The sequence below is a fragment of the Castor canadensis genome, chromosome 6 (genome assembly GCF_047511655.1).
Source record: "Castor canadensis chromosome 6, mCasCan1.hap1v2, whole genome shotgun sequence".
Lineage (NCBI taxonomy): Eukaryota > Metazoa > Chordata > Mammalia > Rodentia > Castoridae > Castor > Castor canadensis.
This window is the reverse complement of record NC_133391.1, coordinates 69,931,762-70,075,940: the sequence shown is the minus strand read 5'-3', so window position 1 is coordinate 70,075,940 and position 144,179 is coordinate 69,931,762. Positions and strand designations below refer to the sequence as shown.

The 144,179-nt window shown below is 41.9% G+C and overlaps 2 protein-coding genes, 1 long non-coding RNA gene, 1 other non-coding gene and 1 pseudogene across 10 annotated transcripts; 1 reads left to right on the top strand and 4 right to left on the bottom strand.

The window, feature by feature from the left end:
* Nucleotides 1-197: 197 nt before the first annotated feature.
* Nucleotides 198-43,985, bottom strand: Csnk1a1 (casein kinase 1 alpha 1). Of its 4 annotated transcripts, none has more exons than XM_020169998.2 (11): nt 43,340-43,985; nt 42,603-42,709; nt 24,133-24,259; nt 20,602-20,700; nt 18,126-18,209; nt 14,223-14,362; nt 12,780-12,858; nt 11,931-12,005; nt 9,612-9,718; nt 8,390-8,502; nt 198-1,153 (listed from the first exon to the last, which is right to left on the bottom strand). In XM_020169998.2, the coding sequence occupies exons 1-11, from the start codon at nt 43,460-43,462 to the stop codon at nt 1,146-1,148; spliced, it is 1,062 nt and encodes a 353-aa protein (XP_020025587.1). In that variant the 5' UTR covers nt 43,463-43,985; the 3' UTR covers nt 198-1,145. The 4 variants fall into 4 exon arrangements, with proteins under 4 accessions (XP_020025587.1, XP_020025586.1, XP_020025588.1 ...); XM_020169997.2 differs by having other exon boundaries at nt 8,354-8,502; nt 43,340-43,984; XM_020169999.2 differs by lacking the exon at nt 18,126-18,209 and having other exon boundaries at nt 8,354-8,502; nt 43,340-43,982.
* LOC141424124 (uncharacterized) lies at nt 3,198-8,347 on the bottom strand. Its single transcript, XR_012448999.1, has 2 exons — nt 4,243-8,347; nt 3,198-3,264 (listed from the first exon to the last, which is right to left on the bottom strand). It is a non-coding gene; the product is annotated as an uncharacterized lncRNA (long non-coding RNA).
* A 16,173-nt stretch (nt 43,986-60,158) lies between the features above and the next one.
* Arhgef37 (Rho guanine nucleotide exchange factor 37) lies at nt 60,159-110,579 on the top strand. 4 transcript variants are annotated; one of them, XM_074076670.1, is made up of 15 exons: nt 60,159-60,305; nt 75,529-75,715; nt 78,114-78,261; nt 78,857-79,053; nt 80,288-80,411; nt 83,251-83,398; nt 89,919-90,118; nt 95,364-95,494; nt 96,170-96,274; nt 97,506-97,616; nt 98,270-98,599; nt 101,857-101,985; nt 104,571-104,766; nt 106,177-106,331; nt 107,670-110,579. In XM_074076670.1, the coding sequence occupies exons 3-15, from the start codon at nt 78,252-78,254 to the stop codon at nt 107,871-107,873; spliced, it is 2,040 nt and encodes a 679-aa protein (XP_073932771.1). In that variant the 5' UTR covers nt 60,159-60,305; nt 75,529-75,715; nt 78,114-78,251; the 3' UTR covers nt 107,874-110,579. The 4 variants fall into 4 exon arrangements, with proteins under 4 accessions (XP_073932771.1, XP_020025585.2, XP_073932772.1 ...); XM_020169996.2 differs by lacking the exon at nt 60,159-60,305 and adding an exon at nt 63,508-63,647; XM_074076671.1 differs by lacking the exons at nt 60,159-60,305; nt 78,114-78,261 and adding an exon at nt 63,508-63,647.
* On the bottom strand, nt 76,401-76,893 carry LOC109690566 (large ribosomal subunit protein P1 pseudogene; annotated as a pseudogene).
* LOC141424455 (U6 spliceosomal RNA) lies at nt 81,841-81,948 on the bottom strand. Its single transcript, XR_012449379.1, has one exon. It is a non-coding gene; the product is annotated as a U6 spliceosomal RNA (small nuclear RNA).
* Nucleotides 110,580-144,179: the final 33,600 nt, after the last annotated feature.

Sequence of the window (144,179 nt, the reverse complement as noted above, 5' to 3'; positions counted from 1 at the left end):
TGCAGTACTAGGTATTGTGCCTGCAAGTCATTAAAAAACAAAACAAAACAAAACAAAAAACAAACAAACCAAAAAAACAAAGTGAAAGAATGCCTTTTCCCTTCAGAACAAAAGAAAAAAATTTTAAAATGAGAATTTATACACTAAAGTTTCATCAACTTGCAAACGAATATCATGTAACAAATGGCTTAAAGTAGTCTATCAAAAAACTGGGGAGATTTTTATTTCATAGTGAGTCAGCAAGGCATTTTGTTGTGTTGTTTAAAAAAAATCATTTCCTTACAGAAACAGTTTTTAGTTTTTAATGAACTTGTAAACAAAAAAGCTCCCATTTCAAAATAAAAACAAAATCCCGGATCATATAGATGTTTACAGTGATTACATTTATCTAAGCAACATACATACATGTTCAGTTGTAGATGTTAACTAAATTTCTGTGACAAATATTTTTTTTTAATACCAAGAACATTATAGAGTTAATGCAGAGTCCTAAGAATAATCTAGTAGTCACTAAGTTTTTCTTAAGTCTTCACTTTAGATGCTGTTATTTCTAGCACAGGTAAGCAGGCAGAGTCTTTCATATGCTCAAACACTGGAATCTTTGGTTGCTACCATATCAGCTGGCTTGCAAACAAGAAGCCAACCATTTTAAAGAATGTTTTAAGTGAACAACTTGCAAATCCTAGGGATGGAAAAACCCTAAGAATGCAAAATTGTGAGCATTTACAACCATCACAACTGAGGCTGAAGACTGTTCATGCCGTTCTTCTGAAATGAGATCTCAAAAGCAGTATAGTTCAAAATAAAAGGCTTTAACAAAAGATTGGCATATGCACAATTTCTCCACCAATTTGCGTGTGTCAACCATTTAGTTAACTTTTCCACTTGAAAAAATGCAATAGAAAACCGGACACCATGTTTCACTATCTCAGTTAATATTCACAATTACAGCGGCTACAACTCAGGATACAGCATCACCAATGCTGTCCAGAGCCAGTTTATACTGAAATCAAGTTCTTTACACCAAGTAAATGGTTGTCCACAACCACTGGCTAGTGTACATATGAACTAAAATTTCTAGACTTGGGGAGAAACAAATGCTGCTCCGATCATCTGCTCTGCTTCTTCTGTTCCTCAATTCATGCTTAGAAACCTATTAAAAAAAAATCAAAACAGAAAAAAAGAAAGTTAAAATTCCACGCTAAAATTTTTAAACTATACCCAAAATTGAGAAATTGGGTAGAAATGGAACAATCATCACTTTTAGTGGCTCATGTCATTTTTATATATTTGAAAATCACTAAGGCTCAACTTTTTAAAATGGGAAAACAAAGCACTTCTGATTCAGATGACTTCTAGGAAGCTGTAACAGTATAGAGTTAAAGCCTCAGCATACAATTCTTAAGCTGGAAAATAGGCATGTTCAGTTCTTTATCTTTGGTACCTAGAACCTTTCAAAACTCTGCTGAAAGAAAAAGATTGCTTCAACAGCTAGGGTATAGTTTCAATCAGATAAACATGAACTTCTGTGTGTATTTTTTCTGATACAAATTACAAATGAATGGTAAGGTTTATTAAGAAATGTATTCAAGGTAACAATTCTGGGTTATTCCACTGAACAGGATCTGAGAATTATGTAATTTCTATACAGAAACCTTACACAGACCTTTAAAACATCTTTATTTCTACTGCTGCATTAAAAAGATTAAGTTCCACCACTGATATGAAAACAAGTGATACTTTTTTGGCTTTATTTAGTTCCCTCTTGCCCTGTAAATAGACAGGTTTAAACACAAAAAGCCTACCTGTCATAATACCTGTAGATGCTATCTACGGATAAAGGCAAAGAAAGGAAATCTCTTAAAAACCCCATCAGCACTTTTTTGAATCTGTAGGAGACATACATTAATGTCCTCCTTGCCCACCCCCTTTCCACGACCTTACAGATGATCTAATTGCAGCTCTCTTAACTTTCTTTAACTTCTTTAGCATAAACCATGTTTTCATCATGCATAAACTGCTCCTTTTTTCTTATTTCTCAAATATGTGATGGAATATCTCCTTTGGGATTCATCAGATAAATGAAGTATTTCTATTATTTACTCTTAATTACAAGTATGCCTTTGTTGTTTCATTTTTAGAAATAATTCCAAACATTTATACATCATTTCTTGGCAAATGTTCTTGTGCTAGTTAACTAGGAGCATTTTCATTTGGAGGCAGAACATCACCTTCATTTGTTTTGATAAATGCCTTGTACTAAAGCCTCAAAGACAAAGACGTAAGTGCATTACCTCTTTGTGGTAAGAGTACACACATAGGAAACATTGTTCCTGAGTATAATGTTCGTAGGAACATAGTTCATAGGAAGTAAGTGCCAAAAGTGACGAAGGATAATGAAACTCTGAGAATGTGCTTCACCACAGAGAATATAATCTACTTCATGCACATCATTATTTATCTGTATTACACATAATCAAGATTATCAAGGTAAACTAAAATGCTTATGAAATCAAACCTTGGTTAAATTTAAAAATCTGACTATAGTCTGTGACCTATTTCCAACTTTATAGGATAAGAAAACTATGCAAGTTAAGAAATTGTGAATTAAATCAGAACAACACTTACTCTATTAGGATTTGGTTTCAAGTCTTGATGCTATTCTTAAACATGGCATGTTTTCACAACTACTAAAACTGGTAGATTTTCTTTTATCACAGTTTGCTTATGTAACTACAGTTAGTGAATAATTTGATCATTATGTTGAACAATATCAAACTGTTCTGAGTGGAAAAACCATGGTTACTAACCCACTAGAAAGGAAACATAAGTTACACTGTTAACCAAAATATCAGAAAACCCCTGTATTTAATAACAAGGAAGCTCTAGATAAGAATTCTATCTGTTCAAAATTGTTGGGTTAGTGATTACAATTGTTTAGGAATTGGTTAAAGGCTAGCCTAACAATATTCCTTGTAGAATACAGCAGTCAAATCCAGATTCAGCTCTTCGGATGGGCCAGAGGTAGGATACTCCATGGGATCAATGTTTCTCCAGTGGATTGTCCTAAGATGTTATTGAAGCAGAAAAAAACCTTAATATCCAAGATTCAATCTTCAAGTATTTCATAAGCATTCTTTTCCCTAGTGTGCTTCAGTCTCTGGTTTTTATCTTGCAGACTGAGTGGCATCTCTGGGTTTCCAAAAGTTTAAGAACATATCTTCATTCTAACACCAGTTAAATTGAGGAATGAATCCCTTGTTCCTAAAAAAAAGAGGGGGGGTGGGAGTTAAAAGATACAACTAATTTTCTTTTCAAATCTTCAAATGGGAAAAATGTTTTTCTATCATTTAATATGAACTCTAAAGAAAATGTATCTTTTTTTTAAATTGGTGGTACTGGGGTTTCAACTTAGGGCTTTCCACTTGCTAGGCAGGCGCTCTATCACTCGAGCCATGCCTTCAGCCCTTTTTGCTCTGATTATTCTGGAGATGAGACATCACCTTTGGCCCAGACCTGCTTGAACCCGGATCATCCTATTTTATGCTTCCTGTCCATCACTGGGATGACCAGTTTTATTGTTTGTTTTGTTTTCCATCAAGATGGGGGTCTCACAAACTCTTTTGCTTTGGCTGGCCTGCAACTGCGATCCTTGTGATCTCAGCCTCCAGTGTAGCTTGGGATGATAGGCATGTGCCACTGATGCTGGGCTTCCTGTAACATTCTTTGGGTGGACTTGTTTTGCACTTGCACAGCAGGTGCTCTACTGCTCAAGAAGCACATCCCCAGTCCATTTTGCCCTGGCTATTTTGGAGGTGGGGTTGCAAACTATATGCCTGGGCTGGCCTCAAATCATGATTCTCTCAATCTCAGCCTCCCAAGTAGCTAGGATTTCAGGCGTTAAGCCAATGGCACCTGGATCATGTGGACGTCTGACTACATGAAATGAAGCTTGGAGAATTTTTAATCAGTTTGGCAGTAAATTCCACCCCAGCCCCAAATCATCAACTAACCAACAACTCTACAATAACTCTTCCTTCCCCATAGGAAAAAAAAAAAAGGTATTAAACTGTGAAAGATAAAACAAATATTTTATATCACTACAAATGAGGTAATAATTTAAATATAACAGGTACATATCATTCCTAAGCTGCCCCAACACTCATGGTCTGAATTATTTTGTCTATCCTGTTCAAAATTCATTCTCCAATAGATTTCTGAGGTTGTAGAGCTTTAAAATACCTGTCACAACTGAATCCATTCCTGACTGATAGATGGTCTGCATTATTCACCACTGAGGCACAGCAACATCATTACTCTTCTGGGTCTTCGGGCAGCTGTGGTATCATTCACACAGTCTAACAAGCTGAGAAGTTTGACAGATCTAGCAAGCCTTGGAAACATGGGCACCAGATCACCACAAATCAACTCTTGAACTCTCATCTTCATTTCCGTTTTGATTATTTAATTCCTTTGTCTTGAGCTTACAGTCCAGTGAAAAAAGCTGACAAAAATTCAGCAAGAAAATGCAGCCCTTGGCATCTCTTTAGATCAAATGTATTCAGAGCAGATCAGTCTCTCCAGGTATTTCAAGGTCTTCCCTTGTGTTTTGGTTATGTTGCTGAGTGACCAGCCATGTTTCTGGCAGCAATTGGTGAAGTCAGAAAAAGTTAAGCTACACATAGACCATAGGTGAAATCTAGTAAATACTGGAAGGTAATTTGAGAAAAACCATGGACATGGTAGGTTAACATGATTGAAAAATATTTCTAATTTTTGGAAGCCAGCAATTTTGAATATCCATTTGTATCGTTAGGATAAAACTATGCTTTAATACCTATGGTTGGGATGGTGAGCAAGTTCATATGATGACAGTAGAGAACACAGAAATTATGTGAAGATACACCTTTGGCTTTCACTACTCCTGAAATTCTCCCCCAACCTTGCCCACAACTAAAGAATGGTGAACTTGGACTTTTTCTCTTTTTTTGCTTTTGTTGATATAGGGTCGCACTATATAGCTAGGTTGCCTTGAACTTGCCGCCCCCTTGCCTCAGCAGTGCTACCCCATACATGCCACTAACTGGATTTTAAATGTCCTGAAAATGTTCCTTACCTTTACAGCTTTTTGCACTCTTTTTGTTTGTTTGTGCTTCACACTTGCTAGGGAGGTGCTCTACCACTTCAATGACACCCCTAGTCCTCTTTTACTACTTTTTAAATATCCTGAAAGTACTTTTCTGATAACCACATATAGTTAAAGGGAGTAAAATGGATTTGGAAGGATGACAAATGTAAATTTCATATTTTTTTCTTGATCATGAACAAAAACAGTATTAAAACTCTTGTGGCACTTCAAGTTTCAGAAAACTAGAACAGATCATACTGGGCATTTAGGAAAAATGCTTTCTTTCTTAGTCTCTTGATGGGCTTTGGAATGGGGTTTTGAAAAGGTCTAAAGAAAAGTAATTAGGGCAGAAATCTACCTATTACATAACAAGTTCATGTTAGCTAAGTTAATCAGACTTTAAATAGTCTTTTATGCTTAGTGCATTGCTAGAACTTATTGCAATTTTCCATGGAAGAAACTCACTCTCTCTGCATATATTGCTTTTTCAATTTCTTTTGGGTGGTACTGGGGTCTGACATACAAAGTTTGGAAAAGTATAACTCAATGTGTGTATGTAATGTACATACATGTATGTAATGTAAATGTATAGTGTATAAAAATGCACCTTCTAAAATTCTTACTAGGAAAATGTAGTATAGCATTCTTATCACCCGCTGACAGGATTTCTTAGATAAATGAATCTTTAAGAAGCATTGCGCTCTTCCTTAAATAAAAAAAAAAAAATCTATTGCAGTGGACCCTAAGAGGCTATTCTTTTACACACATCATGAGGAATACCCTAGACATTGTGCTAGGGATACAGGTTAGGGGAACAAGCTCTTGAAGCTTATTTCACACCATCCTCAGGCAAGGTATATTTTCATGGCTTTGAACACAGAGGGATTTGGATAAGGATTTGCATTTTGGGAATTATCTTTTTTGAGAAATGGTCCTGCTATATAACTTAGACTGGCCTAGAACCCAGTATTGTGGTCCAGGCTGGCAGTCCTCCTGCCTCAGCCTCCCAAGTGGTGGGATTATAGCCATGCATCACCATGCCGGGCTGGGAACTAACTTCTACACATATAAAAGAGTTGTTTCCAAGAAGTCAAACTGTAAAAAGAATTCGGCCGTTTGTATTGAGTGGCATATTGTAGTAGAAAGCAGTATTTTGCTTGGGGCCAAAATCTATCCCCCACCCTTCTTTTTCAAAGATGGTCTCTTTCCATGTTTGTTCAAGTTGACCTTGAACTCCTGGGCTCAAATGATCCTCCTGCCTCAGCCTCTCAAGCAACTGGGACTATAAGCATGCATGCCAGTAAGCCTGACTTTTATAATATACCTTTGAAAGTAGTCAGTGATATGTAATTACTTACTGAAAATTGATTTTTTTAAAAAAGAATTTTACAAGTGTATGTTCACATAATAATTTGTATGAAAAAATTTTTAGCTCCTTTGATGAAAAATAGCTACAATACAAAATAAGGATCAAACTTAAGTTTAATTACAATATTTCTTTTTCAAGGAAACATACTAACTCAGTGGATCCAACTTCTCATCTTTAAGACCTGGATTAAGGCAGGACAAAAATTCTCCTTGTTTATTGAGTAAGACACATAAGTACACTAACAAAGCTATCTCAAAATAAGGTAATTCCTTCTGAAGGCTGCTGAATGCCTGAAGTAAGATGTTCTAGTCAGATGAGATTTCAATCTAATTTTAGTTCAAGAAATTGCAACTCATGATGATCCTATTATCCCAGCTAGCTTTAGACAAAAATTGGCTTCATTATGTAAGAGAAAGCAAATACACCAAATACAACAAGTCCTTAGTTTAGATACTTTATTTGGTCTTACCTAAATGGTAGAACCATTTCCCAATGACAGTGGTTACCCACTGCATTATGACCTTTTTGGCACTATTGACAGACAATACAATGATTAAAACAATCGAAAAGTGGCAATTAAACTTTAACTCAGATTTTAATCATCTAAGGACGCCTTCTACATGAAATCTTCAAATTTGAATCCTCCCCAAATACAGAAACATGGAAGGTAAGCATCGCAACATCATTCTTAATAGATGAGCCGCTGGGATGAGGATAACATGAATTAATCAGTACTTCTTAAAAAGGTCCTCAGATTAGAATCCATTTTTAAATTACAACATTATTTAAACACAACAGTAAAAATGTAGAACAAAGTTCAGACTAGAGCAGTCATTCAGAAATTGAACGATCAGAAACCAAAGTCAAACCTTACCTACCTACCACTTGCACAAAGTATGCAGGTACCAGTAGGTAAGTCCCAGAAAGGCGAAAAGAAAAACAAACATGAGGGAGTTGAGCTGTACGGCAACAGTGATAAGCAACGGAGCTGTGCTCTAACAGTTCTACTCCTTAGTAGCACTGAGAATGCCAAAGAAAGACAAAGGAAATAGACTAGCAGTTTAATGGCATTTGCCCCAGTTATCTTCAATTTGCAAGGCCTAACTACAGGCTTTATTTCCACACTGAACCCTAGAGCCTGATGTTTGTAACATTTTAAAAAAATAAAGCCAATTTTGAAATACAGAACTTTTGTAGCTAAGTAGCAAGTAAGAGAGATTTACTTTTGTGATTAGGAAAAATGTGTTGACCTTTGCAGCTATTTGAACATTTAAGAGTAAATGATACGCTCTGCAACTGAGAAGATGACACGTTTGGGGACAATGCCAGACTCACCTCTTGAAATTAGATCATATTCATAATTTTCCATTTTAAATTCTAACGTACTAACATGCAAAATAAGAAATTCTTAACACTGTTAGTCTGAAAGAGAGTCAAAATACCATGGCCAACCAGATTCATTATTGAAAATCAACAAGTGTTAGGTCTAGGATTTTGGATTGATTCGTAATACCATATTCCCAACACCGAATGTTTATTTTGGAAAAGGGTTAATGAATGAGTAAAAAAGATGCAGTTGTTAAAAATGACCCAAAATCCCAAGAGAAATGATATAATAATATACACACATATATGTATATACAAATACATATACATATATATGAACAAGGACATTTGGGTTTAAAGTTAGTAGTCAAATTTTCCAAGGACGTCTTATTTTTATTTTTTAAAAAAGATAGCCAAATTTTTATTTATTTTAAAACCACCTCCTTGATCTAACACTGTTAAAATGAATAAATTATCCAATTTGTATTTAATTTTTTCCCTGCTACGTCACTTGGCTCTTGGCTACTAACCTTTCATGTTACTCTTGGTTTTGTCAGTTTGCTTGCCTGTGGGGGTTTGGGCCTGTTGACCCTGCCCACTGGAAGAGGCTGCCTGTTGTGCTGCTTTCTGCTTTAACATTGTCCAATCAAATGTGTAGTCATATTGGTGGTTCAGGGTCCTAGAAAAAAAAATATATTAATAAGTGTCCAGTTAAATACACTACTGACTTTTCAAAAACCATGAGGGCATTTCTTTAAAAAAGAAATATTTAGTCTCAAGTGTGGTACCTATTGAAAGATCTTTCCTGATAGATAACTTACAACTGTTCAGGGAAATAATTTTTTTTTTTAAGTGGGACTGGGGTTTGAACTCAGGGCTTTGAATTTGTAAAGCAGGTGCTCCACTGCTTGAACCACATATCCAGCCTATTCTGCTTTGGTTATTTATTCTGCTCTGGAGATGGGAGTCTTTCAAACTTGCCTGGGGTGGCCTTGAACTGCAATCTTCCCAATCAGCAAGGATTACAGGCATGAGCCACGTGCGCCCAGCTAATAATTCCCTTTTTTTATATGTCATGATTGAGGGAAAATAATGTCATCACTCTGGCCTGCTGTATTACATGAAAACAAACCTTTTCTCTTTTCAAAAACAAGGTACACTTTACTTCCTTTAAAGGGCAGGTAAGTAGGAATGAAAAGCAGAAAAAAGAACTACCATACAATTATCTAGGAAGGTATTCATAATAAGAGTACTCCCTATAAGAAAGAGTATGAATGGATCTGGAAGTTTGTGAGAGATGTTGGTGCTCAGGCCTTGGAAAGACTGCTCTGGGATTAAAGGATTACCTTAATTCTACTCTCCTCAAACTAGGAATTTAAGCCACATGTATTCTAAAGGAACCCAAGAGCTTGGAACTACTTCCCACTATCATCAATTCCATGACTATCTCACATTTCAATTACTTTTTTATTTGGCACTGAATAGGATTCTACATAAAGCTAGAAAGTTCTAGGGGACACTGACAGCCACTTATATCTAATGTGAATTGCAATTATTTTGGGAAAATTTTATGCTGCGTCCTTCTAAACTAAAACTATTTAAAGTATTTTTGCAATACAAATGTAAAAATGCCAAATTAACATTAATAGCAGTTCTTAAAACTGCTATTCATACTGGTTAGACATCCTTTACTTTTGTTTACTAATTATCAGAATAGATTAAGGTCAACAGATTTAACCTATTTCTTTCAATGGAATTTATAATCTTAAAAATACTTTAAAAACTGACCTGAAAAGGATGCGGAATAGCTGCCTCAGATACATGTAATCCGGGGCTTCCTCAAAGCGTAGCCCACGACAATAGTTTAAGTACATGGCAAATTCTGCAGGAAACCCCTAAAAGTTTAAGCGTAAAAACAGAGTAAAAACCAAAATTTTTAAGGAAATTAAATAAATGTATAAAAATATAAGACAAAGTAATTATGGCCTGATTTTTCTCATAAATTTCAACAAAATTTCATCACCCCACCCATTCAATTATACATAATAAATTGGTAGATGAAATATGTAGCCTTTTTCAATGGTACTGTGTTCCCACATAATTCAGATAGCCCACTTGTTAATTTACTATATCATCATGACAAATGAGAGAATAGTAATATTTCATTGTCATAACTGGACAATGAATGGAGTACTTCCCACTTTTCCCTGAAATTATTTTTTCAACAACTCAGTATATACCAAATAGAAAAAGTAGAATCACCAATTTTGTAGTCTACAAAGCAATCGCTGATAACCTCTGTGATACTCAATCCAATACTTCTTATGAATACAGATCTTTGTATAATCATTATCACCACATTGGATATGAAATATTCTACTTTTTCTCCATTAACATTATATTACAGTATCCTTCATGTTATTTTTCCATTTCTTCATAAGCTTCTGAATGGCTACAATATATTCTACTTCGTGTATACGCCCATAATTAACGTGTTCCCTATAGAGGGGCATCTAGGTAGTCTCATTTTTCTGTTACTAGTAATACGCTGCCAGGAGAGGTGGCACACATTTGTAATTCTAACATTCAGGAGGCAAAGGCAGGAGAATCATGAGTTCAAAGCCAGCCTGGGACACATATCCAGAAAGCATCTCAAAAAAACTCTAAGTACATTTGTGAGTAAAATCGTTTTATGTATTCAGCTTTGGAAGAAAGATTCTCAAAGATACATGTAAACATTTTTAAAGCTCTGGATATTTACCACCAAAAGAATTCTGCCACCAGCAATGTAGAAATACAAAAACTATTAAAACAAAGCACAGACTCCTAAATCTGCCTTTGACTAACTTCAAATATGGAGGGAGTTTAAATTAAAGGAGGCAGTCTCTTCCCAGAACTTAAAGACCTAAGAAATTTCTCACATGCAGAAGTCAACGCAGGATAGAATGGCTGTACCTGCACCATTTTTAACTGATTGTATTGATGTAAACAGATTTAAATGGCTAGAGTATTTCTTGAATCTAAAGCAGTGGACATACTACACATTTTTGCTTTAATTTTGGGTATACAATTATCCTTGCAAAGATCGTATAGCTTTCCTTTTTCCTTTCTCTCTCTTTCTGAGACAAGGTCTAGCTATATAGCCTAGGTTGGCCTCTAATTCTCAACTGTCATCTCAAAGAAGACCTTCTGGTTTTCCTCCCTCCCTGTCTTTCTGGTTTCCAACTTTCAATTCTCCTGCCTCTGCCTCCCAGGTGCTGGGATTGTAGTTGTGCATCACTACACCCAACATATGGCCTTGTGTTTATACGAAAGACATGATCATTCATCATGACACAAATCCATTCTGAACTCACTTGGCCTTCCTATGAAGTTATGAGATTTCTCAGAAAGGAGTCAAATTCAAACTATACCATTGAAAACTTGCTATTTGGAATTGCTCTGATCTGTCTGTCCTTATCTCAGTTCCTTTGATGTACCAATTACTCTTCTTTTGGGCATCAGTATATACTGACTAGAAGAATGTTTCTTTTATTTGCTTGCTTTCTTTCCTTTTTTCCCCCTTGGCACTACAGGGTCTTGTGCTTACTAGGTTGGTGCTCTACCACTTGAGCCATGCTCTCAACTCCCTTTTACTTTAGTTATTTTTTAGGTAGGGTCTCAGGTTTTTGCCCAGGTCCAGTCTCTGACTATAATCTTCCTATATATGCCTCCTACGTAGGTAGGATCACAGGCATAAGCCACCATGCCTGCCTTGTTTGTTGAGAACTTTTTGCCCAGGCTGGCCTCAAATTGCAGTCTTCCTGGATCTGCAAGCAGCTGGGATTACAGGTGTGTGGCATCATGTCCAGTTCAGAAGAGTATTTTTTTCATTTACTTTTTCTATCAATGCAGTTCTATTCAAAAAGCTTGCCTGCTGTTAATTTTTCTTAAAGTGGTTAGAATGCCCTAACAAACCAAACATAAAACAAAAATTTAAAGTAATCAAAAAATAAACAAAATGACAAATAGCTACCTAATAAGATGTTTAAGTCCCAGGGTTGGCAAGTAAAATGCCCCTTTCCATCCTTGCACCATTTTAAAATAATACTCATTATGCACACTTACTTTACATAAAACTTCAACAGGAGTGGACATCTTCTTTTCACTAATCTTTTCATATTTTTGTTTCTTCGTTGCAGCCTGAAGAAAATAAGAATCAAGCATAGTCAGTACTACTGAGAAGAACCTTAATAGTTTAACTCACTAGAATACAAATACATAGAGATTCAAGATTTGAGAGTTAAGTTAAAACAGGCAGAGTCAAATTCATATCTGATAAAACTAACCACACAAGAACTGAGCCTTCTATTTCACAGCCACTCATTAATACTGGTTTTCTTTAAAGGACCAATAAAAGATCAAAATAGCTATTAAATTCTATGCCATGGTTACTTTTTATTAACTTATACTAAACAAAAGTACTGGTGAACTCTTATAATGAAAACAAAATTATTAAGATATTAAGATAATTATATAACTAGTACTATTGGAAAAATACATTTTACTGTAGATAAAAATATACATAATGGGAACATAGCAAAATGAGAAAAATCTTGATCTTCCTTAGCCATGTCAACTTCCATCTACATGAAGCTAAAAGTTGCCAATGGGTATCAGCTTACTGTCTTAAAAGAAACTTCTTTAACTTTAATGGTGGGCTCTATTAACTAAGTTCTAACTGAAATGATCAGGTTTTAATCTTCCAAAACCAAAGGCAAAAGATAAAGTTAATTCAATCCCAGATCTGGAAGGACTTTGAAGGACATCTTCACCAACTCTTATTTTTACTTTTTTTTGATGGAGGTCTTGCTATGTTGCCTAGTCTGCTCTCTGCAATTGATCCTCCCACCCCAGCCTTATTTTTATTCTTACAAATATGAAAAACAAAACCCCAGTAATTTGAGTTTGATTTACCTTTAGTCCTTGCCATGGCAGGCTGGTTCTATTAAAATACATCAAAACATACCCTAATGATTCCATGTCGTCTCGGCGACTAGAAAAGAAAATGTTATTTTATGAACTGAATTGTGAGAAACATGAAAGAAAAGGTAACGATAAAAGCATACAATGGGTTACCTCTAACCAAAATTTTCTCATGGAATCCAAACTTTATTATAAAATCAATACTGTCCAAAAATGTAATTTTTAAAGTAGAACAAAAAGGATTTAGCTAAATCCTCTATAAATGAGGTTAATGAAAACTGAAAGCCAAGTATCAAGAAACTTTAAAATTACTTTAGCATACAGGAAAAGTGAAGTACAGGGTATACAGGTATTTGTGGGTATTTCTTAACATTGAAATTCTTCTCGGGAATTTCCCAACCTGGAGGCTTATCATTTATTATCTCTATGTTTGTTTCAAGGAGGAAACATCAATTAATAATAAAAGAAAAAGGAACTCAAAAAACTCAAACAGTACAGAGTTAGGAAACTAGTACAGAAGTAGGAAAACTAGCTGATGGAGTGGCTCTAACAGGAAGAATACCTGCCTATCAAGCATGAAGGCTTGAGTTTAAAGCCCAGTGTGGCAAAAAAAAAAAAGAGCAGAGCTTATGAAATTACTTCCTATAAGCTAGATCCTATTAAAACTTACGTATTTGAGTGGAAAACTAGAAAAGGAGATGGTTCACCAATCCCCTTTTTGTTTACTAGGAGTGTCATAACATTTCTTTGTAAAAATAACCAATACAATCTTCCCCCAAACTCGAATTCTATTACTGAACTATAAAATACCCAAGATCAGAGATTAGGTACGTGCCTCAAGTGGTAGAACACCTGTCTAGCAAGCACAAGTCCATGAGTTCAATGCCCAGTACTGCCAAAAACATTTTAAAAATAAACAAAATGCCCAAGATCAGCATTTAAAAAAACAGGTTCTAGGTTCAGCTACAAAAAGAAATATCAAAACAGCATTTATTCCTCTAATTTTCCTTCATGCCAAAGAGACAACTTTCAACAAAGAAAATAAAGATCTCATTTAATTGGCTTCTCTGCATTGGCTAAATATACAAGTAAGCCAGGCGCCGGTGGTCCACGCCAGTAATACAAGCTACTCAGGAGGCAGAGATCAGGAGGATCGTGGTTTGAAGCCAGCCTGAGCTGATAGTTTGCGAGACCCTATCTCAAAAAAACCCTTCACAAAAAAGGGCTGGTGGAGTAGCTCAAAGTGCAGACCCTGAGTTCAAACACCAGTACTAAAAAAAAAAAAAAACAAAAAGCAACAGGAGAAACAATTATTAAGCATCCTGTAAATCCTCAGCCAAGACACATCCTTAAACAGTATAACTGAAGTATTTCAAAAAACCCATGTATTGCTTCTGAAATAGACTTGATAAACACATTAATTTTCAGACTCACCTCTGCTCAATACCAAGGTGTGCATTGATGCTAGCATACCGCGCAGTGCCAGTGAGGTTTTTATCTTCTCTGTATGGTATGTGTTGCCTTGTCCTGTTGTCTCTGTACTTTTTGGCCAAACCAAAATCAATAAGGAATAACTTTAAAAGAGAAATAAAGAGACATTAAGTTTCCACCTGTTCAACTGCTTCTTTACATTAAATGACATGTAGTCTAGGTGTTCAAATATACCAAAATAAAGTACCATTAAGTAGAAGATAATGAACAGACAATATCCCAATAAGCTTTTACTACTTCTCATCAATAAATCAAGTGAAAAAATAGTTAAGTCTAGCAGTTTAACCTTACTATTGCACATCTTCAGAGGCCCAACTCACTGTATACTCAGAAGCCTGTCTTTTCAAGTGGAGAAATGTATACGTGCCTGACAACAGAGTTGTCAGATATGCTTTTTGCTGTAATGAAACCTGACATCCTGTTACTACTGGTAAGTAAGAAAGATGTTTCAAAATCTACACATAAGTTATCTGGAACTCTTCTCTCCTACACAGACCACTCTTCAGTATGCTCATTACTTAAACAACATAAATCCTGAAAATCTGATACTGCCAACAAAACCAAGGTATTTTTTTAAATTAATAAAAAATAAGACTTTCCTAATGAAGCATGCAGCATTACATTCTACTATTTTGCACTGACATCTGATCAGGTTAAACTTCTGGAAAATATAATGAGTCCATCTTTAAAAAAAAAAAAAAAGTATTTAATGCCTAGTTTTATCTCATCTCTATTGTACCCAAGGAATAGGATACTCATATAGCCAATTTCTTCTCTATAGAATTAGAACATTTTGATGAAAGCAGAATCTAAAATATATTCATGTTTACCTACCATCTAAAGCAAAATAAACTTTAAAATTTTGGTCTTTATCATTAGTTACTTAACTGCACTATGCTATTATAAAGTTTAATCTACAATAATTATCAAGATGGACAGGTCTATTTGTCCTTATAATACATGGCCCTAGACTGCTGTTTCTTTTCTAGTTACACCTAAATTTTATGATTCTCCTTTTCATTAGGCTATTGGGTCTCTTCTGTTCATTTGCAATCTGTAATACCTGTTTACTTAACCTATTAGGATTTGTGTCAAAAATGAAATAATCTAAGTTACTGATTTAGGAGGATGAGTAACACCTATTTCAGCCAGGTATTATAAGCCATTCTTAGTTATACACTTTTGGATGGAAAATTCACTAACATTTGAACTTTTATAACCAGATCAACAGTGAAGTTTAATTATTAGAATACACTGGATAATGAAAATTCTCTAAAGAATATTAAATTCCATTCCTAAGGCATTAAGTTATTTTAGGAATATGGGAAAGTTAATGTTATAAATACTGAGAGGAAAAGCTCACACTAAATTTTTCTTAATGAAAAAGTACATGAATACAAAAGTGAGTAAAATATACTTGTTAAGCAAAACAAAAACTGTTACTGCAAATTCATATTGAAAAGAAAATAGAAAAATTAATGCAAAAGATATTGAGCTTCATGGTTTTAAAATATCCCTAGTAAATATGAGAATTTTAAATAAAAAGTGAGTAATTAGTACTGGAATTTCCTCTAGAGGTTATTTTCTGGAATTGCTTCCTTTAGTACTTCAAAACAGAAGAGAAAAAGGGAATTGCTCTGACAAGATTATGTCTAACAGTTTCTTTCAAGTCTAAATCTACATTCAATAGCTCCATTTGCAACTCAATAGCCAGGCACATACAACCAAAGAATGCTTTATAGAAACTCAGTATTCACTAGAGCTTTTCCTTCCACTTAGCTAAAGGAAAAAATAGTATTTAAAAACAAACAAATTAAAAACCCCTAAAAAATATTAATGCTATCTTTTTTTTTTTTTTGCCGTGCTGGGAATTGATCCCAGGATCTTGTGCATGCTAGACCAGTACTCGATCTCTGAGCTTTACCCTAAGGCCAAATACTATCTGAAACATTTCAATCTCTAATATAAAAACAAAACTAAAAAGCAAATAAGTCAGTTATAAATTTTCTCTTACAAAAAAGAAAAATAAGTCTGGAAAAGAAATGTCACCAGCTTAAGCAAGGTGTTAAAGGAAAGCCACTTTAAATAAAAACTTAAGCTCTCTTGGTTGCTCATCAACACCTGGTACCTCTCAAGCTTCTTTAGCAGCTCTTTCTGTAAGTCTTCAACTAAAAACTAAATAATGGAAATATTTACACAAAACCAAGGGATATCAAGGATACAAACAGTTCTGAATGTATAAACGGCAGGACCAAATGAGGAAAATGAGTATCAAACAGGCGTTCTTAAGACACAGGCAAATTTCTTTGGTGGGTCAAGATGCTTTCCTGTACATTTATACTAAATAAACACTGTAAGATTTGTGCCTGTTTCAAAGAATGCAGCCTACCTATTTTCAAAAGCATGCAGAAATGGGGTCATTTTTTTTCTAGAAACACTTGCTAATTTAAGTTTTTCATGCTTTGAGCAAATTTTCCCTAACCAGGAGTGACATTCCTCTGTCCATCCAAAAAAAATATGCAAGGTCACTTTACCTCACAATCTAACTTGTACCAAACGTTACAACTTAAATACAACTTTATGTATTAATTATTAAATGGTTATACTACAAAATATACAATGTGTGAATGATGGATAAGTAAAAATAAGACTTCACAAATTTTAAAAATTTATATTATCTTACAATACACAACTGCTCTCACTCCCCAATTAAGATGTAGTCACAATAGTTGATTATTTCTTTGCTAGATTAAAAATAACTGAATTTCTGAAACCTTTTTAATAGGATGAGGTGGTCCGTATATAATACCGTAGGTATTTTGTTTGCTTTTTTTTTTTTAAGACAAGGTCTTGCTATGCAGCTCAGGCTATCCCTGAACTCAGAATCCTCCTGCCTCAGCCTCCTGAATGCTGCAATTAAGCACGTACTACCATGCCTGCTGTTTCTTCATTTTAAATTACTTATGTCAGTAGCTTCTTCTCAGCATACATTATTGAAAAATAAAGGTATTTCTGTTTAGAAACATCAAAATCTATATTCCTATATTACCTTCATTTGTCTTAACATTCATAGAGGGAAGAAAAAGCTATGTATTAGCTTCCACAAAAGTAAAAGAAAATATGAAGAGATGCTTATCCTTTAAGTATCTAGAAATAAATTATTGGGGTGTTTTAATCTACAAAAATCTAAATGTATTCATTTATCTTATATATTACTAATGGCAATCTACCATTTAGTTTGTTAAATGCTTAAATTGTTGTTACTGTCATATTGTTAAGAATATAGGGTCTTCTGATTCCAGAGCATATTAAGGCTCTATAACAACCATTTAGTAGAAGTTGACAATATGGACTGTATTAAGTCAATTCTAGAAACACTAGTCTGGCCTATACTTACCTGAAATTCTTAGGGAAGGAGAGAGGTGAGACAATATATTCATTTTACAGCACTGATGCAAGTGCATTTTTGTGTATTTAGTTCTGCAACTCCAAATACATTTTTAAAAACGAAACAGTGTATCACAAGTTTACTAATAGGTAAGAAATTCCAATACTTTATACCAACATAATTTCCTCATATGGGTGTTAGAGATCTAAAGTAAAAGTAATATCCTATTTTTATTTAGATTTTCTCTAGATTTTACAACTTTTAAGCAAAAGCCAGAAAGAATATCTTAGTAATGTTATGTTTGCCAAGTATGTCTGAATAATGCCAACGTAAGAGGTGCTTGAGCAAGATCTATATTCTCCAGAATTAAAACAAAACAAAAATAATTAAAATAAAACAATAAAAAAGAAAAGCACATGAATTTGGGATTGAGGTTGGAATAGGAGACAGTTTCAGACCTGGTTTAATCCTGAGAAAGATGGGTCCTGAGAAGTACTAACAGTCATGCTTCTTTTCCTCTTCCCCACTGGAGATTCTAAACACTAAACAGACAATAGAGGGTGGCAGTGCATCAAACAGTATTGCTTACATTGCAACAATGGCCGGCGCAGACAGGCAACACCGAGGCATTAGAGAAAGAACAGGGTAGCCAAATGCCATCCTTCTTCCACCAAGCACTATAGCTTCTCAGTTTTCCAAATAAAAATCACATGCTCAAGAACATTTGAATTCTAGAGAATACTTAAGTTTTTAATGCCACTATATTGTGTCACTGCCTGAATCAGGGATAGCAATGGTGACATTTGGCTCTTTAATTTTTAAAGCAAAAATGGGGAATTTAGATCTGCAATCTTTGGTACCATGATCTGCCCTTCCCCCAAAAAAGATTGTACAGGGGAAAAAATCTTCAGTAAGGAAGAGGTAGAAGGCATTTAGTCACCTTAAAATTTATTTTTGAAAGCATGCAGGGCTGATTACTGGAAGAGATGAGCAAATTCACTAAGATTGGAGTGGCTACTCCTAAATATCAAATTCAGAACAATTTTTCCAAGTAAGAAATTTAACTTCAAAAATAGACCTCAAAAGACCCCTCCCCCAACCATTTTTCCCCAGGAATAGAAAAGTACTAGAACAAGCTGACCAAAGGATCCAGTCTCATACAACTGGCATTTTTCAAACTACAATACAGAAAACACTAAAAACCAATTACATAAACAAAACACTAATCTAGAATGTTCAAGAGCAACATTTATTATATGAATCTTAGTTAAGCAAACACTTCACTTCTACCCTATGGTCTCTTTGACTCTGTATAATAGCAAGCAGCTCCACAAAATTCTTATTAGTATTTATAAATTGTTAAAAGGGCTTTCACTACCAGTAACTTGAACTTCCCAACACCAATAAGTGATTAACAAGTTATTCTTAGGAGAAAAAAACTCCCTCAAACAAAAAAGTGTTACTTATCATCTAGGCCATCATTTAAATAGAAGGCAAAAACCATGTACTGCACTGTCAACATGCAGAACAGGGACAAGGGGATAATAGGTCTTAGGGGTAAGAAAATGGGAGGGAGAGGGCTGGGAAATGGCCAAAAGAAGAGTCAAACAGACAAAAGTGCCCCCAAAAATTAAGATCAGTTTTCCTATTAAATTACCAGGTTTTATCATAACAATTAAGAACCTGGATGCTTCAAAGAGAACTACATGTTTTTTAATGTAATTTGGGAATAACAAGATAAGTTACATATAGATTGAAAAACTTTTCATTATGTGAAACTCAATGAAAAAATTTAATTTCCTAAAACTTGGTCAGACCAACATTAAAACCTCACACATTAACAAGTAACACCGATTCTAATCGTATGGCTCCAAGTTGGCATTCATACAGGCAAACAAAGGTAAACATTTATAGCTAGACCTTAAAACACCAAACATTACCTAACAGTTTAATAAAACAATGGAAATCTCCCTTCTAAAAACAAACAAACAAACAAACAAAACAAAACAAAAAAAAAAAAACAAAAAAAAGAAAACCCACAAAAACAAAAAAGCCAAGTTGTCCTGAAGTTGAGAATTTCTATCAGATCATCAGATCATCACATGCTTAGTGCATTGCCAATGCTGCCTGTCTGCCCGAGCTCAACATTGAATGGATAAAGAAAGCAATTCACTCAATAAAACTAATCAATGCAGAAAATGTTTCAATACAATTACTTTCTAACTGCAATCATGCGTCACTAGCTAAAACCCAATCACCCCATTAAGTTGAACCATTCTCTGAGACCCAATGTGCACTAGTTTTGTTGTATGAATGTTCATTTCACTTGTATTTCCTTTAAAATGGGAGAGGGTGGAGAATTCACCCAACTTGGCAACTAAGTAAGTAACTGTCGGCTAGTTTTGAAGCAGGCCCCCAAATTATCCTTTTAAATGCACAAATCCAAGGACTGAAGATTCTCCTTATCAACCATGCTCAGTCAGCAAATGTTAAACGCTATGGAGAAAGATGCGTCAGTGGTTCCCACACTGGCACAAGCACATATTACAAAAACTCACAGTTTAGAGCCAAAGGTTAAAATCTGATTTTTAGCACTTAGGAGGAAAAGCATATAGACATATTCACTCTTCAAGTGAATGAAAAATAGATACAACTGTTCAACAGTTAACAGATGATTACAGCTCATTTTAAAAAGCCCTTGGAATTTTGTATTTTCATAAAGATAATAACTAACCTTGGTTGGTTAAGTTGGAGAGAATATATTTCAAGTTACTAAGTTAATAGAGTTAGCTGATTATCCTTCTAGCACAATCTTTTAAAGCAATTACAGCAAATTTAATTTACTATGGCCTTTTAAAGATTGAAAAGTTTACCAAAGCAATTCTTGTCAATATTTTACTCTTTGTTCTTTCATGCAAAGAGCATATGACTAACCTTATTACAGTGACGCCCAATACCCATTAGGAAGTTATCTGGCTTAATGTCTCTGTGTATAAAATTCTTTGTATGCACATATTCAATTCTACTGATCATCTGAAAAAAAAAAGGGCAGAAATAGAGTTAAGTGAAGAAAAAAACAACATTATTTCTCAAGTATTCTAGTATCTCAGAATTAACAATGAAGGATTAGAAAAAAGTTAAATGGAAATAACAAAAAGCTCTCCATTCATTTCTAGCTTGATGGATATCTAACCATAAATCCATAGTGCCCTTCAGCTTGTACTTCCAGTACTAATGTTTAAAAATGAGTCTAATCTGATAGGAAGACTTGGTATCTGCAATGTTCAAATTATGAAAATACATTTAATTGTCTGAGATGTTATACGAAATGAAATTAAAAGATTTCCACAGTGAATCTTATGTCCTAAGGTAACCTGTTTTGAAGCAGCTTGGTGGGGATAAAGGATGAAGCTCAGTGGTAAAGCATGTGTTTAGCAAGTATAGTATCCTGGGTTTGATCCCTAGAACAGCAACACACTCCCACCCCCAGCCTGGTATTTCCAAGACCTATTTCCATGCTATCCATAACATTCTATTCAGTTTATTCTTATTTGTTTTAACTACACATATCCTATACACTCCCGGGAGTGTATAGGATGTTTTCCTCTACGCTTATTAAATCCTATGTAAAAATTGAGTATTAAATGTCATTCTAACAAGCTTTTCTCAATTGTGTGGAAATGATGTCAAGTCAAATGGTGTAACTCTATTAGTACTATTATTATTTTGTGCCAGAGATTGAAGCCAGAGCCTCACACATCCTACGCACATGCTTTATTACTGAATTATGCCTTTAGCATAATTCAAAGTCAATATTCTATTGACTTTGTTTAAGAGACGTTTATAAGTTTTCCCCAATTATGCCCCTACTCCTATTAAAAGTTTCCAAGTTTTTGCCCTATTTACAATTATACTATATTTAATACCTACTAGTGCTTTTATTTTTAGGTCACAAATCCAAAGCAATTATGAGGAGTTCCTGGATGGAGGGGATATATTTTTCATTTGATGACATCAAACTGCCCTTCAAAATGAGCTATAAAATTCATATTTAAGAAAGTACTCTTAAGAGCAAAACAAATTCCACTTCTTTTTAAATTTTACTAATTGCAGTAAAAAGTACTCTGACTTGTTCCTCACACTTAAGTTGGGGTATTTGATCATTTTTCCTGGTAATCTGAAACTTCTATTAGTCTATGAACTAATTTTATTGTCGTCAACTTTTAGAGGAGTTTTCTGCAATAACCCTTTATCTGCTATACAAATAGTTTAAATTGTTAAAAATTTGTCCTTTGACTGTTTATGGCATCTCATACAGAACAAAGTTACCTTTCTTCAAATTATCAAATATTGTATCTTTTCAAGAAGACACTGGAGAATTACATTTTAAAATGTATTCTATATTCAAAGACTGCCAACATTATCTTTGTACCCGTATGTTCTTGCTTTTCTTTGTGGTATGTGTCAAGATTCTATTTTTCATTTGTCCCCATTTTCCTCAGAGCTTTTATTACCTTGGATATACAGATTTAAACATGGACTCCTCTACCTCAATGAACCCCTTCTGAAGCCAAACCAGTAATCTCAGATTTAAGCTATTTATTTCCTCAAAGAAGCAAATGTATACAATGTACAAATATCATCTTTAGGTACAGTAGCAACTTATACTTTACAGGAAGTAAAACAAATTATTTGGGTCACTTGACGTGCATACTTGTCTTAGCTAAGCAACAGCCATCATTAACCTCTGACTATTGAATCACTTGGAAAAGGTCAAGCAAAGGTAAGTAATGGCACAAACTACAAACTACTTTAAGCACTATTTATGTGTACAGATCAAGACTAATACTCTTTTTGTGGTACTGAAGCAACCTTTCTTGCAACCCCTCTCTCCAGGAATTAAATTCTATCTTTTGTTCCTAGTATACCCAACCCAGACTTTCACCACAGAATCTTGAACAACTTATGTCCATGTTTCTCTCCTAGACTCTATTGAGGAAAGGGACTACTTATTATTCTTATCTCTCCTCCTACGCACCTCCCCAGGGTAAGCCCTCTGTATTCACTGCATAAACACTTACGGTGCTGCTGAGTCTACAAAATAAGCTTTAACTTTTTTAGGATTCGCTCTCATGTTAGGTAAAACATGCTGAAAGTTGCTTAACCTGATAAAGCTTGAGTTTATAATAAGCCACCAGCTAAATAGCACATTTGCAAATATTTGCTGAGCATCTCAGTAGTTTTTAATGTTAAAGAAGCCTGGGGAACCAGGTGCTAATTAAGAAAATGAGCATTACTTTCTAATCCTTTGATTTTTATATACTTTTCTAAAATTCTACTCCAAATTCCAGTTGTTCACCACCTCGTTTTTCTTTATGAATCCAATTTAAGAAATTTATTAGCTGTGTATGGTGGCTCCAGCCTGCAATGCACTTAGGAGGCTGAGGCAGGAAGATAAAAGATTTTTGAGAGGCAGGATTGGGCTAGTGACATCCTATTGAGGGGTGAGGGTAGGGGTGGAAATGCACACAAAAAAACAGTGATACAAAACAAAAACCCAGGTATGTCATTCTCTTTCACAGCCTTTTTGGTTTCGAGACTGGCTCCACTATGCTGCACAGGTTGGTCTTGAAATCCCAATCCTCCTGCCTCAGTCTCCTGAGTGTTGGCCATCAGCCCGACTTTCCTTTACAGTATTTTTATAAGCATAGAATCTAACCTGAACTATTTCCACTACTTTTCTGTCATTTAATGGTAACAAATCCTGACCAAAATTACGTTATAAATTCCTTGATATTTATCCATTTCCTTAATGGATAAATGGATCCATTAACTTAATCTTTAATCTCCCCATTCTGTAATTTTTAAAAACTATTTCTTTCTCATTTTAAAATTACTTGTTTGCACCTGGGTTGGAACTCAGAGCCTCACGCTTGCTAGGCAGGTACACTACCACTTGAACCATACACCCCCAGCCAGTTTTTGTTTTAAAAAGCAGAGTATCTAAACATTGGCTGTAAAACCATTTTAATCTAACCTCCAGACAATGTTATTTTTTAATTCATGGCATCTACAAAGCATTCCATGGCAGCTTTCTGTTTGCTTAAGATAGGGTCTCACTATGTAGACCAGGCTGGCTTTGAACTCAATCCTCCTCTATTAGTCTCCTGGGTGCTGGGATTATAGGCAGGCATGTGTCACCATGCCTGGCAAAAAATAGTTTTTATAAGGTTTCTATACACAATACTTTGTCCTAGATCCACAGGAAAACATCTACAAGTCATGTTAAGAGTGGCATATTTAAATGTACACACCATGTAATAGTAGGGTGTAAGGTCTGTTTTGTTTTTTTTGCTTTTCTGATGTTAAACAGTATCATACAGGATTATACTCTTAACTTTTGAATGTTTAAATCATAGTCTGTAGTAGTATTCTCAGTTTTTACTTGACAAAAAATTCACATACCTGGTCAGCTAGCATAAGTACAGTTTTCATTGTGAACCTTCTTGAACAGAAGTTGAAGAGGTCTTCAAGGCTGGGTCCCAGAAGATCCATGACTAGCACGTTATAGTCTTTTTCCTGACCATACCACCTAACAAAAGGAGAAAAGAAGGGAGAGCTATTATGAAAATGTAATTATCATTTAAAAATCGTAAACTTTCTAAATTTTTAAAACCCCATATTTCAGACAGTTTTCCATCTCTGGTTAAGTTTTTAAGGTAACCTTTTATCTATTCAGAAGATGAATCTACTGATTAATTGTATTGCCCAATACAGAGTAATAAGAATTTTTTCCCCCTCAAGTGACCCAGTGCCCTATAAAGACAGGACATGCATAGCAGCCAAAACAATTCTTCTTAAAAGGGCAACTAAATTCTGTGACATTGGCCATCAATTTCTGTGATTTTGGACAAGTTTCTTAACCTCAACTGAATTTATTTCCTAACTAAAGAAATGACAACTACGTCAACCATTCCAAATGTTTCAAAAAATAAAGATTTCTTTTATCATAATTCCTGTCCTACTTTCCACCAAGTATTACTGAATAATTACTTGTTCTTCTTTAAAAAGGAGTCACACTTCTGCCTAGTTTCAGGTTACAAAGAATAGTAAGTATTAACATAGGGAGATGATGGCATTTATTTGCTTTTGATAGGAGCCGTGTTTTAATTACCCATACTAGATATTGTGCATAAATATACAATTTGTTCCCAATAACTCAAGGACTACCACTGCTAATTTCTTTTATCAAGGACTGGGAATTGCTGGTAGAGTGACTCAAGCTGTAAGAGCGCCTGCCTAACAAGAGGTAGAATGCCTGCCTGGCAAACATGAGGCCCGGGGTTCAAACCGGGAGTTCAATACCACCACCAAAAAAACAAAACAAAAAACCCACCAGGAATCATGATTATTCCAAATTTTGATGCTTATGAACATTCATTTGTCTTTTTTTTTTCTTTTGGCCAAACTGGGTTTAAACTCAGGGCCTTGAAGCTTGCTAGACAGGTGCTATACCATTTCAGTTGTGCCCCTGAGCATCCATTTTTATTTCAAACTTATCTAGATAACAAATTCCGCTTAGAAAGATCATAATCAATATTCAGAATGCTAACATGACAAAAATACAAATGATTTCAAAGCTTCAACTGGAAGTTTCTTTTTAACTCCAATAAGAACTGATACTAAGATGGTTACTGGTACTCACAGCTGTAATCCTAGCTACTCAAGAGCAGAGATAAGAAGGATCTCGATTCGAAGCCAGCCAGGGTTAATAGTTCCTAAGACCCCATGTGGAAAAAACCCAACACAAAAGGGCTAATGGAGTGGCTCAAGGTGTAGGCCTAGTTCAAACCCCTGAATCATAAAAAAAGAACGAACGAACTGATACCAAGATTTTCAAAGGGGAGAAAAGACTTAAAAGCACTTGCCTAGCAAAGTCCAAGTCGCTGAGTTCAAACCCAAGTACCACCAAAAAGCCAAACAAACAAAAAATACAACCCAAAATCTGCATCAAAAGTATAACAAGCTGGGCATGGCACATGACTAATCCCAGCACTGGGGAAGCTGAGGCAGGAGGATACAGCATGAGACCAGCCTGAGCTACCTGGGGCCATGAAGGGTGGTACATGCCTATAAACCCAGCCACCTAGAAGCAGAGGTAAGAGGATCACAGTTTGAGGCTGGGTCTGAGCAAAGTTAGCTCAAAATCCTATCTGAAAAAAACAAACTAGAAGGAAAGGGACTGGGGATGTGGCTGAAGTAGGAAAGTGCTTACATAGTAAGCACAAGGATCTGAGTTCAATCCCCAGTATCTCACCCCACTTCCCCCACCAAAAAAAACCCCCCAAAATAGCAGGAAACTGCTTAGCATTTTTAGAGCTATTTCTTTTTTTTTTTTACTTTGCTCAAATATGTTTTGCTGGTAAATAACACTGATTTAAAAAAAATCAAGATAAAATTAAGAGTATGGGAATTAACATTTTAATTATTATGTTTTTCTTTACAGTTAACTAACTACACAGGAGTGCTATTCTGGTGTCTCTCTGAAAAAAAAGCAATCTATTCTAACTAGTGGTCCCAGACACTAGTTATCCTTCAATGGCATCTACCAGAAGTGCAGGAATTGCAGGCATGGTACCCAAGAAAAATATAAATAGCTGGCTTTAATTTCAGATCTACTCTGACAGGTTCCATATTCAGACACAATGAATATGCTCCCTAGAATCTTACATCAAAAGTAAAAGATCATAAAAGGGAGCAAGCATTTGAGTTCATTTCTACGACTTTTAAAGGTTTGACTTTTGTTTCGAATGTCACAGAACTACTTTACAAAAGTGTTTGGACAACTGCCATCAAACACACAAAATAAAATCTACTTCGCATCCTCTGCAGAAAAAGGTAACCTGATAAGGAAAGAGGGGCTTAAGCTTTCAGAGATCTTGCCCACTAGCCCAAGAAACAGATGTGTCAATATGACAGTTGGTCAGTCCAGTTGCACCTAAAACCACAAACCAAAGCTGCTTTTACTTTCCCTTTTTCTTTTGGTTTTAATTTTTTAATTAGGATATATATGTTGTACAGGGGGGAATCATTGTGACAACTCCGAACAGTCTTACATTGTACATTGCTTAGATCGCCCCCATCATCTCTCCTCTTCCTGCCCCACTTACTTTCCCTCTTCCACTCTTCATGCTCAACCCTTAAATTCAACACCTTTCATGCCCATTCAAATATTTACTTGAAAAAAACTCTTTGAGGGGGTGAGGTACGAGTGAGGAAATGGGGTGAGAAACACCTAAGTGACAATTTTAAAAGTTTAGAGCTGGTAGAGTGGCTCTAGCAAGCATGAGGCCCTGAGCTCAAACCCCAGTATGATCAAAAAAAAAAAAAAATCATTAGAGGTGATGAACAAGGTAAGTTGTGTTCTCCTTTCCTCTCCATTTTACTTTGTGCTTTCTTTTTTTCCTCGTCCTTTTATTTCATGCAGCAGCAAATCTGTGTTAGACAGTTGTCAGGAACTTGCCAATGTAAGTAAGTGGTCAACAAATATATAAGAGCTATATCAGACTTTAAATATAAATCTAATTTTTTTCAAGCTGGTGGGGACTGAACCCAGGGCTTTGTGCACACTCAGCAAGCACTCTACTACTGAGTTACTTCCTCAGCCCCTCACCTGGGTTTAAAAAAAAAACAAATTCAAGAAGCTAGGGAGTGAGGGAGAGGCATGCAAAGTCAAACAGGCCAAAGGAAAAACATAAATCAACTCAAAGGACTGTGTCTTGTCTCTACCTGGGCCAATTTCCAATGATGGCTTGCAGACATAAAATTACAATAAATAAGCATTTTTACAACCATTTCTAAACCTAAATACAAACCTGAAATGTAAAAGGCACAAATTCAATTAACATAATTTCCTAATTTCGAATTTCCTCTTCTCTAAAAGAAATCATCTGCAAAGAAAACCTCTAACAGAATACTCCCATGATACTTAGAAAATTCATAAACTTACTTCAAATTGCTTTTGGTGGTACTGGGATATGAAACAGGGCTTTGTACTTGCTAGGCGTCAGACACTCTACTACCACTTGTGGAACATCTCCAGTACTTTGTGCTCTAGTTATTTTTGAGATAGGGTCTTCCTTTTTGCCCTGGAAGTCTGGACCTCAATCCTCCTACTTTTTCATTCCACTGTTACTAGGATGAAAGGTGAGCACCACCACCCCCCCTTAGGTTTTTTTCCTGTTTAGATGGGATCTCATGAACTCTCCCCTCTCCTACCTCCCCCAGGTTAGCCTGGAATTGTGATCCTCCTAATCTCAAGCCTCCCAAAAGTAGTTAGGATTGCAGGCATGAAATCACTGGAGCCTGGCTAATTTTTTTAAAAAGTATTCACTTTTCTCCTCGTGCAAATGTATAAACCTTCAGTCACATTCATATCCACATTCTCAATGTCAAAAGGTTAAATAACCCATAAAACAGAAAAATATCAACATCTCAAAGGTATTTTTCTGTGGAACAACCATGCAGCTCTAAAATAACTAGATCTTTCTGCTCTACAGACACTGGTACACAGAGACAGGAGCTTCTCACTTTCATACTTCCTTTTGATTTCAAAGAGCATATAGTTTATTTCTCTAAAGCTAACATTTTCACACCCTCCACCTGTGCTTCCCATCTGGACTAACTCATCCAAAATACAATCTCACACACACATACCAGGAACAGGGATGATCTTATCAAATTCTACTCATTCTTAATTTCTATCATTACCTTATGTTTTCCATTATCCTGAGAGCTTTCTCTTTAAATCCCAACCTGCTAAAATCCTGAAAACCCAAAGAAACTTTCTTTATGTAGCTTTTCCTACTCTGGTCTCTGATTTCACACAATTCCCACTAGCCATTGGGAACCACTCTAACCCCTGAACAAAATAATCTTCACATATTTCTTTGTTGTATATATCTACATCTGTTGGCAGAAAGTTTACTATTTTGTTTTGAATAGTTTTTCAGAACCTGAGTAATGAACAAGCACTAACTGAATTCTGAGCTCATTAAAATTTGCAGACAATCTGAACCAAACCAACACAAGAACCTCACATTTATTCTCTATTTTTTAGGTGTCTTTAAGTTAGACAGCTTTACCTTTAATTTTTTTTATTTAAGTACATGATGTGCTGATACTAAGTGTACTGTGGTAAAGTATCTATGAGATTAAAAAGAATCCAATTTTATTTGAATCTTATTCTTCTAAGCAATTTATGTTAGTAGATGAAAATTTTTAAAGTGACATAAAATGCTCAGGGTTTTAATTTTCTATTTGCTTTAAATGAATGCCTCTGGACTTTTACTGTTACCTGAAAGTAGGCTGAAGAATGAATTCACAATTTGTACAATCATCATTATTTACTTAAGAGTATAATAAAGATACCTTAAAAGTCTGAAGAATATGTTAAGGCAAGGTCACCTCTCTGCTCTCATCTCCTTTCTCCTTTCCTGTAAATTCATATCCAAACTAAATGCAGTTTAAAAATTAATAAATGAGTATGAAAATAGAATAATGAAGCCCATTAAAAACTGTTAAAAAAGGGGGGGGGGAATAGGAAGAATAATGGAGTGAATATGACCAAAACACATTATATGCTTGTACAGAAAAAAATCAAACCACTTTGTAAAATTAATATATGCTATGGTCTGCTGCTAGTCAGATTCTGAAGTATGGCTATTTTGATAGGGAAGGCTAGTCTACAGCCATACCACCCTGAACAAGCCCGATCTCGCCTGACAGTAAGGCTAGAAAAGCACATGCTACACAGGGCAATAACAAATTACTTCTGACAAGGGGCTCCATACAGGTTAGAGTCAAAGTGGTAAACAGTTTGAAGCTATGTTACAGATTTTTTAAAAAATGGGTTTCATTATGACTTTTTCATACATGCACACAATGTGTTATTGACTTTGTTATACAAAACTAAAGAGCTTTATATTCTGTTAAGTAACTGTGGGAACCATTAGTAGTTTGTAGCAAGGACAATACAATTAAAATTATATTTACCATTATTCTTTGTATCACTGCACAATACAGAAATGGAGGAGGGCAAAGAACAATGACATGGTGACTAATAAGGAGGTGTAGCATTATAGGGGTTGGGGGTATAGCTCTAGTGGTAGAGCTCCTGCCTAGCATATGTAAGGCACTAGGTTCAAATCCCAGCACCTAAAGAAGAAACACAAAAACAGGAAGTTTTGCACTGTAAGGGATTATTCAGGTTAATTTTCATCTCTCCGAGAAATCTCTTTACAAAAATGGAAATACCAGGCTGGCAGAGTGGTATAAGTGGTAGAGTGCCTGCCTATCAAATGTGAGGTCCTGAGTTCAAATCCTAGAACTTGGGGGAAAAAAAAGGAAATACCTTAGAAAAGAAACAAAATGAAAAATTTTCAAGTACAGCTATGAGATCTAGGACTTCCAAGAATAATAATTAAAAAAATCGGTGTAATTTTTATAATAGGTAGCTTGGTCAATCACTGTAACTAGAGCATGAATAACAGCAAGAAAATACAATTATTTGTTTAATGTAAGTCCTACCTTCACATAGCTTGATGGGGCAGCCATTTTGTTTGTTTTGTTCAAACAAATGCTGTATTTACAGCATTCAATGCTTTAAACATAGAAAAAGCTCAATAACATCTGCTGAGTGAAAGAAATGAAAAGCCCTTGGAGGCTGAAGTAGGAGAATCACTAGCTGATTGAGTTACATAGTGAGACCTTGTCTCAAAAAGTCTTTTCCTATGTTGTTTGTCTTTCCCATCTCATAGTTGAGGTTACTGAACTTAAAAGGTGTGAATGCTGCATCAGTGCCATATGCATTCAATTTTCATAGATCTACAACATACGTAAGACACTGTCTCTCAAACTCAGATTGTCAGTCTATCATCATCCTTTTTAAGGCTCAGGTCAAATACCTCCTTCAGAAAGCTATTGCTAACAGTTCAATGCCCTGCTGTCTTTTGGAGGGTCTCTGAATTTCTTTTATTTCCTTTATTGTTTCTACACAATACTATTTGTGTGTAGCATTCTTAACAGTGTAATTTTGTCATTCATAATAAAAATACTCCTTTCTATTAAAAGTGCCTAAACTATCTGTTCTAAAGAAATTATGTACAAGAATTAGGCAATTCTTGTTCATTTTTTTCCTATGCCCTCCCAGTTCCTTCTTACTGTAATCACATCATGCTGGCTTCTTTTGGTTTTTGTGTGTGTTTACTTTGGTGTTAATGACTGACGCACAGTAATTTTCCTAAGTCACCTAATTTATTCTCCCAAATCACCAAATAAACACGAGTCTCAAAAGTCCTAACCTTTCTGGTACCATATTTGTTACTTCTGGAATCTGCAGGCATTATTAACTTAAATATTTGACAATTGTCAATACTCATTGAGCCTCATCTTATTAATGGCATTAATCATGAAAAAGGAACTAATACTGTAGGGCAGATTCAAATACATTTTGATTCATGGTTAACTCTTCAGCCCTTTTAAAAAACTACACACCAAACTAAATGTGAGTTACTTCCTTCTGATTTTCTATTAAGTCTTCAAAAAGGGATGCTGTGTGACTTTCATTCTCCTTATGCTTCCTTACTCATATTTGGTCCTTCAATCTATGGTCTTCATTTTACTTTAAGATGACACCTAGAACTTCAGATCTAAACTTGAATCCTCCAGCCAACAGAAAAATTGAGCACCAAGCTATTTCCTTCTGCCTTACAATCTCATATTTAAGACACAACTCGAAACTATAAAATAAAAGAGGAAAAAAAAAAAAAAGAAAAAGAATACAATTCAGATTCTGAAACATCAGTAACTTTTTTGGGGGAGGTACTGTGGCTTCAACTCGGGGCTTCCAGCTTGCTAGGCTTATCACTTGAGCCACACCTCCAGCTCTTTTTGCACTGGTTATTCTTGATAGGATACAAATCAGCCTGGACCGTGATCCTATTTTATATTTCCCACCAGAATGAGATGACAGGTGCATGCTACCAGGCCTACCTTTCTTTTCCACTGAAGTGGGGGGTCTTGCAAACATTTTTTGCCTGGGCTGTCCTGGAACAAAAATCCTCCACGTATGAACCTTTTACATACTCTGGGATGACAGGTATATGCTACCATGCCCAGCTACTGGTTGAGATGGGGGTCTCACAAACTATTTCCTGAGGCTGGCCTTGAAATACAATCCTCCTGATCTCAGCCTCCAAAATAGGTACGATTATAGACATGAGTCACTAATGCCCACAGTAACACAATTTTTACTCATAATCCTTTGGATGAGATTTTGTTTGCTTTGTATTTGGAGACAGGATCTTACTATATAGCTCAGCCTGGTCTTGAGCTCAAGATCTTCCTGCCTCAGTTTTCATGTGTTAGGATTATGGTAGTATATACCATCAAAAGAAAACAAGACCCCAAAGTTACAACTTGTAAAAATAACTTTAGAACCATAAACTCAAGGAAATCAGGCCTATTTTTCCATACTAACAATTGATTTAGACATGAGACAACTGAAAAAAAAAAAAAACTAATTTTAGATGTGGGTATGGTTATCAGAATTCTGATAACATGTTCGTCACAAAAAATGGTGAATAACTCAATTTTTTTTTTTTAATATCACTGAACCTTTCTCAAAAGCATTCAATGTTTTGAGTGCTGGGGATCAGACCCCCATACATACTAGCAAAGTCTCTTAAAAAAATTTTTTTTGAACAGCATCTCGGTATGTTGTCCAGGCAGTCTCAATAGTGGCTGGGACTACAGGTATCCTACTGCACCCAGCTTCAATTTTTTTTTTTGTGGTACTGGGACTTGAACTCAGGGCCTACACCTTGAGCCACTCCACCAGCCCTATTTTTGTGAAGGGTTTTTTGAGATAGGGGCTTTCAAACTATTTGCCCGGGTTGGCTTGGAACGATACTTCTGAGTAGCTAAGATTACAGGCATGAGCCACCAGGACTCCGTCAATTTTTTTTTTTAATGGTTGAATTCTCTCTTCCCTTGGTAATCTAACATGCTACACAGGACATTGACAAGCATGGTGGAAATCTAAAAATTAACAGAACTAGGAAGATAAGATCCTCCCGATGAGGGAGAATTACAGGCATGAACCACCAGCACCTGACTCTAAATCAACTTTTGAGTTAGTCTGTTGATTAAAATCTAAAATTTGGGAGTCATGCATATGCTTTATACAACAATAATACAATGAACTATGATTTGTCTTCCCTTTTCTCCACTCTAAGCCTATTTCCTAACTGCTACTATTACACCTTGCTTACATGTACCTCTATTTCTTTATTTTCTTGTACCTTGGACTTTGTCTAAGATACACATGTCCTTAGCTCTGAAAATTATAAAAACCCAAAACAACAAACTTTCAAACATACCTAAACTACTATTCATTCACAGTTTTATTTCACGACAATGTTTGTAAGTCATATTGGAGCAGTACACTTGAATGAACATTCATATGCCACTTCCAAAATATAAAATGGGGCCTCTCCTTGATTTCCTAATTTAAATATCAAATTTTCACTGTTCAAATGATGTACCACAACTTCTCAAAATGAGAAAACATGAAATGTTAAATACACGTGGGTGGGAGGCCCTGGGTTCAATCCCCAGCACCACACAGAGAAAATAAAATGTTTTACCATCCCTTCCCCATTAGTTTGCTTGTTAGCAAATCCTTTCTAAAAACAACCTAGCATTCAAGATGGAGAAAAAAAAAAAAAACCCACTATATGAAAAGTATACAAAAAGAAAAAGTTAACTCAAACTCTCCACATTACTGGAGAAATGAATACAAAGAGAATACATCCAGGTACTAATGTGATGGTTCATACCTATAATCTTAGCTACATGGGAGGCAGAAATCATGGTTATCATGTTTGGAGGCCAGCCTGGACACCCATCTCCCGCCCCCCAAAAAACAACAACAAAACAAAACTGAGACCCTCTCTTAAAAGTACCCAACACACAAAAAAGGAGCTGGCAGAGTGGCTCAAGTGATAAAGCAACTGCATAGCAAGCATGAGGCCCTAAATTCAAACCCCAGTACTACAATAAATACATAAATAGATAAATAAATAAATGAACTATTCCAAAGCTTGGTATACTTTTTAAGTAGCAAGTGTATAAGAAAAGGACCCAGGTTTGTGCTGGAGTTATTATATAAGACATAGCAAAGAAGAAAATGGAAGGGGCAACACACCTACTAGGAAAGGACCAACCTAATCTGAAAGAAAAAAAGCCATGAATAGCTACATACAAATTCTGTGCAATCCTGAACTATTAATATAGAACTATAGAACTGTGCAATACTCATAAGTCCCATACTCGTAAGTCCTTTAGTGATGAAGCTTTTAACAAGTGGGCCTGTAAACCAGTAGTTAGATTTAAGAATAAAGAAGCTAGAACTGAAGATTTAGCACTGCAGCAGAGCACTGGTATGTCTGAGGCCCTCTGTTCAATCCCCAGCATGACAGACAGACAGACAGACAGACAGACAGACAGACACACACACACACACACAGAATGAGAAGCAGGTTAAGCAGACAATATATATATTACTACACCAGCGGTCAGAATCATAGATTCTAATCCTGGCTTTGTCATTTTTGCTCTTTCTCAAAGATTTGTTTTTTCTTTTCTTCATCTTTTTTTTGAGACATACATACTCCTTTTGTAACTACTATCCAGCCCAGACTGGCTATGAATTTGCCTCAGTCTCCTCAGTCCTGGGATTACAGATGTAGCAACTCATGCCTGGTCACCATTGCCTTCTTTTAATTTTTTTTCCCCATGTGTTGCTGAGGATTAAACTCACAGCCTTGCACATGGTAAATAAGTATTCTACAACTGAACTATACCTCTAACACCTATAGATTCTTAATTACAACCCCACCTACCTATCAAAAGGCGGTATGGAAATTATGAAATAGTCTATGTAAAAGCACTTGGTAAATCAAAAAGTATTATACAAATAAAGGATTATTACCTTTTTTTTTGGTGATACTGGGGCTTGAACTCAGGGACTATACCTTAAGTCATTCTACCAGCCCCTTTTTGTGAATGTTTTTTTCGCGATAGTCTCGAGGACTATTTGCCTGGGCTGGCTTCGAACCATGATCCTCCTGATTTCGGCCTCCTGAGTAGCTAGGATTACAGGCGTGAGCTACATGGGTGCCCGGCCACCTTTTTTTTTTTTTTTTTAAAGTCAGCCAACAATTATAAAGTACTAACAACCAGAATAGCATCTTCTACTATAGCAACACTCAACAAAATACAGTTGGTACAATGGAGTGCCAGAACTACAGTGCACAGAATTTCTCAAAGTGTGGTCCTTAACAGAAATTACTTGAAGTACTCATTTATTAAAAGCAGACTCCTGGGCCCCACTCCAGAATTGGTCATATAGAAACATGAGTGTAATGTGGTGAAACCTGAATTTGTAACAAGCTCTATAGGTAATTATTTATTGTTGATTGCTGAAGTTTGAGAAATGTTGATGTAGCAGAATTCAATAAGAAGACAATCTTTTTTTTTTTTTTTGATGGAACTGAGTTTTGAACTCAGGGCTTCACGCATGCAAAGCAGGCAGTCTACTGCTTGAGACACATTTCCAGTCCCTGAAGACAATCTTAATTCGGACATACTAACCTAATCACAAAGGCAATCTCTTAAGAGTGCTTTCAGGTACTGTTGGAGGCTTTTACTCAATAGATCTTAAGGAATCATTCATGTCCTCATGTTTAATCTCAGTTTGAGATTTAGACGTATTTCCTCCTTATCTTCAGTAGGAGACAAATTTACCACTAACATGTGCAGACTCCTGGCAGATGCTCAAAAATAAGCCTCACAAAATGTTTGGCTCTTCACTGAAACATGTCCAGTATTTTCAACTGTGCCAACCTGTAATAGGCATTCATATGTGAAAGAAATGCTTGCTATTCTCCATGAAGTACTGCTCAACATGTTGAAAGTATGCTAAGTCAACCAAGGCAGTTTCAACCATCAGAGCTCTCTCACTTGAGGGTAGAAGCTAACAACTTTCTGTAAGCAGGATACAAAGTATTAATATTACAGAGGTTCAAAATGGAAACACTAGGGATTACAATAAAGAGAGTTTAGTGGTAAGAGTAATTTCAATGAAGTACAACAGCCAAATAGGAAACAATTCCATCAATAAATGGTGAAGAGTATAGTACACTAGTAGAAAAGGCAAAGAATGGTATTCATGTAAGGTTATGAACTTTCATCCAATCAGAAAATTTTCATCATATCAATTGTTCCGAAGGACAATGTATTAGACACTTCTAATATAACTAAGATTTGGAACATGTGGAACTTAAAACAGAATCTACAAACATTTCATTATATTACTGTGCAACAAAGTAGCTTTAAATCAGACCTCAGAGTCCTCTTTCCATAAAAGGGGCTTTCCACAAAAGCCATCAGGAGGATTGAATGGTTTGGCACTACAGGAAAATGTATAACAGAGATTAAATACTTATAGAAGCTTCCAGATGAGCTGAAATACAAATTGAGCACCCCAATCCTAAAATAGGGAATTTAAAACTTTTGAGCCAGGCGCCAGTGGTTCACACCTGTAATCAATCCTAGCTACTCAGGAGGCAGAAAACAGGAGGATTAGCCCAGGCAAATAATTCCTGAGACCCTATCTCGAAAAAACCCATCACAAAAGGGGCTGGTAAAGTGGTTCAAAGCATAGGCCCTGAGTGCAAATCCAGTATCACAAAACAAAAAAAAAGAACTTATGAGTTCTTGCTCCCATTTCCTGTGTGGGGAACAGGAAATGCTTCTTTCTCTTTTCTCCCCACTGTTCCTCTCCTACTAAACTTTACTGTTACTTCAACTAAAAAAAAAAAAAAAACCTTTCGAATGCCAACTTGATGCTCTAAAAGCTCCAAATTTCAGAGCATTACAGATTCGGGACATTCAACTGTTGTCTATGCAAATACCCCAAAAGCGGAGGGGAGGACACCCTAAAATCTGAAAACACCATAAATCCTCTAATGCCAAGCATTTCAGACAGGAGATGCTTAACCTGTATGGGAAAAATTTATTTTTAGAAGGTTCCTTTGTAAACCTCTGCACTGTATGTTTAAGCAACTTCTTGATGTTGCAGCTCTGGAACCAAAAGAAATTTCAAAGGGGCTACCTAACACCACTAACAGATGCTAATAGATACTTAAGTCACCAATGAGTGTAACAGTAAGCCTTTACTGTGAAAGTTAAAAGACACTTTTTTTTTTTTTTTTGAGGATCTTGCCATGTAGCTCAGGATTGGCCTGGGTGGAACACTCCATCCTCCTCCCACAATACGCATTCTTGTAGGAATGCATAAGAAACAAACATGTGAAGAGAAAAATATTTTTACATACTGCTTTTTGATAAATTTGAAAACATCAAAGCACTTTATTGTATGGGATTACAGTGTGCATTCCAGTACCATACTGCTCGATATAGCATTTCCTGAATTAACCTTGAAATTCTCCGAGGAGGGCATATATATTAAGAATCTACCCTTATTGAGATGGTTCCAGGAAAAGATGAGATTGAGGAGTTGGTCAGAGGCAACAATTATAAATACCCAAAATATGGTATAGTACAATGGTTCCTGAACTTGGCTGCACATCAGAATCACCTGGGGAGCCTTAAAAAATCACATAATTCCAATGTGCAGCAAAACTTGGGAACCACTCGTTTAACTGAAAAAGAAAATAACATCATTCAAATCATACATTAGCTATGTGACTAGGCAAATTAACCACTGAGATGTACTTTATATGAAACCCTAACTTACAGGATTGTTGCAGTGTTTAAAAGACCATGTACAATGCCTAGAAAACATTTGTTTTTTTTTTTGTTCTTGTATGTAGAATGATAAAATGTTTAGCCATACTGAATTCAACCAACTACTCCCCTATTTCAGTAGTATTTATCAAAGGCAATTATACCTCAAAGTTTCCTTTTTTTTTTTGGTGGTCCTGGGATTTGAACTCAGAACCTCATGCCCAGGCGCTCTATGACTTGAGCCATTCCACCAGTCCACAATTATACCTCAAAATGAAAACAAATTATTGCATCAGAGAATGAAAGAAGCATCTTTTATCCTAATTCTATCAACTGAAACAATGCATTTTAAGTCTTTTTGATCTTACAAAAATCTTTTTTCTAAATGTCTTAAAGCCAACATCAAAAACCATGGAATTCATTCTAGGTTCAATATAGTTGGCATAACAGACAGAACCCTAAACTTTGACTCTCAATATAATTTTTTTTTCCATCTCTAATATCAAGAACCAAAACATACTTTCTTCAGCTAAACCTTACTGTATGGCACTTCCACAGCCCCCCCGCCCACTGATCACTCAGACAAGGGAAAGTATGCTAGCTCTTCAACAGAGGAGAATAAGGTTAAGCTATCAATTACTACTGAGTATTCATGCAGAGGCCACCATACCACATAGTAATGTACCTCATGACAGACATAAAACTACCTAAGTGGGGGAGTCTGGGCAGGGGCATGACTCAAGTGGTACAGTACTTATATAGCAAGCTCAAGCTCAAGGCCCTTAGTTCAAACCCATGTACCACAAGGAAAAAAGAAAACAAAAAGTAACTAAAGGAAATCATTCTGACTACCATTCATCGAAAGCTATGATGGTACTCACTTAAGAACCAATTTTAATGATTCAATTTGCAACACTGCTTCAAATTCTAGTTTTCTGTTTTGAGATTTTTTTTGAGGGGAGGAGGCTATTGGGGCCCGACTCCAGGGCCTCTCACACACTAAGCATGCGTTGCACCACTGGCCTAGTTTTATCAGCCTGTTTTTTCCTGTGTATTTTGTTGGGGGCTGTAGAATTCTTGACTGATAGATCACAGAAATGTTTATTGATAAGTAAAACCCATTTACTTTCCATGAGTTCTCAAGTATTTATTCCAAGACATGAATAACTTTAAAAAACCCTTATTCTACAAACCTCTGATTCAAAGAGGGAGATAAATTACCTTATTTTTTGTCCTTGGTACTGAGGATTGAACCCAAGGCCTCATGTATACATTCACTCCACCAATGATTTATGTCCCCAGTCCACATTACTTACATTGACAGACCTTTCCAATTTCTCTACATGAGGCCAAAGGCCATAAAGAGTCACACTATGGATCTCCCATCATCAAATGAAAGCTGTGGAGTATGTGTGCAGGCTTGATGTGACACTGACATAGAAATGACAATGACTTTCACTCCAGAGGGTTCTCCTAGTATGAGTTAGGACTCTAACTTCTCTGGGACTCAATAGTCTAATTTGTATGATAAGAAGTTAGGCTATACATCTCTCAGGTCTTGCCCAGATCAAAAATGCTATCTAGCATTATAATGTTATTCCATAAAATAGTAATATGAAGCATTTCTAGAATACCTTGAATTTAGCTTTGCTTGAGATAAATATCATGTTTCTCATGCACCTAGCTAGCTATAACATATCTCAATGAAGACCTATCCAATGCAGCTGTTTTCTGTTCTCTGATAACAGCATATGCTTAGTGCCAAAAACATAAGATTAAAATTTAAGCTGTTCATAACAGCGAAGAATAAAGATTAACTAGTGCTTTATAAACAAGGATTAAATAGTACTTTATAAATACATTCTAGAATACCTGATATTCGGATGGAAAGGGCAGCAGAAAGTTGTGGTTAACAAACACAAGGCAGGAACAATTCTCCCATGCCTCCACCCATCTATACATGATTTCCCTACAAAGTATATTCCACTATTTTACTTCCTTCTGAATTGTCAATATATGGTTTACTAGAAGCAGATGACATTTTTTAAAGCCCTGTGTGGTAGGTACTTCATTCTTAAAATATCATTTAAAGGTAAGATCTACACATCAAACTCTGATCAAAAGCTTTCTACCTACTATCATCTGAAAACAGGTCTTAAAATTCAAAACTAAAAGATCTAAGATTAGGTAAGAGACTTTTACTTAATGAGAGAACTCTGGTTTAAATAAAACCTGATCCAAAAGTTCAGTACACAAAACAATGTCGAAATGAGTTAATTTTTCCAGCAAGATAGAAAACCCCAAACCTTTCTGTTCAGTACTTTCTTTTCCAACCCCAATAGAACTAGGAAATTACTAAATTAGTGAATTCCTCCTTGCTGTGTAAATACTTTCTGATAATTGTTTCTTTAGAGAATGTAAATTCAATTCAAATTGGCACAAAGGAGGGTTGTAACAGAAACAGTAATTTTAAGTGAACTTCCAGATGTCAATTCACATGGTGCAAGGATTTAATTTCTTAAAACACCAAGAGACTGGATACCATCCTTTCCTTCTTACTCTTTACACCAGAGGCTATGCTTTACACAGGAAGAACCTGATTAGGCAGGGCAGCTATGTAGGCCACATAATTTTGAGCCCTTGTTTTAGGCTATCTCAAAGTATCTTAAAGCAAATCTTATAAACAGATAAAGGGGGGGGTAGGTAGGTATTGGGTAAAATTGTGTTTAAATTACTGTCAACACTTCTAAACCAACAGATGACACACAGACTGCCTGATTTAATCTAGCTAACACTAAACAGCCAACTTAATACTTGCCAAGTAAATATAAGTATATACTATGTATACAGAAATTGTGGAAAGCAAACTGGAAGGATAAGAAGATATTACCATCTACTCAAAAATCATTTATATAAAGCTTTCTGATCTTTTTTGCTTCTGTGGAAAAACTGTTGTTTCACATTCACGTTAAAACCATTGTTTCTGTGCACGTGTCCCTCCCATTTTAAAAACGAACGTACTTTCTTCACTCATCCAACTACCACATTGTGCTTTAGAAACCACTCTTCTTAGATGCCCTCTCCAACCAGTTCACCAAGCTTTCTTCCCTAGAGCCAGATTCTGAAATCCCATCTCTTTTCCCAGGAAGCCTTTATTTAAAAGCCAGGTTAATCTACTTAGCCCCACCCACAGACAACTTATAACTACCATAACTCTGCACTCACCATCTTATAATAGGCACCCAGTAGTCTGCTCACAAGTTAATTTCATTTATTCATGTACTTATTCAGCATATTACTCATCATCCTTATCGGTCTGTATCTGGTCCTTAAATGTCAAATTATTTCAAATACATTTAATTCAACCCAATGTGAAATTTAAAATAACTTCCAACAAAATGAATCTCAAAAGCATTATGCTAAGTCAAAGGTGCCAGACACAAAGGACTTCATACTGTATGATTCCACCTGTAAGAAATTCTAGGAAAAACTTGTGATGGAAAGCAAATGAGGATCCTATTTTCTCACAAAGTAGATTTTTTTTTAAAGCGATGGTAACCAAAATCTCCCATGTGGGTTATCTCTGATTTCACCTTAATCTCTGATGCATAAAATTGGAATTTTCCAGAGAATTCACAATGTATAACCAATAGTACATTTATTTCTTCATTCAATTTCTCCATTAATAATCTCTATCACATGTAAGGATAGCTATGAAACATGACTTTTCACTTAACTGGTTCTTACAAATGAAAAAAAAATTACATTGGATTTTTTTGGATAGTCTTATTTTGGTTGGATCCATCAGAATTAATGTGTAATCTAGTACTTAATTCAAGACTAAAAAACGGAATAGAAGACACTATATCATTCCACTTAATTCTCGACTAATTCTGTTTTCTTGCAAATGCTATTTTTGAGTACTGCTAGAAAACAGCTGGGTTTTAAACTATATTTTAGTCCCTATTCTAGAAACAGGTTCTTTAATCTCAAAAAATTACTTTTATTTAGAGTAAAATTAACCATTTAAAAGAGCACAATGTCTCTTTATCTGGTCTTTTTTTTAGCATGAGCTATTTGCATTTACCAATATCTCATCTCCAAAAAAGGCCAGATACAGTTTCAAGTTTTACTGACAATTCAACAGGTTAAAATGCTAGTCAAACTGGTTAACTGAAATTTTCTTTAATACAGCTGACTTGAGGTTTCAATATATAGTTGGTATTACTCAAACTGCCTTAGTCATTAACTCTTAATGATTAAGTAGCAACTGAAAAGTACCAAACATTACCATTCACGAAAGGAAAGAGTAATTAACACCTCTGAGAGGAATACAAAGAATCTGACAGTGGTATAATTTAATAATTTAGTGTCGCATCTGCTGCAGAGATCACGAACATACTGTCAGTATGCCATCTCCTTCCCTGAAACCCACCGCCTCCTGAAGCTTTATTCTTGGCTTTTCAAAAGGTTAATCCATTTAGAGTTGATAAAGCAAAATCAAGGAACCGTAACTCGTGAACTCAAGCTGAGAAAAGGGCAGGAATATGAGGTTGAGTCACGTCGTTCCGCCATTTTCTAAGCGGAGGAGGAAGACATGTTGGAACAAAAACACAACAAAAGAGCAGCCATTTCCCAAGCCAGCTCCAATAGCAACCCAAACCGGCCGAGCTCGGTCACTTCGGCACCTTCAAATACACTTTTAGTGGACAAAACTAAGAACATCAGAGGTGCCGCAGAAAAGAAAGCAGCAGCCAACCCTTCCATGTAGGGATCAAAGATGACCTGCATACTTAACTGCAAATGAAAGCCCCGAGAAGACAAAAAAATGACGGAAGCTAAATGGAGTTTGAGTGTACATAGCAAACTGAAATTTTCAACCAAGTTGGCAAACCCAAATTTACTCAATGATTAGGATGACTTACAGTTCACAGGAAACCACAGGCTGTAGGGCACCCGGGCAACTCAACACCAAGCCCGGTATTCAGCTGGCTCCACGACTTGCCTGTCACCATTTCTCCCCATCCCGTACTTCCCTCAGCGGATCGCTTATGTGTTCTTACCGTATGTGGGGGATGCCAACCCCACCTTGAAGAATCTTATAGAGTTTGCTCTCGTACAGCAACTGGGGATGCCTGGCCTTCTGAGATTCTAGCTTCACTGCCACTTCCTGCAGGGGAAAGAGGGGATGATGGCATCAACATCCCTATGGATTCAATGTCACTTGGGAAAGGAGAGGAGACATTAGTAAAGCTCCAAGTCGAGGAGGAAGTGAAAGGCGGGGAAGAGAAAGCTCTCTTTTTAATTATAAAACGAGGCAACCATGCTCAAAGGCCCTCTTCGGGGGGGCAATGACGAAATCCGCACGTCGTCTATAGTGGAAGGAAACGATGCATGCAGCAAAGAGGTAACCTCTGAACGTAAGGCAATCGGATCAAGAACCCCAGTACAATTAAACATAGAAAATGTTAAGAAAAACATGGGGCTCACACGATTTTGCCCTTCTCCCCTTAAATAACGGTTTGGCAAAAAAACAAAAACAAAACCACCCAAAACCAAAAAAAAGTTCGACCGAGGGACACCTAAGGGACACTTAACAGGCGGAAAACTTCAGTTTACCCTGCCTTTCTATCTGGTTCTTTCCCTTTTAGGGAAAGAGCGTAGGGAGGCGGCTGAGCCGGGAGAACTGGCTCCCCAATGCGTGCGTGCGGGGGACGGAGGCCCGAGCGGTTCGCGGGGTGGGGATCGGGTGGTATGAAGAAAGGCGCAGCGTTATCGTGACCCTCCCCTGGGTGATTACCTCGCCGTTGGTGATGTTAATCGCCAGGTAAATGTCCCCGAAAGAGCCAGACCCGATCTTCCGCACCAGTTTGTATTTTCCTCCGACAATGAATTCGGCCTTGGAGCCGCTGCTGCTCGCCATCCTGAGACGCGAAGATGGAGGCTGGGGCCGAGCCCCGACACCTCTAAGCGGGAGGGAGGCCTGCGGGGCTCGTTCACCGGGGGCGGCAGGAGGCGGAATACGGAGATCTTCCCCGGCGCTACAGGGCCCAGAATCGGCCAAGGGAACCGGGTCACCGCGGGGCTGTCAGGCTTCTTTTTTCCCAGGCCGCAGTTCGTGAAGGGTGGTCGCGGTTTACTTAGGCTCGGCCACTTGTTTCTGGGCGGCCGTCGCCGTCTCGCTTTCGCGGCGACGTCGCGGCCTGGAAAAGGGGCGCAGTGAAGTTAGGGTGGCGATACCGCTGCCACCACTGCCGCCGGCTCCGGCCCGGAGGGACCCCTGTCACTCCGCCGACGCCGCCATCTTGTTACTCCGGCTCCAGCCAACACAAAATGCCCCCAGTCCCCGGGAGCCGCTTCTTCACGGCGCAGAGCACTCTGGGAAAGGGATCTCGAGCGCTAGCCCCGTAGGGTCGGCAACGAGAGGGAGGGCGGAACCGAATCCGTGAGAGTCGCGGCCTACGCTCTGAGCGTCACCTCGTCACCGCCCACTGCGCGTGCGCGCTGCAAGGCCTGCCAACTGCGCAGGCGTGGCGTGGCCTGCCCTCACCCCCGCCTCGGGCTCACTTCCACTTCCGGTCGGCGGCTCCTCCACTTTTGCTACCTGTTAGTCACCTCGGACCCGCTGGGGCTGTGGGCGCGTCAGGGAGGGGTCACCTTCGTTTTTTAACTGCAGATAGAAGCTTAGGCCTGCCAGGGCGTGGCGTGTTGACCTTTACTCTGTGTTTGAGGCGGTTTTAAAAAAATCTTTGATGTTTAGGCCCCTCCCCAGGGCCGGTCTTTTCCAGCCCAGTTTCTGCCTAGAAAGCAATGGTCGCCTCTGATGAAGAGGAACAGCTGGGTTTGAGAGACTTGTTAAGTTCTCACGGTCTTTGAGCTGGTCCTAAAATTGTCATTACAGTTCTGCGCTGGACAGTGTTGCAGGCCCCTTCTCTTTTTTTTTTTTACAGGAACAGAAAAAAATAAAAGAAATTGCTCTGCAGTCCTGTTTTTGCGTTGTCGCCCCACCAACACACCTGATCTTCAAATAACAATCATAACAGCTGTCTCATTTTTTATTTACTTTTATTTATTTATTTATTGCGGTACTGGGGCTTGAACTCAGGGCCTCACACTTGCTAGGCAGGCACTCTACCACTTGAGTCACTCCGTCAGCCCTTAACAGTTGCTACATGAAGAATGTAAGTAATGAAATCAACAGGAACGTTGACAATGGCAACTAAAAGTTATTACAGCCTTCCCCCCCCAAAAAAAAAACCCAATGAATCATACCTTGGTCATGGTGAAAACTGCAGTATTCACCCAAACGGTAGAAATAACTATTACAAAACAAAATCGACGGCATTTAAAACTTTACGCTGTAAATTTTTAAAAGATGGGTTAAAGAATCAAGCCAGCCCTGTTTTTATTTGCAAAATTTGACCTGGGAAAATTAGGCCTGAAATTAAATGTTCACAAAAGCTCCATGGTTGGTGCTATGGTGTGTAATGCACATCTAGCTTCATTGTAAAAATTTCAACAAAATCAATTCTAAATAAAATAATTAAAATGGAAAACAAGAGTTTCAACTGAAACTTTGAAAGCTGGTCAAGTACTTAGCAATGGGGTTTATCTCAGAAGATATCTTGACCAAATGGGAAGAAAGTTCCCTAAGGTATAGCATGAAGTTTTACGGCATAACAAAAACTTAGGGTGCCTGCCTGTCAAATCAACACGTAATTTTTTTTTTTTTTTGGTGACTCTAAAGCATGTTTGGGCCAACTTAGAATCCTCTGACATGAGATTGTGGTCTTGAAAACAAAGCCAAGTTTAAGCATATTGAAATTTCCAGAGGTAACAATTATTCTACTGATTTTTCTATCATAGTCACCCAAAATTTAAAAAATTCCTCACCTTGAGGAGTTCCCTATAAGGGAATGAAGTACACATTTAAAGGGAGTAGTGGTACGAGTTGGTGTGGTAGGGTAGAGGGAGCAGGAAGTAGACTATATTAGTGATTTCCAAAGGTCTGTGTGTGGACACATGCAAGTCTAACAAAATTTTCCAAGAAGATAGTGGAGAAAGAAGAGCAGTAGAATGCATTTTTAAAAAAATTTATCTTGTCTCACATTATACTTCATTGCGAATTGTATCTTCCTACATATGTGTCATTTAAATGCTCTTTTAAAAAATAGTGCTGATGGTAGATGATTGTTTTGTTACTTTCTAAGTTTCTTTATTTGGCAAAGTGAAAAGTTGACCTTCTGCATCTGATTTCTTTGTGAAGGAATTATTGTAAGCCTATGAAATTCCACTTCTGGGACTTATTAGTCTAAATGACTTTTATAAATACTTGTAACTCTGGGACTCTATGACATATATATATTTTATATATATATATATATATATGATTATATGTGAAAATACTTCAAAAATTGCATTCCAAATGTAATGATTATTGAACTAGATGATCTCTAAATTTCTCTCAAGGTCTGAAGTTTTTATCCAATACTTTTTATCATATTTGTAGTGAATTTCTCTGATATACTCATCACTCATCTGATAGATAATTTGGTGTGTGTCTTCATTTGTCTCCTGGCAGTTGTAGTCACTATTCCAGCACTGATAAGGTACAAATGTACTCAATGCTCCATGTGTGGCCACAGCCTTTTCAGATGTGATTTCAGTAGGATCCATCTTAAAATTTATTAGATTTCAGAAGGGAAAACGTTTTTGTGGCTTTTTTAAATGTACAAAGTGTTGTTTTTAGATATTGGTTATGACTCAACCTTCTTAAAATCATGTTTCATTTGCAGTAACTTTCATCCTGAGTGATTGAAGAGTTACCTGTTTTTAGTGATGCTATTTTAAAGTCAGAAGTCATTCTGTACTTACTGAATCAGCAGCGGCTTTGTTATAAAGGAAAGAATCTTTTAAATGTTCCAAAATGCAGTTGCTGGTACTTATAACAGATGAATTCACTAAAAATACAGTCAAAAGTATTGGATAGGGTTGGGGGTATAGCTCAAATGATAGAGTACTTGCCTGGCAAGTACAAGGTCCTGAGTTGAAACTCCAGTACTGCCAAATAAATACAGGGTCTGTTGATATTATTTTTTTAAAAAAATTAGACCTTCAGTGTATGTGTGTGTGGGGAGTAGTGGAATATAAAATGGGTAATCTTGTTCAAAGCACAAAGAGCATATCTATGAAATTACCACAATTAAACCCCTTATGCTATTAATGTATGATAATGAAAAATTTTAAATCTTGATGGAAATTTAGAGATCACCTAGCTCAATAATTACTACATTTTAAATGCAATTTACATTGTGCTTTCACATAGATCGTGGGAAAGCTCTACTAAAAAGAATTGGCTTGCCCAAGATCATACGGCTCTTAATGGTAAAGACAGGAGTAAAACCCCAACTATCTGGCAAAGAAAGAAAAAAATTTGGAAAAGATAGAACATAAATTGGGACAGTCATATCCCAGTGATTATGTCTGGTGTTTGTAGAGAGGTGTAGATGAATTGAAAAAAATATTTTTTCAAACCAAAGTTTATTCAAGGAAAGGTCACTTGTAACCAGAGTATGTTTTGAGTAAAATGATAAGGACAAGCACAAGAAGTTTCAGAATGATGCTAAAAACACAAGGGTGGCTTGCTATCTCTACAGTTTGGTACAAATAAATACCAAAATGCAATGCTTTAGAGTATATCAGACATTGTCCTGAGTGTTATTTAACTGTTACACAGCCTTGTGCATAGTCAGTATCAAATACATGAGTTAGTGGAGTGATTGAAAACATGAGGGCTACAGAAATGTGCTGTCCAGTCAAAGTGATAATCCATTCAGTCTGTTCTCCAGTCTTTGACCATGACAGCAATTTGTATGTCCCATTCTTTTCTCAGTCCCTGTTCTCCTGCTCTGCATTGTTCACGGGTTTTGTTAAAGTGGATTGCTGCATCTATGATAGCAACTTCAAACATATTTGAAACATTCTGCAAACATTTACTTTTTGGGGACCATTAACCATAAATTTATTTTAATTAATTTCTTTCTTTGAACTATTCTTTTGACTCATATGTCTTCTAGTTGCCAAAGATCAGTAAGTTCCATATGTTTCCTACTCTATGATCTTTTTTTTTTAAGACTGTGTCTAGCTATGTAGTCCAGGCTGCCCTCAACTCTGGATTCTCCTGCCTTTGCCTCCCATGTACTGGGATTACGGGTGGATAGCCCCTGTGATCTTTGTTCTTTTCCTTGTAAAAGTAACAAATATTCATTTAAAAAATTTAGAAAATTTAAATAAAGCAGAAAAACAACAACAAAAAAAAACCTCTTAGAAACAGTCACCAAATGTTACCATTTTGCTATATAAGTAGCCTGTGTGTGTGTTGGGGAGATCAAACTCTCCCTCTGCAAATTTGGTGTTTGAGTCTTCTACAATAAACTGGCTATAGACAGATTCACAAGAGAGATGCCATAACAAATTATTTAATCATAGTTTTATGTGACACGGGAACACTCAGACTGAAGTCTTGAAGATTCAGTGGAAGTAACTTTATTTTTCACTTAGGTTTGATGAAACAGGCGCAGCCATGTTAGAAGTGTGATTAGAGCTGAGTGTGATATTCAGCCTGTAATCTCAACTCCTTGAGAGGCTGAAGTGATACAATTGTGGGTTCAAGCCAGACTGGGTAACATAGCAAGACCCCAGCACTAAAAAAGAAAGAAGGAAGGAAGGAAGGTAAGGGAGGGAGGGAGGAAGGAAGAGAAGGAAGGAAGGAAAGAGGGAGGGGAGGGGAGGGGATGAGGGTCTGAGCTATTGGGAATAGATTGAGGAGTAGGGAGACCAAGCAAGGCCTGTCCAAATTCTTGGCAGCTCAGTTGAAGCATTTCCTCCTCTAAGGTATGGGGCAGGACCCTTTGTGGAATAGGGTTCTTATGACCTACTACAGGGTAGATCAGAAAATTCCTTTGTAGCTGGCTCCTAGAGAGAAAGGAGAGTGGAAAGTAGGAATAATAATTCTAGTTTTTATGGTGGGCTTTGAAGAGAAGGGTTTCTATGACTCACTATAGGGAAGAGAAATTCTGGATTCCACAACCGGCTTGAGAGGAGAATGAGGGGTAAGAGAAAGGAGGGCAAGTAAGGGTCAGAGAGAAACACTACTCATGAGGCCTTCACTCTGGGATATTATTTCCTGAGCCCAGCATGGCCTATCTATCAGTTTATGTGTATAAACTTATATTTAGTTCTTAAAATTAGCAAAGAGCAGCCATAGTGCACGTTCTATTTTGAAACGCTCTCTCTTTTTTTTAACTTAATGCTTTTTTGGGGACATATTTCCATATAACTAAATAGTCTTGTAAAATATTTTTAATGTCTACCTTAACTATGTATCATTGATGGAACAACAACAAATCTCAAATGAGTATTATTGTTGTTTCCAGACTTTTGCAAGTATAAACAAACAATGCTATCACAAATGTTACTGTAGTTGAATTTTTGCTCACATCGAACACTAATTGGTGGGAATGTATTTCTAGAAATGCTCCTGCCCTCAAAACCCTCAGTATCATAAACAATTACAAACTGATTCATCAGGAACTGATTCTACTTTGGTATAGTTTATGGTGATTAAATCTGTACTGGCCTATCCTTAAATTTATAATCTTAAATCCTAATCTTTTGATTCTATCCCCTGAAGAGATTGTTGAGTTCTCTTTCTTGCTGTCCTTTTTTCTTTTTTGATGGGATTGGTGTTTGAAATCAGGGCTTCATGCTTGCAAAGTAGGCACTCTACCATTTGAGCCACACCTCCAGTCCATTTTGGTTTGGTTGTTTTGGAGATAGGGTCTTGAAAACTATTTGCCCAGGCTGACCTAAGTTTTTTTTCTGACCAGCATATTGCTATAAAACTAAAAAAAACTTAATTTTGCAATTCACTTATTCCTTCCTCCCACAATTTCAAAATCTCAAGGATTTTGCAAGTCTGTGGTTTACATGGAGATGTGCTCGTGCTATTGAAAATATCCCTTTTATGACACTGCTAAGAATCCATTTGTTGTCCATTAGTGAAGCAATTGAGTTCTGCAGATATTTTGATTGAATTGAAGGAGAAGGAAAAACGAGTTTCCTGGGAAAGAATGGAAGTCAAAGGGCCTCAGTCAAGAATATAGTTAGTTGGCTGAGTTCAAACCCTAGTTCCACCAAAACTAACCAAACAAAAGCAAGAATATAGTTAATTGAGTCAGGTGTGGTGGTGCATACCCTGTAATTCTAGCACTTCAGAGGCTGAGGAAGGAGGATCTTCAGTTTGAGGCCAGCCTGGGCTAAAAATTGAGAAAAAGAATAATCTCATATAATCTGTATTTTGCATGAGCTCAAGTCTTTCCACAAAAATAACTAGGCAGGGCCTTGGAAATGAGGAAGAATTGCATTTATCATTGTTCCAAAGTGAGATTAATTTGAATCTTATGACAGAAACCTTTAAATGCTTGAGTTAGGGATTTCAGGGAACACTATTAATTGACAAAGTGTACTTTTCAGCTTACATGATGAGTAAACATTACCAAATACCTTTAGAGTATGTAAAAGACAGGGAAATTTCCTAATTCATCAGAAGCCTGTGGAATTAATACTAGAGTAGTAGAAATTTGTTTTATTGGTAAAAACTAGTTTGGGATAGAAGAAGAAAAAACAACTAATACCTTCAGTTGTGTGTTTATGGGAGGTTACATGGTATAAGGAAATGTGTTTGACCTAAGTAGTCAGCATGTACAAGGTCCTGGGTTCAATCCCCAGCATGAATCAAAAGAAGTTTACATTTTAGTTGTCACGTTGCCTTATCTTAAATATTTTCTTAGGTTTTAATGGTGTAATCTTTGAAAAGGTGAATCAGATTCTAAGGTTCTATCTAGCTTTAAAAATACTGTGTTATTTACTGATGATGACTCCTGTAGAAGGAAGAAACCAACATGCTCATTTCCTTTTATAGCTTCTTCAAACTGAGATGAAGTGTGAAGTTCTAGTCAGTATATTCCTCATCTGTGTTCCTTAATGCTAACTGTCAGGAAAATCAGGTCCTCTGGCAGCAAAATGTAGCAATATAGCTCAAAATTAGAAGAAACTCCCAAATTAGAAGAGATTGGGAAGTATGTTTCTTTTCAGAATATTTAAGAAAGGCAGTAATTATACCTTAGCTTTCTGTATAGCTTTTTCTGGAGGTCAGAGAGGGACACAACTTAAATGACCTTTGTAGGCCCTTTGTCTAAAAAATCTTTGCTTAGATTTTCACAGAGGGAAAGGCGATAACTTTAACCCTTCAACACAGTAAAGGAATGAGATTCAACAGTGAAAATCCAACCAAGTTTGTTTCATGGCCTTTTAGAATACTGTTTCTGTCAGCCTCTCCCCTCCTTCTCAGAATTACTCTGGAATAATGCCTGAAGCTGTAACTCCTTTGTCTGAAACAAACATTCTGGGGTGTAATATATCAAATCCCTGAGCTATGTCCTGACAGGAAGGAAATGCACACCATTGATGTTTAATACACTCACTGCAAACCTTACTAAGGACTTGAGAGGCACAATAAAAGAGGAAATGCTCTAATTCACCTGTGTCCCCTTCTCTACTCCCATTCTGATCAGACTAACCTGGTGATATTTAACCAACTTATAATTTAACTTTTCTATTTTAATCATATGAACCATTATTTCCTGGAAATGCTGTCACACATGGCATTTTGGAATATTTGTGCTAGCTATTTTTTATTTGGAAGACTTACTCGTGTTTTGGAGTTTCTGTGATTTCTATGTCCCTTTCTCTTCAGTCCCTGTTCTCTTCCTCTGCATTGTTTCATTAGCAAGGGCATGAAACTGTGCTCCCGGTGACTCATTATTGCTCACTATAGTAATCTACTCTTCTTTGTGAGACTAAATTTGGAAGATGCTTGAGTTGCCATTCCTGAGGAGAGCTGGTCCTAAAAACACATCCTGTTAACTCTCAACTCTCCATGCTAGTGCCCGGAAGCACTGACATTTACACAGAAAATGGAATAACTGCTCCATTTGATCCCAGCCAAGCCAAACTCCACTGTTAAAAGATTTTCTGCAGTGAACAAAACCAGGATTGTGACTGAACAAAAAAAGAACCTTTGGATTGTAGGACCCGAATCCACAAAGCATTGAAAGTATATATTAAAATAGCCTTTTACAGTTAGAGTATTTTGTGCTGTACTAACTCATGCTTTTCCTCACCAGCATAAGAACTAAGAAAAGCAGCTATTATGTCCATTTTATGTGTGGAGAAGGTGGGACTCTGGAGAGGTGTGATGACTTACCCAGGAGCCACTGTTCTAGGACATGTGCCCATTTGTCATCACCTGGCACATGTCCTACCAAGTCCCCACTGTTCTGGATCTGGATCTGGAAGATTAGCAGGTACTACCTCAGTGGGCCTATGCTGAACTGAACTCATCCCCTCTCCACCTTGTTTACCCAGCCTATCAGCAGCTCAGTTGACTCTCAGTATCTAAGTTCTGTAGCTTGGTGTTTCATCCATATGTGGGTTCTGATGTGTTTGTGCACATCTTAGGGCTAATGCCCAGATCCTCCATGACTAAGTCTCAAAGCCAGTAGTCTTACTTATTTACCTCCATCCATCTGTCCCCCCAACTTGCCTTCCTAAGCAATGTAGCTTACTTGTGCTTCTCCTGCTGCTGCCTTGTCAACTCACTTATCTAAACAGTAGCTTTCCTAGCACACTTTCCAGATCCTCCATACTTCCTGTCAGACTCAGAGCTTCATCTGAACTCCTAAAACTGCTTCTAATCTGTGTTCTCTAAGCAGGCAAATGATAGACTTAAGATCCTTTCTACTTCTAACCCCTTCAGCCTATATGGAATTTGTGCTTTGACAGTTTCTTGTGTTTAGAATTTCAAGTTCTGACTGTCTTACATTACAACATTGATCAAATAGCTTCTGCAGTAGTCAAAATAGGGAATGTGAGAACATTTTACATAAGCCATAAACCTCATAGAAATATACCTTGCTGCTGTTATTATTAGGCAACTCAAACCAAAGGTGACTTTCTCTAACCTTCCTCATAGAAGGAGATAGGCTGTCAACTGAAACAGGAACTTCGCCATTATTGTCCAAAGCCCAGATTAAGAAGACAATGTAACAACTATGTCACTTCAAAAACTGATTTTTTAAAATGTAGACAGTTCCTTTTGATAAGGTCATCTTAGGCTTTTAAATGTATCATAGGAAATAGAAATTTCTAAGCTATTCTAAAGGCCTAGAATCTTTCTTCTAGTGAATGTAAAGATACTGAGTTTTCACATGGCATCTATCCCAATTGATTTTCTCATGCTAAGGCGATAATTAGTTTCCATATTTACTATACATATTCCTTTATACAATATTATTCTTTCCTGTATTATCTTATGCCATAAAAATGACTTCATTGGTTTATTTATTTGGCATACTGGGGTTTGAACCCAGGGCCTTATGCTTGCTAGGCAGGTGCTCTACTGCTCGAGCCAAACCTCCAGCCCTCATAAAAAATATTTAGATAGAACAGCTGGAGCCCACAGATCTTACTTAACTTGTCCAAGTATATCCAATAAGTCAGGAGTACATCTTGTACTTGAACTCAGATTTTTCTCACTTCAAAGAATCTTTTTCATTTCTTTAGTCCCTGCATCTCAGGATTACACAACACTCTGAGAAAGAAACTGCTCATTTATTTAATAATTAAGGGAAGATACAAAAATGGACATCCACCTAATAGATTCCAGAATATGCCACAAAAGAGTATCTTTAAGAACCCATGCAGTGTCATGGTTTTTCAGTGATTATGCAATGCTGCCATCTTGTGGATGTTTACTGTAGCCAGCCTTTTGTGTTATTAAGCATGGCTAAACTTACCTAGTAGTGTAGCCCAGGAAGGGGCTACATTCAGGGAGAATAAAATAACCCTTGAGGAGTTAGGCAAATGTCAAAGAGATCAGGCAAACATATGAGGCTTTCAGTACAAGGTAAATAAGGAGATCCACCCAAATAATGTATGCAGGCCAAGGAAAGGGGGCCTTTTTTTTTTTTTAGTGTTTTTTTTTTTATTAGTCGTACAAAATAGTGGGTACCATTATAACATTTTCATACAGTCATACTATGTACTCTTGTCATCCTCTCTTGTCCTACTCCTGCTGGTTCCACCTCTCCCCAAGTAGCCCTCCCTTCTATTTTGATGTCTTTTTTCTTTTTTTTTAATTTTTATTGTTTTATTATTCATATGTGCATACAATGCTTGGGAAGGGGGCCTTTTATGTATTTCCAAAGCACCCTATTCTTCTTCCAAGTATAGCACCATCACACTGTCATATAATCACTGTGAACTGCTTTCTCTCTCCCAGGAGACCATGAACTATGAGAGCAAAGATCAAGTCCTGTTTATACTTATATCTGGACTCTGCCCCAAGCATTAGCACCCTGGGTGATGTTTATCCAGTAAATGTTTTCTGACTTAATGCATGATGGGGATAGACAGCAGAGAACAAATTGAAAGTTATGGCAAAGTCAGTATGACAGATTCCTAGATCAGTGCTTTATCCATTGTACTATGTATATTGATGAATGACAAAAGCATATTGGCACTAAGAGAAACTGAAACCTACCAAGAAGGGTAGCTATTAGGCATGTCTCTGAGACTGTGAGCTCTGGGTTAATTTTCTGACTACCATTTGGGACCAGCCACTGTATTAAGCTCTCAGGCCATCATGCCTCTGCCCTTGGGAGGATACAGTCCTAGATCCAGGCTATAGTACTAATCAAATAGGGCCTTTCATGGTGATCAGTTCTTGGTAAGGACATCTTCTTCCAAGATGTGGTCTTAGTTTTACAATGTAAGAAAGTCTATTTTGTATGTTGTTTCAGAATTAGAATAAACCTAATAGACACTATGAGGTGTTATTACTCCACTTTTTGTTTATTTATTTATTTTTTGCTGTACTGGGGCTTAAACTCAGGGCCTCATGCTTGCTAGGCAGACACTGTACCAGTTGAGCCACTCCGCCAGTACTTTTTTGTATTGGGTATTTTCGAGATAGGGTTTTGTGAACTATTTGGCTGGACTGGCTTTGAACTGTGATCTTCCTTATCTCTGCCTCCTGAGTAGCTAGGCATGAGCCACTGGCACCTGGCTTATTACTCCATTTGAAGCATTATAAAGTTTACAGTTTTTTTCTAATAGATTATTTATATCAGTATGGCTTTCCAGGGTCATTATTTTATTCAACTGGTCAGGAAGTCCTTTCAAGCTGATTCCTTTGTCTTTCTGGCTCTTACATTCTTTTAACATGTCTTCTGGATTCTGTGACTCTTTCTTTCTGGCCTGAAAAGTTGTTCCAGGCTCATCAGCCACTTCTTCAACAAGCCCTTGCTCCTTTTAATGGATAATGGTATTTAGAAACCAAGATCTGAGTGCTGGGTGCTCATTGTTACTGGTTAGTCATTACTTGTAGGACTTCCTAGTGACAGAGTTTTCTTTCTCTCACTTGCCTTTTTCTTCAGTTTACATACTTCTAATTCAAGCCCAACACCACACAGTACATTCTAGTGTCCTCCCTTTCCACATTTACAATTTTCTTTCCATACAGTCAGAAATATGGGTCTACTTTATCCTTAATATATTCGGTCATTTGCTTAAACCTAGACTGGACAGAAGGTAGTTGCAGAATTGCTAACTTATACCACTGAGAAACACAAACCTACTGATTAGAATTCAATACTTATTGACAATGTTTTAAGGTAAAATTTACACACAATGAAATACGCAACCTTAGATGTGTAATTCCATGAGCTTTGAAAAGTGCATATACCCTTGTATCCTTCATCTCTATCCAGGCACAAGAACATCACCATTACTTTAGAAAGTTCCTATGCATCTTTTCCCAGTTAATCTTTTCCCCATCCAGAGGTAACAACTGTCATGATGTTTTTCTCAACACAGATTTGTTCTAGAAATAAATTAATGTTGGGTAATGTGTCAACTTTTTTGGGCCAATGTCCAGATACTTGCCCAGAAATATAAGAACATATTTTTTGCATGATATTAACATTTAAACCAGAGATCTTTGAGTAAAGAAGATTGCCCTCCATACTGTGAGTGTGTCTCATACAGTAATCTTGAAGCCCAAATAGAACAAAGACTGACTTCTCCCACAGCTGGAAGGAATTTTGTCAGTTGATGGTCTTTGAACTCAAATTACAGCTCTTCCCTGAGTCTCCAGCTTGCCAGGCTACACTGCAGATTTCGTACTTACTAAGTATGCATAATTGCATGAGCCAATATCTTGAAATAAATCTGTGTGTGTGTGTACACATACCCTATTGGTTCTCTTAATCTGGAGAGCTCTAATATGTTCCCTAATTTCATTCAGGTCACTGCTAAAATGTTTTCTCCTTGTAAACACTTTTCATTTATATATCATATAAATACTTACATACTACTTATGTATTATATATGTATATATTTACTGTTTCATTGACTTTACCTCCTTCGGTAGAATGTTAGTTTTTCTGTCTCACTCATAAATATATCCCCCAAACAGAGCCTGCCTCAAGAAAAGCCATTGGATGACTGAATGGATTATACATATGGATTGCATATATTTGTATATGTATGTATTAAGCATATGGTTCTACAACCTGCTTTTTCTGTTAACAACATATCACATAGCATGGACATCTTCACATGCCAATATGGATAGATTAACCATGATCTTCCTGACTGCACCGTATTACATTATATAGATATATTGGAATCTGTTTAACCAGTCTCATGTTGATAGTTACTTGGGCTATTTTTGCTTTTCACCTGGATTTTTTTCAAAGGTCACAATAAACAATCTGTATATATCTTTGTGTAATTTTATGTGGACTTCTATAGGATATATTAATAAAAGTGAAGTTTCAGAACTAAAAAATTTATATGCTTACAATCTATTTATGCCCTTGCCTGCACAATTGCAAATCATTAAGTCGGTAAGCAACAAACCCTTGAGACTGTTTTCCATGCATTGCTTTGAGTGCATGTTGTAGAGAGTGGATTTCCTTTTTCCACTACATTCTTTTCTAATGTAGTTTCTAAGAACATGTTTATTGACAGACATGAATTCCATTTAGAAACCAATGGATAAAAATCAAAGATTACAGTCACTCAAACAATACTTGAAAGGGCACTGATCAAATATCTTAACTTGGTGGCATGGGACCAGAATGAAATACAGCAGTCACAGGGATTGTAATCAGGGGATTTAATAAAAGCCTGGATCTTCTTCCTTATAGCTCTAACTGCTCCAACATAATGCCACAAGTGGAAAGTTTTCCACCTGACTTCACGTGACAAATCACAGTTAAAATTCAGGTACACTAGCCAGGCGCCAGTGGCTTATGCCTGTCTGTAATCCTAGCTACTTGGGAGGCTGAGATCAGGCGGACTGAAGTTCAAGGCCAGCCTGGGCAAGCAGTTCACGAAACCCCATCTCCAAAATAAGCAGAGCAAAATGGACTGGAGGTGTGGCTCAAGCAGTAGAGTGCCTACTTTGCAAGCGGTAAGCCGAGTTCAAATGCCAGTCCACCAAAAAAGAAAAGAAAAAAGAAAATTCAGGTGCACTAAAGATATTGTAAAAATTATCTTCAAGTTATGTGTGTAAAGGATAAATGGAAAATAAATGACTTTAATGTTTCCATTTTAAGCCCCATCTCCAAACTCTTTCTGAAATCCAAAACACTTCTGGTCCCAAGCATTTCAAATAAGGGATAGTCAACCTATTTTACTGCAGCTTTAACCTGGGGCTTTGTTACCTCTCTCTTGAGTAAATACTATCTAGTGTCCTAATCTCAGCCTGATATCTTTCTGGGAATCTGTTTTCCACTCTCTAGACAGATGACCTTTCTAAAATTTAAATAGTATTATGCTGTTCTCACTTTTTAATGGCTCCCTCATTGCCTACAGGTAAAGTTTAAAAGCCTTAGTGTAGCAGACACCTTCCATGATCTACAGCCTACTTGCTTCTCTAGTCTTATCTGTCATTGCACTATGGAAAGTATATCATTCAATCTAATTATAATGAAATGACTGCAGTTTCTGAAAAACTCAAGGTTTTGGGTTGTTATGTTCTTTTGGCCTGGCATAACTTTCCACCTGCTTGGCAACAATTCCTTCTCAGTGGGAATTGCCCCCTCCCTCTGATAACAGATACTGTTGGTTGCCACCTAGGAACATTCCCCCTGGCAGTTCCTCTTGCCCAGCAAGTCCCTGATTTTGCCAAGGCTGATTTAGGGAGGTTGGCCCGATGTTGTATATCTGTCTAGGCTAGTCAATGATTGGTATAGGTGTGGACATGTGATGTTATTCTAGCCAATGAGTTAGAAGGAAAGGTCAGATGGAGAGCTTTTTGGAAGAGCCTCAAGAGACACAAAGGTAGAGATGGTCTTTTCTTCTACTGGACATTGTAATTTTGGGGTGAGTTGGATTTCTGTCACTGCAACCAGAGGAGTACTGACTAATAAAAGAAATATGGTAAAAGCAAAGCAAAGTTTCACCAAACTGGGCTAATGGATCATGATGGTTACATTCTAAATAAAGCCAATTACCAGAACTGAGCTGCTTATTCAATGATGGAGTTCCAGCAAAGTAGACTTGACAAGGAATCCCCTAAGCTTCAAAGGTACAGCTCCATGTTCCTGCAGATTAAGAACAGGGCTAGGGCTGAGTCTTTATAGGGAGGTTGTAGCCTTGCTTGTTAGAAGAGGAGGCCAGAACACCTAACCAGGAAGAGAGAATGGCTCTGCCTGTAATGGAGGGTTTTTAGACATGTGAAAGGTCAGGAACTACGATGGAAGGTGTTGGAAGCAAGGAAGAAAAGCAACAGAAGAACTCCTAAGTGAGGTTGCTCAATACAGATTGTAAAACTGTTCCATAGAAGGTATGACATATTGAAGCACTATCAGCTTTGAATTAGACTACAGACATCCCAATCTCCATTCTGCCCTTTCCTAGCAGTGAAAACTCTGGTGAGTTTGTAATCTCTAAACTTCAAGTTTCTCATTTGTGAAAAAAAGAAGATGGTAGCTGGGTGCAGATGGTTCATGCCTATAATTCTAGCTACTCGGAAGGCAGAGATCAGGAGGATCACAGTTCAAAGCCAGCCCTGGCAAATAGTTCACAAAACCCTATCTCAAAAATACCCAACTCATTCCACCACTGGTGGAGTGGCTCAAGCAGTAAGAGCCCCTGTCTAGCAAGGGTGAAGCCCTAAATTCAGACCCCAGTGCCACCAAAAAAAAAAAAAAAAAAAGAAGAAGGTAATACATATCCTTTAGGACCATCTAACAGAGTGAGTTCCTGGCTTATAACATGGGCTCAATAAAAGACACTTGTTATAAAAATTATTATAAATTAGTAACAACATCACTAAACCAGCCCAACATCTGATAAAAATTTAATTCTGCCATAGCTATAGATGATTTAATATCTCAGAAGACAGAAGAATAATTCTCAAATCTTATATTCTTGACTGAGTAGAATTTTTAAAAATGGTGATGGACTCATAGGCAAAAGAAACCACACAAGAGACAGAGTGGTGTAGCAATAGACTTGGCTTTAAATTCCAGTTACCTGTGAGCCATGTAAATTTAATCTCAAATGTCTTAATCTCTCTAAGTCTCAAGGGCCTTATCTATAAATTACAAATAATATCCTTCATATACAGTGATTGTCAGGATTAGAAATAACCTACCAAACATTACTGACATGTATTAAACACTTAGTAAGTAGCGCCTATTATTCTTATTATTGTAGAAATTAGAGTGACAGGAGCCAGGTGTAGTGGTACGTGTACATAATTCCAGCATTTAGGAATCTGATTTAAGAAGACTGTGAGTTCAAGGCCAGCCTGAGCTGTACAGTGAGACCCGAAGGAAGGAAAGGAAGGAAGGAAGGAAGGAAGGGAGGGAAGGAAATTAGAGTAATCAAGTTCACAAAACTGAATGAAAAAAATAGATATGATCCCAAGACTGAGCCTCTCAAAGTAGACAAGTTAAAAAAATTATCGGAAAAATTAATTATATTTATTTGACTCACAGCACTGGTCCTGCTGTGATGCTAAGTACACTTTTGGCTTAGCTTATCTTTTTTTTGTCAACCTTCCTTTGGTCAATTCTATAATTGCTCATCATTTCAATAAGAAAGAAGAGCAAAAGCAAGGGAGGAAAATATTAGCGCTATAAGGAAGTTCTATAATTAGCTGATTTTTTTCTTGGTGTAAGTGTCATGAGTCTTGAACCCAGGACATCATGCACACATGCTCTACCACTGAGTTACACCACCAGCCAATTAACTGAAATATTAAAAGGTTGAGTAACAAGTAGAACAGCCACTTCGGGTTTTGAGAGTATAGTTCAGCTTGCTTTATTAAGCACTTCGTACAGATTGTTTGCTTTCATTCTTTCAGTTTTTGGCCTACAAATTATTACAAGATGATCGCATAGTGGATATGTAATTGTCCTGCTCGCCCAACCCTAAAATTGTCTTTGTACTTTTGGGAACTAGAACAATGTGCTAAACAGCACCCTGAATCTCATTCATGGGAGCCAAAGGGCTCTGGTATCCATTTTCCCTGATCGCTGACTGCTTGGGACTCAAGCCTGTCCATTATGGTTTGGATATGAAGTGTCCTCCGAAAAGGTTGCCTGTTGAAGCCTGATCCCCAGATGGTGGGTATTGAGAGGTAATTGCATCATGAGGGTGGTAACTTCATCAGTGGTTCATACTGAATAGGTTATTATGAGGTGGGGCTCAGTTGGAAAAAGTAGGTCACTGGGGGCCTTTGAAAGCCTTATCTTGCCCCTTTTCTCCACTCCCTCCCTTTCCCTCCCTTCTCTCCTCTGCCCTCCTGGCCTGCCATGGAGTGAGCAGCTTTTTTCTACCATGCCTTTCCACCATGATGTTTTCCCTTGCCACAGGCCTAAAAGCAAAGCCAGCTGAACATAGGCTGAAACTTCTGAAACCACAAACCCAAATAAATCCTTCCTCCCTCTTTTGGGGGGGTGGTGGTGGTGGTATTTTGTCATAGTACTGAAAAGTGAGTAACAGGCAATTCATCTTGGATTGTGATTCTGGAGAGAGGAATGAAGAGAAGCAAGCGATTTGTGAAAGTATTCAGCCAGTTTTAATGGAGTTGGCATTCAGCACCTGATGGCAGTGATGACAGCTGGATTACTATGGCATCACCATCCCCAGGGCCAGAGCCAGACTGCCAGGTATGGAGCCACTGCCAGTGTCTAGCAGAAGCATCCTTCCCGTGGTGTGGTTTCTTCTACCAGTCTGATCACCTGGCCTCTCTTGGTGCCTGCCGTGTTCCTAGCTGGGTTTGGCAGCCTTCCTGCTGATTCTTTGAACTCCCCAATGCTCTTTCAGTAAATTCCTTTTCTGCTTCAGTTAACCCAAATCAGTTGTTACAACCAAAGACTCTAGCTAGTCCATTGTTTTTAGGTAATGCTTAACTCCAAAGAGTCTGACCTTCCTGTTTTTGGTAAAGATCTCAGAATAACAGCATGGTCAAATTTGCAACTGGTTTGGAAATTCTATCTGGGCCCTCTTTTAAGTCCTGTGAGCCTCAGGAAAAAGAAAAAAAAAAAAAACCCACCAGGGAAAGGAGTGGTTGTCTGTTCCTATGAAATATCTGCTCTCCATACTCACCTCACCTCTTTGTCTGCCTCCCACAACTTATTAATTCACACTTACTTATCCACCCATTCAACAAACACTTATTCAACACCTACTGTGTACAAGGTGTTGGACAAGGCACTGAAAGGAATCCAAAGACCAAAAAGCCACAGCCCTGACAGTATAGTTTTGAATTTTGAACCAGACAAATGAATTTTCTTCTAAAAAATAAAGTTTAAAAATTGATCACTGTTGAAGGGCAAAGTGAAGGGGAACCCTTTTTATCTTTGGATTAGTGTCCCTAGGAGCAAGGTGATGTTCATTTCTTTGTAAATGTTCTAGAAATCCATTCCAAAAGACAACTGGATTTCTTTTCTAGACATCTCCAGTAAAAAGCAAATAAGTAAGCTGGGTGTGGTTGCTCATGCCTGTAATTCTAGCACACAAGCTGAGGCAGGAGGATTGTGAGTTGGAGGTCAGCCTGGAGCTACATAGTGAGATGTCTCAAAATAACAACAGCACAAGCAAACAAAAACAAGTAGCTCTCCGAAAGGATTCAGAAAAGAACGACTTCTAAAGTTGACAAGTCGGTCACTGCTCATCAAAATATTTGTGACTAGGATGAGAGATGGGGAAATTAGTGCCAGTGCATTAGAGATTTCACTGGAAAGAAGCCAGAGTCCTAAAATAGAATGAAAGAAACATTAGTTTCAAGCAAAAATTTATCCAGCTTATTTTTTTGCCTTAAATTACCAAATAAACACTTGGGATAGCAATTGCCAAGGGGTTGTTGACCCTTGTGTCTGAAAACAAAGAATATTCAACACAAACAAGGAAGAAGGGCACACATTAGTAGTGTGTAGAAAACATATAAAAGCAAATGCTTTCACACATCCAGGAAAAACTGGGCAGACACACTCAGAACCAGAGCGTGAACTAAGATGTCAGGCACTCAAGACCCTCAGCTCTACATCATTAGAAGCCTGATCTAGGAATCTGACTAACTTAGGAGGTCAGTTCTTCATTTCCTAGGTCACCTAACCAAGCTAGGACTCAATTTCTCTATCAACATTTTAGAGGAGCTAAAATATCAGAATTGAAAGGACCTTCAGTGATTGCCTGAAGCAGTCTTTCCTTTTTACATGACTTTTTCCAAGCATCCCCATAGGCCTGCTTAAGTGCTTCCTCGTAGTGACAGGACACACACATTCTCTTCAGGCAATTGATGTCATTCTAAAAGTACTGTTAGAAAAGTTCTTAGGTATTGAATTGCAATGTTCTCTCTCTAATTTTCCCCATTCTGGTGACTTCTAAGGCCATACAGCTTAAGCTGAATCCTTAGGACTACTCTTTAAAAAGGCTCTGAACTCCCCTTACCTTTTTCTTCTTTGGAGTAAACCACCTCTAAACACCCTGAGGCCCCAGACGGACTGAATTCGAATACTGGTCCTCTTAACTTAGCAGTTGTGTGACCATGGGCAAGTCATTTTAATCTGTCTGGCTTCCCTTTCTCTCTGTAAATGAGAGTAATAGTCACATACATGCCGAGGAACAGTTGTGAATGAGGTAAATGAGACAAATACAAAGAAAATGTTTAGTATAATAGCTGCTGAAGGCAGCGATACTACAGCTACCATGAATGAGGATAAATGATAATTCCTACCAATGAGAAGAATAAAAGACCTGGCAAGGTTAGAAAAGTCAATCTAGTCTATTCCTATCCCCAGAGACAAGCAGAACTTTCCAGACATTTCACAGCAATTGTGACTTTCAGTTGTGTGTTCAGTGCTAGGACAGGAGATCCAGGCAACGAGGACCCTGTCTGTTGGGTTAACCGCGGGGTCTTCAGTGCTCAGAACAAGAACCTGGGGTCCACGGAACTAAAACCCGCCCAGCCAGCCCGAAGGTGTGGTGATTGCGCAGAGCTCAGACACGCAGTGCTACCGGCGTCATCATTCCCGGCAGGTGGCTCGAGTGCGGCCCTGTTTCGTGGTGACAAGCCCGAGCCCACAGAAGGCTGCGGGTGGGTGCGTGGCGGGCGCGGCGCTAAACCCCGCCTGCAACGCTCCGCGCTGGCTCGGGGCCAGGGCAGGGCTGCAGCCACCGGGCCACGCCGGCCGGGGCTGACTCAAGGGGCGCGAGCGCAAAGCCACCTGGCTCCAGAGAGACAATTAACAAAGGCGGAGGCCGGCCGCCCCCCACCGCGGCGCGCACGCACGCGGCGTGGACTGCGCTGCGGCCGCCCGCGCCCTCCGTGGGCCCCGCGGCCGGGAGCCGAGCGCGATCGCGGGCTCGCGGTGCGGCCCTCGCGCCCTGCCCGCTGTCACCTGGCGGGCCGAGGGAGCGGCACGCGTGAGTGACCACCCGCGGGCGACTTGCGCGTGCGCGCGGTGAGTCCGCCGGGCGGGCTGCAGGAGGGGGTGCGGGAGGGGCGCGGGAAACAGCTGCTGGGAAGGTCAGAAAAGGGAGGTGGGGGACTGAAAGGCAGGATGCCGTCTCAGGTTGCTCCGTGGCTAGCTTTGTGCCTTGAGTTTTAATAGGCATGCAAGCAAGCCACATGATCCTTGTGGCCTGAGAGTCGTCTTACAGGTGGGAAACTGAAGCCCAGGTCAGCTGGGCTAGAATAACATAATTATTCTTTGTTTATCTCTGCCCGCTGTTGTGTAGGATGTGAGGTAGCTTTTAATAAGAATCCATACATGGAAACAATGGAAAAATACATACAATGGTAAAGAATCCTTACTAAGAAACTATAGTTATGAATAGTCCGTCAAGTCCAGGGGAAAAAGAACCCATAAAGGGAGGCGAGTTGGCCAAGGGCTAGAAAAGTAGTGCCACAACTGGATCTAGAATGCAGAACTGTGGCTCCTACGTGCTGGAAAGAAAGGGGAATGGAGATGCGGACCGCCTGCGCAGGCACTCGTTCTTAATCTTCTGGAGGTCGCTGACCCCTTAAAAGTAGGTGACAGCTCCCCATGGAGATGTCACCACAGCCTTGCGCGCAGTTTCAGGTTTGGCAGGAATGTCTGCTGTCAGGAATGACATGCCTTTAAGGACAGGTAACCTGTGGTGGAGTAACAGCTGTGTTCAGGGAGCGTCCTGACGCTGTTAGCTGTGTGATCTGGGACGTGTAATTCAACTTCTTCAAGGCCCAGTTTTATTTGTGAAATGAAGATTGTCTGTTTCATCCTCCAGGTTTTTGTCAGACTTAATAATGAAAGTTAAGTCTGGTACCTGGCACTTCGTTGATGCTCAGTAGAAAAAGTGACACAAATAACCACGGCCAAGCACAAGGTGTGCCAGTTCAGAAAGGGTAATGACCTGGAAGAAATTGGGCTGTGTATGAACTACAATAAAATTAAAACTTGTAAACAGGAAAACATGTTAACCCCATCCTGACTTAAAAACCACAGCACAGACCCTGCTGATAGTGGCCTAAATAAGGGTACAGTGAAGCCTACACTCAATATTTGGCCAACAGCCAAATGCTGACAATAGAAACTCCCAGATAGTCTAACAAGGACTGTTTACTGGGCCTTACCTGCCTCTTTCAAATGGAGCCAGCACCATATGGTTGTTTCCAAGGGAGAGGAAGAGGACATAAGCTAGGATCTGGGGACCACACAATCTTGCCCAGGAGTGCGGGCTCTGGAGTTTCTGCCAGGGCACAGGAGTCGCCCACAGCTGGCTCACATCTCCCTTGCATCAGCAGATTACTGTGGTAAACAGTGCCATGGTTGATTCTGCTCTAGATCAAATCAATGGCTTTTTATTTGGCTAATGAGAAGCGGGTGTGTTTTGGGGTGCCGTCACAGAGCAACATGGCATTTGTCAAGCTTGGTTGTCCAAAGCCTAGAGCTGGTTTATTGAAAGGCTTAAGAACTTTGCATCTATGAATATGGAATTGTGAGAACAGAGTTTGGAAAGACACACTTCTCTATAAAAAGAACTGTTCTTATAAAATATTGTGTTGTCTACTTCCTTTTTTGGCCTTCCAAATAGAGCCAGGGAAATATGGCTAAGGGCAAATAGCTGCTATTTAATTTGGTTAAGACACATACCACCTGTCTGGTTGGTGCATTCTTCTCCATGTATTTATAAAGGGATGTTTTTCCTGTAGGAGAGATGGAATGTGTGTGTATGGTGGGGTGTGTGTGTGCATGTGTGTGTGAGGGGGGGGTGAAGATGATGTCTCTTTCCACTTTGCTCCCTATCCATTATTTATCAATCCAAAGGGATCCTTTTTATTAAAGCATGGTGACTTCAGCAGGTTCTGTCTTTCTTGGCTCTATGGCCTGATTTTGTTTGATAATTGTTTCTAAAAAATTATAATTTTTTTTCTACTTCACCTTTATGTTCCAAACTTTAGGTGCTCCATAGAGGGCAATATAGAACCAACATGCTTCCTGTTTTGGAAAAAGGCTCTTCCTTATTTGAGGGCAGGCCTGCACCCCTTTGTGTGTTTACCTCTCCATACTCATTCCGTGTAGGACAAGATTAAGAGGAGAATTTCTTATAGACCTCATGAATCAGAATTATCAAAGGGCTTGTTAACCCCCACCTCCACCCCACTGAATCAGAATCTTCAAGAGTGGGGGCAAGAATTTGCATGCTTGCCGGCTCTGTTGGCTCATGCCTGTAATCCTAGGTACTCAGGAGGCAGAGATCAGGAGGATTGCAGTTCAAAGCCAGCTCCAGGTAAATAGTTTTGGAGACCCTATCTCAAAAAAAACCATCACAGATGAGTGCTAGTAGAGTGGCTCAAGCGGTAAGAGCATCTGCCTAGCAAGCATGGGGTCCTGAGTTCAAACTCTAGTATCACCACCACTCTGCCAAAAAAGAATTTTCATGTTTAATATGTGGTCCTCATGATTCTTATGTACTTGTGGTTACCTGTGTGTTAGGGGTTAGGGTTAGTATGGGGGACCATGAACTCTTCTTTATACATTTCTGTATTGTCTAATTGTATAATGAGCAAGAACCTCTTTCATAATTTAATCACATTTTTAAGATGTTGTGTAAAGAAACATATGGGTGACAAATAAGCACTTGAAAAGTGAGCTATCACTTCATATCTGTTAGGATGGCTAAAATTAAAGACTGACTATACCAAGAGTTGACCAGGAGGCAGAGGAGTTGTTAGATACAACTAGTGAGAATGTCAAATCATATCACCACTTTTACAAACAGCTTAGCATTCTTTAATGAAATTAAATATATACCTATTATGTGACCTAGACACCTAGACATTTCACTTTAGGCCTAGCTTTATTATAATAGAGAAACAGAAAACAACCAGTTGTTTATCTAGTATATGGATAAACAAATTATATGGATAAGCATTTTATATATATATATATATATATATATATATATATATATATATCCATAACATATGCTTATCCATAGCAAAATACTGCTCAGCAATAAAAATTAATGAAGTATCAATACATGCTACCACATGGATGGATCTTGGAATAATTTTACTGAAAGAAAGAAGCCAGGCAAAAAAGGGTACATACTGTACAATTCCACTTTATATAAAATTCAAGGGGAATTTCTGTCCTTTTTCTGACTTCAAACTTTTTGGTGGCTTCCAAGAACCAAAGAGCTGTGTAAAATCATACCATTCTAATTCCACTTGCAGTAAGGTCATTGGCAATTTGACCATTATTTTGTCAGTGTTCATCTACATCATTTATCTAGCCATTGATTCAATTCGTCGAGTGTCTATTATGTGCTCAATCTAGACGCTAGGTAATGTTGCAGAAAAGAAGAGACATGTCTGCCCTCTTGGAGTTGATATTCTGTTGAATGAATGAACCACCAGGTAATTAAACAAATAGGATAATTATTGGCAGACAAGCGTGGTTCTTTTGACAGGGGATGGGAATCAAGCCAATTTGTCTAGGTTTTGAGCAAAGAAGTAAGGCAACCAATTTCATGACTTTTTGTTTTGGAGGGTTATTTTTGGTGCTGGAGACTGAATCCAGGGCCTCACACATGCTAAGCAGGCATTCTACCACTGAGCTACACACACCCTTGTGTTGATGGTTTTAAAAGACCACTGTACTCTGGCCCTGTGCATCCAGTCAGAAGGCTGTTACAGGTCCAGGAGAAAAGTGGCTCAGGTTTGGATTCTAGTGGTCTTTGAGGTGGGAAGCACTAAAAGAGTTAATGGATAGTCTTAATGAAACAGAGCTCAGAGGTTAGCACTGATGCACGCCCTTTGCATTTAGTAATTTTATCTGTTTTTAATGCAAAGTACTAGTTTGCTGCTGCCCCTCCCCCCAGCCTCAACATCTTAATCCTTATTTGTAAAGATGTCCTGAGATAAACACACCTTGCTGGACAGATACACTAGACTACAACGTTCATTTGATTTACTAATGTAGTATCCTGTCAGGGAATGAAGATAATCTGGATAGACTTGTTTTTATTTTTAACCTATTCTGACTCCAAGTGATCTGTTTCCCTTTCTAAGAGCTAACAAACCATTTAAAAAACTTAAGTGGCAGAAACCTAATTCAGAGTAACTTAGGCCAAATTGGAGATGGAGAATAAAATGTATTGGCTCATGTAAAAACAAAACCCAAAGGGATCAGTCTCCACCATGGCCGGATTGAGTCATGACCTCAGTGCGCAGTCTCTCTCCCAGTCTCTCAGTTCTATTTCTGGGGTGTTGGTGCTGGTGTGTAGTTCCTATTGCTGATAGTTATTATCATGGTAATCTCTTTTGCCATCTGCTTGAATTTGATTGGCTGCATCTAGATCAGCCAGGTGTCCTTACACAACTTTTTCATCCACGTGATCAATGGTAATACTAGCCTTTCCAGCTTAATCAAATAGCAAATAACAATCGCTACTGTTATCCAGAGCTTACCATGTACCAGGCACTCTGTTAAACATTGTACATGGATTATCTTATGAAATCTTATAACAACCCTATAAGAAAGGTTATACAAGTATCCCAAGAAAGCCAGCCAACTAATTTTAAGGTTGGAATTTGAAATCAGGTTTTTCTGGCTCCAAGACCTAGGTTCCTCACCTTCACAGTGCCTCTCACAGTCATTCTTTAGGACCAAGAAAAAGAAAGCAAAGCCATCAAATAGTGAACATGAACCTTAAAATATGCTTGGTAGTCACAGTACTGGTAGGGTTTGGAGGTGATCCTTCTAATTTTGTCAACCCTAGAAACTTCTGGGCTTTAGAGTTCTAGAAGCTCTCTATATAGGATCCTCTCTTCTGACTATTCACGGTATCACATAAACCAAGCTCATTGGCTAGGGTCCCCATGTGGCCACTCTTGTTTCTCTAGATGTTTCCTTCCTTTATTCTTCAGTGGGGTCTTTTACTGTCATGGATCCTAAACTTCATCTTGGATAGCCTTCCATGAGCCGTTCTTAGAGTCCCAGACCATAGAACTTGCTTCCTTTCTCTTTCTTAAATAAACCTGGATGGGGTGGACAGCTGGGATATTTTAACTTTTTTTTTTTTTCTGAGATTAGGGTCTCACTATAGCTCACTATAGGGTCTTACTATGTAACCTCCAACATATGACACTCCTTTCTGTTCCACCTGCCTCTTATTTCTGGGTGGTGGAATTACAGGTGTGAGCCACCATGCCTGGCTTAAATATTTGTTGAATAATGTGAGAATGCTCAAATCTCTCAGTGCCAGTACGGAGAGAAGAGAAGAAAGGAGAATTAACTCAGTTTTCTCTAATCCAGAAGTCAGAAGCACTAGCTTGCTATAGAAGCATTAAATATAGCATATTCAATTATTTTTTTAGCACCATGTATGTGCAAGGCTGCTTTTAGCCTTTTTTCTTTTTTTCTTTTGTGAGGAGTGTGTTAGCGATTGAATCCAGGGCCTTGTAAATGCTAAGTAAATGTTCTACCACTCCCCTGACCCCCTGGCCCCTGATTTTAGTTCTTAATGGCCTGTCACAAAGAATTAAGAAGATCTCAGGACTGAGCATGAGTTGAACTGTACAGTACTGTCTGGACACCCAACTTTTCTTAAGGAAAGCCACATTTCTAGGGTGTGCTTTCTGAGACAGGCCTGCTTATCAGGGCAGGCCAGGAAATGGAACAAGGGCACTCAGCCTTCTCTCCCAGGCTATTAAGCTGTATTTGTCCTGAGAGTGTTGCAAAGGTAGTGGAGAACTTAAAGTATATGACATTTTGTTTGTCTTAAAATTTTAACTTTGGCTGGGGTTGTGGCACAAGTGGTAGGGAGCATGCCTGGGAAGCACGTGGACTTGGATTCAAGCCCCAGTACTGAAAAAAAAATTAGTCATACACTTTAATAAATAAGAAAAGTAAAAAAAAAATATATTTTTTTTGTTTTGAAATAATTATAGTAAACATGAACTTGCAAGGATAGTACAAAAACATTCTAAGAACCCTTCCCTCTGCTTTCTCCAGTGGTTGTATGTTAATATCAAAATCAGGAAGTGGGTGCTGGCATAACACACGTGTATTGTTGTTCTATGCCACCTTATCCCATAAGAAGACTTGTGTGACCTCCGTCTCCACTGAGAAACAGACTCAGCCACAGAGCATTCCCTGGTGATCTTCCTTTTATCGTCATACCTGCCTGTCCTCCATCCCCCTCCCTCACCAGACAGCCACTAACCTTTCCTCTGTCTCTGTAATTTTCCATGTTATTAGATGGAGTCACCCCATATGTAACCTTTTTAGATTGTTTTTTCACACAGTATCATTTCCTCAAGAGCCCCAATTTTTGGCTGTGTATCAACAGTTTTTATTTCTGAGGATTCAGTAGTATGGATATACCATAGCTTGCTCATTCATCTTTTAAGGGGCATTTGGGTTGTTTCCAGTTATTAGATATGGCAATTAAAACTTACATGAATATTTGTATATAAGTTTTTGCGGACCTAGATTTCCTTTCTCTGGGTTAGATGCTTAGGGATGTGGTAGTGTATGTTTCTCTCTCTGCCTGTCTCTCTTTCTTTCTTTCTTTCTCCCCCTTCCTTCCTTCCTTCCTATACTGGGAATTGAACCCAGGGTCTTGTGAATGCTAGGCAAGCAGCTCTACCACTTGAGTCATGTTCTAAGCCCTGTATAGTTCAGGTTTTTTGTTTTGTTTTGTTTTAGCTGCACTGGGGTTTGAACTCAGGGCCTCACACTTGCTAGGCAGGTGTTCTTACCACTTAAGCCACTCTGCCAGCCCTATATTTTATTTTTAAAGAAACTTTTTATTTCGCAGAGTAGCAGTACCATTTTACACTCTCACCAGCAGTGTTTGAGAGATCCAGTTTCTCTACATCTTTTGTTGGCATTTGGGAATATATACTTTTGCAGGGGAGTAACAGCTTTATTGAAATAAAATTCTCATAACACCAGTTTTAAGGTGTTACCGTGTATAAATAAATGGTATTAGTATGTATTTAGTGTGTATTCACGGTCCTGCACAGCCATCACCACAATTGATTTGTAACATTTTCACTTGGGAGTTTGAAGATCATGAGTTCCAGGACAGCCTAGGATATGTGTCAAGACCCTGTCTCAAAAAAAACTGTCATCGTCCCCTAAAGAAGCCCTGTACACTTCAGCTCCACATTCTTACCGCCAACCCCCTCAGTCTTAGGCAACCATTAATTTCTGTCTCTGTAGAATTTCCTCTTCTGGACATTTCATATAAATGGAATCGTAATATATGTGGTCCTCAATAATACCTTCCATGTAGCATGTTTTTAAGATTCGTTCATGTTGAGGTTCACATCAGTACTTCATTCTTCTTTATTGACAAGTAATATATGATATTTTTAAAGAGGTTAAGTATGTCTCTTTCTTGTAAAAGTGTTTATAGCCTGTGTAATACAAATTACACAGGGATAATAAAATGTTGTTACAGAGAGGTTTGCCAGGCCTGCTTGGAGGTCTAGATCATAACTAAGTATAAATTCATGCTATTTTAAGTATTAGCAGTTTTCTGTAAAGTATGACATGCTTCTTGTTTATTTATCAACAGTTCTGAGTTGTGGAACATGAATGCTGAAGTTTTATTGGGATCTTTCTAGAGAAGCTATGCACAAGACAGTAAATGTGCAGTTCAGCCAGGGACAGCTCAGCAGACCACAGGCTGTGTCAAATTGCTGGGACAGAGCTCCATTCCAGGATCTTCTTGGGCTCTCTGCCTTCTGTACAACCTTGCCCTCCGCAAACACTCAGTCTGCATACTATCCGGTCCACCACTCAATGTTTACAGCCCACCACAAAAACCTGAGCTACTACTGATGTAACCACACGAACCCTTTATTTAGTAAGCATGTGTTACTTGGTGGTGTTCTTGCCTCGGCACAGAAGATACAAGAACAGTGTTCACCTTGCTCCAAGAGTTTAGCATCTAGCTAGGAAGATGAGCCTTGTCATAAATATCCCAAGTCCAAGGTTGAATGGGATGTGTGCCACATTAAATATTATGGTATATTTTAGCCATCCAGAAAATAACAAAGAACAAAAGAATATCTATGCACTTATCTCCTCGCTTTAATTTTAACTTTTTTTTTTTTTTTTGGCAGGACTGGGGTTTGAACTCAAGGCATTGCACTTGCTAGGCAGGCACTCTACCACTTGATAATTTTAACATTTTTTGCCATATTTCCTTCAGATTCTTTTAAACAAATAGAACATCTCAATTTCTCAGCAATAAAATGAAGAACGGTTGATACACACAATAACTTACATGAATCTCCATGGAGTTATGCTGATTGAATAAAGCCAGCACTAACAGGCTACATGATTCTATTTACATGACAGTTTTTTTGTCATGTAAATTTTTTTTGATGGCACTGGGGTTTGAATTCAGGGCCTCATTGCCTTCCAGGCAGGCACTCTGACCACCTGAGCCACTCCAGGAGCAATTTTTTTGTGATGGGGTGTTTTGAGATTGACTCCTGAGAACTATTTGCCTGGAGCTGGCTTCAAACGTCATCCTCCTGATCTCTGCCTCCTGAGTAGCTATGATTACAGATGTGAGCCACTGGCATCTGGCACATGATACTCTTGAAATGACACAATTATAAAAATGGTTAGTGCTTGCCAAAGTTTAACTGTGATGGGGACTGGAGCCAAGAGGGTGAAAAGGCAATATGAAGGATACTTATGGTAGAATTTTTCTGCACCTTGGATATATCAGTGCCAGTACACTGCTTGTGATGTTGTACTCTATATAGTTCTGCAGCCATGAACCATGTGAGACCTGTATAAAGGGTCCATGAAACTTCTCTTATCACTGCATAACTATCTCAAAATAAAAAGCTTAATTTTTAAAAAAATCTCAAATACCATCAAGGAGACCTCTGAAACACTCCTCAATTCCATTCTCCTGCTTTCCTTTCTGTCAGTTACTGCTATCCTGGATTTGTGGCTTATTATTTCTATACCTATCATATGTGTGTATTCACAAACAATACCTAGCATTATCTTACATATTCTAAACTCCAGAAAATAGTGCCATAATCTGTGTGCCTTTCTAAGTCTTGCTTTTTTTTCCTTTATAATATTTATGGGATACCTATGTCGATAGATGAAAGTATAGTTTAGTTGTTGTTCATTATTCAGATTTCCATTGGTAGCATACTCGTATGCTTATCCTGCAAGTTGTTTATCCACTCTGTGTTGCTGGACATATACACTGATTCTAATTTCTGTTATTACTAGCGGTGTTGTCTTGAACATTCTTGTCTGCATTTCTTGTGTTTATGGAGCAATTTCTTGAAGGCAGGAGGTATCTATGTTTTGTCAGTCTAATAGGCATGAAATAATAGCTCACATTTGCTCAACTGGTGAGTTGCTCATCTTTTAATTTTGTTTCTAGTCATTTAAATTTCTTCTTTTTGTGAATTAACTTGTTCAGATCTGTATTGGCCAGGGTTTAGTTGGAGATAATAGGTACTTGTCTGGAGAGGTGAGCTCCAGAATGGGCTCCAGGAATGGCTCTCCAAAGGAGCTTCTGTCCTCTGCAACAAGAAGGAAACTGGAGATGTGGGAAACTGCTGCCCCTGATGCTGGCTTCAGGAATCTAAGATTTTAATATAACCTGTTGCATTGCTAGAACTGTTGAGTTTAGAACAAGGCAGTACCCGTCTGGTTAAATGGATTCCTGAAGCATCACCTTTTTTTCTACTTAGCTTAGTTCTAAATTTCTGAAGTCTTAGAATCTTAGTGGTCAGGAAGATCTTAGAATCTTAGCAGTCAGGAAGTTTGGGAAGTTGGTTTTTACCTCTTTGGTGTCAGTATAACAGCAAGACCCAATAGAAAGTGATTAGAACTGATGGTGAATGAATCAAAATATGGTATTCTCAACAAGACAATATTGCCTATATTTCTACTACATTGCCTTGTTTTAATGATTTATAGAAGCTTTATATATAGTCTACATTTCCAGTTTACATTCATTAGCGATATCTTCTGTCCTTAGACCTATCTTTTTCTTTAGTTTGTAGAATTGTCTGCCAAGTAGATTTTTTCAATATTAATATAGTGAGATTTATCTATCTATATCAATCTTTTTTTTAGGGTTTGTACATTATATGTTTTATTGAAGAAATCCTTTCTAACTGGAGACCATAAACATATTTTCTTATGCTTTCTTCTAAAATTTTGAGATTCACATTTGGCCTTTAGGGCTTTAAGCCATCTAGAATTTACTTTGGGCATGATGTGGGATTATATTTATTTATTTTTCTGTATGGGAAGTCAATTATCACATTATCCCATGGACCATCCTTTTATTAGTGACTTACAATGAGACATCTGTCATATGTCAATCAAGTTTCCTTTTTTACTATGGTCTATTCTTTTTTTTTTTGGTGAGACTGGGGTTTTCACTCAGGGCTTCATACTTGCAAAGCAGGCACTCTACTGCTTGAGCCACACCTCCAGCCCACTATGGTCTATTCTTGGACTCTAATCTGTCCCCTTCATCTTTTTGTATGCACCCATGTCAATACCAACTGCTTAATTATTATGGCTTTAAAATCAGTTTTTGGTACCTGGTAGGACAAATCCTTCCACATTGATCTCTAGAATGGGTATGACCATTCTTTGCCCTTTCATTGTACCATATATATGTTATATGTATATATATGAATATGTATTATGCATATATAATATGTACATATAATATACACGTGTGTATACATACACATGTAATATGAATATATATTATACATATATATATATGAATCATTTTACTATGCCTTATTTTTTTAAACCTGTTGAGAGTTTTACTGGAACTATATTGAATCAGTCTGAGGGAGGGGGATTTTCATCTTTATGATATAGAGTCTTCCTATCTATGATCATGGTATATCTGTACTTGCAATTAATTCATACATGTACTTCAATAAAGCTTTATCATTTTCTTCATAAAGACATTATACATGCTTTGTTTAACTAATATTCTTAGGGAAGAACAAATCCTCTTTATTAAATCATTACCAAATCTTTTTCATTTTTGTGTTTTTATCTTTAAATTATACTTATTGTTGTTTTGATATGTATAGGAATACACCTTATTTTTAAATAGTAATCTCCAGCAAGAGTGAGGAAATCTCCTTTTTGCTTACATTTACTTTTTAGTTTGTGTGAAAGTTAAAAGCATATAATTTAAAGAAATGGATAATTCTGTTTGTTACTAAAAGCTAAGACAGATAATTCCACAGCATTTATTAGAAGAAATGGCCTGTCTTTTCTTTCCTTCCTACTCAGCCACCACCTGGCAATTCCTTCTATCTTTTTTAGATGACTGTTCTAGAACTCACCTACATATCTTTCAATAGCACACATGGGAAAGTCTCAGACTTTCTCTTTGAAAGTTTGATATTTGAGTCTTCTGAAATAAACTGGCAATAGACAGATTCACAGGAGAAAGCCATTACAAATTTGTTTGATCATACTTTCACCTGACATGAGGGCTTTCAAACTCAAGTTTGATGAAGCATGGACAGCCATATAGAAATGAGATTGGACAAAGAGGGTAAAACCCAGCAAGACCTGTCTGTCCATATGTTTCTTGGCCCTTCAAGTGTAGCAGTTTTCCTCCAGGAATGGGGTAGAATTCTTTATCTTTTCTATAAAAAGGTTGTTATAATTATTTTGTTTTTGTTAGTTGAGTAATTTCGTAGTTTTCTATGTATTGTCATATAATTATCCCTAATTAAATATTCAAATCTGTTCTAATTCAGTAAGTCGGCTCTCAAGACATTCTAGGACTTTCTCTCATTCTCTATTCCAGACTGTCTGCCCTCTGCTTGGAGCCAGCAGTCAACCTGAAGATTCCCATCACCTGCCCTGGGAGTTCCTTTGGCTCCTATCCGGTGTATTTGATCACCAGTTTCCGCCATCTTTTTCTCTTTTAATTTATTTCTTTGTTTTTGTTGCGCATATTCTTCAGTAGTTTCCTGAAAACAGAAGCAAATGAGGTAAGTTCTCTAGACTGTAAAGGTTCTGCAGTTTATCCTCAGTGTGTTTAGATGTGAATTTAATTTTTTTTATCCTGTTTGGGGTTTGTTCTTCCTAGATCTAAGTTTTCATATGTTTTATAAATTCTGGACAATTTGTAGTCTTACCTCTTCAAATGTTGCCTTTCCTCACTCTCTGCTTTTGCCTTCTAGAACTTGTGTTTGTGGATCTTCTTCTTTCAATGTCCATATTCTCTCTTCTATTTTCCATACTTTCCCTCTCTTTCTGTTTAGCAGTCTGGATAATATCCTCAGCTCTATCTTCCCCTCTACTGTTTGTGTTTCCTAAATGTCTTTTTTTGAGACAGGATTTTGCAGTGTTGGCAGTCTGGTCTTGAACTCATGACCCTCCTGCCTCAGCCTCCTAAGTACTGGGAAGACAGGATCCACCACCGTGCCCATTTCTTAAACATCTTTTCAATCTGCTCATCAGTTTTAAATTCAAAGACAATTTTTAATTTCTGTGAGTTCTATTGGTTGCTTTAAAAATCATATAGGTCTTTATTTAATTTTTTTTATGTCTTTTCTTTCCCCAGTGTATTTTAGTTTGGGGTCTAATCCTGCTCTTTGTTGTTTCTGCTGATGCTCACTCACAGAAGCACTCTTGGAGTTTTGGATTCTTATCTCATCTATACAACAAGGTTGTCTATGATCTAGGTCTAAAGATATGTCATTCTGGAGATGTTTTATTTGTCCTATTGCCACTTAGAGTACAAGCATTAGTCCAGGACTTCTTTTTTTTTTTTTCACCTTTGCAAAGCAGACTCTCAAGCTATCAGCTAGGACAGCAGCAAAGTCCAGCTTTTTATTGAACAAGTTGCAAAGAGGTTTGGTCAGAAAGACTAAAGCCCATGTTATTGTCAGACTCCTCCAACTCCTCCTTCTTGGTTTCCACCTTCTTCTCCTCAGCTGGGGCAGCACCTGCTGCGGGAGCAGGACCTCTAGCCCCTACATTACAGATGGGGCTCCCAATGTTGACATTGGCCAGGGCCTTTGCAAACAGGCCAGGCCAAAATCATTCAACATTCATGCCGGCAGCCTTAACAAGGGCATTGATCTTATCCTCTGTGTTGGTGACCTCATCGTCATGCGAGAGGAGAGAGAGTAGAGATGCAGGCAGGCTTGGAGATGGAGGCCATGGCGTGGACTGCCAGGCACGGTGCTCGTCACCAGATGAAGTGAGGGCCTCACCCCATTGCAGCCTTAGCCTCTTCCGAAGAACCTTGCTGGCAGCTGAGGAAAAAGTGTCCAGGATTTCTTTTTGTGTGAGTTTCTCACCTTTGGGTTACTGAGACCATAAGTGTGATATAAATCTGAACCTGAAACCCAGTAGTTTGTATTGGGGCTAAGAAAATGATACTGTAAATTAAAGGTCTCAGAAGCAAGGTTTCTCTCTGATCTTCCCCTGCCTCCCCCTCCCCCGCTTACACCTTATTCTCTCCAACACAAGCCATAGAAACTGGAGCCCCCTTTTCCAACTAGAAAATCTGAAAATTTACTCAACTTTTCTCCCACCCCACTTTTCTGTCTAGGAGCTGACCGAAAGAAATTCTCTGACCGGCCTTGTTTGATTATAGCTCATAAGATCCCCATTCCAGAAAGGAAAGGTCCTGCCCCAGACCTGGGAGGAAGGAATGCTGCAAGAGAAAGTTAAGAAGAATCTGAAGAGACAGTGTCCCTGGGTTTCTCCACTTCAGTAGCTCAGACCCTTTTTGTTCATCCACATTCCTACGTGGCTGTTACTCATTTCACTGAGCCTAAGCATAAAAATGGACAGCTCACCCTGGGCCTTTGGGTCTTTAGTCTGAAGGCTCTCTGGTCAGATAAAGCTATAATCAAATACAGTTATTATGCTTCCTGCTTGTTAACCTGTGTGTTGTTGTAAAGGCGTTGGCCATGACTCATCTACACTTCCACCTGTTTTTATGAAGTTTCAGAGATTGTTTTTCCTCACCCAGGACCCAAGCCAAGAAGGACAAGTATTTTTATCATTTAGTATGAGAGTGGGTGGATTTTTTTTTTCCTTCCCTCATTTCATTGAGGCCGTTGGTGTGGTGGGAGGGTGTCCCAGTTTTATCAAGGAGCTCGTTATCTGTGAAGTCCTCAGTTTGCTGAGGTTGGCTGTGCTCTCTTCCCTGCCCAATCCCTCCATTTTGGGCCACAGCTACATCTGCTCAGTTACTCCTTGCTGTGGTTCAGTTCCCTCTGCTTTGGGCCTTTGGGATTTCCTTTACTCTCTTGCAAGCTCTGCTATGCAATTAAAGTTACATCTGTTCTGACATAGCCAAGTGTTTGGTAGTAGGAAGATTTTTAATGTTATCTTCTCCACACTATTGCCTTTATACTTTTTTAAACTTAGTGATGAAGGAGTGGTGTGGAGAAAAGTACGTCTGGAGAAAGTGAGAGGAGGAGCATCAGGAATGGCCTCAGAGGAGATGAATGTTGGAGGATAGAGACACGAGGGGCACAGCAGGTGCCCAAAGCACAGAGGCAGCAAATGACTGCAGGTGTGGAGAAAAGCACTGTACTGTTTTTTGGCTGGAGGGAAAAATGAGGTGAAACGGACTAGTGAGCAGCAGGGAGCTATTAAAGCCATCCGCAGGGAATGCCATGATCATGAGCTGTGTTTCTGGGAGTTTGAGCCGGAAGCACAACAAGGATGAATGCAACTGGATGGAAGCAGTGGGGGGAGAGAGGTTTGGGTTTGGAAGGATGATGGTGGAGCCTGTGGAAATAGCCCAGGTGATGGGTTTTATGTCCTGATGAGAGAGTGGCAACTGGGAGAGAGGGAAGAGGGACTGAACTGAGCCAGATAAGGCAATCTAGGTCAAGAGAAAAAAGACAAAAAGAGAAGAAAAGGCAGAAAAGCACATTGTCTGAGTCCCAGGAAATTAATTTAAAATGTCAACAGTGATTTGAGCTGCTGTTTGCCTTTCATATTGTCCAGATATGGCCCATAAGTGCTAATAAACAGTTCTTCTTGGCTCTGTTTGCAACCAGAGATGTTTCAAAACGCTTAATGAATAACTGTCTTAAAATCAGGAACAGCATTTCCTAATAGAGCTCCCTGAAAGTGAATCAGGATGATTTTGTTTTTCCCAGAACCTTTGGACATGGCTGATCCTGGGGCAGATGAGCCCTCCTCCAGGTCAGGGAGTCCTGACCCAGAAGGTCGAGCCTCTGAGGACAGATCACTGCTCCATCAGAGGCTGGCGGTCAGGGAGCTCATCGACACGGAGGTCTCCTATCTGCACATGCTCCAACTCTGTGCCTCTGACATCAGAAACCGCCTCCAGCAGGTACTTGAGTGCGGCTACTCACAGCCTGTTTTCGCAGGGGCAAATTTGGGTCTATTTTTGAGATCTCATGTCCATTTCTGGGCTGGCTTGATGGAAAGGAAGAGTGGTGGGCATGAGGTCTGACAGATCCAGATGTAAGCCCCAATACTCCATTTATCAGCCATGCATCCTTTGACAAGGCCTTGAATGACCAGGTGGGGAGTGAAATAATCACCTCTGAGTGATTATTAAGTGAACTGATGGACAATCCCTTTCCCAGTTTAAAACAGATTGCTCCAACTGACCTACATTCTAATGGTGTGACGTGGAGAAATTGCCACTCTTGTGGGTTTATATACAGTATTCCTTTTTTTTTTAACATCTTTTTTTCTCTTAGTTTTAGAAATAACACAGGCTCTCTGTATAAAATTTCAAGGATGTGAGCTCTAGAAGGGCAAAGTTCAATATATCCCAGACTTGACATATAAGCAATAGACTTTCAACTAGTGATCCTTGAATGAGTTAAATGCCAAAGCAGATAATGTACAAAGTAAAAGACATTTCTTATTTTGTTCTTCAAAAAATTAGGCAATAAGCAAATATATATTATTTATTTTAGCAAAAATAAGAGCATGCAAATGGGGCATGGGTGCATACTTGTAATCCCTGCACTTAGGAGGCAGAGGCAGGAAGATTGGGAATTTGAGGCCAGCCTAGTCTACATAACAAGACCCTGTCTCAAAACAAAACAAAGAACATGTTCTAGACATTTTTGTGAAGTTAGCTGTCCCACTTGCTCGTACATCCAGCATGTATGTCCATGCCTATGTATATACATAGATGTTCTGTGTCTTTTTAAACAGTGGTGTAGACTGGCTTAGTCTGGAATGCATCTTCAGGTAAAGGTGGTAGGTGCCAAGTATGTCAGAGCTGGAAGGAAATCTAACTTCCCATTATCAGATGACAGATGGGGACATTGGGAAGAAAAAAGCTGACAGTTGGCAGTAGACCTAGGATAGAACCCCTCTTCAGCTTTTCTTCCATGCTGGATACTTGATGTCTTCCTCTCTTCTTGTAAAGTAATGAAAATACCTAATTTGTTAGACTGTAAAATCTTTGCAAACATCCCTTTAGGGAAGTCAGTCTTCCCAAGAGCACCAGAACCCTGATGTTCGGGACCATTCTCCAAAGCCTGCGAGTAAAGTCACTCCCCCAGACTCCCAGCAACTTCCCATGGTCTCTTTGTTCCTTGCAGCTGCCCCAGGGAGATCTGGACATCCTGTTCTCAAACATTGATGAAATCATCCAGGTGAATAGCAGATTTCTTCATGGTCTACAGGAGACAGCCTCTAAGGAAGAGGAACAAGTGCACCTGATTGGTAAGCAAAAGACCTAGGGAGTTGTTGACTTCAGCTTTCCACAGAAATATCTCCAGAGTTCTTGGGAAACGCAGTACAATCGAAGTCTGTTTTGGGGATCCCTGTGGGGGCAGCAGGGCACTCATATCTGGTCCTTGTGACCTACTCACCCCTTAAAGATCCCCCCCTCTTAACACTGTTGAATTGGAGATTACATTTTTAACACATGAATGAACTTTGGGGACACATTCAAACCATAGCTCCTCCTCATCCTTTGCCCTTGTGATTAACCAAAAAAAGAATTCACCTAGATTTTCTTATCTTTGGTGGGACAGTGTTCAGGTCAGGCTTCTCTGGCTCTTACCAGTTCTCTCTCTATCCCCCTTCTAGTCTCTGAACCTTGCGAGGCAAGGAAAGAAAAACCCTTTTTCTGAGGGGGAGCAACAGCATTTTAGAGCTTTGTGGACTTCAGACAAGACTGTTTCAACAGTCTTTTGACAATTTTTTTTTCCTTCCCAATGAATCAGGACAAGAGGGGGCAGAAGAAGCCTTTATTGTTATGTCTTGGGATATACCCTGCCTCCCTCCTCTCCAGAAGCTCACCTTCCTTTGTCCTTCAATTACTGGATCACCCCTGTCCCTGGCCACACTGGCGTGACATTTTCTTTGTCTTGGGGACATCCCATGTTGAGGAGAAAGTGGAAACCACCCTAGGTTTTGTGACAGGTCATTTTGGCTCCCAGTGGGGTCATCTCTATAGGTAACTGGCCCCTTCTGTTACAGATTCTCCCTCACTCTGGCTTTGAGGTCATCTTTCCTGGTCATGTTCTTCCCAGTTCTCGGGGCTTCTCCTGGGAGTTATTGCTAAGGGAGGATTGGCTGGACCTGTGCTGGGGAAGGGGCCTGGTCCTCAAGTGGTAGTCTCACCACGGTGATCTTTCCTGAGACTGGACCGTGTTCCTCGGGTACCATCTGATATGTTCCAAAGGAGGCCGGGTCCAGGTCAGAAGTCCAGACCAGGGCTTTGACAGCAGTAGTGGTACGGGGCTTCCTGTGGTCCCTTATTCCCACCTGCCCTGGTTTGGTAAATATATTTCTCTTCATCCTCACCACTTTCTTCTTGACAGGCCAGCAAATATGCTTACTTGCATATTCCTAATAGCCTTTTAACAGCCTAATAGCCTTCCTGTTACCACCTTTGATTCCTAGTTTAGTCTCAGTGTGGTACTGAGCTTTTTTCTTTTTAATTAATAGACTTTATTTTTTTAGAGCACTTTTAAATTTACAGAAAAACTACCATGGTCCCAAGAGTCAGAGCAAGAGACAAAGGTATTTTCAGTGAAACATTGTTCCTTTCTTTCTCACTCCTACTGTGCCACCCCCATTCCCTCATCCTTCCAACCTGGTTCCATCTGCCCCCATAGGTAACCAGTCTCATTCGTTCTGATTCGAAAATATGGAACACTTCACAGATTTGCATGTCATTCCTGCGCAGGGGCTGTGCAGATCTTCCCCATCTTGTTCCAGCTTTACTGTACATGCTGTTGAACTTGAGTAGAAATCAGCACACAGCACCCTGTTCAAAGCCTTCCAGTGGCTTCCTGCCACTCCTAGAGTAAAAGCTGAATACCTTGCTGCACCTCACTCATTCTGAGCCTCTGTGACCTCGCTTATTTCCTGTTCATTTCTTCTCCTTTATGCCTTGGCTTACTCTACTCCAGCTGTACCTGCTTTTGTGGCTGCCCTCATGCCAAGGCTCTCCTGCCTCTGGGCCTTTGCCTTTGTCCTTCCTAAGCCTGAGAACCATGCTTCACCTGAAGTTCCTGTCCTCTGATGGATGCCCACATCTTCACAGAGGCCTTCCTCCAAGTAGATCCCTACCACCACTCTCAAGCTCTTTATTTGGCTTTGGAGGGTCACAGGCGTTAAATGCTTCCCAGGTTCCACAAGAGAGGCAGCCCTCTTCAAGGCCTGGCTGTAGTTTCAATACCAAAGCACTTTTCACTCATAACGACCTACACTATCCTACATGTCTTGGTAAACTGGTTCCTGAATGTACTTGGCACACATAGTTAATCGTAAAGATAAAATAAGCTAATGATAGCCAGGAGTGGTGACCCAGACCTGTAATTCCAGCACCCAGGAAGCTGAAGCAGGAGGGTCAAGAATTCAAAGCCAGTCAGGCTTTAAGAACCTATCTTTAAAAACTGAATTAATGATCGGAAAGTGTTTTGTAAGCTATAAAGCACTACCTAAATGTGAGCATCATGGGTATTACTGCTGCAGTTATAGCTACTATTTATCAAGTACAGGATGATTGTCCCTAATCCTAAAATTCAAACCATGAAATGCTCCAAAATGCAAAACTTTCTGAACATTGATACGATGCCACATGTGGAGCATTTGGTGTGTGAGCTCTTGTGAATGGTCAGTCAGAGCACTGTGATGGTATGAAATTACCTTCAGGTTTTGTGTATAAGGTGGACATGACACATGAATGAATTTTGTGTTTAGTCTTGGGTCCTATCCCCACGATACCTCATCGTGTATATGCAGATATTCCAAAACCTAAAATAACAACAACTACAACAACAAACCCCAAAATCTGAAACAGTGCTGGTTCTAAGCATTTTGGATTCGGATATTCAACCTGTATTCACAGATTACCAGACTACACTCTATACCATTTTTCAGTGCTTCTGCAACTTCATGAAACAGATGAGAAACAGAAACTCAGGATGATGAAGTAACTTTCCCATAGGGACATGCTGGTGAGACTGCAGAGCTGACATGGCTCACCTGCCATCCCCTTGTTGCTAGCAAGGGGACATAATTACCTTTTGTTGCTTGTCACTGTCAGGTAACTTATTCCTGGAATTTCAAGAGGAGTTCGAGCAAGTCTATAAGTTCTACTGTGCCAACTACGACCAGGCCCTGCTGCTGGTCAAGGCATACCGGGAGGAGCCGGAGCTGCAGCAGGAGATCCAGGGCGTCATTGAGGCAGTGGTGTGAGTAGCATGACCACTGAGTCCTTGTTGCTGTCCCATTGACACTGGGTCCGGGGTAAGCTAGTCTCAACCTTACCTACTAAGGGCTGCTCATGCTGTTTCAGAAGTATGTCAGTGTCAGCACCTGTATTAGTCAGGTTAAGCCAGGCCATGCTGCTGAGATAAGCAGCTCTCAAATCCCAGTGGTTTCAAACAAAGGTTTCTATCTTCCTTATGCTTCACTGAGGGCTTTTCCCTTCACAGCAGCCAGTGTCTAGAATATTGCCTGTATCAGTGGCAAAGGAAAAAGGAGGTCTAGAAGTCAGGCACTAGGATTAAATTCTCTAGTTCAGATGCTATACCTGTCCCTTCATTGACTAGGACTAATTGTTGCATCATCCACCTGCCAGGAGTCAGGGTACACCATCCTACATTGTGTCCAGAGTCAGAAAAGCAGAAACATTTAGCTAATGGCATTACTGTAGGGAAGGTCAGTGACATGGAGGAGCTCGGGGTTGCCAGTAGCAGTGATGGGAGGCAGGTGGGATCACCTTAGGTCCCCCTCCCTACAGATAGCTGAAGTCCTGCCTTGGACTTCCTCACAGCCTAGAGCTGGCATCCATGGGTAGAAGCTCCAGGTAGACAAATGCAGCAAATATATTTTTATTTAAAATTTTGAATAGGTAACAATAGTTACATGGTTCAATATATATAGAAGATAAACATTGATAACCACCTCCAAAGTTAAGGTAATTGCTTTTAGATCTTTTATGTATCTTTGTGTAGTTCCTTTTTGCATGTTCAAGCAATTACAAAATTATTTTCCTGACTTTTTTTTCTTTTATTTATTTATTGGTGGTACTGTTTAAGGAAGTAATCAGTCACATGTACCACACCCCCAGCCCTTTTTCTTGCTTTGGTTATTTTTTTCAGATAGTATGTTTTGCTTTTTGCCCAAGTCATCCTGGACCTCGATCCTCCTTGAGCTCCCCATGCTGAGAAGCTGAGATTACAGATATGTGCCACCCCCCATACTCTGGGTTTTTTCCTTATTTTTAAATGAGAGCTTGTCTCCTGTCTGTAGTCTCACCTATGTATTACCTCTCTTGGGGCCTTTCCGTGTTAACACATAGTGTGCATGGTCCTTTGGCCCTTGGATGGACATTTGGTTTGCTCCCATTCTCGTAGAAACAGTTGGTGCTACAGTGTGTGCTCATGCACATCAATCATTTTGCAAGTATGCCTGCAAAGTACATTTCCAGCAGTAGAATTGCTAGGGCAAAGAAAAGATGGATTGATAATTTTGAAACTTCAAAATTTCTCTTTATAAAGGCTGTGTCAGTTTATCGTACCATCAGCAGCACAGGCACAAGCTTGTTTCCACACAGCCTCTCCAGCACAGTGTGGTTCAAACGTCAGCATATTCGCACTGGGATGGGTGGAGGATGGAAGAATGGTGTCTCAGTTTTGTGTTTTGTTTTCTGCAGTACTAGGGATTGAGTTTAAGAACTCACACCTGCTAGGGGCAGGCACTCTTGTCACTTGAGCTACATTCCTAGCACTTTGGTTTTAGTTTGTTTTTTAGGTAGGGTCTGGGTGGTCTTGGATGGTGATCCTCCAACCTGTGGCCTCTGGAGTAGCTTGGATTACAGTCATGAGCACCATGTCCAGCCTTCAGGATGGTTTTCTTTTGCCTTTGTCTTATGACTTAAGAGTCATTTGTCAGTCCTTTCATGCAAATTGTTCTGCTTCTTTTTTATGTCAAAAAGAATTGTATCTTTTCCAGGACAAACTCAACAAATGGAGGTAGAGCATTGTTTTCTGGAAATCAGACTAATGTAGGAAGAAAAAGTTATTAATGCTATTATTGGTATTACCACTCTTATAATTTACCTGAATTTATCAGCCATCTCTTTTGCATAAGAGAAAGACAATGACAGTGCAGTTTCAGGTGTTTGCAGATGACATCATCTGATGTGGAGCCTCCTGCCATTGTCCCTTCCTCCTCTCCCATATCTTTCTTTCACTCCTCAATTTCTCTTTCTACTAAAGTCTCCTTTTCAAGTAAGTACCCATGTCCTAGCTCTTCCCTCCCTCCATAAAAACTGTACTCATTTCCCCCTCACACCCTACAGCAGCCAGGCAAGCCTAGTGCCAGATGTGGGACAAGAGGGAGTGAGGGGGACTGGGATAACCTGAGACAACAGACCCTGTGTAGAGTGCAGCTGTAGCACAGACTTTGGGGACTGTGGCTATCAAGTACTTCTTGCTAGACAACAAGCCATCCCCAAAAGTTGTGGCTTAAAACATTCATGTAGCTCCCAGCCTGCATCTGAACAATGTGGTTGGGCTGAGCAAATAATTCCTCTGGTCCTGGGTGGGCACCCCACACATTTGCAGTCATCTGCAGGTCAGCTTTGCTTATCTGTTGGACTCTCTTGTGTATCAGACACACGAGCCTCCTCAGGTCTGGTCACATGGTTTCTCTTCTTCCTGGAGTCTGGCATGTGTGGTGGTTGTCATAGGGCTGTTGAGGAGTGGGGGGAGGGCAAGGCCTTAGGAGATATCACTCAAATTCTACAGCTAGCCCAGACTCTAATTCTATGAGAATGGGCTTCAAAGTCACATTCAAAGCTCTGTGTACAGGGAGGGGAACAATTGCAACCAGTTTTTGTAAACTACATGCCTCAGTTAACATGTCAGAAAGTGAGTCCCCTGTGGCCAGGGCCTCTGGTTTTTCAAGAGAAGCTAGAAATATAGATGCAAGCACACTCTCCCTCCCCATAGTGTGCAATGCTGCCATCTTGTCAAAACCGGTTCAGCATTGTGTGTGTCGGGGAGGGTCCTAGTTGGCATCAAGGTTGTTCTTTGTCACATTCTCTGCGGTCTGAGCTTTTCTCAGAGGCCCTGGAACCAGGCTGCCTGTTGAGGGATCTGGCTTGGCTCCCTACCATGAGAGCCATTTTCGTCTCAGAACCTAGTTTCCTTATGGGTCAGGTGGGAGTCATAACCCCACCTCATGGAGCACAGACACATGGCACACAAGTGACACTCAACAAATCCCAGCTATTCTAGTCATCTTGGCCCAGCAGGGTTTATATTTTCTCTGAGATTACGCTGTGATTCTCATCTCCATCAGTCCCACTGCCTGCTTTTTATAACAAATATTAAATACATGTATTATCCTGCAGTAGATCCTTAAAAATATATATTCTACCTGTATACATAACTGAAAAAAATGAAGATAATGTCAAACTAGAAGGGAGAAATAAAAGGAAAATAACTTCTAATAAGAGACTATGAACTTCAGTGTGTAAACACTCAAGCACCATGACATAAAAAGAGACAATGAAGCAATTGATGCTGGCATCTACTTGTAACAAGGGAGTTTAGATTTAAGGAAAGAAATGTCTGAAGCCATTCAGACTGTATGAGAAGTACAGGAAAATGAAGGAGCAGAGGGTGTTTGTACTGTAGAATAGCAGTAAAAACAACCCTGACTTCCTTGTATATGATACAGGAAAGAGCAAACAAAGATGACTGAAGTACAAACCAGGGAGGCAGAGAAAATGAGGATGGGAGATAGTCTTGCAAATGACATGAGTCTTATGTATAAAAGATAGCATCATAGTAATTCACAGTGTGGTACCATGTGACTGGATAGAGACCAACGGTCACAAATGTGGTTCACTTCTTGAAATCCTAGTACATTTGAGGCCCCTTCTCAGGCTCCAAACGTTTAAAGGCACATGTGAGACGTGGAACAATTTCTAGTGCAAGTCTGGGCATGGTCCCTGCCCACTAAAGGTCTCTATATCCCTCGGAGCCTGTAGTTTCCACAATGCCCCCAGCAAGGACGTCTGGTCTGAGGCTGTGCCAGAAATGACATTCTTCCTGAATGGTGTGACTGTTGATCTCCTCCCTCTTGAAATAATGATCTTGGCTTCCCTGAGCTTGGCCAACTCGAGTCACCATACTGGCCACAAATGCTCCTTTCTCAGGTGTCAGCATACATGGGAACTCTAATTATATTCTTTGTGGTTCCAAAATGCACGCTGCCTGACCTTTATTTGCGTGGGTGAGTGGGTGGGGCAGTAGTCAGTCTGTCCTATCTTTTAAGGGAACACTTCCACTGAGAGCCACTGGGATCAAAGATTACCTTTGCAGCAGGCCGAAAGCTCTGCCCTAGGTAGGAAGGACCTTTCTCACTGTGCAGGGTGACAAAGAACCTTGCAAAGACGGATCAGTCCTGCTGGACACCAGTGGCTCATGCCTGTAATCCTAGCTACTCAAGAGCCAGAGATCCAGAGGATCATGGTTGGAAGCCAGCCCCCAGCAGATAGGAGACTGTGTCTTGAAAATGCCCGACACAAAATAAAGGCTGGTGGATAGTTCAAGTGGTCGAGTGCGTGAACCACCTCACTCAGCTCCCCGTGTTCTTCCCAGGAACTTCCCAGAGTTCCTTCCAGGACAGCTCATAGACTTGAAATTTTTTTTTTTTTTGACCATTCTCCTGTTGATGGATTTTGGGGTTTTTTCCAGGGTTTTGCAATCACATAGAGAATTGCTGAATAACTTGTACCTCTGTCCTTGTTTGCTTGAATCAGTGTTTCTGTGGGTAGATTTCTGGACTGGGGTAGGTGGGGCAAAGGGTTTGTACATGCACAAATTACTCCAAGAAGATCTTGCCAAGTGACACCTCCACCAAGCGAATGCAAGAAGTGCTCTTCCCTCAGGCTCACCCAGCTCTGCAGATTATCCCATTTTGGCTGCCTGATAGAGGCTATGTAAAGTTTTCTCCAAATTCCTAAGAAAGGCTGTAAATGTGAGTGGCTACCATCATTCTGTGGGGACGCCTTGCTGATTGTGAAGAATGGATGTGATCATCTTCTTTAAGGACCCTTACCCTCCGATTTGTAAGGTAGCAGTTGTCCCAGGAGGCATTTGGCTCTTTCCCATGGAAAGTAGGCCCAGAAGATGGAGTTTCCAAGTCTGCCAACTGTTTCCATCTCCTCTGCCCACAGTCCGCTGAGTTCCAGGACACCCCTGGTGAGAGCAGATGGGCAATGTAGGCACGTCCTGACAGTAATCCTACCCTGCTCCCACCTCTGCAGCCTCCGAGGGAGCTCCCACCTGCCCTGCCTATTCTTAGCCTCATGAGCGATCTTTCCCAGGCATTTGGTCTGAAGATTTTTCCGTAGGAAGAACAGCAAGAGGCAAGGGGTCTGTTACGGAGGATCAGAGGCTGATCCTGTGCAGAATTTGTGTCCTCTTGGGAGGCAACTTGGACAGTTGAGGGTTGAAATTCTGTCGGTTTCTCAGAAACTGCTAACAATCAAGGAAAACCTGTTGGAGCCTCTTCCTAGTTGCCCTTGACCTGGGAATTCTGGATGAAATTCTAGACATTGTCAGGAAGGCTCTGGGAATAATTGACCAGGCACTGGTGGCACACCTCAACTAGGCCTCAGCACTATTTGTTCCAGTGTTTTGTTGTTTCCCTTTTTCTAATAAAAATTTCAGACCTATAGAAAAATCAGATAAGCTAGGTGCCAGTGGCTTATGTCTGTAATCCTAGCTACTTGAGAGGTTGAGATCAGGAGGATTGTAGTTTGAAGCCAGCCTGGGCAAATAGTTCATGAGACCCCATCTCCTAAATAACCAGAGCAAAATGGACTGGAGGTGTGGATCAAGTGGTAAAGTGCCTGCTTTGCAAATGTGAAACCCTTAGTTCCAACCCCAGTCCCATCAAAATTAAAAAAAAAAAAAAAAAAAGAGAAAGAAAACTAGGATAATGTAGTAAACAGTCACCTACCCAGTACTTAAAATGAGCAAAGTTTACCTTTTGCTGTTTATTTCAACTATTTTTATGCTAAACTACTTAAAGGTTATGACTTCTTGCCCCTAAATACCTTAAGTGCATCTCTAAAATTTATGTCCTTATGATTTAAAAAAGTGTTTTAAAGGCAACAGACCATTTTCTTAAATGAAATGTCCTGTAGCTAGCTGTCCAACATATAGTGGTGCTTGGACACACCTAAGAAGAGATGTCAAGTAGGCTGCACGAGTCTGGGGCCCTGGAGAGGAGGGGAAGATGAGGGGTTGGGATATAGTTAAGACCAGAAGACCAAATGAGGCTGTTAAGGGAGCTAGTGGGAGGAGAGGAGGCCCCAGGACACTCCAGCATTGAAGAGAGGCCAGCAGGGGAAGCAAGAGAGTGTGGTCTATAAAGTGAGAAGACACTGGGTGGGGCAGGTGTCTGGGAAGAATGTGATTCAGGAAAGAAAGTGTGGTCAGCCATGTTGGCTGCTGAGAGGCTGAGTAAGTTAAGGACAGAGAACAGACCATTGGATTGGTACAGATGAGGAAGCCAGGCCAGGGACTGGCACACCCACCTAACATCTAGACCTCAGTGAGTACCACAGCGGGGAGGGTGGCTGGGCTCAGAGCACACAGCAGTAAAATAACACCTGAGCCTACATCACAGACTCCTGGTTCCCTGAGGGGTGAGCTTTATCTGTCTGATATCAGCCTTCTCCCTCAGGCCACAAGCTGGATCTTCAGGCCTCAGTTTCTTATTGGTAATTCCTCTGCAGAGGATTACCAAGTATCCACTGCTGCTGCAGAAGATCCTGGAGAACACACTCCCTGATGCCAGTGCCTATGCTGCTCTTCAAAGGGCTACTTCTGCCCTCCAGAATGTGAACACCAACATCAATGAGTACAAGATGCGCAAGGAAGTGGGTAAGAACTTGGAACATTCAGGGGATTCATCAGTGAAAATGGTTCCAGTTTATAAAAACTCATCTCAGATTGGCTTCACCAACAAAGAGAATGTAGAGGCTTTTATAACTATAAATCAGAGATAAGGTGGGGTTTAGGTAGGGTTTGATCAAGGTGCTTGCTGCATTTCCTTGTGATTTTCTTATTTCTGCTGTTTACTATATGTATATAAGATTTATCTTCAGGCTGGTTTCCCTCAGAGTAGCAAGTGGCTATTTCTGTTCCAAGACTCATACCTACACACCACACCCTTGGGTGGGGAGGCATGAGTAATGGGGCTTGAACTCAAAGCCTCAGGCTTGCTAGGCAGGCACTCTACTACTTGAGTCACTCTTCCAGTCTTTCCCCCTTAATCATAATTAAATGGGCGCTTCAGTCTGATAAGACCACTCAGGTCATGTGCTCTCCATGAACCAATCACTATGGTTAGGGGAATGACATAAACTGATTGGTTTAAGATTAGGTTATATGCCCTTCCTTGAATCAATCAGAGTTGCTAGGAGGATGGGTTTATAGGGATTGGCTTATACCAGTCAGCACCCACCCCTGGAGTCATACTGGGTCCAACCCATCCATGCTGGTGGCTTGAGTGCAGTGGAGGAGAAATGAACTCTGGGAAGTTAAAGAGCTGGATATAGATGTGGGGGGAGGGATTGGAGGGATCCCTGCCTTTAGGGTTGTTGAAAATGAAGCATTGTCCAAAGAATAGAGAAACAGCTGCGTGCAGAGACAACGTGATAATGATAACTTAGCTAATGTTTCTTTTTAAAAATTATTATTATTCTTTTGGCTGTCCTAGGGGTTGAACTCAGGGCCTCATACTTAGTAGACAAACTCTTCACCACTAAGCCACACCCCCAGTCTTTTTTGTGTTTTTTTTTTTTCATGGTACTGGAGTTTGAACTCAGGGCCTACACCTTGAACCACCCCACCAGCCCTTTTTTTGTGATAGGTTTTTTTTCCCCGAGATAGGGTCTCGTGATCTGTTTGCCGGCTGGCTTTGAACCTCAGTCCTCCTGATATCTGCCTCCTGAGTAGCTAGGATTACAGGTACAAGCCACCAGCGCCCAGCTGTGTGTTAGTTATTTTTTAGATAGGGTCTTGCTTTATGTCCAGGCTGTTCTGAACTGCAATCCTCCTATTTGTGTTTTCCCCACGGAGCTGGGAGTGACTGCACACACTACTGCTTCCAGCCATTGGTCGAGATGGGCGTCTTGCAAATTTTTTGCCCAGGCTGTCCTTGAACTGTGAACCTCCTGATCTCTGCCTCCCAAATAGTGAGGATTATGGGCTTAAACCACCATGCCCAGCCCTAAAATAATTATCATCTTAATTGTGCAAATATTTGTGGGGTACACTATGATAGTTCAATACACATACAGTATGTGGTGATCAAATCAGGGTGTTGATGAGATAATGTTTTTTTGTTTTTTGGTTTTTTTTTTATTCGTATGTACATACAATGTTTGGGTCATTGAGTTAATGTTTTTTAAGTGCTAACTAGACTGTATTTTTTCCTTTATTATCTTATTTGATTCTTATAGTAATCCTCCAAGATTGGTCCTGTTCATCCTCTCTCACAGTTGGGTAAATAAGAGCTTACCCAAGGGACAGAGCACCAGATTCTAAGCTCAAGCATGGGGTCTTACCACCCACACCATGCTACTTTTGGTAGCTTCAGATTTCCTCCCCATTTGCTTCCTAGTCCATGCAGAGAGGTAGGAAGCACTGAGTCAAGAATAGGAAGTGTGGTTCCCTGCTGACATGGCTAAAACTGCCTGAGGGACTCCAGGGAAATGTTTTTTGTTTTTTTTTAATGAAAAAGCTTTTTTATGCTGGGTACCAGTGGCTCACACCTGTAATCCTAGCTACTCAGAAGGCAGAGATCAGGAGGATCTCGGTTTGAAGCCAGCTGGGGTTAATAGTTCTTAACACCCTATCTTGAAAAAACCCTTCACAAAAAAGGGCTGGTGGAGTGGCTTAAGGTGTAGGTCCTGAGTTCAAGCCCCAGTACAGCAAAAAAAAAAAAAAAAAAAAAAGCTTTTTTATTCCTTTTATTCCAATTCAACGTGATTGGCCAGTCTAACCATTAGAATGTCCAACATTTCCTATTTTTGGCCATTTCTATCATGCTCAAATTTTGGTAAATCTGTCCTGTGTTCCCAGAATCACAGCATTCATTACCCTGGGCAGTCTTTCTAGAAAACGGAGAGATGAACACGACCTTTTCTTAATTTCATCTAACAAGTTTAAAATTCTTCATCTACTCACCAAGAATCATAAAGAAATGTTGCACACTTCTTAGGTGAAAACCCAGCATCTCAAAGGTCCTCTGTTGATTTGGAAGCAAGTGCCAGCTTCCACTCTAGGCTGCTTATCACACGGTGCCACACAGTGTGATTGTTAAGGAAAAAAATGGAAGGATATATTTTTCTTGAGGTTTTTTTTTTTTCAGACTCTTGAGTTTCTTCTAAATCTGTAGTGGTCCAGCAACAATATCCACACTTTTTTTTTTTCTTGGCAATACCAGGGTTTGAACTCAGGACTTCATGCTTGCCAGGCAGGCACTCTATCGCTTAAGCCACCACTCCACCAGTCCAAGATCCTATATTCAGTATCCAATATTCTGATTGCAACTGTTTCTCTTGTTTCAGGTTTTTTGGGTTTTTTTGTGTTTTGTTTTGTTTTTTCCCAGATCCTGAATTTCTTCTAAATCTGTAATGACCCAACCACAGGAGTGAGAGCATTGAGGCCATTGTCTGATGAGAAAGTTCAATTCTAACTGGGGAAAGTTACCTGAGTCCCAGCCTACTCAGCCTGGCATCACACCTATCACCTAGAACAGTAAATCGACATCCAAGGTCTTGCTTTTGTAAGAAACAGAACTATATATAATATAAAACACCAGAAAGTATGAAGATGCTACAGAATGTCTTTTGCTTCTTTTTCTAGGACAGTGGACTTGCATAGAAAGTTTTCTCATTTTTTTTCCCTCTATTCCTCTCTGTCCAAACTTAAAGGCAGGTTATACCATAGGGTCCATCACATCTTCTCAGCTAAAAAGTCACTTTTGCCATTTTTCTTCCAGCCTTAGCCATGCAAAAAACAAAGGTTTGCTTGCTTTATATGACTCCACAAAAGGGATGGAAAGGTTGTAGTGCAGCAGTGTCTTAGGGAGGTGCATAGGGCTCCATCAAAACTGTTTCTTTATTTTTTTTGTTTGTTTTTTCTTTTGTTTCTTTATAAATTAATTTTTTCCTTAAAATTTTTTTGGGGGTGGTCACAGGGTCTTGCTATGTAGCACAGGCTGAACTTGCACTTATATCCTCCTGCTTCCTCCTCCCAAGGGCTGGGACTGCAGGCGTGTGCCACTACTTCCAGCCTACGTTGTTTTCTTTTCCCACTCTCTGAGTGAAGTACAAACATGCATTCACAGGGTTGGCTGCTGCACAATCTGGTCCTTAATTAGAAGAATGAAAAACATTTAAAAATACCAACTGTCCAAAGCTTCTGAAAATCAAGTCAACAACAGATTCCTTTTCCAAGAGAAAAACCCCTCCATTCATCCAAAAATGTGTATCTGTACAGAAACTGTGATGGCTTACTCACAGATGAAATCAGCCTTAGTATCTTGTCTTAATGCCTCTTTACCACATCAAAGGTTTAACTGCAAAACTGGACCTTTGTTTTTATCCAGTAAACCTATGTCACAGGATAAGCCAGGATTTAGAAATGGAACTTTTTAGTGTCCCTTTCATTTCAAATTATAAAGAATATTTGAAATTTACTACTGCAGTCTCAACTGTGCTTATCATAATAGTGGCCCCGGGCGGAGTGGCTCAAGTGGTAGATCACCTGCCTAGCAATAATGAAGCCCTGAGTTCAAACTCCAGTACCACCGAAATAAATAAATAATAAATAAATAAAGGTATTAGTAATAATAATAATAATGATAATAGTGGCCCAAACTAGAAGACATTTAAAAAGAAAACCCGAAAAATCCATGCTACTTATTGCTACTTAGTCTTCTTGTTTACGACAAAAAGGGATGAATTCACAGGTGTCATGACCAATGCACCTGTTTCAAATTAAACATCATCCTTCCTCTTGCAAAAGAACTTCTTTATAATTAATCAAACCGCAGCAGATGACCTCTGTCAGTTGCTGTTTCCTTCCTGGAGAAGTCAGCAGGATAACTGCATCCTAAGGGCTTCTCCGGGTTGAATGTGAGAGGTGAAACAACAGCAAAGCAGTCTTTTCTATTCCAAACCATGAAGGTAAGGTGGAGAAAGATGCCCATGTTTCAATGGGGAAAGTGGCTGAGTAGATAGATTACTGCTGGAGCAGATGGCGTAGACATTGTCAAGTCCTGAGTTCAGAATTCTGGTTTGACACAAATATGAAAAGCACCTATGGAGAGGAAAATGTTCTTCCTGTGTGACAAGTTCATGACACAGTCCAGCAGACATACTTGGCCTCCTAGGGGACATCCCTTCCCATTTGCTTTTTTCTTTTCTTTTCGTGGTACTGGGGTTTGAACTCAGGGCCTCACGCTTGCTGGGCAGACACTCTACCACTTGAGCCGTGCCACCAGCCCCTTTTTGTGTTGGGTAATTCCTTCCTTTCTTCCTGTCTTTCTCTTTCCCTCCCTCATTCCTTCCTTCCTTCCTCCTTTCCTTCCTTCCTTCTTTCTTTCTTTTGAAAGTTTTAGCAAGGATTTATTTTACTATAACAGGATAAAGTATAGACAAGGGGAGGGGGAGAGGAAAAGAGAGAGAAACATTTCCTTTTCCCCATGCAGGAAATGGGAGCAAAGACTCCTTGTGTTGGGTTTTTTCAAGATAGGGTCTTACGAACTATTTGCCTGGGCTGGCTTCAAACGGAGATATTCCTGATCTCTGGCGTGAGCCACCAGCACCTGGCCTTCCTTGTTATCTTATGTGATCATCCCTGCAATCCTGAGAGGTGGTGTCCTTATTTTGCAGATGAGGAAACTGAGGCTCTAAGGAGTGGTGACTTGCACAAGTCAAGCAGGCAGGCATCTCTTCAGCCTGGGACAGAGGATCCTGAGCACCGGGCTGTCCCTGTACCACGCTCCATTCTGATGGGTGTGATCCTGATGTAGCAGGGGGCCCAGCCAGGCATGGCGGGGATGCTTGCGTTCCTGGGTTACCCCAGGTGCCTTCCCTCTTCTCTATCACTGCAGCCTCCAGGTACACCAAGGTGGAGCAGCTGAGCCTCCGAGAACAGCTGGCCCGGATCAACACACACACCCTGTCCAAGAAGACCACCCGGCTGAGACAGCTGCTGAAGCAGGAGGCAGGGCTGGTGTCCAGGGTGAGTCACCCCAGACATGCCCAGGGTCCAGACCAGGGTTGAAGAAGACCGAGGCTCTTTTCGGATGTGAGGCAGCTGAGGCTGAGAGTGAGGGACAAGGAAGAGCAGTGTGGCACTCCTCTTGCTCTGGGGCTTCTTTGCAGACAGGAGAGCTAGTCTCTGGTTTGGGTAAAGAGCCAGCCTCAGATAGCTCAGGTTGATTGAGGGCTTCTTCTGAAGCAGCATTATTTGGCCCACAGAGTGAAGTAGGTGTCCTTATTACCTCCATTTTGCAAATGAGAAAACAGAAGCTCACAGAGGGTAAAACACTTGCTATGGTCACATAGCTAGGAAATAAATTATTTGACTCATATGCCTGTATACCTGATTTCATGGTCGGATCACAAAACCATCTGTTTGTTTTGAGACAAAGTCTTACTATGTAACCCAAGTTGGCCTTCAACCCACAATCTTCCTGCTTTGTCTCCAAGTGCTGGCATACGCCATTCCAACCAAGGCGTGCCTGGTTTATACTACCTTTTAACTATACCCCTCAGCCTTGGGGCTGGAGGGCTGGCTCTAGTGGATTCATCTGTGAAAACATTGTCCCCTGTGAGGACTTGGGACATGGGAGCCTATTGTACACTGCCCCCATGTAGACCGTTTCAGCTGTCACATGCATGACTTTACTTTCAGACAGAAGACAAGGAATTTGATGTCTTGGAGGAGAGGTTCCAGTGGGTGTCTCTGTGTGTGACCGAGCTGAAAAACAACATGGCTGCTTACTTGGATAATCTGGAGGTGAGGACCCTACAGAGTTCATAGTGGATGTGTCTGAGCTGGTGGCCAAGCCACAGCTGTGGAGGCCCCAGCCACAGGGGCCCTGGCCAGCGGTGGCAGGAGAGAAGGAGAATTGAGTCAGGAGTGTGGATGAGACTACCTCAGCCGCTAGACGAGGGCTGCTTCCCAGGGGGCAGAGTCTGAGACCCCAGCGAGACTGGCACCTGGAGCAGGGAGACAAACTCAGAGGCCGAAAGGGGCCAGGCAGCTAATACTATAGAGGGAAGTGGGTAGGAGACAGTCAATCTGCTATACTAGGAGTCTGAGGCCTAACCAGCTGATCACGAGACACTTTTAGTTGATGTAAATGTAACGTTTGAAATTTGGAAAGCCGAATGGATAAATAAATGATCTAATGAACCAGCTGTAACTTGACTCTGGAAGGTTGTTGCTATGTGGGAAGGTGGGCCCACTGTGGCCAGGTCTTTCTCATTTTAAGAAAAAAGAACTGGGAATTCAGACTTTTGGGTGAAATCCTTCATGTGTCAATATAAGTAATTTGTTAAATAAGAATTTAAATGCCACACAGGCCCAAGATGTATCTCTTCAAACTGAAGTCTCTACCGGCATCCCCCTTTTCTTGTTGGTGCTAGCTCATTGCATCCTCTCTGCCCCCTGGTGGTAGTGTTCTCGGCCCCCCTCCATCTGCACAGACCAGCTGGGATGCCAAGAGGCCTGGTGGATGATGGGATTGAGGTGGCATTATGGGAAGTATGCCAGGGAAGGAGGACATGGATGCGTGCTCCTCCACGTGTAGAGGCCACAAACCAGTGGCCTGTGTGCTGCCTATCTACAGCAGTTTATTACTGGTTTTCCCTTTATGGTAGCATCATATGTTTTTTTTTTTTCTCTCTCTTTTTAATGCATTCGTGTAAGTAGGAACAGCTGATTTAAAGAAAAGCATTAACAGAATATGTGGAATGTGGACATGGCAAAAGAACCATAAGGTGGTACATAGATGTGTGAGAATTCAGAAACACTGTGGGGGAGTGGGAGAACCATAGGCTCAGTCTCGGGATGAATTTCTAATCACCCAAGCTGTGCAAGAACATGGTAGTCTGAGTGCTTGCCTGTCATGGAGCTGTGCAGGCAGCCTGGACAACCTTTGCAGGAGGTCTCCTGGAGGGGAATTCAGGCATCAGATGGCCACAGTGGGCCGTGACTGCCTGTCTCCTGTTGACTCTGGGCCCAGACTTTCCTCAGATTCCGGCCACACGAATGCAATCTGGACATCCCTGGAGGGCCTGCAGAGCTGTATTGCAGCCTGGCAAGAGACCTTCAGCGCAAGGCCTTCCTGGAGTTTGTGAGTGGGACTTCCTTTCTCCTTTCTTTATCAGGCAGGTAGCAGAGCCTACTAGAAATATTTAGAAGTCAGGCACTTTATGCAATTGTCACATCCACAACTGCCCTGGGTGGCCAGCAGGATAGGGATTACTATTCATGCATTTTCTGATAAAAATAGCTCCAGCTAGTGTGTACTGAGCTGCACCCTCTGCCAGAAACTGTGCTAAGCCCTTTCCATTTTTGACCTTACTTGCTCCCTGCCACATGCTTTGGCGGAGATATTATTAATATCCCATCCTGTAGATGGGCACTTGAGACTCAGAGAGTGTGACCTCCTGGGTTATTTATATAGATAGTGGCACATGGGGGTCTGAGTCCCAAAGTCTGTGCCCTTGACCACCACTCTGTAAAATCTTTTCCAAGCTCTTTGCACAGTAGCAATACTAAAAAGTAAAAGGAACTGAGTGCTTAACCTGTGCTGAGCCTGTTACTAGTCATCCCTGTTTTTCAGACTGGCAGACTGAGGTCCAGAGTGGTTAGATAGCATGCTGCAGGTTGCAACTAGCTGATAGACGGGGACTGAAACCCAAGCTGCCTGCCTCCAAACCCTTTCTCCCAGCCCTGCCCTCTGGAACCTCCTGTCCTGGCTCCCAAACTCCCTTCTCCCCACAGAAGCAACGGCTGGAAAGCCTGGTGTGGCAGCCGCTGTGCAGCCTGGCCAAAGCCCTGGTTGGTCCTCAGAACCTGATCAAGAAGCGTCTGGACAAACTCCTGGACTTTGAGCGGGTGGAAGAGAAGCTGTTGGAGGTGGGCAGCATGACCTATGAGGAGGAGGCAGCCCGGCACACGTACCAGGCACTCAACTCCCTGCTGGTCTCTGAGCTCCCGCAGTTTAACCAGCTGGCCGTACAGTTGCTCGGGCAGATCCTGCACACATTTGTGGCCCTCCAGCAGGACCTTGCAAAGCAAGTGCTGCAGAGAGCAGAGGGCAGCCTGGCCCAGGTAAGGCCACAGGGACTGGAGCACCTCTGGGGCCTAGTCCCTTCAGCCTGCTGTTTGCAGGGATGGGATGAAGTGAGGTTGGCCCTTCCAAATAGGTCATCAGGCACCCAGGAGGGAGCAGTGGGGACTTTTGTGATCTCTCTTCCACCGTGTTCTCCCTCCTTTAGTAGAGTTAGGTGACAGAAGCAAGGATTTGGCTGGGACCCCAGGTGGTCCCTGAGGAGGCTTTGCTGGGAATGTAGCAGACTTGGCCCCAGCCTGGAGTTTATCACAAGGTGGTGACAGACAGAAGGTGCCTTCTACATAGGAATAAATGTTTCCAGCTGAGTATGGAGGATGGGGACTGCTCTCAGCAGTCCTTAGGATGTACTTCTATGGGGGTTCTACTGCTACTGTCCGCAGAGACTGATGCCAAGTCCCTGGTCTCACTGAAGAAAGACTACGGGGCACACATAAACAAGCACTCAACAAAGAAGATTTATTTAAGCAAAGGCTAGAGTTTATGAAAGTAGAACTGATCATGAAGTGATAGTATACTCCAGAAGGAAACTGAGGGCAGAGGGCAGCTTGACTAAGCCAAGTGCCCCAAGCCTCTGCCTTCGGCGTTTTCTTGGAGAGGGTTTGATGGTGACGCTGGTGATTATGCTAAAAGGATATGTCCATAATTGTGGGGCTTCCTAAAGAATGGGAGGACATTTCTAAGAACCAGGGAATGGGTGGTGGCTTACCTAGTAAGGTATCCACAGAGCCAAGATGGCAATTTGAGGGTGCATGCAATAATGAGATGTCAGTGAGGCCTCTTGGTAGCCTCTAGAGTTCCCAAAATGGGGACCATTGGCCTCTGTACCAAGAAGTAGCCTCAACCATAGTCAACTGTTTCTCCAGGGCGATGGGGGAGCAGGAGGTTTGGCAGAATGAACCCGGATACACTACTGTACCTGTTCCCTGGCTCCTCCTTGTTACTATCATTCCCTTTCTATCTACCCACCTCACTACTTCCAGATGCCTCCTCCGGTGAGCACTTTTTCCACAACAACCATATAGACTAGGTATTGTTATTTTCCTCATTTCAAAAATAAAGGCGCCAAGGCTCAGAGAGATTAAGTACTTGAAAAAGCTGTTAGCTGTGTGAACCTTGGCTAATCAGTTCGGAGCCTGAGCCCTGAACACAGTGCTCAAGAGCTTATAAAAGGAGTTATGAATTAAAAGCATAAACAGATTCCTAGGAGGTTTGAACAAACCTTTAAATGCAAACTTGCAGTTTAGAATCTTTTTTTTTGGTAGTACTGGGGTTTGAACTCAGGGCTTCACGCTTGCTAGGCAGATGCTCTACCTCTTGAGCCACTCCGCTAGTCCTTTTCTGTGTTGGATTTTTTTCAAGATAGGGTTTAGCAAACTATTTGCTGGCTTCGAGCCGTGCTCCTGATCTCTGCCTCCCGAGTAGCTAGGATTACAGGCACGAGCCACCAGCACCTGGATCAGTTTAGAATTTTGAAGGCTGGGGTGGTACAGGAGAGACCACCCTGTAGCCACCTCCACATCTTGCTCTGTAATGTCAGATTCAGAGCTGAATGGCTTGTCAGTTAGATCTTGGCAACATTTTCTTTGCTCCTTGTTCCCACACTGCCTCCTGTGTTTCATGTTCCCCAGCTCAGCCTTGCCCATCCGAGTCGTTTTTTGGTAGTACTCAGGGATGAACTTATGGCCTCAAGCGTCCTTGGCAGGTGCTCTACCACTTGAGCCACAACCTCAGCCCCCACATCCAATTCTTTGCATGAAAATCCCTTTAAGATTTGCTCCGGTCCATCACCTTCTAACCCACAGCCCCACTCTATGCCCCCCTCCCCACTCCAGTCCCTGCCTCCAACACACCCCTTCTGAGTGTGGCCGTGTTGCCTTTGCACGGTACTCCTCCCTGGCTGTCATCCCCCAGACCTTTCATAGTATCTGCCCACGATGACAGTGAATGAATCTTTTCACGGAGCTCTCGGAGTTCCCATCCCCGTTCTCTGCACCCCATGTCCTTAGCGTGCACTGTGTTGGGCACTTACCAGAGCCTGCCTTCTCCTGGAGTGATGAGGGTGCTGACTCTCTTCAGTCCTGAGGACTGGCATCATGCCATTCCCTCTCTTGGACTTTCTCAGTATTTAGCACAGAATTACCTGAGACACTAAGATGAAGGAGGCCTGAGCCATCTGCAAAAAGAGAGTGAAAGAGTTTAGGTGATCTTGTCACTCTCCTCCAGTGCTCTGCACCCTGAGGGTGTAGGCTGAGATGTGCAGGGCTGAGGATGCCAACAGGGGCAGGTCAAGCTTATAACAGCCGAAAGGGAGGTCGTTTCCTGACTGGTCCTGTACTGTGGGCTGTTTGACCTGTCGAGGATGGCTGCCAGCCATCTTGTCCGGTTCACCTGGACCCGTCCCCATGGTACTAAGGAAAGTACTGCATGGCAGGAATGTCCATCTCTCCATAGCCTAGGGGAGAAAGGCGCTGGGTCACAACTCACAGCAGCAAGTTTGGCTACAAAGCAGAGAGTTGGACCTGTCTCTGTTAGCTGTGGGGTCTCCCTCTCTCTTATCTTCTCTGATGAGATTGAGAGAGATCCTTAACTAGATCAAGGTCTCGGGACAGAGCGTTTCTCAGAACTCTTTGGTTGCAGGTAACATAAACCTAAGCCAAACTCGCTGGAACATAAAGAAGATGCATTGACCTGCATGACTGGGAAGCCGGGAGGGGCGTCAGGGCTCAGGCGTGACCACATGCAGGACAAATAATGTTGTCAGGGCTTTCACCCCCTCTCCTTCCTCTGTTTCCATCTCCAGGTGGCTTTATTTTCAGGCAGGCTTTTTTTTTTTCCTTCTGCATGGTGGGAGAGATGGCTATGGAGGGCTATAAAACCTGTATCTTTACCTCTCATAATCCAAAGAAAGAATGGCCCTCGACTTCACAGCCTTCACACACTGACCCTGATGGGGGCTAGGTTCCAAATGGCCTTGCTGGGGTCTGTTGTCATCACTTGGACCAATGGTCATGACTAGGAGGAAGGGATGCCAGGACCACCATGACAAGTAGTAGTTCCAGACCCCCATAGAGGGATGGTTTCTTAAGGGAAACGGGTCCAGCAGGCAGACAAAAGCAACAGCTAGCCCTGATAGAAAAACCTACTGCGATAGATCTGGGGCTAGATGGTGGGCAGCCAGGGGTCTCCCTTGTCCCTTCTCTATAAAGGCTGTGTTAACAGTGTCTGTCCCACCCAGCTGCCCCACCACCTCACCTCAGAGCCTGCCTTCAGGAGGCTAGTCGAGGATGTGCTAGGCCAGACCGGTAACCAGCTTTGCTCCTTTCGAGAGACCTTCGAGAAAGTGCTGCCACCTCCCAGTGCTCAGGTAAGTGTTTCTCTCTCTCCCCCACAAAGATGTCCAGTTCCTCACCTGCCAGTGGGGAAGGTCAATCCCCGTCTTTCTATTTCTCAATATTTCTGTTACTCAAGGAAATGTGTTTTCTTCCTGTCTCTCTCTCTCTCTCTGATCTGGGGTTGGATGGGAGGCACAGCCATGCGTACACCTGCTGTCCATGGCCAGCAAAGCATCTTATCCTTTCATCAAGAATAGGAAAATTCAGACATTTTCATATTGAAGTGAAATTAGACAAAAGGATGGCATTAACTTCCCCAAACTTAGAACTTCCTCAAGTTTCTCATCAAAATGTAGCCTTTTTCCTTATCACTTTTTAATACCAGCATTCAAAATGCGTAAAAAGTTTGAGCAAAAGATCATTTACATTTTCTTTTTGATACGATGTTTTAAATTGTAAAAGACACTATCAGCCACAAGATGGATGACAAACTTTTGGCTGGCCAAATTTTTTTTTTTAAGTAGTTTTTTCTAACATACAAGGAAAAGGTATCTCCCAGTCAGTCCAGCTGAAGAGTGCCCCCAGGTGGCCCATGTTTTAATAATAACTGAAGCAGCTGTAGGGAGAGGAGGTTACCAGAGTGTGGTGAAACCTGGATTTGAGAAAACTGAAAGTGTGCATTCATTCACATGTGAGATGTGAAATGACGGATCGCAGGCAGACACCAAGATGGGTCAGAGGGAGGAGAGGCCCCAGGGATACAGAGAAAGAAATGAAGGGCTCAGTAGAGCCAGGCAGATAAGGATGGCCTGTACATCTGCCAGAGGCTAGAGAATGTTAGAACCTGCGGTCTACCACAGGTGGGGAGGCTGTCTCCTGGGGCTACACCTGTTACCTCCTCCTACCCAACAGTTGGAGCTGCACCTGCAGAGGCACTATAGGGGTGGCCAGGGACCCTGCAACTGGGGGACAAGTGAAGGGGGCAGAAAATGGAGAATAGCAGATACTCAAACATATCCTGGGAACTTCCTCTCTCTAATGACAACAAATTAAAATAGTATGTCTCTTATTGAAAAAGCAATTGATAGAGACACAGCAAAAACAAAAATGAAGAAACGAACAGAAGCATCTGGGATCCCAGTGTGTATAACAGGTGGTTAGGAAGAGACCACCTTTTCTCAGCCTCCCACCCTGCCCCCACAGGGGTCCTCCTCTAAATTCCTCACTGATTAGGCTAAGACCCAGAGTCCTGTGGAAGTGAGTTGGCCCCGGGGACAGAAGTTATCCTGATAGTGTTTTCCATGCCTTTCCCTGGAGGCCCAAGTGCTGGGATTATAGATGTGAACCACCATGCCCAGCTCTATGGCTTTTATACTTATATCAACTACCATTCCCCCAAAACTACCCCCGCACACTGGCAGTTGTGATAAAAGCTCCCCTGTCTCTGTACTTCTATTTAGAAACATCAGGCAGTCTTGATTCCTTTTTTTTTTTTTTGTGGTTCTAAAGATGGAACCCAGGACTATGCACATGGTCCTGATTCTTAATCCTGACTGCATCCCCACGAGGGCAGGGAACTGGCAGAGTCTATGCCCAAATGTCCTTTTTTAAATTTTTGGTGGTACTGGGGTTTGAACTCAGGGCCTCAGTAGGCACTCCACCACTTGCATCACTTTAGCAGCCTTTTTTTGTGGTGGTTTTTTGAGATAAGAGTCTTGCAAACTGTTTGTCTGGGCTGACTTCAAACCATGATCCTCCTGATCTTTGCCTCCTGAGAAGCTAGGATTCCAGGGGTGAGCCAGCAGCACCCAGCCCAAATGTCAATTAACACCTCTGCCTGCCCCAAACAATCACACAGAGCGTGACGAATGCACAGGTACTCAGCACTGTATGTGTATATGTTTAGTTTCTCATTGATTTCACAAAAAGGGGACAGTCCCCTGAATCCCTTCTTGCTGATACTTTTGCTAGAAACAGTGAGTGGAGAAACAAAGGAAATGCCAGGAGGTTTTTGATGAGCTGAAAGTATCCCCGAATCACTTTCCCCAGCTAGATGGCAATTTCCACCTGAGCCAGAGTCTCTCCTGTGTTCCTACCACACCAGTCACAAAGTGTATGTCAGCACTGTACACCTAGTAGGTGCTCAGCTCATCCTTGTGGGCTGGAATCTCCCAGGATCATAGGCAGCAGGCTGTCATCTACTTGTGTGCCAGGGGCTAGTGCTGGTCCTGTGCTGGCCACTGAGGATGCCAAGTGGCTGAGGCTTGGTACCCCCATGAAGCTTACAGTCTGACAAAGTTGAATGACCTAGACAAGGCATTCTTCTGTGGGATAACTTAGCTTGATGTTATGGGCAGAATTCAAGACCCAATCCTAGCTGTTCAGTTACTGAGAAATTTCCAAACTTGAATTCGTATTTTAGAGGATCCCAGAAGTTAGAAGTTTCTTCTGAAATGCCTTTGGATGCTAAGAGCCAGCCTGTTACTAGTGAGGTCACAGTTGCCCCATCAGAATGGGCCCTTCAGTGACAGAAAGATTAGTCCCATGACTCTTGGCTTTCTGCTCATGCTGGCATCAGCATTGACACTTAAGCTCTTGTGTCTGTCTCTGTCCCCAGCCACTGCTTCCAGGCTCTGAGCGCCAGGTGGAGGCTCTCCTGAGCAAGTATGGCCCGGGGAAGCTGTACCAGGTGACAAGCAACATCAACGGGGCTGGGACTCTGGACCTGACATTGCCACGGGGCCAAATTGTGGCCCTTCTTCAAAACAAGGACACCAAAGGCAACAGCAGCCGCTGGCTGGTGGACACCGGGGGTACGTGGGCCTTGCTAGGCCCTTTCTCTCTCCTGGGAAAACTACCTCCAGAAGCCAGTGAAGAGACATGGCACTCCTACAAGTCAATGTCTGTTGTACAAATCCAGGATGGGAATGAGCCCAGTGACAGATGCAGGGCTCGGGGCCTGGTCAGCTTAGAATGACTCAGTGGTGCAAGAAATGCCCAAAAGAGGGTTCAGTCTCCCATTGCCCTGTCCTGCATTAAGCACCTGTGTGCTGGGTGCTGTGGAAATAAGACAAGGACCTTGCCCATGGGGGCCCACAGACTTTTAGGGGGTGGGGTGCTCAGCATGTAGAGAGAGCTTCAGCAGCACTTTGAAAGATGGAGATGTGCCCAGAGCAGGGAAGCTTGGACCCTGGCCACACTGACAGCCGTCTGCTGTCCAGAATGCCAGTGATGATCCTGCCACTGCCTCCCGCTCATGTCCTTGGGATGTGCTGCTCCAGTCTGGGTGCCCCCATGTAACTGGGCTGGAGGGAGTGGCACCGTGAACCCAATGGTGTGATCTAACAGTAGATAGGCAGGTGACCCACAGGCTGAGGGTTGCCAGGGAATACTGCTAGGGAACCCACAGACTGTTATTGTAATCGTTACTTAAGCAGTTTAATGTGTATTAGAAAACATACAACCAGTCTACAAGCCTGTCATTGTATTCATATAGTTATATACTACAAGCACAAGTTTTAAAAAGTGAGTTAATTTATTAAAATTTAGGGAAAAAATGAGGAAAAGAAAGAAGAAACAATTTAGGAAAGTGTACAAACAAGCAGAAATCACGAGACAGCATTGATGATGAAGTGGGGAACTGCAGAATGAGTGAGTGTTCGAGGAAGACCTTGGGGTCCTGAGGAACTCACCCCGCCCCTCCTAGCTGTGATCTCAGGGAAGTCATGGAGCTTCTCTGAGCAGGGATGGATATAATGATGGAGATAATGAGATGTGACCATGTGCCAGTTCTGACACCTTGTAAACTCGCAGGAGGTGATGGCCATTCAGAGTGACTGCTCAGAGAGGAGCAAGGCCAACTCAGCCCTGGGGAAGGATGTAGCCTTGCTTTGGGTGACCACTAGAGGGCCCCAGACAGTGGCTACACAAGAAAGCATATTCCATAACAGTCCAAGGATAAACTTCAACTCTGTCAGAGCTGTTTACAACGGCCTGGGATGTCTACCTAGTAGGGAATGAGCCCCTGTCTCTGGGACAAGCAAGCTGAAGCTAGAACCAGAAAGTACAGAATGAGGTAGGGCTTTTGAGGGTCTTCATGACCCATCAATTTCTCTGTAGTGCTGGGCCACTGTGCTAGGGGCATTTGGGTTCGCTGACTGTCCCCACCACTAAGAGGGATGGGAAGGTGGCCCAAAGTCCACAGCCTTCTGCATGTTCCCTAGGACATCGAGGCTATGTGCCAGCTGGGAAGCTGCACTTGTACCACATTGTCAGTGAGAAGTTGCTCAGAGGGCAGGCGGGGCCACGTGAGGACTCCCGACATCCAACACCAGGACCCATCCCAGCCCCGGTTCCCTCTCTCCCAGCCGTAACCCAGGTGAGTCTGGGAGAGGGCTGGCAGCTTGCCTTACCTCAGCCACCTGGACTGGGGCTTGGATTTTCCTCTCCTGTCAAAGTCTATATTGTGAACATCTATGAACAGAGGCTGCTCCCTCAGGTGTCGACAGGGAAGCTGCACAGGTGAGCGATAAAAGATCCTGGACACAGAGGGTCAGGAGCCCAGAGGCACTGAGTACAGGCGGAGGGAGGGGGGATGCCTTAAGCCTGGGTGGCTGAGGAGCTTGTGGGAGCCGTGAAGACAACCTAGAGGTCTGGAGAAGTTGTACAGCTCCTGCCACTGCCACCACCAAAGTCCTTCAGTGTCAGCCAGAAGTAGCTCACCAGAGGCTGCGAAGGACCCTCAGGGGTCTTTCTAGGTGACCTGATCACCCAATTCAGCCCCGTCCAGCCCCTCTGGGGAAGGGAACAGGTTGCTCATGCCACCCAGCTAGGGCCCGTGTGGGTGGAGTGCCTGGGAAGCCCAGAGCACGGGGGGACAGCTCAGGGTCCATCTGCCTAAATGCACCAGCTGTTTCCTCTTGGTTCCCATGCTCTGTGGGACTCACAAGGGATCCTCCTGTGCTGCCTGTTGCTCCTGATGGTAGCCATCAGCATTGGTGGGAATGGTAAACAGAATCAAAGCCAACTGCTCTTGTTGGGCCCTGGCTATGTACCAGGCATGGTTTAAAGCCCTGCATGCCTTCATTCATTCATTCATTCATTCCATTTCCGTCCTCCAGAGGGTAGACTATTGTTGTTGCCATTTCACAGGTGATGAAACTGAGGCCCAGAGATGCTAAATAGTAGCTTACTAAATGCCTTTCCCTGCATTTTTCCTCCAGTTCAGTGCTTTTCCCTATAAAGGAATGAAGCCACCCACACCCCGATCTCTGCTCCACACAGATGCTGGCCCAGGCAGATGAAATCCTTAGGTCTGGGGAGGGGGAGGCTGCTGGGTCACAGTCATCCAGTATCCAGTGGATCCAGTACACCTGGATCACACAGCTGTGCGATTTGGCTTCACAGCTGTGAGATTTTGAATAAGTTCCTTGACTTTTCTGACTCTCAATTTCTTTATCTGAAAAAAAAATGGGGCAAATAGCACCCTAGAATTGTGAAAATCAAAGCCTAGAAAAGTGCTAGAGCAGCGCCAGCTACATAGTAATGGTGCAAGTGAATGTAGTTGTCTTTAGCACAAAGAATGTGCTTAGGAAGTGATGAAGTCCAGCAGTGGGGACCAGAGCCAGGGGGGATGGGAACAGGTAAGAGCCTCCCGGGATTGACCTTGAATGTCTGCCACCCTCACCATTTTCATGTCATTACCCATGTGTTTCAGGTGGTGGCAGTGTACCCCTTTGTGGCCAGGAACAACCATGAAGTGAGTCTGCAGGCAGGCCAGCCTGTGAGAGTCCTGGAGGCCCAGGATAAGAAGGGGAACCCGGAATGGAGCCTGGTAGAAGTGAATGGACAGAGGGGATATGTGCCTTCCAGCTTCCTGGCCAGGGCCCCAGCTCCGGGAGGCTGGAGTCTGCCCTGTTAGGGTGGCTACCTTGGAGTCCATATTGCCAAGGGATGGGAGAAGCTTAGAGGCTGTGACCCCTGTGGGAAAGAAGCAAGGACAATGTGGGGATGGAAGAAGAATGAAGGACCCCCAGAAGGCAGCCAAAAGGGGTGACTGGGCCTTGGAGACTGCCTGGTGCGGGTGGCCAGAGTTCTAGCAGAATGCCATTATGTCCACATAAAGTCATTCCAAGATGGATCACAACGCCCTAGATGGCAGATCATGCTTATTGGCCAATCGTGCCTGTGGCTCCTTCCAGGCCTACCTAGGAGAGCAGGTCACCCAGTGGATGTTGCTCACGTGCTATGTGGTTGCAGGAAGGGGGCACTGTTGAAGTCCAGAGCTTTCCAGCCCAATAGTTCATGTGCTATGGTGGAATCAGGAGATGCTGCAGCCAACCAGTCTTCTTTTTCGACGCTGCAAGCTGAGTTATCTTGGATAGTGAACCATGGGGGTCCTCTCAAGGGGGATCCAAAGTTTGTCCTGCAGTGGAGAGGTTCCCAGAAGATTCAGCTGGGCTTGGGAGTGGGTGTGTTCTAGTCACAGTTTGTAATGTGCATAGGCAAACTCAGAGGCAGTTCCAGGGAACAGGGGATTTGATGGTGTGGATCAGTGGGATGTGTGTTTTCTCTAGACTAGGGGACAAAGTGCCATGCAACTCGTGGCACAAACCCTGTGAGGTAGGGCTTCCCAGCCTCGTGGGTGGAGAGGTGAGGTAATGGCTAGGTTTTCTGTTTCTGGTAGGAGAGCCGGAGGAACCCTGGTGGTTTCTGGTTTTCTCTGAGGGCCTGGAGGCAGCACAGGGCATGAGGTCAGTTGGCTGTGGGGCCTTAGACATAGGCCACTTACTCACAGGGTTGTGACAAGGAGGACCTGATGTAAATGTGATCCATGATGTCAGACTGGCCCAGGTTTCCAGGTTGAAGCAGCCGTGCTGCTGCCGCTCATGCCCTCATGCCCATGGTGGCAGACTTGGTCCTTTCCCTTAGACCCGGGATCGGCCTCAGTGTCCTTCGCAATAGATCCATCGCGGGCTAACAACAGGAACAGGTTCTGAGAAATTCATCATCAGGAGATTTTGTTGAGTGCAAACTTTGTAGAGTATATTTGCTCAAAGTGATAAGGCTATGATGTCACTAGAGACAATATCCTCGTGGGACCACTGTTGCACAGGCAGTCCGTAGCTGACTGTCACGTGGCACATGGCCGTAGTACAGTTTAGGAAGTGAATCTGTTGAACTCAGTGAGTAGGTTGTCCTTTCTTGAACCTGGAAGTAGAAGCCCCTCAACAACAGTTTCTGTCCCAGGAGGACGGGCCCATGGAGCCAGGGTTGGGTGCAGTCACTGCTGGACAGCATCTCTAGGCTGTTGCTTTGGGGTAAGATATGTTGTAAGATTCCCCGAAAGGGGAAAAGTCCATCCAGTGTGATCCTTACGTAACTTACAAGGAACTCATAAGGAACTGAACCTTGTGAGTGTGTGTAAAAAGGACGCCAGTTTAAATTTATTTCCAAGAATGTCTCTGTGTTACAACTAGAGTGCCTAACACTATTAGCTCTGGTTTCTGAAGGGCACTTGAGAAACACATACTTGTCTGTGTCAGACAGTCTGTAACATGTCTCCTCCGGGCTTGTTACAGCACGAAGACTCTGCATAATGAAGAGAAACTCAGTCTCTGCAGTCCCTTTTCCCAGCCGCAAATTCACTTCGCAAGATGCTCTTGACACATTTTTCTTCCTCTTTCCTGCTCAGACTTCTGATAAAAATAGGAAGTATGGGAACAGGTAATAAAGGAGGAAGTCCACTTGTGGGTTCCTCAGATACCGACTGACAGCCTGCCGTGTGCTGGGGCTCCAGTGCAGGGGCTGCTCGCTGCGTGCACCTGGGCAGCTTTAAACTAGGATGCAAGCCAGGAGTCTAGGATTTCTGGAAGCTTCGCAGGTGCATCTATGTACAGCCAGGTTAGGATCTCTGCCCAAAACCTACAGTGGTGGACATTGGGTCAGAGATGGGATTGGGTAAGCCAGGAAGTGCCCCAGGTGAGCCTTGTACTGGCTGTTTAAACAGGCAGCTTGAGAAGCAGTTTGAATAGGACAGCCTGTTCTGTCAGGTCCCAGAATGTATATTTATTAAGTGCCATTAAAAGGAACCTGAACAAAATTGGATGTTCTCATAGGCATAGGGGAGGAAAATGAAAAACGCTTTGTATGAAGGCTATCTCATGAAAGGAGAATTAAAATGTAACAGTAGCATGTTAGGTTATGGTTTCTCATAGCCCAGGGAACGAGATTAGAGGTCACTGTACAGTGAGAAAGCATGTGTTGAGAAGATGAAGAGTGACCTGGATTCTTTCCAGGGGACTCTGCATAATGTGCCTTTTCCCCTCCCAATACCTAGAGTCATTGCACCGTGTCTTATCTATGTCACTGTTGGGCTGTCTCAGGCCAAGTGGTCAAGACACCTGCCTTAGGACAGAACAAGACTTCCCGGAGTTGAAGAATGGTTCACAGGGTTACCCCTTTGCTCCTTGCAGTGGAACTAGACCTCTTTAACCCTTTTTGTGCTCCGACTCAGTTTTAGACATGAGGACAAGTTTGTAATATCCAAGGGAAGATAAAGGAATTCTTGGTTAGTGTGACGAGCACTAGCTTGGTGAATAACTGGGAATAAAGGACTTTAAAGATGGCACCGTCTCTGGAATTTGTGTGACTCCAACCATTGAGTACTAGGCACTTGCTAGATATAAAAATGGCACCTTATTCATTCATGTACATGTTTGAGAGTCTACTGCACACCCTTGCCTCTGAGCATCGAACCTAAGTGATGGAGAGACAGGGAGAAGTCAGACCAATGGGCTCTGTCCTTCCTGAGCCCACAGTCTAGGCAGAACAAGTCAGCAGCCTACACCTGTGAAGGTCAGCATAGGGCAGTAGCAGGTGCTCAGGAGAGGGGCTGGCCTCTGACCCAGACTTGGTGGCTAAGGAAGGCTTCCTGGAGGAAGCAGTGTTGAGATGAGATGCAGTGGATGTTAGGTGGAGGTGATCAGGAGGACACAGGCAAAGGCCAGAGGTGACAGTGAGTGTGACATGTCAGAGAACTGACAGGCTGTAGAGCTGAAACATGGAGTATGTATAGGGGCGTAGGTGGGGGCAGTAAGAGGAGTTAGCAAGGCCAGCTTCAGACTTTTCTGAGGACAGTGGGGTCTCTAAAGAGTTTGAAACAGAAGAGAGACATGCTTGGGATGGTATTTTAGGATGATCACTAGGCTCTAGCTGGTGCCTGATGTCCCCACAAATGACTGCACACTTCACGAGGAATGGAATCTCTGCTTCATTCCAGAATCTCCCTAAGAGTCTGTCATGTGCCTCAAGTTCCAGACAGTCAATGCCTATTGCTCAGATAAACATCACAGAGGGAGTGGGAACACCTACATCTTGCCTTCCACAGCCTCTTGCCTGCATCATGTTTTCTGGCTCTGCTGGGCACAATGCCTTCAGCCCGCTGCTATGGACCATGCTTATAGGTGTCCAGTCACGGGTGAGGTCTGGGAGAGCTGAGGTGGTCAGAGAAGGCTTCCTGAAGAAGACTGGGCAAGTGATAGTGCTTGTGTGATAAGCAGGACTGCGGAAATAGAAGGCTTCTTGGGCCTAGGGAGACTGTGGTAGTATGAAAAATGTTCAGTGCCTGGCCTTAGACAACTTGAGACCTTGGTCTACTTAACCATAGGCAAGTAGCAATAAATAAATACATTTATTATGGTTTCTGTATGTGTAGAAGTTTAATGAAGGGCCAGGGTTGGAGGGTGGGGCCCGTGGCTCAAGTGGTGGAGCACCTGCCTAGCAAGCACAAGGCCCTGAGTTCAAACCCTAGTACTGAACTGCCAAAAACAAATACAAAAAATGAGAAGTTTAACAAGGCTCCTACCTGCTTTGTCCTCTCCCAGAGTGCTCATTGCAGAGTTCTGGCTTATCTCAGGGGAGCCCTGACTTCTTCCACCAGGACCGATTTCTAACATGGCAGTCATTTCGGGCACTGTTGTGGCACAGCAGGGCCCCATATACTGTGGGCTAGAGGTAAGGAAAGAGTTGGTTTCTCCTCCTGGCAACAATAGAGAGGCTGAAACCTTTTCACTTAACTTTGCTCATCTGTTTTGTTTTCTTTCTCCTTTTATTGTTTTTACATTTACTTACATGTGTATACATTGTTTGTGCCACCTCCCCCAACCCCCAACATCCCCATCATCTGTTTTCTTATTGGCAGTTTCTGAAATTGCCTTGTCTGTTTTCTCATCTGTAAAATGGGTATGACAATTCTTTTTTTCACAGGCTTAAATGAGGCAATCAGTAACATGCATGGTATCACTGACGTATATAGATGAAACCTGTGCACTGTGGTCACCAGAGGGCAGCAGGGCTCTTTCAGTCACACTGTGCTGGGCAAGTAGAGCACAGAGAAAATGGCTAGGTGAGAGGCATTAGGGAGTGGTGGGGACTGGGCTGGGTCTGAGCATACACACTAAGTTGAAAGGGCTACAGCTTCTTGATTTTAGCTACCTGCTGCCAAATCAGTATCAGGAGATATTCTGAATTTCCAAGAGAAGCCAGAAGCCAGGGTTTTTGTTTTATTTTATTTTATTTTATTTTTTTGTATGAAATCTTCAGTGTGGAGACTGTACAATCTACAATAGGCCCCGTCTTTGCATCTGCTGCCTGATGTGGGTGGAGCATCTTCCCTGTGGAATTGGTTTCCTCTCTCTTTCCTGTGAAATGCCCTTTGTGTTGCTCATTATTTAATCTCCCTTAATCTTTGGGAGGCATGGGTTCCTTTTATGTTATTCCTGTTTTTGCTGCTATTGTCATCAAATTTCTGTTAGGTTGTTGCTCATATTTCTGACCTACCCATAGGATCTATCTCATAAAGAACTGTAGAGGAGTGAATGACATACTGACGAATCTCTTAGCCCAACAGCCCAGCACTCAGCCTATTAGTACTCAATAAACAGTTACCATGACATAGGAACTTCTGAAGGGACACAGGAAAATTGGAAGGTTTATAGGGCCAGTCCGCCTTCCAGTGAGTGGGATGGTGATAAGGCTTGGGCACTCTCCTGGTCTGTCTACTTGTCACTGGTCCTCAGGGATCTTGGCATCTTGGAGCCTGTGAGTAGAAACCCAGTGCCTGCAGACTGGGACAGCCCTGCACCCCAGGCAGGTTGCAGCTACCCCTGTTGAGCAGCCTGTGTCTCTGGAGGAGGGTTTTGTTCCCTGCTCTGTTCTGTACTACCGGGAACATCTCCCATGCTCCTTTGCTCGCTGGTTGCCTGGTAGGTTGGGCCCATGAGAGGTACTGGCTGATGTGAGGAGCCAAGGTTTATCTCCTTCTCTCTGCTTCAGGTGGCATCTCTGCCCATTGCTGGTCTTCTCTGTGGTTCTCAGTCCCACTGGATGGGCCTGACTACGCTTCCAGTGTCAAGACAGGTTGGCCCCAGAACCTGGTTACCAGTAGCACTGCCTCTGCCCTTCAGCCTAGGTGTTATAATGTCTTTTTGCCATTGCTGATCTCTGGGGTGTGTCTCAGGTCGTCTTTCACCCGTGTAACCCACTCCCTATATTAAATTACTTCTGTTCAACAGGACTGGACAGTGACTGAGCCTGGGATGGAGGGGGAGGCTGGATCTTGGCACTATGAGTCTCCAAACTACCTCTTACCATCACCAGGTCTGACTATCACCTTCACTGGGCCTGGGGACGGTCAGCCCTCCCCACATGGACAGAGCTCTTGGAATTGTCTTCAGCCACAGTCAGCTGAGTGATCATGCTCCAGGATCAACGGCTCTGGGAATCTGCTGAGCTGGCCCAGTCTTGGCCAGCTGAAGCTGTTACTGCAGGGCCCAGAGCAGACAGGCATGGAGGAAACCCAAGGACCACTGTGTCAGAGCAGAGTTCTAGGCAAGGGCCAGGCCCTATAGCCCTGGAGGATGGGGGAGAGGAGGGAAATGATTGCAGACTGTTGTGTCAGCAGCATCTGTATCTGGCAGTGAGTCCCAGGCCAGGGAGATGGGACATGGGGCAGACTTCTGGCCAGAAAAGAGGCTGTTTGTCTTGATTCTGGGGTCTCAGACTCCTGGTTCTCTAGTGTGGGATTAGATAAGCACGTTAATCTTTAGCTACTCACAGGGCTGTTGGAGGGTTCCATTAGGGAAACTTTTACGTGATTTATCCAAGGCCTAGTGCAAAGGAAACTCTCACTACAGATTAAAAAATAATAAAAAGTCAAATACAAATCTCAACAGCAGCCAGCCACTGTGGACCTCATTCTGCAGGCATCCCACAGGACAGGCATTAGGATTGAGCCCAGGCATCTCCCCTGGGGTAGGGACAGGGCTGGGGACACAAACTGGTTGCCAGGGCTAGAAGGAGTCAAGTCAGGTGAAAGAGCAGTGAAGGTGAGGAGGGCATTGTGGAACCCAGGGCATACTCCCTAGGGATGGGGGGGTCAGCAGGTGTTTAGCCAGCAATTGGAGCCCCAATGGGACACTTGAGGATAAGCGTCTCCTAATGTCAAGGCAGGACAGAGGTCAAAGCCAGGGCAGAGGATGGGCAGCATGGCTCCAGTCTTTGGTCTAGGGTTCAATACAATCTCTGGGGACTCAGGTCCCTTCAAGATACAGAGATGAGGGCAGAAGGCAGGGATGAGAACAGGTATACGGTTGGGGTCCATCTGTCAGTACAAGGGAATTCTTACTGGGCCCTCGGGGCTGACCTGGAGCTGCTCAAAACTGTCCCATTTGAGGATAGGATGGTCCTACAGCAGGGCACAGGGCCTGGACCTGGAAGAGAATCTGGGAATGAAGAGGTGGGAGTGTGCCAGACTTCCCAAGCAATACTCCTGAGTTCAAATCTGATGCCATACTCAATAGCTAGGTGACCTCATTAAATTAAGTTACTCAATCTCTCCAAAACCTCACTTTCCTCTTTGTGGGTAAATCAGGAAGCAGTCCTACCTCAAAGAGTGTTGGGATGTCAAAATGGGATAAACCCCTGGGCACTGTATCTTCTGTGTATAAGGGCTTAATGCATAATTGATTCGTGGCCGCACACATCCTCCCCAGCACTCCTTCCAAGTTTTGCAGGCCACGACCCTACACTGTCCTCTCCTTTGGACTAACACTCAGTACCCAACCTTTCCCCCAATGCCTGTGTGCCTGACCCTTTACCCTTGACTCTGAAATACACCCTTGCTAAATGATCACTTTCAAAACTGAAAGAAAGCAGATATCTCCAGAGACCAAAGGTCGTTCCTTGGGAACTGACACTTGTCCTCAATACTCTCTGGTGATAAGTCAGCCATTTTGGATTACTCCCATCTCTCAAGGACCTCGCCAAGCCACTGGTGGTGCAGTTGTAGGCAGCCTTGCTAATATGGCAGGCATCTGGGAGGGAACTTCCTGTACTTTTATAGGTTTTTTTTTTTTTTTCAATTTCTGAATGTTTTTATCTCAAATTATTTTTCTTCCCCTCCCTCCTTCCCTCTGTCCCTCTCGTTCTTCCTTTCTTCCTTTCTTTTCACCTTATGCTTGCTGGTAGTTACTCTGCTACTTGAGCCATGACTCCAGCCCTTCAAAAAGAATTTGAAAAAGCCAGGGTTCAGAATAGTAACCATAAAATGAAAATACAAACAACCACACAACCACACACACACTTGGAAAAATCTCAGTATCCAATCCGTGCCTTCTTCACACACACCCTGCCCATCTCCCAGGCTACAGAGTCTAAGCTGTTGGTCTCCCCTTCGGGCATGAGAATCGTCGTCAAAAGCACCTTGTCCAGGTTTACTTGCTACAGTTTGCGTTGTGAATGTTTTTGGTTTTTCTTAATGTGTCACTTTTTTTTAATGTTACATTTAATGTGTTACAATATGCCTATATAAAATTGAATATTAAGTTTGAATTATTTCACTTCCTTCCCCAAAGGCTGTCAGACTTCCTTAGCCCTCTGTAAGGTGTAGCATCAACAAATACCTCACCCACAACCAGGATCCCAAAGCTACTCTTTCCCCTGTCTTCCCCTCAGAAAAACTGTTCATGCCAAAAACCTGGGATGCCTCCTGACTCTTCTCTTTCCACAGCCCTCCATGTTCAATGCTCGTGAGGCCTGTCAACTTTACCTCCAAAACCAACCTGAAATCAGTCTGCATCCCCTCCACCTCCACCTTCTCCACTGCCTCCACCGTCTTCTCCTGCCTGACCCCTGGATTAGCCTCCCAGTGACCTCTGCTCCTACCTTGTCCTTCACCAACATCTTGTTCTCCAGAGAGTTGCCAAAGTGATTCTTTGAAAGTCAGTTAGAACATATGTCTCCTCTGCTTAAAACTGAACAAAACACAAATTCCTTTCTTTGACCTGAAAGGCCCTGTATCATAGGTTCACCTACCTATGCACCATCCTGTACTCGCCCTGTACCACCCTCCACCGATTGCTATACTCTGGTCACCCTTGTGTTCTCTCTACTTCTCCATCACTCTAAGTCCAGTCCTAACCCAGGGCCTTTGCACTGACTGTCCTTGGAGTGCTCCTCCCCCAGATCTGTCCATGGCTGGCTGCTTCTTGCTGTGCAGGTCCCCACATAGATGTCAGCTCCTTAGTGATACGTTCATTGACCACTCACTCCAGGTGGCTTTCTCCCCCTACTCCCACTATTGTTTTACCCTGTATTACCTTCATTACAGAACAGATCACTCCTTAATTTCAGTCTATTTATTTCTTTGCTTATTGTCTGATTCACCTGTTATAAAATAGGGGCTTTATTTATCTTATTCAATGCTAGATTCAAATAATTTAGGGGGATAGATTTATACTAAAAAACAAAACAATTCAAGCCAGGTGCCAGTGGCTCATGCCTGTAATCCTAGCTACTTGGGAAGCTGAGGTCAGGAGCATTGAAGGTCAAGGTCAGCCTAGGCAGATAATTCCTGAGACTTTCATCTTCAAAATAAACAGAGCAAAATGGACTGGAGGTGTGGCTCAAGCAAAAGAGTGCCTGGTTTGCGAGCTCAAAGCCCTGAGTTCAAACCCCAGTCCCACAAAAAAAAAAATCAGTTTCTCTGAAATTTAACTAGATGTCTTGTATTTTATCTGGCAACCCTACTTGAGGTCCATGGTCCTACATCTTGGACCCAAGAGAATGAAGCTGGCATGTGAAAAGAAGGAGAAAAGAGAGTAAATAACATGGGAGGGAGGAAGAGAAGGAGAGATGGTGGGGGAGAAGGAAGAGAGAGAGAGAGACCTCAAGTACCTTCTGATAGTCTAAGTCCCACAGTTCAGTGACTCCAAGGACATCTCCACCCCTGTATTTTCTGTGGTTTGTTTTATAGACACCAATAAATTCTCCCTTTGCTTAAAAGTAATAGCTAACATTTCTTGAGCAATTGTGTATACCAGGCTCCAGGCCAAGCACCTTGAATAAACTGTCTTGTTTATGGTGTTACCTCACAGTGATGGTGAAGATGTCACTGTCATTCCCTTTCCAGAGGAGGAACTGAGGAACAGGGACCTCAGATGGCAAGCCCAAGGTGACTGAGATGCTAAGCAGACAAGCAATTAGTTACCAGAGGGCTTGGCCACCACATGGAGTCATTGTCACTTATGACCAAAGAGGTCCTGTGTGGCAATTGGGCAGAGCAGACTCAGTAGAAAGACTGTCATAACATGCTGTCCACACCAGAGCCTCAGGAAGCAAAATGGCATGATACATGGGCTTGGGAACCAGATCACCACAGGATCAAATCCAAGCTTTCCTAACCCATGGCATGGCTTCAGGAATGTTCTTTACCTTCTCTGAATCCCAGCTTCCTCTTCTGTAAAATGGAGCTGATGATAACAGTGACTATGTCATGGGGTTGATATGGAGAATAAATGATTAATACACACACACACACACACACACACAGCAGTTAGATCAAGTGACTAAAATAGTCACAGTCACTTTTTATTATTTTCTGCTCATGTCTGACACCCTGCACAGGATCTGGTACAAAGCAAGTGCTCAGGTTACCTTGGCGGGTAAGGATGAGATAGGAATATTAACTAGACTCCTATTGGCCATTTATCAACACCTACGTATACCAGGTGCTGTGCTAAGTACCTCACACATCTTATGACAGCCCTGTTGAACAGAATTGCCATCACCATTTTACAGGTGAGGAAACTGAGGCTCAGGTAATCAAGTGACCAAGGGAGGTCCACAGCGAGGATCTCAACCCAAGTCTGAAAGGAAAGGACAATAAATAGTGTGATTGTCTTTAATGAAGCCAGGAAGTGAGTGACTGCATGGCAGTGTTCTCCTGTGGGCTCAGCTTTGATCTCTTACCCATCTCTTCTCAAGCTCCCTCATGTCCCTTACAGATGCTGTGTGCACCCTTTTCCATCTCATTACATGGGTATAATGAGTCCTATTCTGGAAAGGAGGTCGGAGGCCCAGGGACTCCCTGACAGTCACATAGGAATTAATAACAGAGCAGGTTCTGAACCCACCTTCGGCTGCCTCCAAGTGCAGTGTCTGTCCACTGTACCCATAGGGAACCCACACAGAGCATAATGGCCCTCCAACCTCCCCCAAAGCACCCACTTCTTATCCCACTGACCATGAGCACCCTAGGTTGAGGATCCATTAGGACTCATGTTTGATCCCATATGGCCTCTGAAGGCATCTCCCACCTCCAGCTCCACCTGCCTTCCTTCTAGTCTTTTTTTTTTTTTTTTTTTTTTGGTGACACTGGGGTTTGAACTCAGGGCTTTGCACTTGCAAAGCAGGCACTCTATTGCTTGAGCCACACCTCCAGATCATTTTGCTCTGGTACTGTTTTGGAGATGGGGGTCTCTTGAAGTATTTACTGAGGGCTGGGCTTGAACCTATATCCTCCTGATCTCAGCCTCCCAAGTAGCTAGGATTACAGACATGCATCACCAGTGCCTGGCCCTTCTACTCTACACAAGGCCACCACCAGGGGCAGCTTCAGATGCAGAGACTTTACTGTCACTCCTTCCAGGCCTTGTGACCATGGCCACATGATCTGTCCCCCTAAGAACTCTGCACCCCAATGAGCTGATTCTTCTCCATGGCTGTCTCTGGCCTCTTCTGCAGTGCTCTTTCCTCTGAGTGTAATACCATCCCCACTTTCCCATCACCCTGCTAAAGCACCCCTCAAATCTCAGCAACGTTCTCTTCCTTCAGGAAGTCTTCCTTGCTTGGTTCAGGTGTTCTTCCTGTGTATCCTGTTACTGGGGTCCTTCTTCCTCTAAGGTGAAATTTTATTTGAGGGTCTCTCCCACATGAGGGTGGAGGCCATGTCTCGTCTTGTTCATGCTGCATCCCCAGAGCCTCACACAATGTCTGGCACGTGGTAGATGCTCTATTAAAAGCTAGTGAGTAAAGGAACAAGCTGTCGTATTTTTAGTTGTCGTATTTTTACATTTAGCACCAAGCTCTAGTAGGTGCTCAAATATGTCTATTGAATGGCTCATGGAGAAATGAATGAATGAAAAATGAATACCACAGTTCAAGCCCTGTCCCACTCTATTTGTCCACCTCTTGGCTCTGCAGGGCTCTCCCAGCTGCAGCAGAATTAAAGGGCTCCCAGTCACTTGGTTTTACTGCTGGGGGTTTTGAGTGGAAAGAAATACCTGCTCTTCTACCAAGAAGAGTTTCAGGCCAGAGAGGCCTTTGTTGCTAGCAAGGGAGGAGGGAGAGTTGGGACCTCAGCCCTGTTTCAGGATGGCCTTGATTGGCCCTGAACTGACTAATAAAGTGTGAAATTGACTTCATCCTCCACCACGTCTTCCTAGTCAGTGTGTCCCTGTAGCATCTTCTCTGCTCCAGCGGATGCAGTGCTGCCGACATCCCCTCCGTCACTGGCAGACAGGAGCGTCATCAACACCCACGCAGCCCCAGGGCCCAGCGCTCTGCAGAGCCCACAACGTTATTTGGCCTGGGACCAAACTAGGCTTTCCAAGCCAGAAGCGTCCAATGCGCATGTGTGATGCACCTCTGTAAGCCTGCCACCAGTTCCTCCTGTCCCTATTTACTCCTCTGGCACTTGTTTCTTAGCCAGGGAGGGGACTGAAGGGGGAACAGCATCAGGTGAATTTGTGGGGGCCCCTACCCCTGCGCATTGCACCAAATGCAGGGTGAACAATTAGAGCCATTGGTGGTGGGGTAGGCAATTAAATCTAGAGGTTTGCAAAGGGAGCTCAGAGAAGCCCCCTGGGTACCTTAGGGGCTGTTTTGGAGTTGATGGAGAGACCCCCAGCTCTCCTTTCCACCAGGATAGGGTCATTTGGGGTCTATTTGGTTTATTTACTCTTGTTTAGGATTTCCTAGGAAGGAACTCCATGGCTCCAGTGAGTTCTAAAGCCAATCATAGATACAGCTGTCATTCCCAGTCTTGCCTGTGGATCAGAATAACTGGGGGATGTAAGAAATACCAATTCTCAGTCCTGTAACACTTTTGTCTGCTCAGCACCCATTTTTTCCTCTCCTGAGGAGAGCCCCAGGGTCCCTTAAGGAGCCATCCCTACCCCTACACCTCCCATGCAGTTTGGAGGCAAATCCTACTTGGTCCCCTGAAACTGCAGGGACAAGCAGGCTGTGAGCCTGGCCAGCCATAGAGTGATCAGCCCAGGGCCAAAGCTAGGCTGCAGCAGCTCTTAGGATTTGTCAGAGCTGAACAGGGAGAGATGCTCTCTTCTCTTGGAGGCCCATCTTGGTGGCTGTCAGCTTGGAACTGCTGGCTAAGGAGGAAGCCAACACAGAGGCATATCAGGACGAGGGATGAGAGAGAGAAAGAAAGGAGACAGACACAGAAAGCAAGAGACAGAGACATAGAGATGGAGGCAGGTCGATAGATATACCTGGTGACATGCTAGAAGCATATGGATCCAGTCAGGCCTTAAGTTTATTCCCCTGGCCAGTGGCTCATGCCTGTAATCCTAGCTACACAGGAGGCAGAGATCAGGAGGATTACAGTTTGAAGCCAGCCAAGGCAAATAGGTCACAAGACCCTATCTTGAAAAAAAACCATCACAAAAAAGGGCTGGCAGAGTGACTCAAGATGTAGGTCCTGAGTTCAAACCCCAGTACGGAAAAAAAAAGTTTATTTCCCTGAACTGTTCAGACACATGAGCCAATAAATCCCTCCCACTGCTTTTTTTTTTGCTTCCTCCAGTTCGACTTGCATTTCTGCTACTCACCTATAAGAGTCTGATCGGTTTTACAGAACCAATCTCAGCCCGGTGGCCTCAAATCTCTGTCTCTGTCTGTCTGTCTGTCTGTCTGTCTCTCTCTCTGGCAGTACTGAGGTTTGAACTCAGGGCTTCACACTTCCTAGGCAGGTACTCTACCACTTGAGCCATGCTTCCAGCCCATTATTGAATCAAGATCTCCATGGTTGGTATCTGAAAATCTATATTTCTCAGAAAGTTTCTAGGAAATTCTGATCAAGTTTTGCTTCTCAGTCAGGGGCTGAGTAAACACCTGAACACTACAGGGCTCTTTAAGAAGGAAGAAAGACAGCCACAGTTGTTAGGTGGTGTCTGCCATACAACTCCTCTCCAGCTCCCTGGGTCTCTGATATCCTTGGGATCTGGAATGTCCCCCCAAAGGCCCATGCATTGAAGGCTTGGTTCCCAGCACGGTGCTATTGGGAGGTGGTGGAACTTTTAGGAGGTGAGTCCAAGTGGGTGTGTATTTGGTCATTGGGGGTCTGCCCTTGAAGGGGATTGTGGGACCCATGACCCGTCCTTTTCCTTGCCGGCCATGAGATGAGTGGTTTTGCTGTGCCATGTACCCCCTGCCATGATGTGCCAATACAGGCCCAAAGTGATAGAGCCAACTGACTGGGTAATGAATCCTTTACAACTGTGAACCAAAACAACCCCTTCCTAAGCTGATTATCTAGGTAATTGCTACAGTGATAGAAAGCCAATTAACAGTCTCCCTTCCTCATTCTGGATCCAGGTTCCCTCTCTTTGCTAGCCATGGTCCTTGCAGAAGATCAACTGTCAGTATTCAAAGGCTTCCCATGGCCTCCCATAGCCATCTTTCCTTCTGGCTGTCTGTCCCAGCCCATAGGCAAGATGAAGAAACACAGGACTTGTCCTTAGTCATTGCAGGTGCTCTTCCTGGCTTTGCTTCCCTCACTTCCTGTTGGATTTATCCCTGTTCACTGGGTTGCCAGAGGACCAAGTTGGCATGTGTGGTGGGAGCTCACTGTTGCCTGCTCATCACCTGTTTTCCTGTTTCTTATTACAGAATCCACATTGTCCTGTGTGTGGGGAGGGCTCACCCTTTCCCACTCTCAGCCATGTGGTGTAAGCAGCATAGAGCCTCAGGGGACCCCCAGTTCTTATGGGGTCTCCTCTCCTGCATCCTGGCACGTGATCTCTGTGTGACCTGTGTGATCTCTGTGTTCAACACCTCTTCCACAGGACTTAATTCTCAGTGGACAATAACCCTGACTGTTAGCTTGACAGTCACTTCCTAGACCTTGGGCTCAAACCCTTGGGGGAGAGTTCTGTTTCCATGAACTATAAGATTTGAGCCCCAACCTTTCAACCATCTCGCAACTTCCTCTAGAGGAAAGTTATCTATGAATGAAACTTAAACAAGAGATGAAGTTAAAAAGTCAAGATCAGTGGCTCAGGCCTATAATCCTAGCTACAGAATCAGGAGGAACACAGTTCCAGGATGGCCCAGCAAAATAGTCTGTGAGACCCTCATCTTAATGGAAAAAAGCTGGGTGTGGTGGTGGGCACCTATCATCCCAGCTATGGCAAGAAATGTAAATTAGGAGGATCTCGGAGGATCTGACTGGCCTGGGCCAAAAGTGAGACCCTATATCTAAATAACCAGAGCAAAAAGGAATGGAGGTAGGGCTCCAGGAGTAGAACGAAATCCTGAATTCAAACCCCAGTACTGCAAGAGAGAGAGAATTAGAGACCCCAAGCTGCTGGATTCAGCAGGGCCTGATGCAAGAAAACCCTATACCTTTCAGTCATAAATGATGCAAGGCCCTTTCCTGATCAAGTCAGAGTTCATGGGCCTTCTGCTCCTTGTCACCAAAAGGCAACAAATAAAGCATGTGGTTTTGAAAAAGCCAGACAAGGCTCTCCTTTGCTGAGATATGTCTGTGTAAAGAGGTGTGATGGGCAATAAGGCTGGGAAGTTAGGATGGTGTCACATGGTGGGAGCCAGGATGACTCTGGGCTTCCGTCTTTGAGACCATTGAAGACTGCAGGATCTCCTGGGGCCGTGTGATCCCAGGAGTTGTTAAACAGGCTCAATGTTGCCCTGAGGGATCAGGGTGATGTTTTCTGTAGCTGCTGATAAAGTAGAATTCATGACACTTGCCCAGGACCCATCCTCCAGTCACATTCTGGCCAGGGGATAGTTGGGTGATTTCTGCATAATTGAATTTGGAAGATGGCTACTTGCATTTATTAACTGTTCCTGACAGTCAAGGGTGGTGAGGGTGGGGAGAAGCCCAATGCCAGTGGTGAGGACTGGAGATGTCACCAAGTGTGCCCACATCGCTCTTAAATTGACCAGGACAGGACACAGGCTGACCAAAACAAAAGGAAAGACATCAAACCTCCCTCTTTTTACAAGACCTACTTCTATTAATGCTGCCTGAGATTATGTTCGCTCTGGTTGGAACCACTTATGCTCTGCATTGACATGGATGTCACTCACACATGTTGCTGCTGAGTCTCCTGGGGTCCCCTCAAGTCTTCCAATCTCTCATCCATCCTGGAAGAATCACCCATACTTTTGACTCCTTTCAGGACTCCGTGAGTCAAAAATCTTGTCTTTTGGAGAAAGTGGCGTGGCCAAGGAGGAGACAATAAAACCAGGTTTCATTCTTTCCCTTTGTCCTGATCTGCCATTGTGGTCTCGTGGACTTGTAAGCAACAGAAATGTTCTGCCTTCCAAGCCTGGAGTCAGAGCCCCCAAAAAACCCAGAGGTTGTCTGCCTTGGTCTGATCTTTTCAACCACAGTCACAAAGGGAAGGCAGGCTCAATTTAAAAGGGCCCTGAGATGTCACTTGTGAAAATACTTCAGCTCTGACCTGATGGGGGAGGAAGAAGGAGAAGGAGGGAGAAAGAGCAAGGGGAGGGCAGAAGAGACAGAGGGACAGAGAGAGGGACACTGGGAAACATGGAAATGGGGGAGATGCAGACATCCTTCAAGAGCTGGTTTTCTGAATTAGAACCCTGTTACCGTGTTCCCCAACTCTATAGACACAGAAAAACCAATATTGCAGTAGAAAATTTGCCTGCATTACTTTTCATTAATATTTATTTGTCTTTTCTAGCTTCCTTATAACCTTAACTTCATTCAAACCAACGAGCAGACTCCTGAGGTGGTCGGTGCACAGATTCTTTACCTGAGGAAGGATGGAGACTCAGAAAGCTCCAGCAGCTTTCTCAAGATTGCACAGAGAGATAATGGCCAAGTTGAAACAAAGGATTGACACCCCTAACTCCTGGTGCAATGAGTGTCTCCTCCAAACCATGCCCAGGAACAAAAGGGACAGTATGGTTACTGAGGTACATACTGATTTTTTTTTGTTTTTGCAACACTGGGGTTTGAACCCAGGGCCTCAAGCTTGCTAGGCAGGTGCTCTACCACTTGAACCACACTTCCAGCCCAAAGAGCATATAGATTAAATGACTTTTCCAAAGTCACAAAAATTAGTTACACCAGAAATTTGAACCTGAATAATTTGCACCTTTAAGTCTGTGCTAAGGGTTGTAAAGGAACAGAGAGTATGTTAAAGATTAAGTGCCACGTGCAGAAGGGCATTTCTTTTCTTCCCTCGAATAAATAAGCTACTAAAGTTTCTCGTTGACAGGTAATTGACAGTGACATAGTATATCTGAACTTGAGTAAGGCAGTAGACAAAGGTACATGATATTATTTTCTTGGGGTCAAACACAATGGAAAGCTGTGAGATGGATTCCAAGAGAGCTAGGTGGCTACTAGCCAGTAGGAGATTGGTACTCACAGCATCCTGGAGGATCAGTTTTCATGTGTAAGGGTGTCATATCATGTGACTTAAAAACATTTATTTATTTACTTATTTATTTTTGTGGTGCTGGGGATCAAACCCAGGGCCCTGTGCTTGCTAGGCAAGTGCTCTACCAGTGAGCTACATCCCCAGCCCATGGTTTTTTATTACTAAAATTGAACTACTTGAACTCCCTCCCACTACTTATGAAAATGACTCTCTTCCTTTCTTGGGATCCTCTGTCCCAAGGTAATATCAGGCAGCAATTAGTACAGAACCTAGGAAGCATGACCATCAGGTATCCTGCAGTTGCAGGTGCTGCCACACGAGGGCCCTGTTTAAAAGTGGCAGCTTGGTTGCCTAGAGGCAGAAGCCTGGACATAGTCACCAATACCTTACGTCTAGCCTCAGGTGCAGTCCCAACCCCTAAGAAAACTTTTTTTTTTTCAGTGCTGGGGATTGAATACAGGGCCTCATGCATGTTAGGCAAGAGCTTTATCACGGTGTTATACTCTACCCCCAGTCCAACAAAGCACTTTAGTTTTAAGGCATACTACATTTGGCCCTGTATCTGTTTCTCAGAGTGCTTTGTGAAAAGGATTAGACATCTCTCACACAGCTATAGTCCCTCCATGACACATAGGTCTGTACACTTCGTGTCACAGCTCTTTATTCACATATAATACTCATACTACAAGTGTGCATCTCTCCAGGGTAACCAACAGGGTGCTAGGGTGGCTAGGTCAGGAGTAGTCTCCAGACTCAGTTGCAAAGTTGCCTGGAAGCAACCTTCCCCTTCCCACCCCGCCCCCCACCAAGCCCCTGCCCTGTCTGGGCCACACTGGTGGGAAGCACTTACTTTGAGGCTACAGGGCCTCCATCCCTCTCCTGAAGACACTCCCACTCTGTGATGGGAAATAGCCTCTCCTCACTGCTGCGGAGCAGAGGTAACTCTTGGCTCCAGTACCCCACTGCTGCAAGTCAGAAGAGTCAGAACCTTTCTCTCTCACCTCCCGGGAGTCAGTGGGAGACGCATGACCTCATATGCTCTTTCCCGGGACTTTGACTCTGGCACGAACAAGGGAATGGTTTCTGGCTAGTGTTCTTGTGGCAATAGTGGTGTGGAGGTGCCATTGATGGCATCTGACCTTTGTCCCTGTTGCAGGCAATGGCTGCTTTTTCTGCAACCTGCTTTCTGACCTTTCAGAATGTTCTTAATTCCTGCTAACTAAGCCTGTTCTTCTAGTCTCTTATCAATTGTGGAAACTGCCACTGGCCCTCAAATCAACTGCCTTCTCTTTAGTTTCTGGAGCCTGCACCTAGAACTCTGACTGACACCCCCAAGAATGGAAAGGATTTTTTTCTTTCTCCCTTCCAAGCAGTGCCCCAATTTGTTTCCCAGGAGGATAGAGGTCCTCCTGGACAAAATCTCCACCTTGTCTCGTGTAAGTCCTGACACAAAAAACCAGCCTAAAATAATGTGCTCTCAAAATGTTGGCAGTGTTGATTCAGGGTGATGACACTGACCAAAGGTTTTGTTTCCCCGTCTTACTCATCTGTGTCCCTGAAAAAAAATCCTTGCCACGTCCACGTATTCCATTATGATTCAACACAATGGCCTTTATGTGTGTGTGTGTTCCAAGTGCAATTAGAGAACCTCAGATATTGAGAATATGGCAGGAAGGACTGGCAGCCGTGTCCCTGAGGAGTCCTGGTCAGCATGGTGGCACCACCTGATGCCTGTTATCACTCTCTGGCTTGGGTGTACTTATTGACAGAGCCAAGGGCTGATACCCCAGTTGGCTTTGTCCTATACATGACTCAGGGCAACTCCTTGCCCTCCTTGTCCCCTTGGGGCCCCCAGTCTTCCCACATACACAAGGTGGAGACAGAACAAAGTGACCCCTAGGCGTCCTGCTTCTCAGCTCTGGACTTTGAGGATTATCGCCCAGGAAAGAAGATGGAGTCACACCTCTGAGTGGGGACTACCTGAGGTCCCACATGGTCAGCATTCTCCAATCAGCACATGACAAATATCCATGCGTAGCCAAGAGGAGAACTTATTGGCTTATGTCACTGAAAAGTTAGGTCTAGATTTGGACTTGTCTGGGATGCAGAGAATAAAAGGGGATTATCAGGACAGGGCTCGCTTAGTCTCTTCTGTTATCCTTTGCCTTCCTCAGCCCATGCAGGTTCTTCCCATGCTGGTCCCCAGCAGCTCCAGGCTTACTCTTGCTAGCCTAACACCTCTTCCCAAGCTCCCAGCAGAAGTCCCAGCACCAACTTTCAATGGACTATAGTAGGTGATGTGTCCACTGCAGAGTCAATCACTCATGGTGCATTGGCCAAGCTCGGGTCACGCTCTGCCCCTGTTGTTGGGAGGTGGAGCGAGCCTCACATGGCTAAGAGGCTGGGGCATGGATCTAGTGATGGAACTCCTGTGTAGGAAAGCCTGAGGCCCTGAGTTCAAAAGAGTGGAGCAGGGGCGGTTCCTCAACACTAGGAGTTGTTACCAAGGGTTTGGGGAGAGGATTTTGAGAAGAAAACCCCTCAGGTTCAGCAGGAGTCACCTCAATGTGTTCCCAGGATGGGCATCATGGCACCATACAGGAGCAGGGGAGAATGGGAATGCACAGGCCAGCCTCACAGGTGGCTTTGATGACACTGAGGTTGGACAAACACAGATGTAATCCAGGAGATCTTACCTTGACTATAGTCAGTCACCTGGGGAGAATTTATGACACTGGGCCCCATCCCCAAACCAATTTTTTCAGGCCAATGAGGGACTGGGGTCTAGTCAACCACATTTTAAAAAACGTCTGCCCAAGTGGTTCTCATGGAAGCCCAAGTTGAAAGAACCACTAAGCTCAGACTTGTTCTCAGCAATTTCAAATTCACCAATTGGTGATGAACAAGAACTTGGGCAGTCCCTCCACTGAGAATGGTGACTTGGGAGCTAGCAACTCCAGCCAAGCTAAATGAAGTGCGAAGCTGGAGAGGTAAAACCACCTGCCCTGGGGAGTTTGAACCTTCTTATGATAAATCAATCTTAACACTCGTCCAGCTGATTTTCCCAGGAGAAGAAGAAACTAAGGGGGAAAATACAACTGCTTAAGTATGTTCTCAGAAGTTATTTTTGTGTTTATCTCATGTAAATCAGATATCACTTGTTAGGTAGGTAATATTAAGTAGTAATATACCCAAGGAGGTAGGTAATGGTAAATTCAAAGAGAAAGTCCCTGAGGGTCACAGAGGAAAGTAACTAGACCTTGTGACTGGGGAGGGATTTGAACCTAGGACTGTGGTTAGAAAATCGGGGCCTCTGTTCATTATTCATGCAGCCTTCTGGGAAAGGTCATGTCTCCAGTTAGGCTGAGAGGGGTTTGGAGGTGAATACACACTTTGTGGAAAGAGTACTGGCCTACATCAGAAGTGGGCAGAAGTGGCATTGCTCCATCTCTGATCAGCTCGATAGCCCAGAACAAGTCCCTTGGGTACTGGGTCTTTAGTCTTCCATTCTGTACAATGGGACTGCACTAATTGGAACCTAAAGCATTTTTCAGTTGTATGATGATGGTATTGACAAGTTCCTAGCAGAAGAACCTGCTTCCCAAGATCCTAGGGCCTTTTTGAAATATCATGGTGTTCCAGCCTGACCAGTCATTCTGCTGCTTATTGAAGAATTGCTCCCTAGCCCAGGTTAGGGTTCCTGATGTTTTTCAAGCCTTAGAAAATGATGCAGCTCAGACAGATAGTCTAATATTCACAATTAAATCCTGGAAGGCAAAGAAGACACTAAAATTTTGCAGTGTCAGAACATATCTTCCTCATTTAAGATTGCAAAAATTGGGCTAGCAGAGTGGCTCAAGTGGTAGAGCACCTGCCTAGTGAGCATGAGGCCCTAGTTCAAACCCCAGTACTGCTAAAAAAAAGAAAAAGTCTGTGAAGATTGTCAGCACTAGTGGCTCACAACTGCAATCCTAGCTACCCGGGAAGCCAGCCTGGGAAAGACTCTATCTTGAAACTCTCCAACACTAAAAAGGGCTGGTGGAGTGGCTCAAGTGATAGAGCACCTGTAAAAAAAAAAAAAAGACTGCAAAGATCAGACTGCCCTGATTGCACCAACATTTGGCTCTGTGCTGGGGAGCCAGGAAGACATACAGGTGTAGGGGCAGCACCCTGGCTCCAAGGAAGAGAGGCACGGGTGAGAGCATGACCCTGTGCTCATTCTTACTTCAATCTGGGAAATGGAAATGAAAATGAGATGTTTGGGGCACCAGTGAAAGGGTTAATATCCAGGGTTGGCAGGGATGGTGAAATGAGTATTCTCCCTCACTATTGGAGGACTGTAAGTTGGTATAGCTTTTTCAGAGGATAACTTACAATAGCTTCGCATACCTCTTAATGCAGCATTTCCATTTCTAAGACTATCCTCAAGAAATGCTCCTCTGTGTACAAGAAGACAAAATGAGAATGTTGATTATTGTGTTTTTTGTGCTGGCTGGGAACCGTCTATGTAGCCATCATGAGGGAATGACTAAAGTGGACTATACTCCTGCTGTGACACACTTTTCAGCAGTTAACAAGCAAAAGATCCACACGTAATGACATGGGAAATCCCCATGGTATAAAAAGGAAAAAAGCAAACCTCAGAATATATTTGGCTAAACGTACATGCATGTGTGCGCGCGCACACACACACACCCACCCCACACTTGATAACACTTGATACCCACTACAACGATTACTAAAAAGACAGATAAAGATGAGTGTTGGTAAGGATATAGAGAAATCGGACTCTTAGACGCTGAAGGTGGGAATGTAAAATAGTGTCGCAGGCTGGAGGACAGTCTGGCAGTTCCTCAAGTTGTTAAACACAGAATTACCCTCTGACCTGGTAATCCCACCTCACGTACATAGCTAACATAAATAAAAACACATCTTCACATAAAAACTCAGACATGAATATTCATAGCAGCATTACTATAATAACCAAAAAAGCAGAGGCTGCCTAAATGTCTGCAAACTGACGAATGGAGAAATAAAATGTTACATAGCCTATATTCATTCTGCAATAAAAGAAATAAAAAGCAGATACATGGTACAGCATGGAGGAATGTTGAAAATCTTATTTAAGTGAAAGGAGTCATTGACAAAATGCCATGTATGGTATGATTCCATTTCTAGAAATGTCTGAGACAAATCCACAGAAGCAGAAAGCAGATTCGTTTTGAGCTGGGAAGGGATAAAGGGACTGGGAGATGGCAGTTAAGCGATATGGGGCTTCTTTTGGGGGTAATGGAAATGTTCTAAAATTTGCAGAGTTGTTCTGAATGCCAAACTCTATAAATAAATGAAACCCTGAATCATACATTTAAAATAGCTGAATGGCATGGTATATTTCAATAAAGCTGCCTTAAATTCACACAAATATACTCAAAGTTTCCCAGTGGACCATGTGGTACAATAGCAAAAGGAAATAACCTCTGTGTTAACAAGTGATCAGCATGGGAAATTCTGGTAAAATGTGCTACCACGGACTAAAAGTGTAACATCATGCCACAGGCAAAACAGAGGAAGTCTGTGAGTGGACGTGGTGGGACTTCTAAGGGATACCACAAGTCATGGAAACAAGGTACAGGACGTGTGTACAGCATGCTTCCCTCATAAAGAAACAACTCTTGGGGTTTTTTAATTTAACATTTTTATTAGCATATATTAGTTGTACAGGGGTTTTCGTTGTGACATTTCCATATATGCTTACAATGTACCTTGGTTAGGTTCACCCCCACCATCACGCTCCCCACCACACACTTATAATGATTTCTACAAGTCTCATTGGTCTATTTTCATATAAATATGTTAAGTCCAGCGACTATATTCACTGTCCTTTACCCCCTACACTCACCCTCTCCACTACTTTCACCCCCTAATAGGACCTGTTTTACAATCCTGTCTTCATTTTCAAGTGTATATACATTTTCACAAGGGTTTCACGAGGTGTTTCATCTGTGAATATACTGTACTTAATCAGTTCAACCCCCTCTATCACTGTCCCTTCCCCTTCCCACCTACCTCCTATTATTCAATAGCTTTCGGTGCATTTCCTTGTGCCAGGTCTTCTTGTTTTAAATATGCAAAGACCAGGGGCTGGCAAACTACACGCCACAGATCAAGTCCAGCCTGCTGCCTGTCATGGTATAGCCCTCGAGCTAAGAATGGGAGTTAGATTTTTCAAATAATTGAAAACAATTACAAGAAGAACTCATGGCACATGAAAATGACGTGACATTAAAAATCTGTGCCAAAAATAAAGTTTTATTGGCACAGAGCCATGCTCGTTCATTTATGTATTGCTTATGGCTGCTTTTCCAATGCAGTGACAGAGATGATTAGTTGTGACAGAGACCTTAAGTCTGCAAAGCCTAAGCTATTTATGACCTGAGCTTTTACAGATTACATTTGCCGACTTGTGGCCTAGCCTCTCTGGAAGGAAATACTGCCCCAGCAGGCTGCTCTGGTAGTAGGCAGAGCAGCTGAGGACCAAGGGTAGGAAGGAGATGTCTCACTTGTGTGCCCCTTTGGCTCTGTTCAAAGAAATGTCAACGAAAACTCTACACTGTTACATGCTGCCATATTGTGATGTATGTAGAAGAATATTGCAACAGCTGTACACCAAATGGATAACTGACACTACTTTAAAGAAGGGGGCTGCTGGGGAGAGAGGAGTCAAGTAGCTTTGGTAGTAGGGAGAACCACTCCGTGTATAATGTGTGCAATTAAAAATAAGAAATGGGGGCCAAGCATCAGTGGCTCACGACTGGAATCCTAGTTATTCAGGAGGCAGAGATCGGGAGGATCATGGTTCAAGTCCAGCCTAGGCAAAAATTAAGACACTATCTCAAAAATACCCAACACACAAAAAAAGGGCTGTTGCAATGGCTCAAGTGGTAGAGCACCAGCCTAGCAAGCGTGAGTTCAAACCCCAGTATCATCCAAAAATTAAATAAATAAACAAAGTATGCACACATAAAGAAAGAGAAAATGAGAATGCATTCAGAACAGCTTTTGTTGCACTTCTAGAGCTGCACATTCAATGAGGGCTCTGCTGGGAGACTCACTCTAGCTCCTGGTATAGGAAGTAGCCCATGAACGACTACCATAGGAGCTAATCTAGTTATAGAACAGAGTCCAAGGGATGAGGGAGTGAGGGAGTGTATGCAGAGCAATCATGGTTCAGAGTATTCTGGGCTGCCCTGGGCTGACCTGGGAAGAAGCAGGGCCCGGAGGAGCAGAAAAGAGACATCATGCATAATGCCACATCCAGCTCACAGCTGCAGCTCTCCATGGTCTGCAGGTGTCCTGCTTTACCTTTTTAGCCTCTCTCCCAACTCCATAAGTTCCCTGCTTTTGTTTGTCCTTCGCAGTCTCTTGAAGGACACTGGCAGAGTTTAGCTGGGGTGTGCATGGCACCAGCTACAGCTGCTGCTCCTGGGCGCTGCCTTCTCAGCGAGCACCATCTGTGAGGCCTCTGCTCTCCAGGGGGAGATTACTCTTGCCTGTCCTCCAGAGCTGCAAGAATCACCCCCTGCACGAGGACCCAGCCTGTGGGGCTGCAGTAGAACCACAAGCCCAGGGATGTGATTCACTGGCTCCAAGGACATCCAGCAGCAGGGATGTCTCAGGCATAGATAAAATGAAGACATTTTGTTCTGCTTATCCTAACCCTTTCTTTCAGAAACAGGGCTCCTATTTTTATTCAGGTATGGATAGGACTGATCCAACTCTACATACAAGATTGACCACATGATCCAGGTCTGGCCAATCAAAACATTCCATTTCTCTAGTCACTGTGACTGGTTCACAGCAGGCATGTGACCCAAGCTAAGCCAATGAACGTCAGCCCCAGGATTTTTGCTGGAGCTACCAGGAGAGACGTATGGTCTCAGCCTAGGTTGTTGCATGTAGAACTGCTGGTGCACTTTTTGTCACTAACATACAGTAAGCTGGCCTGAAAACAAGCTAGGACAAAAGGAGGAGGAGCTAAGAATTAGACAGGTTCCTGGTGATGTTCTTTAAACAGAATTCAGTTGTGCCTTAAGTCTTTATCTTCCCTGGCCTCTTCAGTTAAAAGAATGACAAAAAAAAAAAAAAAAGCCCTCTTTTGCTTTGGATGCTTTCCATTGGCAAGAGTCATGACTGCTACATTGGCAGAGCCAAGCTTCCAGTCAGAGTCCGAACATTTTGTTGAGATTTCCTTTCCACCCCATGCTGTGCGCTTAGCCCTCTGCCACTCTTCCCCGGAGGTAGGCTGTCTGGAGGTAGGCTGCTCCGACAGTCTGCTAGCTTTCATCCTTTCTTTGAGTGAGGTATCTGATCTGCTCACTGCCTATTCCTCTAAATTCCAGCCCTTGATCGCCCACCACTAAACACACAGCTGCACACAAACACCACACACATGCACACACACACACACACACACACACACAACCAGCTCTTTATCATCAAAATGCAGTTAGAGACTGCTTTTGTTCTTTAATCTTGGTTGAGCACTTCTGTGTATTAGACTGTGTGCCCAGCACATTCTACACACAGTCTCCTCTAATCTCGGTAACCCTTTCAGGTAGGTTTTATGATTATTACGGAATTATCAGGAAATGTGAATGAGTGACTTAGGAGGATGAGGTGACTGACCTGAAATCAAACAGTTAAGCCACACCCAGATGGAGGTAGGGTTGGGACCAGGCATAGGAGGGGACAAGCCTTGATCTGGGCACTTGATCTGAGCACTGTATCTGTGCTTCTAACATGAGCACAGGTTCCCATTCCAGGACCCCCCATCCCAACGCTAGGCCAGGAGTGAGCATGGCTGAGAAGCTGCTTGGTTAAACACATGCCTCAGAGAACACTGAGGCATGAGGCCCCCACCTCACCTGGCAGTAGTCACTTTCTCCCTATCCAGGACTTTGGTCTGAGAAGGAGTTTGGCATTGCCAGATCTATTCTTGTAGGAGCCAGGTTCTGTCCTGGCTGAGGAATGGTAAGGACACAAGACTTTTCTCTGCTGACAGAAGGGAAAGAGAGATCAAGGGCACATGAATGAGCAACTCAAGCATGAGAGGAAAACAACAAATTAAAGAATAACTTCAGACCACTCCTCGGGGGAGGGGGTGTTATGAGGTTGTGAATGCTAAGAGGAAAAGGTGTAAGCCAGGGTCTGGGGGCAACTCAGATTTTTTTTAAGTTTTTGTCATTTTTCCCTGAGATAAAATGGCTCTCATTCAAGGTTTTTCTTCTTCCTTTTTTTTGCTGGTACCGGGGTTTAAACTCAGGGCTTCACACTTGCTAGGCAGACACTCTACAGCTGAGCCATACCTCCAACCTGAGTTTGAAGGTCTTAACAAAGCTTAACACCCAGCATGACCTGGTCGTTCTTGTTCTCTGCCAGACTTTCTGTTTGTCTGTCTGCCTTTCTTTTGGGGGATGGGGGGTTTGAGACAGGGTCTTATTATTTAGCCCAGGCTGGTCTGGAACTTGCTATGCAGCCCAGGCTGGCCACAAATTCTCAATCCTCCTGCCTCAGCCTCCCAAGGGCTGGGATTACAGGTGTGTATCACCACACCCAGCTGATCGTGCTTTCTTGACACTCAGGTTTTAGGCACACTATTTCCTCTGCTTGGAGTGCTGTTTCTCCCTTTCCCTCCTTTGCTATCTGAACTTCTACATATCCTTCAGGTATCGGAACTGATGGCACATCCTCTGCGAAGCTTTCTCTGACCACCAAACCTGGATTAGGCACCCCTCCTCAGTGCTCTCTTACCTGGCTGTAACGTGTCTTGATCCCTCCACTTGTATTTTATGTGTTTGATTCACACCACTACACTGTAAGGTTCCTGAAAGAAGGCTGATGTCTTTTTCTCTGTTATAGTCTCAGCACCAGACACACTGTAACAATTCATTGAATGAATAAGTGAATGAATGAAGATTTAGAGAAACCCAAACAGAAAGCCTGGGGCAATAATACTTTTGACCACTAGATGGTACACTGCCATGGTATCTTAATTGGGAAGGGTGGGGAGCAGGGTAAAGCCAAGGATGAGCAGGTGGGTTAGGATGAGGTGAGGACCCCAGGGAGGCCTTTGTGAGTCTCCAATTTGCATGTATGGAAATACTTGCTTAGGTCATTGCCTCATTCTCATTTAAGGTCACATTCTCATGCTACATTTCGGATATTTTTCAACATCTCCAAAGTTTTTACTCTTGCTTACCAAAGGGTTTATTCTATTATTGTTGCTGATTGCTGGAAGTGGTGTTATAAATTATTTCATTATTGTTTAGGAATTACACAGACTCTGTCACTGAGTCCAGTCTTCCACTCTACAGTTTATCCAGAACTTTGCCTTAAGAATGAACACAAAGTTACATACCTCTCTTACTCCTCCCTTCCACCACAGACAAGTTAGCTCTCTTTGTAAAGAATCGTGTTTTATAGAAATTCAGCTTTTTTTGTGTGCTGGGGATGGAACCCAGGGCCTGGTGCATGCTAGACAGTGCTCTACCAAAGAGCTACACCCCCAGCCCGAACGAAACCCAACTTTTTTCCAGGGAACGTGACAAGTGAGATCAACAAAGCAAGGTTGAAATCCAGCTGCTGGGCACAGACGAGGCATACTTCCTGATGCTGTTATTTCTACTGTGTCAGTCTCCTGGCGCCATTATTTTAAACTGGGCAAAAGTAAAAGTTGATCTGAACCACACCACGAGTCCAAGGCAGCAAGCTGATGACTGGCTGGTTTGCCATAAACCCCAAAGGCCCTACGTGGTTATTACAGTGGAAGTATCACTCGCAGATTTTTTTCTCTGGAAAGTAATGAAAACCTAAATTTGGCAGAACTTGGAGCCTTTGAGAGTCAACGAGGGTGTGGCCTAGAGGGGTTAATTCTTGATATTCCTGTAACTGCGTTAACTAATCTCTCTGTGTCTTTGCTTCATTATCTTCCCAGTGGAGGCAGCAAGACTGCCTGGGCTGGCCTGCGGAGTGGGGATTACGCCTCCTCTTTGTACATGTATTTGACTTGGAGCTGGTTCCAGACCAATACAGCCACAGTAAGCAGTTACAAAGGCCTCTGGCAATCTGGCTTTGCCAGGCTCCCTGGCCAAGGCCAAGTCCTTGCCCATTACAACCTTCATATCTGAACAGTTTGGGAATTGTTTAGAAATGACCTCGTTTGTATTCCTGCAATCCAGCCATATGACAGCTATAAAGATTGCTTTGTGACTCCTTGAGCTGGTGACTGGAAGGTGCAGAGGGAAGCAGCTGAGTCAGCTAAGGGCTTTGCCCCAAGGGTGCCCAGGGAGGGCACATTGCTGGTGAGGGCCCAGCTGGTACCCAGGGCTAGCCCCCTCCTGTGGGCTGTTTCTGGGTGCTGTGTGTGTGTGTGTGTGTGCGTGTAGAGAGAGGGATAGAGAGAAAGGTATGGATGATTTAGTCATAATCCTCTCAATGAGAATGTCATGGACTTCCACAAAAAATAAATTTGGTGCTAAGCTTTGCATTAGATCTGGCTGAATTTTTGGATATGACACCAAAAGGCAACAAAAAGAAAAATAGACAACTTAGTGTTTACGAAAATTTTAAAACTTTGTGCTTTAAAAGACACTGTCAACACAGTAAAAATGCAACCCTGCAGGATGAGAGAAAATACTGTATTTTCTTGTGCTTATTACAAGTGGCTTTGACCAAGTAAAGTCAAAAAATAAATTTTAAAAATCAAAAGAAATTTCAAAAACAAAAGTTTTCAATTCCCACATGTGCATCAGGCAGCTAGCTCAGGGGATGCAGAGGAGCTGTAACTTGGCCGTCCCAAGTTACTGTCAGCTGTGTTCAAATCACTGAGTGATCTGCGAGTGTTTCCCTGCCCTTAGTCTTGTAAGAATACAATCTGCCTCCCAAAAAAAGCAAATGGTGCCCAGAAAGCAAGGGAAAAGTGGATTGCTTAATTGAAGTGATCAAGTAAAAATTTGTGATCTGTTGAAAGGTGGCACGTCTTTAGAGGAAGTTGGGTGACATCATGGGAAAATGAGTCAAGAACACGGTACAGTACTGAACTGTGCATACCGAGCATGCGTGGTTTTTCCTCAGCAGAGGTCTCCTTAGAGCCATGTATGGTATGGTATGAAGGATCTATTGTCCTTACAAATCATATAGATAAGGGATTTGTATCTAAAATATATAGAGAACTCCCGAAACTCAACAACAACTTGATTAAAAAATGAGCAAAGAACTGGGCCTTTCTCCAAAGAAGATATGCAAATGAACAATAAACACACAAAAACATGTTTTATATCATTAATCACTGGAGAAATGCAAATCCAAACTGTGGTGAGATACCACCTCACATCCATTAGGATGGCTGGGGCGGTGCGGGAGGAGGAGACCAAAACCCAAATAACAGGTGTTGGTGAGGATGTGGAGAAATTGGAACCTTTTGTTCACTGTTGGTGGAAATATAAAATGCCTCAGCTGCTGTGGAAAACAGACTAGAGGTTCCATAAAAAGTTACAAATACAATTACTACAGGATCGAGCTGTTCCATTTCAGGTGTATACTGGAAAGTCAGAAGACAATCTTGAAAGGATAGCTTTATTCCCACCTTCCTAGCAACATTAAACACAATAGCTAAGATGTGGTTTAAACATGCAATCAATGTTATTTAGCCTTAAAAAGGAAGGCATACACATATATGCAAATACAAAAATGATACTTTTGAAACCATTCCAGGAATGGGGGGGAGGGGGATAAAGGAGAGCGGTGGAGGCGGCGATTTCAAGCATGATCTATTTGATACATGGTAAGAACTTTTGTAAATGCCACAACGTATCCCACCCAGCACAACAATAAAAAAAAAGGAAGGCAATTCTGACCACGCCACACACTTGATGGGCCTGGAGGACATTAGGTTAAGCGAAAATAAACCAATTACAAAAAAAGACAAATACCATATGATTCCACTCATGTGAGGTACTTAAGAGTAGTCAAGGTCAGAGACAGACAGTAGAATGGTGGTTGCTAGTGACAATGGAAGGGGAATGGGACTTGTTCTCTGGGCACAGAATCACAGTTTGATAAGGTAGAGTTATAGAGCTAGATGGTGGTATGGTTTCACATTATGAATGAAATTCTATATTATGTGTATTTTAGCACAATAAAAAAATTTAAAGCCAGATGTAGTGGCTCATGCCTATAATCTTAGCTACTCTGGAGGTGGAAGCCTAGAGGATCACAGTTTGAGGCCAGCTCAGGCAAAAAAAGTTTACAAAACTCCATCTCAACCAATAAAATTTGGGCACACTTCTCATCCCAGTTACTCAGGAAGCATAAATAGGAGAATTGAGGTCACTCTGGCATAAACATAAGACTCTAACCCCAAAACTAGTGAAAGCAAAAAGAGCTGGGAATATGGGTCAAGTGGTAGAGCACTTGTCTGGCATGTGGGAGGCTCTGAGTTCAAATCCTAGTACATCAAAACCATTTTTTTAAGAAATGAGTTCAGTACTGAGCTCAATATTACTGAGTGGGTAACTAGAGGTTGACAGTGGACAAGAAGAAATGAAACCCAGTGCTTGGTCTTAGAGAACTTACAGGGTAGCAGGGAATGCAGTGTCAATAAACCAAGAAGATAAGATACAGTGGAAGGCTCGTTGCAACTCCAGCACTAGTTGAGGTCATATGTCCTTGGAGATTAAATGGAACTGGCTAGAGCCCTATCCTTCCTCGTGTGGGAAGTCCAGTGCCCTCCAAAGGCCCTCCCTGGTCCCGACACCTGGGCTTCAGCTCTCCCCAACACTGTTTCGATTCCAGGACAACTAAAATTATCTTCCCTCATTTTCCCTGAAGTTGTGCCCATCAGGAAGTTGATTGCAGCCACTTCACCAATGGCTTGGTGTGGTCACCAAGGCAAGCAACTGTAATGTCCCCCTGGCGAGGAGTCTCAGGCCATGGATCTGACTCTTCCTGACCATCTCCCTTCACAGATCTTCGTCCTCTTTGGATGCTTGGCCTGCTCAGCCTTAGAGTCCACTTTCTGGGCCACCTCCTGGGTCTCTCCCAAGAATGCAGTTCTCGCTGTGTCATCGGGAGCTGTGGACTCTCCATTCCCCTCTCATAGCTGCTTGCACGTTCAATGAGTCACTAAAGTGGTGTGCCTTCTGAACTAATATTGATTCTCAAAAGAGGAATATTTATTCCCAAAGAGCCAAACCGCTTTTCCAAAGAAGCCTTCTTCTTCGGAACTCACTGTTTATTGCAAGGACAAATTGAAAAAGGTTTTGTAATCTTGTCTGTTGTCTTTCCTCCTACCAGCCTTTCCAGAAGAAGAAAATGTAGAGGGGTTTATGTTTTCACCAGTAGGAATTAGGATGTCCCTCTTAGAAAGCAGAAGTCATTACAGTGAGTTTGAGTTTTAAATGACATTATTTTCTGTCTGCTCCACTGATCATGTTTGCTCTCCCATACATTCATTCAACAAACAATGGGTTCAACAGGAGGTGGATTCATGTGGGTTGGAGTGATCCAGGGTGGCTTCATGGGAGGGGTGGGAATTGACCTGGAACTTCATAGTCAGGAGAGGCAGAATTCAATTGGAACAAAACCAAGGGCAGGGCAGTTGGAAGGTAGGAGTGAGGGTTGATGGGGGCTGGGAATTAGTAACCTCCATTCAATCAACAAGTGTTAGCGTGGCTCCACACAGATTAGCGTGACCACTCCACTGAGAGTGGCCACAGACACAACATGAGCAGTGGGAGAACACAGGGTCACACGGGGAGGGTGCTGCCTCAGGAGACCAGAGAGACTGCCAGAAGAGTGACATTTCAGCTGAGGTGGGTGACAGTGAAAAGCAGTGCTACAAATGGAGGGAGAATTGTTTATGAAACCAAATCAAGAGAGAGCCTGGTAAGGAAATGAAGTTGTCCAACACACAGATTGTCAGCACTGAGGATGGGAAAGGTACAGAACGAGGCTGGGGGACAGGAAGGGTGGCGCTGCAAGGGTAAGCAAGGCAGACTGGGCCTTAGAGGCCGAGATCCTGAGGGCAGTGGGAGAGACACAGGGGTTTGAGCAGTGATGTGACAAGATCAGATCTTGGCTTTGAAAGGCACCTGGCCTACAGATCCACAGAAGGGGCAGACCTGGGAAGCAGGGGGACGTTGGGAGGGGGTTGTGGTGTCACAGTGGAGCTCTGACACCTAGTGGAGGCAGAAGGCATGGGTTAGAGCGGAAATCTTGGGCTAGGACAATGGACAGGGATGAGCTTGGGGCCCGCAGTGGAAAGACAGGCTTGGAAAAGGACAGGAGAGGGTGGCCGTGGGGCTGCTGGATGGAACCTGGAGTTGCACAGTGAATCCTGCCCTCTCCAGGAAGGGTGCTGCCCCTTAGGTCTGAGGGTGGGCGGTGACCAAGGTGAGCATGGCGCAGTAGTGTTTACTCATAGCAAAAGCGTCATCCCTTTCTCAATTCTGCTTCAGGGAGAAAACCCATGGGAGCCAGCTGTCGTTAACACTTCTCTGGCACCTGCTCACCTCTCTTCTTCACAGAGACAGCAGCCCTCAGGCTCAGTGCCTTCGGCAGGCAGCGGTGTCTGGCTGGCTGGGATTTGGTAAGCCTTCACTGCATTTATTGTCATGGCTGTCTTCTATTTACAGTCTGTGAAACCAGATTTCCAATTAAGGCAGCAATAGCTCATTTTGGTTTCAAACAAAGGCACTTAAGTGAAGTAGGGAAACAGGCTACCTTTTAAAGCACATTAAAATAGTCAGGTACCGTGATATGGGAATATGGCAAAAATCAGGAGGAGAGATTTTGAATGACAGGAGGTTGGGAGACACTGGGATAGCAGAAAAGCCTGGGTTTGGAGTCCCAAAGCTATGTGTTAGTGTGTAGGCACTTGTGCCCTCCTCATCCCGGTGGTTGTGACATCATGGCTGGGAAAGGCCTCCAGGAGTGGAGGCCTGTGAAGGCCAGCTCTTGGGACATTCCTGTTTTAGGATTACAAAAGGAGGAGGCTCCATGCTGACCCTCCTGCTGGGTTTTGGGATGAAGGTGGGAGTTGAGGCATGGAGTTAGGTTACCTTTTCAAAGAAATGAAGTCTAGGGTTGATGATGGGGCTCAATGGTAAAGTCTTTGCTACTTGAGGCCCTGGGTTCTATCCAGTACCACAAAAGAAAAGAAGAAAGATTTTAAAAGGAAAGAAAGGAAAGAGAAAGAGAAAAAGAAAGGAAGGAAATCTCCCCAAAGATAAGATATTCAAGATAAGCTGTCTACACTACCAGATAGATTTTGCTCTCTTGAAGTGATGTCTCAAAACCCAGCCTAAGGAAGGTGTGGAACGCATGGCGGTCCCCAGTGTCAGCTCAGGGCCCTCTGTGGACAAGGGGAAGTCCCTGTCATGCTGGGGGATTGCCGCTGTTGCAGGACTGAAACCCAGGGGCTTCCTCTTGAGAGCTTTCCATCTTGGTGCTGCCTTCTTACCAGACTGCGAATTGGAAGGTTTCCTTCAGAGAAGCTAGGTGGTCACCCTAGTTTAATCTGTCTCTTCATTGGCTTCTTTACTGTCATCATTATCCACTAGAAAGTAAACCGAAGGCCAATGCCTGTGGTCTCACCGGAGTCCTGACACCTTTCCAAGTGTCTGTCGCTCAGGAAGTGTGAGATGAAAGATCAGGTGAGTTGGGAAGGGCCAGAGATGCAATCTGATTTTTCTGCTTCTCCACAGGGCTCCAGGCAAACGCATTAAGCAGGATGAGAAATGTGGAATTGAGAGGAAATTGGAAATTGGCTTTTTCTTGCCCCTGTGACCTCATAATCTATAAAAGGGATTAAAGAAAGAATCCTTTTAAAATGAAAGTTCAAAGAGTTTAAAATTACCCTGAGTTCAAAATGTAAAGCAAAACTTAAGGAGCAACGGTAAGCTTTCATTAACTGTCTAAGTCACAGAAACATTGCCTTGGTGGCAGGGATAAGAGGTTTCTACATGGTTCCTCCCATCCGTGAGGTTGGAGGCAGTTCACTCACAAGAGGTAATTTGATGTGGGGATGACTTGTGTCTCATTCCACATAAAACTATGCATATCTTTGCTTTCAGCCTGGATTTCAATCCTGCTTCTACCACTTGGTACCTCTGGGATAAGTCACCGCCTCCCTAAATGAGGATGACCATGTTACCTCTGTTAGGAGGCTGTTGTGAGGATAACTTGAATGAATGCAAGTAAAGCCCTTAAAACAGTTGTGTGCATTAGGGACTCAATAAAGATTGTAGGCTGGGTACTGTGATGCCCACCTGTAATCCCAGCACTCAGGAGGCTGAGAAAGGAAGATAGTGAGTTCAAGGCTGGCCTGGCCTGCATAGCAAGAAAAAAACCCAAAAAACTAGTTTTAATAATTATTTCTCTCATCTTCCCTTTCCTTGATGTGGTGAGCCTAGTTTCAAGATATAAATTATTTTGAGGGAAAAATATGATATCCTTGCTACTAGCAAATAAAACATAATCAAATAATAAGGTAACTTCCAAGAGACTTGTGTCATCAATAGTGAGCTCGGGGTTTTCCCAGCAAACTTCTTAAAGACATGTGATCTCTGTTGATATCCTAAGTGTTCCAAACATTAGAAGCCTTGTCAATATCAAGTGTGTCTGGCTTTTGCCCTTATCAAGAGGAAAATGAACGAGACTACCCAAACTGCAATAGCTACAGCTCTATTTGAGTTTTTTAATTCAGCAAATTAAAAGTAAATCACAGATTTATAATTATTGTCTGATGGATTATACTTTGAAATGTAATATACTGATTGTGAGAATTTGCAGAGAAAATCAACTTATACATAATACATTTTAGGTTCCTAATTAATAAAAAATGATTTTTGACCTAGAAAGGGATTGGCACATGCTCTAATTTTCTGTTAATTTCCCATCCCCCACTCCCTCTCTTCCAAATGCAGCAGAATTTCTCCCACGGTGTCAATATTAGCAGGAATCTTCATGTCTGCTGAGGATCCTCCTTCTTTCTCTGGAACTTGCTTCCATGACCTATCTCCTCGTTCTTAAATTCAGCTTCTGGCTGGAAAAACCAAAGTCTTAAGACATAAGGACATGGACAAGCTGGTCTGGGGATCCATTTCCCTGTCGGAAGCCCTACCTGGTTACTTTGCTGAAAGCCTAAGGTGGCCTCTTTTCTAGAAGAAGGTGGAAACGCTCGGGACAGCCACCCCCCACCCCTCCTGCCTGTGTGTGTTCATTCGTTTGGTTTTGATACTGGGATTGAACTCACACTCTCTATCACTGGTGCCACATCCCCATTCCTTTTGCTTTTAGGATGTTTTTTTTTCTTTTGGCTGTTCTGGAGTTTGAACTCAGGGCTCTGTGCTTGCTAGGCAGGTCTTCTACCTCCAGAGCCACACCTCCAGTCCTTTGTGCTCTGGTTATTTTGTAGATAGTGTCTCACATTTTGCCCAGACAGGCTTAGACTGCAATCCTTCTGTTATATGCTTCCTGCCATAAGTGGGAGGACAAAAATACACACCACTAGGCCCAGCTTTTCTCCCTGTTGAGATGGGGTCTCATTAACTTTTTTTTGCCCAGGCTGGCCCAGAACCTTGATCCTCCTAATCTCAGCCTCCCTTGTAGCCTGGGTTGACAGGTGTGCACCACTGCTACCAGCCATTTTGTTGAGATGGAGTCTCAAGAATTATTTGCCTGGGCTGGCCTCAAACCGCAATCCTCCAGGTATCAGCCTCCCAAGTAACTAGGCGTGAGCCACAAGTGCCTGGCTTTAGTTTGTTTTTTGAAATAGGGTCTCACTAATTTTGCCTGAGCAGGCCTCCAACTTTGATCCTCCTATCTCCACCTTCAGAGTAACTCCACCTCTGCTACAGGCATACCACCTTGCCTAGTTTGTTTTTGAGATAGATAGGGTGTTGCTAACTTTTGCCCTGGCTGGCCTCAAACCCCAACCCTCCTGTCTCCACCTCCAGAGTAGCTGGGATTATAGGCGGTAGCTAGCACTTCTATCCCTTCCTTTCTACCTGTTAAAAATGTAGCTGAAGCTGGGCATGGTGGTGCCCACTGTAATCCCAGCACTGTGAAGGCTGAAGTAGGAGGATTGAGAGTACAAGGCCAGCCTGGGCTACATAGCAAGTTCAAGGATAGCTTGGGCTACCTAACAAGAC

What these genes read in the sequence shown, in the direction of transcription:
- Csnk1a1 (XM_020169997.2), bottom strand. Translation starts at nt 43,462, where the DNA reads ATGGCGAGCAGCAGCGGCTCCAAGGCCGAATTCATTGTCGGAGGAAAA. An exon ending in TACTTATGCTAGCTGACCAG is followed by an intron (nt 20,701 to 24,132) that starts GTATGTGAATTT and finishes TTTTTTTTTCAG; the next exon opens with ATGATCAGTAGAATTGAATA. An exon ending in CTGTTGAAGTTTTATGTAAA is followed by an intron (nt 9,719 to 11,930) that starts GTAAGTGTGCAT and finishes TTAAACTTTTAG; the next exon opens with GGGTTTCCTGCAGAATTTGC.
- Arhgef37 (XM_074076670.1), top strand. An exon ending in CAAGATGCGCAAGGAAGTGG is followed by an intron (nt 90,119 to 95,363) that starts GTAAGAACTTGG and finishes CTATCACTGCAG; the next exon opens with CCTCCAGGTACACCAAGGTG. An exon ending in CTCTCCCAGCCGTAACCCAG is followed by an intron (nt 106,332 to 107,669) that starts GTGAGTCTGGGA and finishes CATGTGTTTCAG; the next exon opens with GTGGTGGCAGTGTACCCCTT.